Source organism: Ochlerotatus camptorhynchus, unplaced genomic scaffold, assembly GCF_037179485.1.
Source record: "Ochlerotatus camptorhynchus isolate MF236.1 unplaced genomic scaffold, CSIRO-AGI_Acam_v1.1 ptg000655l, whole genome shotgun sequence".
NCBI classification, from domain to species: Eukaryota; Metazoa; Arthropoda; class Insecta; order Diptera; family Culicidae; genus Ochlerotatus; species Ochlerotatus camptorhynchus.
In genome coordinates, this window is record NW_027041134.1 from 160001 (window position 1) to 280132 (window position 120132).

The 120132-nt window shown below is 37.0% G+C and overlaps 1 protein-coding gene across 3 annotated transcripts; it reads right to left on the minus strand.

Moving 5' to 3' along the window:
* Window positions 1–28408: 28408 nt before the first annotated feature.
* On the minus strand, window positions 28409–117843 carry pico. Of its 3 annotated transcripts, none has more exons than XM_065237871.1 (4): window positions 117764–117843; window positions 32567–33414; window positions 32083–32458; window positions 28409–32007 (listed from the first exon to the last, which is right to left on the minus strand). In XM_065237871.1, the coding sequence occupies exons 1-4, from the start codon at window positions 117836–117838 to the stop codon at window positions 30217–30219; spliced, it is 3090 nt and encodes a 1029-aa protein (XP_065093943.1). In that variant the 5' UTR covers window positions 117839–117843; the 3' UTR covers window positions 28409–30216. The 3 variants fall into 3 exon arrangements, with proteins under 3 accessions (XP_065093943.1, XP_065093944.1, XP_065093945.1); XM_065237872.1 differs by lacking the exon at window positions 117764–117843 and adding an exon at window positions 80843–81285; XM_065237873.1 differs by lacking the exon at window positions 117764–117843 and adding an exon at window positions 40493–40623.
* Window positions 117844–120132: the final 2289 nt, after the last annotated feature.

Consider the following 120132-nt stretch of genomic DNA (forward strand, 5'->3'; position numbering starts at 1 on the left):
AAGTTTTATTGCATGTAACTTCTACATAAGCAACAAAATATCCAATGGCCATCAACTGCGCTATTTACATACGTGCAGTGGAGGGTCCTTACACTTCTAAGGTGTACGCGTAATCGGATAATAATAATTAAAAGTGCAAGCATCTCAAACTGACCAGTACGAAGCGAGAAAACAACGGTAAGAAATATGAATTAAAATGAGACTACCCTTCCAGCGAGCGCACGAATCAAATGCTACCCTTGGGAAGTGGAAGATATAAAAAGGTCAATGGGATGTTCCTTCTGGCTGACCTTTTAAATTTAGACCTCAGGCATGTGCGAACTGACCAGTGGCCGTTTGTGCCTACATGCGTTCTTGACCCCTTTAAAACGGCACGCTGTAAGTACATCATAATAAAAATAAATCGAAAGAACCCTTTTCACAGAGGGAAAAAAATGTGCCAGAATTATCTGCTATATTTTTTAAAGATATGCGCAATGCCTGATTTTTATTACATGAATACTATGCAATCGATGAAAACCGATTTCATATATTCGATTAATCCCCCGAGTTTGTTCCATCAAATGTCAATGAGGATAGATTTAGTCCTTATTGTAAAACTTGTTCACAAGCGGACTCTTTGTATTTATCTTGGGGTCAATAAATATAACCCAGACAATTTTCGTAATCTTAATTATTCTTCAAAACTATTTGTTTCTATTATATTATTGCATGCCTAAGTTTTTTTAGTGTGCCTGGCTCTAATTTGCGACATATTTTGATTTTTATTACGTTTTCCCAATTAACTTAGCTTTATCTTTGAATCTATTCAGTAAAAATGCTTCACATTAAAAATCTATATTATTACTAGTAAAATATTACACAACATCCAATCCCAAGCAGCACACATCCATCAAAATAAGTTGCTGCAACTTGATTGATACTGAAATAAGTAACATACAAGTAACCACAATTTTTCAGTGACAAGTGTGCTGCTAAGGATACCTCCTTCCAATTGAATTAATACTCAATCGATTTATGTTATGAAGATAGGAACCAAAAACTGCACAAGAAATTAATCGAGAGATTTCTAAGCTAACTAGCAAATTGAAGTGAAAATAAATCGCAATTCAAGTTGAAATAAACTTTGTTTTGATTTTCGAGTCTGCCGAAATGTTGACCTACTTTTATACCTACTTTTCTGTTATGAACGGATTTGTAAAATAAAAATATTGTTTAGGCTAAAGATGACTTCAAATTAATGTGCCTTTCCATGTGCACTGTTTTATTTCATAAAAGAGCTACAAATTGTTCGCATCTTTTTAGGTACATCACTACTCCTAAACTCCCTCCATCACAACTCTAAAAAAAAAGAAAGAGTGTGCAAACCACAAGAGCGACATAAACAGACGAATATAACAGCAATGTCGACCGACTAAAATTAAAAAAAAAAACAGCTCTCTTTTATCCTTCGGTTCATTACAAACACCGCTTCACATTAGAAAAAATGCAAAGATTCTGGATTTCCACCGACGACCCTCAGCATTTCCCGTGCTGGAGATATTCCACATCATCACCACTGAGAAAACGGTAATCAGACGAAGCGATTATGACAGTCTTAATACGACTAACGTGGAATACACATATATACACACATATACATAGCACAACCATGAAAATATCGACCCATTAACATACAATAGACAATTCGATTAGACCCAAAAAATTGCAACCATTTAACTTTTTATAGACTAGACTAGATAAATAAAACTGACGGTTGATAACAAAAAGTGACCAGCACAATAGCAGTGGTATCTTTCATTTTCGAATTTCCTATTAAATAATAATTTTGGCTCAGTAGTCTATTATGACCTTCACAAATAATTAATGAAAAATTTATACATAAACTGATGGTAAACTAAAATTACGTGACGATAGACACTGTTAATCACAGACCACCAGTCAAAAACCACATTGTCTGTAAGAAACCAAAACAAAAATTTGTGTAACTGTTATAAACTAATAACAACTCTTTGTAGAACCCTTGAAAAAGGTGCGATATGACATTGAAACGTTGGGAGTAGATATGATAATTCGTTTTACTCGGCATTGCAGAGAAATTTCCCCTTCGGAATTTTCGGAGAATTTGTAGTTGGAGAAATTTTGGAGATCTCAGACATGGACTTACTTTCGAGATTATATATTACATACTCGTCAGATTGCGTGCCCCTTCATTAGCTAACGTGACCAAATCCGCTTCGTGTTACAGATTCATTCGGTGCACCATATTATTCCAGACAAAGGTGTAATGAGCTATTTTCACCCACCAGTCATCAGTGAAAAGCAATGCTACTTTGAGTTGTTAATCTGATTGCCGCTCTTCCTGACTGTGTTGTGCTGTGCAGCGGATTTTATCCATTAAAACCTCCTTTTAATTTTTTTTTATTAATTAGTCTGTGAATGACACATAAAAACTACGTTTGAATGAAATTTTGAGAAAAGTGCAAGAAAAATTATGCAGTGCATATTTTTCTATTAAAAGGGCAAACAAATCGTAGAACAAATATTGTTAACAAATTTGTTTTTTGGGGCATCTCTAACTCTAAGCATGAAAGTAAGTCAAAATGTAATAAAATCATTATAAATCGACACATTCTTTTTATAGAGTTGGTATGCTAGTTGTTACAGCAGTTTTCGATGTACAAATATTCAAGTCGTATAAATTTATGTTACAATGATGCACATAAATGGAGCATCAAATATCATACAAGTTAACATGTTAGATCGTGTAAAGTTATGAGACAAGAATCTATTGAAAAAGTGTTAAATGTCAAGCATTCTCCAAAAGTGTTGAAATAACTATCAAATGCACCAATTACGTACACGCAAATACTGCTGCCCCAACACAGTCACCAGAAAACCATTTCTAGACGAAACATGTCGATGTAGTATTGCTGCTTCCCCAACACTGTCATCAGAGAGTCGTTAGTAGACGAAACAAGTCGAAGTGGGATTCGCCTCCGACGTTCGGGCACACGCCCCCAACGACCACACAAAATGCTCTCTAGAGTTGTAATCTTGTAACCAAACATGAAAGCAGTGATTTTGATCGATTCTCTTCATCGACTTTCTGTTTCGTTAATAACTCGACGGAAAACACATTCATTAATACGTTTGTTGTTCTGGATGATAGAAGAGCATAGCAGAAATAGTGCGAAATAGGTTAGTGAAGCCATGGTCATCAAAAGAGGAAATCGATGAAGAGTATTGACTTTCACCCCTCTGCTTCTAATCCCCTTAATTCAGTCGTCGTCATAGCAATGAAAACAACTAGCATTGCACCGCTTGGGGTTCTTGGGTTACACTTGCTGGTTGCAATTCTGAAGTTCGACATTTTCGAAGGACCACCAAAAAACATGAAGTTACACTATTTTCTAGGAATTAATAAAAGTCCAATTATTCGATTAACGATTAATCATAAAGATTTTTCTAGCTATTCGATTAAATATTTATAGAATTTTCAATCATTCGAGCGCGTAACCGACATTCCTTCTTATTTCTACTCGTTTGATTTAGTGCAGTAAAGAAAATAAATAAAAGTACTAATTTATCTGAACAGGCCTTCTCTATGCCTGACGTGAAACAGGATCATAAATTCGCCGAAAAAAGTGTTAATCGTCTTTCTGCCAAAGGCTAAAATTTACCAACTTGTTGATAGAAGGAGTTTTATGAGAAAAACTAAAAAGGGGAGGATCTTTAGGATCTGGGTGGACACTGATATCCATCCTTCCAACCTGTCGCAGACACCAGTTCAACCCCTGTCCTGCAGCAGACTCTTGCGAGTGCCCAATCATTGAACCGAAGAATATGGGATTGTCCGGTCCGATTTGCTGATCCAGCTGCCTACACATCATCATCATCTTCCAAAGGCTTTAAGCCTTACACCAAAACATAATTTTAATATCACACCAAAGTGGATGCACTTCAATCCTGTCGGAAATATGGTGTAATATTACTTGGAAAAAAAGGACAAAATTATCATTAATTCAGTTCATGAACTGACATAACGCTGCTTTACTGCATTTGTTTATTTTGACCATAAAAATTACATGAGATTGTCGACATGATTGAAGTGCATCCTTTTGGATGTTATATTAAAATTATTTTTCAGGGCCAACAAGATTTTCCAAAAGAGTTAAATTTCTGAACATGTCCCAACTAAAATTCATATCAAAAGGTTCTTTTCAATCAAAGTCATACTAAAAAGTATAAACAGAGAGAATCCCGCTCAAATTCCTATTTATACACAAAACAAAAGCTCCTGCTGCAGTTAACAAATAACATTTATGATATAAGACCACGTAGTCCTAAGTCAAAATTGCGTACAACCCCATAGGGCCGTCCCTTGTATTTTTTTAATTGAACGTGTCTAGTGCACGTGATTTAAAAAAAAAACTAGTTCCGGATCATGAAAAAAAATCAGAGAGAATGAAATATTTTCTCATATCAAGATATTAAAAAAATATTATGCATTCATTAATGGCATGTATAACATATGTACATAAATTTTTAATATAACTATTTAGAAGTCAAGTTCGAATGTAAATTTATATGAGGCTATCAAAATATGTGTAGTGCATTGCTGATTTGTGGAGTAGTGTTAAGCTAAAATAAGGCTTGTTCAATCTTCAAAGAGTGCAGTTTCGAACGCCTTTGAAAACGGTTGTGTTTTAAGTTTGTTCTCTGTTTTGTGCGTGCGTTCGCGTTCATAGTTTTCGGCTGCATTTGCCGGATTAGCGCTGGCACTCTGCCTCCCGGACGTTTATACGTGTGTGATTGGTAGTTTTCTCGCTTTCCGGGAAGTTTTAGAATAGAGAAAGAAAACGTGATTCAATATGTTTGCAAGCATCAAAAGAGATGTCGCAATCTGCTGTTTGATTTTCTCCCGGACCAGAAATTAGTGGTATCGCGAGTGTTTATTTACGCGATGCAAGCTGAAAGACCTCGGCAAATCGGTGTTGATGTTGGCTCGCTTGCAACTTTTTTTTTGTGTTTTCGAAAGAAATTGATCGAAAGTGTACCAAAAGTGCTTCTGAACGTGTTTCGCAGTTGGGTGTGGTGAAATTCGTGAATTCGCGGTTTATGTTCATTGAAAATTCCGTATCACAAAATTGCTCACCTAGTTCCCTTTTTTTTGCCGTTCGATGACGACGGCTTTGCGAGATGTATTGATTTGATGAGTACGTTCCAGTTGAAGATCGTTCTTATACATATCTCGATTGCATTTTCGAGAGGACGTCCGGAGAGCTTTGAGATTTAGGCGTTGTTGCTTTTGCGGGCAGACGCGTTTGTCACCGGTAAGGGCCAGTAAGTGCTTCCAACAGATGAATCAAGAGGTATTCGAAACAAAATTATAAGAAATGTTCATTCAAATCGATTAAATACAGTTGAACAAATTTCAAAACTATATACGTGCCAGATTTGGAAATAATATTTTTTGAATCTGGAAGTGTGTTTATGATACCATTATCCAATTGATAAAGGTAGAGTGAACATGCGGGGCTTATTGTAAGTAAAAGTGACCTCGGAGTGGTCGTGAATTACCAGGCATTCTGAAATGGGTCACTGGAGCTGCAATAGAGCTAACACCTTCTAACTCCCGAACTAAACCTGCTTTAATTTAAGGGTAATAAAAAGCAGTTTTCTTCCATAATAACACGGCCGGACAGTGGGGGTTAGATTGTACACACACACACACACACAAGTTCGAATGTAAATTTATATGTTCGAGATCCTGACACTATTCTTAATCTCGTGACAAGCAAATATCAATGTGTTGATAACATGACTTAGGTCATTGGAGAAAGTACTGCAAAATCTCAACCAAACCCAGCGCTAATGACACAACTGCTTTCGTCAGAGTTCATCAAGCGCAGATTTTGTTATTTGCTAAATTTGTAACGAAATTAAATAAATTCATTCAAATATTTTGTTATGCTTTATTATTCATCTCATAGCCAAATAAATCCATGAAACCGATAATGTGAATAAATACAAAGAAAATTAAGAAAAAAAATCTTTCAAATTTGGTACAGATGTTGAAGAATAAGGGGTTGTTGTTGTTGTTGGACTTGAAGAATAAAAACAATTCCATTTTCATGATTTGTCCGCGGTGCACCAGGTACGTACGTACACCTACAGGCGTACATGATATCAGCAATCTTGCAATTCATAGGTGACTGACGGTCTGAAAACTTCTGCCATACTAAAAATATCACCGATTTGAGCAGTTTGTCTGCAATATAGCGTTTTGAAATGAAAATAAACATTTTTTTTTATTTGAGCAAAAGAGAAATTAAACAAAAAATCTTAATATAGGACTTTCGGTCATTTTTAATCTCATGAATCGTTGAAAATGCCATTACTCGGAAATTTCAGACTACCATCACATACTATGGTTTTTTTTTTACTGTGGTTTTCTTCAGACTTTTCGGGGTACCCAAAGGAAAAATTATGAAACATCATGATAGCGTTTTGGAATATTAAAGAAAGGATTCTTCAGTCATTTAGTAAAAAAACCCTCGACAAGCAATGCAACTTGTTTCGGTTTGGCAGTATAGGACCAATATCGTGCAAACATACCAAAAATCATGAAGAGGATGGTACCTAAAAAACGTGTTGCGTTATGGTATAAGTAGAGTATTCGAGGTAAGACGGGCACCTGATTGTGTTTTGGCTTAACTATCGGGTTTTGGTCACACTCACTCCTAATTAACGATACTTAATGGATTCCAAAATATTCTACTTGCCACCGGAGCTGTCAAATGTAAAAATATAAACACACATAAAAAGTTATTCCTCTAACAGTGATGTGATGTAAATTTCGGTGTACATTTCCTAACGTAAAGCACCTAAACAGTAAAATGCTTACAACATTGTCTACTGTCCTGTTCCTAAACTTTTTCTTCGTGGCTTGTTAAATATAGTAGCTAGATTTTGTAATTACGTTTGAAAGTAGAGGCATATTCGTAAATAGTTTACCATCGGGACAATACGGACACTGTCAATAATTCAAAAGTAATGCATTCTAGTGTCCATATTTACATGCTCTCAGAGATCCCTATGTCATAGATATGTCCATAATATATCCACCGGTAAGCTAATGATTTTGTTCTTGAATGCTGATGTGATTTGATTTGTCCCATTATGAATTCCAGCACAAACTAGTTGTTACGCACTTCCCCAGGGTACCAAGACCATCCAAAAGATATCCAGACGTGGCCAATGCCGTTCTGAGTTCTCATAATGACCTACCATAATCGATCAATTACATATTTGAATTTCTTTTATAATGTAGAAGCATAAAATTTACAAGAATGTTCGCCTTACCTCTAACACCTGTCCATTTTTCCCGCACCTAAAAATTATGTGAATTTTTGGACTATTTTCAATGTTTAAACAAAATAGTTAAGTTTTAACAACATCAAATGGTGAATAATGTTTCCTTTAGTATGAGTTTAACTCACAGGAGAAGAGATGTCGTTATCTGCGTTGTTTTTTTTATATTCTACGCTTGTGCTCCCGGACCAGAAATTTGTGGCATCGCGAGTGAAATCTGTGTGGTGGAAATGATGACCATTTTGCTTTGGTTCCCATAAACTCACGCAAACATATACCTAAATGCAGGCTTCAGGGTTGCTTCCACTCACTTGCTGTAAAAATATATTTTTCGGAATTATGAAATCATGACATAGTATAATGCTAATTAGTACTTGTAAGTTAAGCAAGTGGAAGCAAGCCAATGCAAAATGTTTTTTGGAATTATGAAATCATGAGATGGTATAGTCACAGACAACGTCATTTCAAATATATGGACCGTACATAAATAATGATACAATTTGAAAGGGACCGGGGCTCATCACAAATTACGTCCACACGGTAACTGAAATAAACACGAGTGTTCACCGGTTGATAATAGTGCACATAAATCACTTTTCTCAACTAGTTAGTTCAGGTTTGTAAAGGAGCAGAGTAAAAGCTGTAAAACTGCACAGGTCTAAAAATAAACCTAGGTGCCTTTAAAAATGCTTCCAAGGTAGCGCTAACACAGTTGATTAGCTGAGTATAGGTTGTGTAGTTGTTGAAAAAGCACTTTTGATGTTTATGTCATTCAGCAAGGGTGGTTGGTTGTGTAGAAGCCATCTATGAGTAATATATTCTCATTATTAGCTTTGTTTTGCAGCTACAAGTTGAAAGTTGATTAATATTTGCATAGAAGTGATATTAGCGTTTATTAGCTAATGTTATTCAGTACGACTGACAAATTGAATAATGGTTGTGAAAAAGTTAAGTAAACGCTCTCCAAAACTTATTTGCTAGCCTCTGCTTGTAGCTGTCTCTGCAGTTTTTTTTCAGCTACTCTACTGCACAATGCTGGAAAAGGTGACTTATAAAGCTGAACATTCACAATTTAAACGCTTTACTCATTCCATTTATACAGCCTCAAGCTGTATGTAAACGTTATACGATATGAGGCAACCTTTACTCAACCTCTATAAAAGCAAATCTGGCGAACTTAGTCAGCTACTTATGGCTGTTGGGACGGTTGGATCATGTTCTTATTGCATTTCCTTTTACGCTTCTATACAGCTGTTATCCTGCTGTTTAGTTGTGTGCGAACTTGAAAGGCGCTTATTTAACCTTTTTCGGTTATCCACTCATCACTACACAGCTTTCTCTTGAAGCCGGGTTAAATATTATTTACCCTTTTTTTGTTGGAGGAATTGATTGAGTTTATTTTGCTGTGAGAAACAAACAAATTAATCGAAATTAGTTATAAGCTCACCACCAAATTATTTACCCTGAACCGGAACCTGGAATCGAACTCGAGACGACCGTATTGGCAAACCTTGACACTACCAACTTTGCTACGCCAACACTTTGAACTGACATAAACAAATATACATGACTTTCTACAATAATGCCGTTGAGTAGAGGCTCTATAATAGTGCACATGAATCACTTTTCTCGACTAGTTACTTCAACTTTGTAAAGAAGCATAGTAAAAGCTGTAAAACTGCACACGTCTAAAAATAAACCTAGTTTCTGTAACAATGCTTCCAAAGTAGCACTAAAACAGTTTATTAGCTGAGTACAGGTTGTTCCCAAGTAACCACGATGCTCGCTAATAGCACGCTAATCGCCCTTTTTGCAATATAAGATTAATATAGGGCTTCCAAACTTTATATCAGTCGTATATCAGTTTTATATCGCAAAAAGGGCGATTAGCGGGCTTGCTGGTTACTTGGGTTTAGTTGTTGAAAAAGTACTTTTGATGTTTATGTTATTCAGCAAGAGTGGTTGGTTGTATAAAAACCATCAAAGAGTAATATATTCACTTTATTAGCTTTGTTTTGCAGCTACAAGTTGAAAGTTGATTAATATTTGCATAGAAGTGGTATTACCGTTTATGGGATGCTGTTTTTCAGTGCGACAGACAAATTGAATAATGGTTATGGAAAAAGTTGAGTAAACGCTCTCCAAAACTATTTTGCTAGCTTTTGCTTGTAGCTGTATCAGCAGCTTTTTTTCAGCTACTTTACAGCACAATGCTGGAAAAGTTGGATTATAAAGCTGAAATTGTTAGTTGGGTGGTGCGGCTATGAATAGCTCTGAAAGGGGTTTCCCCGGTTAGAAAGGCTGAGAGTTCCAGAAGGGAACTCCCCAAAATACAGAGTTTGGTATAGGAGACCCCGGAAGGAGGTCTCCTGAAAAAGTTAGTCCCCTTAATGGAGAATGCTTAATGCTTGGAAATTATTTAATATTTTTGAATCATTTTTGGCAAGTTGCATCTTTGGACAATGGTTGAAAAGTACGTGTATGCAGTTTACAAAAACATTAGATTTTGTATGTACCTAGCACCCTTCAAGCTAAACTTGCCCGGATGGCGATCTTGCCCGTCTACCCCTATGTACTGCTTTTTAAGTCGATATCAAGGCTTTTTCCATGTAGCACACTCAAAACATTTATATTATTCTTTTGTGTATTGTTTTTAATATTACAAGCATTAAATTATTTACATGTAAAAAACAATGAAAAATGCTCTCCACCAACAAAAATACCGAAAATACTGGTTTTTTATCGTTCAAAAACCGGTATTTCGGTTTTGTAAAATAGCACGGTAAGACCGATAAAACCGGTTAATCAACCCTAGTTCTATACAGTACGCAATGAAAAATCCATTGAGCGTCGGCGCCGACAACAACTCAAAGATAGCGAAAATTTAAAATGATCGAACTCCCCTATCGACTGAAGACAGTTTTCAACAGGAAGTAAGCTCCGCATTTGACAATTTTTTTTTAACAGATACAACAACGTAGAGATGCAATCGTATCGTCGATAAAGCTTCTGATTTTTATTGTTTGATAGGAAACAGAATGATATCTTTGACCATGCATCAATTGAAGATGGTAGTGATAGATTTCGGGCTTAAGTATTTTTTCTGATATTGATATAGTGGAGCTTGTATCAGAGGTGGAAGTATTTCAAACCCAGATTAAAGAGCTATTACCTGGCCTAAGCTCTTCAACTCCTTTAGACATTTTGAAATGTGTCTTTGAAAATAGACTTGAACATATTTATCCTAGCATCGAAAGGCCTCTACACACCAAAAAAATGTGAATTTTACTGGCGATGTAAACATCCATGCATGCCAACATTCATGCCTGTAAACTTCCTTTTCACGTAAACTAGAAGCTTGCAAGAAATGTTGCAAACAAAGGTGGACAGTTGCATACAATATATGGCATATTGCATGACATGTCTCATAAATTTATACGATCTGTAATGTAAACTTGCATGATATATGACGCTCCATTTATGTGCATCATAGTAACGGAAATTTACACTACTTTTTTTAGCAGTGTACAATATTTTTGCCGGTTCCGGAATCGTTTGCACACAGCTTCAGCTAGTTCCAAATTATAAAAAGTTATCTACGTTCCCAAATGAGCCAAGACAGAACTCTACGCCTTGGTTATTCTTGCAACAGCAGAGGAATCGCTTCCCGAATGATATTTTGGATCAGTTGTCTGCAGCTCACGTAAGGATAGATTTTAAATTGATTTTAAGTGATGTTACACACTTAGAAATGATTACCGACTTCGGTAATTTTTACCGAACTTTCAACAGCTGAACTGTTCGGTAAAAATCAGGCATTTTAATACATTAGCTATAAAGCTTCTAAACAAGAAAAATTTCACCACAATCACAACAATCGATTATTCAAACAAGGCTGACAGTGTTAAAATTTAGTCAAAATTTCTAAGTGTGTAGACATTACTCCATGGATAATTTTGATTCGACTTTTCAGTCTTCAAGAAAAAGCGCTGATTACAGTTTATGCCAACGTTTCGATCCAGGGGTTGGGATCATCATTAGTGCTCGATATTAATCAACTTGTGTGGTTTGTGTGATTGTCCTACATATGGATGCCAGTTTCGTGCTGGTGATGATAAAACTGTAATCAGCGCTTTTTCTTGAAGACTGGACAGCCGAAACAAATTATCCATTTTAAGTGATGATTATGATGGTCTTACTAAGTACCCCAACTAACATAAATAAGCGTTACTTCACTGATAAAAAGGAATTGTATTGCTGTATGTATTTATTTGACGCAACAACATGTATTTATTTGACGCCAAAAAAATCGTTTTCATGGTTTGCCAGGGGTCATCCTTAACTACGTCTCTGATTCAAGATATTTGCAACAACAAACATTTTTCATTTTAGGTCCAATGTCACCCCCAGGCCTAATGCCACCCGACTGGCGGTACCAAAATTTCACAAGGATGAGTTTTGATACAAAGTTAACTCGCCAAACTGCTCCTGTATTTCCATGAATCGTTTCGATAGCACAATATTTCAGGCTAATTGAAAATTGAGATTGAAAACACTCACAGGAACGATCAAAAACATACACTGGCAGAACTAATTAGATTTTTTTTTCAACTCTTTCTATTCTTTTTCTTATATATGTTTCAATCCAAGCGATTAAAATCGCTCGCGCAATGTTCTTTCGCTGTCTGCAATGTATTTAACGATTTTTTTTTCGTATTTTTTTAACCTCAAGCAAAAGAAGTTTGCCTACATCTAGAGCGAAAGGCTCTCTCCCCCTTTACACCGTTTGAATTCAGCGGACTTTCCAAGTACATAAAACACAGGCAGGACATTGCTGGAGTAAGAAGTGAAAAAAAACAGCACAGAATAGGAAGATGAGTCTCTACCGATACCCGCCGTTGGCTCGAAAGATATGATTTACCAACTAAATCTAATAAATAAGTACTCATCACCCTTTCTTCGGCGAAGCTCAAGCTGCAGGAGCGAAGCATTGTGAGCGAAAAAAAGTTTGTAACATAATGAGCATTAAAAGTTTTTTTTTTTTTCTTATTCTTTTCTTTGGCGTATGTTAGGCGGTGTACATCGTCTTGTATTTTTTATGCTTAATTTATATTATATATTTCCCCCTTTCGAGTTAACATATTTCTGTCCCGTACTCGCGTGTAACTGAACATTGCTGAGATAAAGGTTTGTAGTAATTGAAACAATAGAGTAAACGTTTAATTCATTGATGTTAAATAACTATTTGGATTGATTACTTCGAAAAATATACACATTTGACAGTTGTGTTTAATCTGAACAATGCTATTTGACATGCAGCTAACTCTCGATATTTCTATAACTCTATGGATTGAGTGGTCCCTTAATTTTCCCATGTATCGCAATCTCTATAAGTCGATATTCCCACAAACCGATGCCTCCTTTGGTCGATATTCTAAGAAATATTATTTTCATTTCATAATAATTTAAATATCTTAAAGGCAGAACTTTCACATTCTGTGGTTCTGAAAACTCAGAACAATTATCTATATCCGAACATGTCACGAACAACAGCGCAAGAAAATTACAATTTCAACCAATGTACACTGTGACAGTGTACTACGTTAAACATAATTTGAGCAATTATTAAATATTGAAGGAAACATCGAGTTATAGAATTGTCGACTTTTAGAATCAATATTTTTTTTATCACCCTTAATTTCAAGAAACGTATAGGAATTTGAAAAATGCTTCAAGAACTTATAAAGTAAAATTTTTGTAGAGTAATTGCCCAAATTATGTTTAACGCAGGTTTTAGCGCACTCTCATAGTGCACAGTGGTTGAAATTGTAATTTTCGTGCGCTTAATTGATAATAAGGTCATTTAAATGGTATGATGTCTTCTGAGAAGTTTATGGATATGCTAATGCGCTTTATTAAAACAAATTATTTTATATGGATTGATTAGCACTTCAGTTCATCTTTCAAATACAGCTAGTTTGATTTGCCCAATTTTGCCCGACTTTGAGTAGTTCGTCTTAAAAAAGTGCTATTTTCGGGTCAAATCGATGAATATCATATGAAATATAACTCCGTTAGCTTTACGGAGCGGATAATTCATTGTACATTGGTTGTAACAAAATTAACTTATGTCTATGTCTATGGCTTACCCGAGGTTAGAGGCGTACATTGTCGAAGGATAGGATCAGGGGAGAAGCTTGGTGGTGGGGTTTTGTTGTCTCTTCAGAGCGTTGTCGACCGACTGAGTTCGACCGACTATGGTGATCAGTAGGCGACGATGAGACTCATCGATACGTGGGGACAAGACAAATAAAAACATATAAAGAGAAACAAAAGACAAAGGAGTTAAATTCTTATACACTCAGGTCTTTTTTTACACGGGGGATACGTACCGTGTAAAAAAAACCGTGTAAAAAAAAACCTACGAGATTTTGATTTTTCGCATGCTTAAATGTTTTTAAAAAATCGGATTTTGATGCCATTTGTATTGCCAATGATATGGTCCATATAGACATATTTTAAAAATTTCTGTATTTACACCAAAAATTGTGATATTTTTTTTAAGTATGCCATTCGATTACAAATAGCATGAAACGGATAATGTGATTGTAATCAAGTAGATAGGTTGTATCGTTGCCGAGAAATCGTTAAAAACGTACCGTGTAAATCGTGGAAAACCGTGTAAAAAAAACCGTGTAAAAAAAAACCGCGTAAAAAAAACCGTGTGCAAAAAGACTTCAGTGTACTAGACGTTTGCAGAAACACATAAATCGACTGCATATATCAGAGATATATAGGGTTGTCTTCCTTGGGCCTCGAGGGTATTCGAAAGTCACTCTCTGGTGGCGTCATTATCCGTACATTGCCAGACTGCGTGATCGATGTCATCGTAACCGATTCTAAACCGACATATGTTGCTGTCCTCGAGATTTATTCTATGAAGATGCGCTTCTAGCGAGTAGTGGTTGGATATAAGCCTACTCATCACGCGAATAAAGTCACGACTTAAGCCCTTGCCTTTAAACCACGCTCTCGAATAAACATTAGGAATAATTGAAACCGGACGTAACGTTAACTGTCCAAAAGGTTTTGACAGAATCGCTAATATTGTAATATTTTTTTTTCAACGCTTTGGTCTAGACATTTGCAAGGTGACCACTCAACCGGCAAAACCGGGAGGAGTAGGAATTCAAAGTCTCAAAATTATAAATGCTATTTACCCAATCCTGAATTTTGAATTTCTATTTCTGGAGCATGATCAAATTTTCAGTGGCTGAATTATCTATGAAGATAATTTCTCCATTTCTAGAAGATAAATACACTCAGGTCTTTTTTTACACGGGGGATACGGTCCGTGTAAAAAAAACCGTGTAAAAAAAACCTACGAGATTTTGATTTTTCGCATGCTTAAATGTTTTTAAAAAATCGGATTTTGATGCCATTTGTAATTAAAGCATGATATGGTCCATATAGACATATTTAAAAAAAATCTGTATTTACACCAAAAATTGTGATTTTTTTTTTAAGTATGCCATTTGATTACAAATAGCTTGAAACGGATAATGTGATTGGAATCAAGTCGATAGGTTGTATAGTTGTCGAGAAATCGTTAAAAACGTACCGTGTAAATCGTGGAAAACCGTGTAAAAAAAACCGTGTAAAAAAAACCGCGTAAAAAAAACCGTGTAAAAAAAGACTTCAGTGTAACTCTTCATTGGATATCTTTGAGAATTTGTTAGAATAAGCTCAAGAATTCTTCAGATTTGCTTTCCCTAGATTCTCCTGAATAAGGTTATTCTTCTCCCTGGTATTTCATAAGAGCCTTCAATATTATCTGTATACCACTTTTGGGATCCCCTCTAGGAAATTCTTAGAATTCAGTTTACAATTATCTTAGTATTCTTAATAATTCTCGCGAGGTTTCCGTTAAATTCATTTAAATCATTCTCTTTAAACGTTACCGTTTGGGAATTTATCCTTCGAATATTTCTAATAATTTCCTTGAAGTCCATCTTAGCAAACTTCAACTATTGTCTTGAAAATCTAAACAGAAATATCTATCTCTCCAAAAAAATACGCACGTCCAATCTACGTGAAAACATAAGTAGCTATCGTCCATACTACTTTGCACGTAGCACTTACGTTAATGTCATGTAACCAACAAATATAACCATTTAGTGGTCAACGTGAACAGTAAGGTAAATATAACGTGAGGTAGAAACCGTTTAATTGAACCGTTTTCACATAAGACTGTACGCAGTTTTGAAAAATCATTTTTCGAGATAAACGCGTTTAAAGCCCAGAGCGTTCCATGGCGGCCGGGACGCCGCTTCGAACAATGGCCTGTAGAAACTTTTCTTGTGTGCGGATCGCAAAACCCTTTCAACACAATATAGTAGAAACTTATAGCTTTCAAAAAATGCAATAACAAAAATATTGATTTTTTGAAAATTTTGAATGAGAATCTCCCATAAAGTATGAATGGATTTTCACGAAATGGTTATGTGATTTTGAAATGATATTTACTAAAAAATTACCTTTACCTTTCTTTTGCGTTCCATGATTTCTAATAATATTGGAATGAATTTTTACTTAATGTTTCCCTGATATTGAGGTGATGTTTACGGGATCAAAAAAATTCTAAATGTTTTCCATTTTGGCCAGAAAAGGAATAATTAAAAAAAAGTAGGGTAGAGCGCTACTTCGTCGTAATCGCCCATTTCCGTTCTATCGATCAGAAAAGATCAATAATATCAAGAATTTCACCGTGCATAAATCAATTATAGGTTTGTTCCTATGCGTAGTTCATTAGCTACAACATAAATCCTATTAGAGCGCATTGTATGAATATTTACGCTCATTGTTCTCAAAACAAAAGAAGCGCTCCTAGCGTATCCCCTTTTTCCACGTTTATCCGTAGGGCGAAGAAAATCTAATGGCGTTTCAATGCGTTAGGACGGAATTGAAACTCGTAGAACGAATTTAGAATCAAGAAGCAGTATTAGATTTTAAACAATATCTCAACAATTTGAAACTCTTTATCAAATCCAACGGTACGTATGGAAAGGTGAATAAATTTATAAGTCATCTTTGACAGAAATATTCCATTTTTTGTTTAAACCCGTTCAGAAAAGAGAGGTAAAGCGCGGCTTGTGCTTAGTAGGACGGAAATTAGATCAAAAACCCTAATGGTTTTATCATCCGATAAAACTTGTGACGTTCCAATTTTCATTTGCTTTTCCTATTGCCTATGGCCTCGAGATATAGCAAGTTTTCTGAGGTTTCGAATAAAAAAATCTCGGGGTCCAATTTCTTGGCTTTTTTACTTCGTCATCGTGAAAGTTTCCCAGATGATGTAAAATGATTTAGATTTTTTTAAGCTCTAGAGACTTTGTCAAAGCCCTAAATTTTGGTGGGGGGGAGGGGGGAGGGGTGGTTGGTCATGAAATAGATGTGAATTTGGAAATGTCTGTAAAAGTCATGTTCGAGTAAAAGACCTGCTTTTTGGCAAAAATTGAATAAATTTGGGACTTTCGTCCCCCCTCATTCACTTTTTCAGTGACAGTGAATAAAGACAGTCAAGTTATAGATCGGCCAACGTGAGTTGACGTATCCAAACAAACCGTCAAACCGTATGGTAAATGTTCGTTGTGGATACAACATGGCTGCACATGGACAGGTCTATAACTATGACCGTCTATAACAGTGACGTTCATGTGGTGGATTTTAAAACGCGCGAAAAAAAATGCGTGGTGCAAAATGCATCGTACGTGTAATATGATTAAAGATGTAAAACAGTGTAACCCAATAAATTTCAAATTTTTCCCTTGATTACAAAAGTCTGTAAATATCAGTGAAAAAAACTAAAAAGTCTGTAAATGTCTGCAACGAAAAAAATGTTTGTGAAAAAAATAAAAGTCTGTAAATTCACAGGCATGTCTGTAAATCTAGCATCTCTGGTGGCAAATACCGCGTCTTCGTTACCTGTATAGTACGGTCACGTACGGTGCTGCTAATCGTGCAGCGGCGATAAATATTTTACACAAACCATATCAACTAGATAATACACTATTTGAAACAACGTAATTTTTTAAGACTTCAAGAGGCGGGCGCATCGTTATTTTTGGGAAATTTATATTTAAGGGTGCAGGTCAATATTAGGTGCGACTACTTAGCTCAAATTTTAGAAACACAGCACTGGACCCAGATTGGGGACACGTACCATAATTTTCCTCACTGTTTTATTACATTATCATACGTTACATTATGTTACATTATCAGACGAATGTTTAACAAGTTGACTCTAGAATTAGCAACTTCTGTTGATTTTCTGATTATTCTCTGTTTGATTTGTCAAAACATGATCGTTCAAAGGACCATATTTTCATTTTGGTTGTTGATAATCAAATTTTATAAAAAAAAAATAACAAATCCCGCTTCGTGCTTACATTCTCAAATCAAGGTTCCTTCCAGATGGCCTCGTTGATGTTCTCGTCATCAAGTTGCAGCGAATTGCAAAACAGAACATAAGCGATGCCACACAAACATAATATAGGCGAATTCTAATGAATCACGATATGAGGTAATCCCCACCACAAAGCCACGTCCGCAACACGAAATATCGCGTGAAAGCATAATGACGATGCATTTGTTGCCGGAAATGAAGTTTAAATCACACGATTTATCATCCAATCGTGAGAAGGATATGAAAAGGAATCTCCTGAGAAAGAAAAATAAAAACGAGAGCCAAGCATCAGTTCGTGTTTGTGTCCTTGAAGATATTATTCCCTCGCAACGTGTTCACTGTTCAGCCTATGTTTATGCTCGTGCAATGATGCGATTCGGGAGGATTTTTGCCTGCATAGAGATGATTTATCGGCATTGATGAGCATTCTTTATGTTTCGTTCAACCAAAATAGAAATTATTTTATTGAGAATAAAGAGCGCATCTTTACTAATTAATTACTATTTTTATCTTAACCGTGCAAAACAAGCATCTGCGAAACATTTCAAAAATAATCTGTTCAAATTTAAATATGATAAATCTGCATTGGAGCATCCTTCTTCTCCAAGGACATAGTTCTTAATGAGTTCACTTGTGCAAAGAAAGTGCAACACCATCCGTTTTAGATGACCGAATCTCGACTCAGTATGTCCGCTCTAAGCTGATGCCTATTGTGTTTGCTGCTGCAATATTCTCCTCGTCTGCTTCCCATCGTTGCCTACCACATAGTCCTTGCAGACCATGATGGCAATCTGCTGAAATCCTTCCAAGCGTGTCGTGCGATGATGAGGCACAGTTTTCGGCTTATAACTACCTATAGACGGACTGATTTCTTTTTTGGACTCGAATCAGTCGGTCCCTTCTTTTTGCTATGTAGGGCATCCAAAGAGTTTTTTTGTTTTCATGTTTCTTCTCTTTGCTCTACAGTTTCGTTCAATGCATCGACTAATGAATGCATGCATACCAGCAGTGTGTTGGGATGATCCTACATGCAACAGTGACTACCAAAATCGAATGATATGTTTGTTTAATTAGCTTTCCCTAAGACGCACACCATGTACATTGAAGTATGAGTGATTCTTGATTAGACATAAATATTGTTTTCTGGGGTATATATGCAGCAACCCCTGCTGCCATGGGATGGCAAAGTGGCGAAAATCAATAAATAGAATTCAATTAAACTTGCAATGTTAATCAAGGATTGCCTACACATTATTTGATCTGTTATGTTAAATATGATCGAAACATAGTAAAAAGATAAATATTTCGATGAGTTTTCAGCATTTGTTTATGGTAGGCACCACGATTACATAGAAATAATGAAAAAAGAAACAATTCTATATCGCCAAAAAATGGCTTTTTTAGTATGTTTGGGTGTACACATTCAATATAAAATGTAGAATAATAATAAAGCGGAAATTTTTTACTGGATGTGCTGACAAAGATTTCAAATAAAGTTTAGGAGAAGAATTTAGATTCTAAACAATTTGTATTTAATATAATTTAATACCCAACTTTCCCGCTTTTGGATTTGTGATTTTTATTTTCTCAGCTTTCAGTAAAGTCCATCGAACGTGATCGACTCATGTTTTAGATGGAGTCATGTTACCAAAAATAGGAACTCGCCGTATTGAACTGGATTTGCTAATAAAAACCGTACTGGTAGCTTCTACAGGAATACATCATTTTAAAGTAAAACATTTGTTTCTATAAGGAAACATGTGATTTGGCCCGTTTTGCGATACCTTTACTCGTTCTCGAGATATATGAGATAATGATGAACACGTACATGGACTTATGCTTGCGAATATATCAAGGATGAATTAAAAAAAACCCTTTGATGCATCCAATGTATTTAGAGAATGTAAGATTTCGTTGAGGGTAACATTATTAACTATAATATCTCTCATTGGCTCAGGAAGGTATGAGAAATACTGGTAATCCCGGTCTTGGTCATCATATATGTAAAAATCCTGAAAAAAAACTCATCAAATAAGTTACTGATCTCGCTAGTCGTTTTCCTGTTTTGTTGTCTAGGTAAAATTTTGAAGGATAATTATTTGACTTCTGCTCGCTCTAACAAAGCTTAAAAACGATTTCGGGTCTGATTTAATGTTGTCTTCAACCTGACTGTTATACCGTTCGAATGCGTTTTTTACTTCACAGTTTCCAGTCCGCATCGTGCTCTCTTGCCGTGCGGATCTATTTGCTTTTTGCTGAAGGAAGTGTTACTACTACCTAAAGCTACAACAAATTTGCACTTTTCAGTGCTCAACCTGTAAAATTTATACCTTGTTCAACTCTTATTCCTCTTCGATCCATGTTTGGACCCTACCCGTGGTAATCCTTCTTGGATATCGATTTGGAAAATTCCTTTTCAATCCTTCAGATTCTTATAGTAATCTGCTTGGAAGTCGATTAGGATAGAAATTTACTGCCGCCATGGATCTAAGCGCAAAAGAAAGGGGCAAACTCTTGATCCCCCTTCTGATGAAATTAATTTGAGTAATCAATTTGATTTGCTCACGGATGATGAGAATGATCCATCATCCAAGAAAAATTCTAGTAAACTTTCCCGGCTTAATGCCAAGAAGGAAAAGATTCCCCGTATTGTGATAACCACTTCCGATTTCCGTGCTCTTCGCATGGAACTTTTGAACTTCGTGAAAGTTAAGTTTTCACTACAAATTGAACGTCGGGGTGACTGCCGTGTATTGGCTGAAACCTTGGATGGATTTAAATGTCTTCTCAAGTATCTTACTGAGAAGCAGCACAAATTTTTTACTTACGACACCAAAACTGAACGTGTGTTCAAGGTTGTCATGAAAGGACTGCCCAGTGGTGAATCCCTGGATCAGATCAAAAATGAACTGGCAAAATTACTTGGAGTTGTGTCACTCCAAGTAATCAAAATGAAAATGAAATCCCGTCCTGGCGATTCGCGCAACGGGATTTCTAAAGATTTTTATTTAGTTCACTTCAAGTCTAGTGAACTAAACAACCTTAAGGCCTTAGAAAAAGCTAGCTATGCTCCATGTCCGAGTGAAGTGGGAACACTTCAGGAAGACTGGAGGAAATTTCCAAAACCTCACCCAGTGCCGTAAGTGCCAGGGATGGGGTCACGGACCTAAAAATTGCTACATGCCAGCTAAATGCATGAATTGTGGTGATTCCTCTCACGCAAAGGACGACTGTGCTGTGAAGGAAGATCCTAAGAAATTTAAATGTTCAAATTGTGGTGAAAACCACAAATCCAATTTTTGGGAATGTAAGACTCGCAAAGCGATCCTACAATCTCGTTCTAACCGACAGGTAGGAAACGCTTCACGCTCGCTGCTAACAATGTTCAGCGTGTTAATGGAGCTACCTATGCTGCTATTGCAGCGGGTAGAAATCAAAATACTAACCAAAGTAATTCTAACGGAAATTTTGACAATTTTGACTCAGAAATATTATCTTCAGAAATCATTAATTGACATGATTTCTGATATGTTTAAATCTAACTCCATGTTTGATGCTATTCAAACTGGAGTCAAATTTGCAAACAATATTGTCATGACTTTAAAATTCAGTAATGGATTTTTTTTTCTTTGATTTGTTTTCCGTCGATCTTGTTTTCCGTGCTGAGCACCAATGCTACCGACGCCAGGAAGGCAACTCCCACACCTGGACCCTACCTATCGACCCATCAACTCATGAACCGGGGACCAACGGCTTTACTTCCCTTCCGAAGGAAGGCGTGATCAGGGATGTTATGCCTCATCAGAACATCCCGGCGGCGCCGACTGGGATTGAACCCAGGCCTGCTGGGGTGAGAGGCAATCACGCTTACAACTACACCACCGGCGCCGCTTAATGGATTTTAAAGCATTAAATATTTTAAATTGGAATGCTCGATCTCTTAAAGATAATGAAGACGAGCTATTTAACTTTTTAAGAGTTCCTAACGTGCATATTGCCGTTATAACTGAAACGTTCCTTAAACCTGACCATAAGGTTAAGAAGGACACAAATTATTTCATTTATAGAAATGATCGTCTTGATGGACCCTGTGGTGGCGTTGCCATCATTGTTGATAGACGAATCAAACATAAAATTCTTTCTTCATTTGAAACCATAGTTTTCGAAACTTTGGGAGTTTCTGTTGAAACAAAATTTGGACAACTTACGTTTATAGCTGCCTATTTGCTATTCCAATGCGTAGGTCAGCAAAAGAATTTTTTCAAGGGTAACCTTCAGAAACTTACCCGTCATAGGTCTAAATTCTTCATTATTGGTGATTTTAATGCAAAACACCGCTCATGGAATAATGTTCAAAGCAATTCCATTGGTAATATTCTGTTTGATGATTGTTCTGCAGGTTATTACACTATTTAATATCCAAACAGCCCAACATGCTTTTCTTCATGTCAACTTTGTAGCCAATTGGTTACCCGTGCTGACTTCGGTTCTGATAACCTTCCAGTAACTTTTGAAATATCCCAAGAAATAATTTCTAATCCCAACAGCTCTACTTTCAATTACCATAGAGCTGATTGGGAATAATATCGAACATTTATGGAATATAACTTCGATCCAAACATTCCTTTGCAAACCAAAGATGAAATTAATTATGCTCTTGAATCTCTGACTACTTCTATAGTTGAAGCAAGAGCTGCCTCAGTAACAAAATGCGAGGTTAAATTTGATTCAATTATAATAGACGACGATCTTCAGCTCTTGATCCGTCTTAAAAATGTCCGTAGGAGACAATATCAAAGAACACGCGATCCTGCAATGAAAGTTATCTGGCGGGATTTGCAAAAATAAATTAAAAAACGATTCTCTGCCCTGAGGAACAAACCTTTTGAAAATAATGTTTCTATATTAGACCCGAGTTCTAAACCCTTTTGGAAACTTACAAAAATTTTGAAAAAAACCTCAAAATCTTATTCCAGCGCTTAAAGAAGGTGGTAACATTTTGATCACAAATTTGGAAAAAGCTCGGAAACTTACTAAGCAATTCGAGAGTTCCCATAATTAGGGGCTGTTCATAAACTACGTAGACAGTTTAGGGGGGGGGGGGGTTGAGAATTATCCACGGCCCATACAAATTTTAAAAATTTTGTATGGACAATTGTCTACGCAGGGGGAGGGGGGGGGGGTCAAAAATCCCAAAAAACTGTCTACGTAGTTTATGAACAGACCCTTACAGTTTGGGTCTTACTAGTCCTATTGCGAATCAGGTTGCTCGGGATGATCTGAATATTTTCTATTTTTTGATGATTCCTTGGACACTGATTTGGACGAAGTAAGGTCCTTAACTAAAAAGTTTCATAATATGAAAACTCCAGGTGATGATGGAATTTTCTATATCCTCATCAAAAAACTCCCAGAGAGTACCTCGTCTTTCTTGGTAAAATTATATAACAGATGTTTCCATTTGGCATACTTTCCTGATAAATGGAAAAATGCAAAAGTTGTTCCAATTTTGAAGCCGGGAAAAATCCAGCTGAAGCTTCTAGCTACCGTCCAATAAGTTTGCTTTCTTCAATAAGTAAACTTTTTGAAAAGATAATTTTGAATAGAATGATGCTTCACATCAATACGAACTCAATTTTTGCAGATGAGCAGTTTGGATTTCGCCATGGTCGCCAACTCTTAAGAGTTACCAATTTAATTCGTTCAAACAAATCTGAAGGCCACTCAACTGGAGTTGCTCTTCTAGACATAAAAAAAGCAATCGACAGTGTTTGGCATGAAGGTTTGATTGCTAAATTGAAAAAGTTTAATTTTCCACTTTATATTATGAAATTAGGTCCAAATTATTTAACTGACAGAACTCTGCAGGTAAATTACCGAAATTCCAAATCTGAACGACTACCTGTTAGGGCAAGAGTTCCTCAGGGTAGCATTCTTGGGCCTATATTGTATAACATTTTCACTTCGGACCTCCCTTATTTGCCTCAAAGTTGCCACAAATCTTTGTTCGCTGATGACACAGGCATTTCCGTTAAAGGAAGAAGTCTTCGTGTTATTTGCAGCAGACTGCAGAAAAGTTTAGATATTTTCTCTTCTTATTTACAAAAATGGAAGATTTCTCCCAACGCTTCCAAAACTCAACTTATAATATTTCCACATAAGCCTGGAGCTTGGTTTTTGAAACCTAGTAGTAGTCACATAGTTACTATGAGTGGAGTTCCAATTTCCTTGTCAAACCAAGTGAAATATCTTGGATTAATACTTGACCAAAAATTAACTTTTAAAGATCACATTGAGGGCATTCAAGCCAAATGTAATAAATATATAAAATGTTTGTATCCTCTAATAAACTGGAAATCCAAACTTTGCCTGACGAATAAACTTCTAATATTTAAACAAGTTTTTAGACCGTGCCAAAGCACTTCAAAGGATTCAGAACAAAGTTCTGAAGATGATTTTGAAGTTGCCTCCCTGGTACAGTTCTACCGAAGTACATAGGATTTAGAATGTTGAGACTTTAGAACAAATGTCCAACAAAATAATTAATAATTTCAGGCAAAAATCGTTGCAATCCTCAATTGCAACGATTCATTCCCTTAATACTTAGATAAGATTTAGTTTTAGTTTTTAGTTTTAAGATGACAATTGCTATACTGACATGCAGATTTAAAAAAAAACCTGTTTAAAATACTGAATTGTCAAGGCAGGAACAATGTAAAAACACTTAGATAAATATCATAACAATTAAGGCTGATAAGTTACTGTAGTAACTAGAGCACCTAGGTTAAAATAAAATGTAATTTATTTTGAATTTGGAACAAATAAAGAGTTAAAAAAAAAAAAAACTTCACAGTTTTGATGATGATGATGATGAGACCCCGTCGGAATTCAACTGTGGTTGGACGAGCTACGATCACCACAGTGGCCGATCAACCATCAACGAAGAGGGAAAGATAGATAGAAAACGTCATTGGAGATCAGAACATTGATCAATTATAAACAATGATACGTGAATTAGCTCTACTGGTGAAATATATACAAGTAGGCTTAAAAGTAGGTTACATAAATAATACTTACGCCAGCTATCAGTATGTTAAGTGATTATCCTGGTGATTTGTAATCTATTCGTGCAAGTTCGTGCTATCTGTTCGCACACAAAGGTAACGCATGCATTACGTAAAACGATGAGGATGAATTCATAATCTAATACTAACTATTTCTAACGATAGGATAAAATCAACATAGCTTAAACTTAATTGGCGACATTAGATGTTGCTTAAACATATTAGTAAACGGTAAATTAAAGCTTAAGTACATTGAAATTATTGAATTGGACGCCTAGCCCATAGGACCAATATTTGCTATAGTGCCCAATGATTCGTGATAGGATCTTAATGTTCAGAGATTCACCAGAAATTATAAGTTTAATGTGAGAAAGTAACTCAGAGATATGCTAATTAAAGTTTGTTTACACAGCAAAAAATAAATTTTAATCTTACATCCAAGAGGATGCACTTCAATCATGTCGAAAATCTCATGTAATTTGTTTGGCCACACAAATAAACAAACGCAGTAAAAGCAACCTAATGTCAGTTCATGCACTGTATTAATGATAATTTTGCCATTTTTCGCAGGTAATATTACACCATATTTTCGACACGATTGAAGTGCATCCACTTTGATGTGATATTAAAATTATTTTTTTGCTTGAGCTTAAAGCTTACCACCACGAAAGCCTGGTTTGTTATTAAAGATTTTGGAAAATCTGTCCTCAAAACATTATTTGATAGGCTCGGAGAAACATTGGTGACTTTCTACTGAGACTGGCAAAAGAAATGGACGCCCGGTTTTCTCATATACCGCCAATATGCAGAAACAGTTCGAAAAAGTAGTGAAAATTTCTGTTCAGTATGATGCACATGAATAGAGCGTCCATATCATATAAGTTTACATTATATATCATGTAAAGTTCTGAGACATTTCATGCAATGTAGCAAATATTGTATACAGAAGCTCATATTTGTAAACAACATTGTTTACAAGTTGCTCGGTTGCGTGAAATTAAATACAAGTTTACGTGAATGAATGTTTACATCACTATAAAAAAATTAGAATTTTTATCTGTGTACTGCAAAGCAAAACACACATGATCGGAAAAACACGTGTGTATCAGAAAATTTGTGAAAAAAAAACCTACGTCAACCGGTGGGACTTGAACCCACAAATCCCATTCAATACACGGGGGTGATACTTCTACTTAAAACTCATTTCCTGATTTTTCATACTTCCAATCAGTGTTCGGGAAATCATTCCAAAATATCTTTCATTGAGCTCTCCTGAGAGAATATACTAACGTGTAAATATGCAAAACATATCTTTTCAGTATCGTATATTCTATCGTGTATCGAGTATCGTGTATTCTAATGCAAACATTCATTTCAGCAAAAAAAAACTTATAAAAACCTAGTTGGAAATGCTTAATGTCAAATATCAGACTTAAAGTGGTCATTTTATACGATAGATGAGGATATGAAAGTATCGAGTTAATAGTTCCATTACAGTAAGGAGGTGTGAAAATTGTATGTAGAGAGTAGAAAGCGAGCAAAGGTAAATTTTGAGGAAGGCACGAATCGGGTTGACCATCTCCTTTATCAAACTCTCCTGTTGGGGATGCATGGAGAGGGGTATCTCCGCCGCCACCACTGGTAAAAGAGATGATCGCCGATTTGCTCACGTACCTTCGATGTGCGAAAACAGTTCTATCGATTGTTTCACACTCAAGTCGCCATCTGCCGTAAGCATCTACTCGATAGGTTTGGAAATTGCAGCAATTATTGCCTCTCCCGTGTATATGTGAAAACTGCTCAAATGTCAATTGACAGCAATACTTATAACCGAGTTCCTTCCATTCATTTTGGCTAAAAAATGTTCTATTAAAGAAGTACTTAGTTCAGCAAGCCGTACATAACGACCGGCACCATCAACGGCCAAATATATAAAGAAGAATGCCTCCAGAAGCGCCTGCTGTCCTTCCTCCGGTCCCACGAAGGTGACACTCTGTTTTGGCCGGATCTGGCATCGTGCCATTATGTGAAACCGGTGAGGAGAGGAGGTTTAATAAACTAACTTTGCAAAAAAATAGCTATTATGTGTTTATTTATTCCCTGAGAGTTTCAAAAATATCCGACATAAAATGAATTTTTGGTGATCATTTTTGTGTGTTGCATTTTTTTCGAGTACAGTCTTTATTCCAATTCCTCATTCTTGAGAAGTTCGGTTAGAAATCCAAAATATATTGCTGAATCCCCCTGCCCCTTAGAGCATGACGTATTTAATGGATCACCTCTAAACGAATCCAAATTTGAGCGAGATTGAACGGAAGGAATCCCCCGAAGAGAGTAGTGGGTGGTGCCGTTCACGTACCGATTCTCTCAGCTATACTTGAACCAGTTGAGCTGATTTTCTGATCACCGATTGACACTAAACACAATCAAATAATTAGTCAACAGGGTTTTGAAAACACCCGAGAAATAGCGGTGTGCTAGCGGAACCACCCACCGCACTCCTCGGCCGATTTGTGTATGTGGAAACTTTTACCGCATTTATTTTGGGTAGTTTCTTTTATGTAAGCATAACGCTATCTCAGAAAAATTGAGGAAAAGTTTTCGTTCGGATAAAGTTGTTAGAAACATAAAAGCTCAATGTTTAGCTTGGACTTTTTAATACATCTTGTGTACAATATTTCATGCAATAAATCAGATATTCACTTAAAAATTGGCTTCGAAATTAAACTCTGAATTATTTAAAGCGTTTCAAAGTAGGGGATATTAATGTTGTATGCAATAAAATTTTAAAGCCTACTCGCATACAAGAAGAGCTTGAATGTTCGATTAAACATGCCATAGACCTGTACAAGGATGAACGAAATTCACTACCCGAATAAAAAATTAAAAGATGATGGCACCACCACGTTTAATAACAAAACCTGTAGATCTAAATTTACATAGAACGAAAATTACTTTCACAATCTTTTCTTGTTGCTTTCACAAACAAAATATCATCATAATATCTTATTATTCCATAGCTTCATAAAACATTTTTTTACCTAAATGAATGGAAGGCACGCTGGAAGTGATTGCCGTGTAAATCAAATAGGAATCACTTCACCGTTTTTGAAGCTTTCACTTCTCCGTGCAGTGACATCAGTAATAAGGGCCAATTTAAATCATGGACGGCATGGAATGATTGTTTGGGATGTACTTTATTTTCCCATAACAATAATACACAATGGAACCAAATCAATTTTTGGTTGTTAACGGATAAATATACAACAGTGTCTGAATTTGTTGACAAAAAGTGATCGCAAATTTAGTTTTCGTTATGTTATCCTAGATTTATGAAATCAATGATAACAAAGTCACAAAATCGAACCACTAAGTAATAAAAAAAAAACAAGTAAATTCAAAATATTTTAAATTTATTCTCAAGCTCGAACATCACCAGGAGTACATGTGACCGACTCAGCTTAAATCAAATTTCAGTTTCTCAATAAATAACCAACCACGATTTTATTACCTTTTTAATATTTATTTCACGTAATTTGAATCGTTTCGCAATCATTACAATAAAGATAGGATTGCGCAATAGTTTTACGAATATAGATAGTATCAATGACAAATTCATAAAAATTGAATTTTCATCCTCTCTCGCTCTCTAGCTCTCTTCTTTCCATCTACCATCAGTTAGATTCCATTATCCTTTCTTCTTCTATAGTTCACTCCATGAGTATGCGCTGCTATACCCTTTTCCACTGATATTCAGCTTCATTTGATAGTGATTGAACTTAAAATAGTCGAGACGGCTTTCATTTTAATTTTTTTGTTGTGATCCACATGCATAATTTGCTTTCAGTATTCCTACTGGCTGCATGCCTTCTTCTTCTGCGTGAATATTCTATGGTATTAGTTTATGTATTCTGTTTTAGCGTAAAGAATTAAAAGAACACTTTAACTCGCTTTTCTCTAGAATAATCCGATTAAAAGTTTACGAAGGAAGTTCCTTTTACATATTGGCATTTGTTTCCTTTTACGTTCAGAGTATCCGATGCTTATCAAATATGTAATCTTGTCCTAACTTTGCGCTATAAGCAACATTCAGCGGTTGGCTCATTTCTCTGATGTTTGTTTGCTATTGTTTATGTTTTATTTTATTGTTAATTTTTATTTTATTTTTTATGAAAGCACCAATTTTTATTAATATTTCCTTTCTGTATATTTTAAAGTCCAATACGTGGACAGTACAAAACCGTTTATTCCAAAATTGCATGTGTATATTTTGTTGTAAAAACTTCATCGCGTATAGTTATTGTTTCCCGGATAAATTCTACTTCATATAAACTACCGTTGCCAGTGCAAATATCTTGTTCCGTGGTAGCGTTCACGAGAAAGTTACAAAGTGATGTGATTTCGTACCATCCTTCAACTAAAAACACATAACAAATGAGCCAAAGTAGTAGAGTTTCATTCGAAGATAGGTGTGAACTAACTGATCAATTAGGAATCGAATTAAACTTTGAGTACAATTTACCTCGAATAGTACAAATCTTTTACAACAATAAATATTTGAATATTACTTTTTTGTTCACAAGGTCAGCCTATGGCACAATAACTTTAATAAAATAGTGTTTCCATCAAATTAATAATAAATTTTACATACATGTCATGAAAACTTTGAACAAAAAAAAAACATATGATGTACACATGTAGCCAAAATTTATTTCATCTTCATATTGTTCGTGTTGATTCAAGATAGTTATTTGATTCAAAAGTGATTGAGATGTCTTAGCATTATCTAGACCGAAACGTGTCAATCAAACAGAGAAAACTGCACTAAATCATTCACCTAATCGGCTCAGATAAGCAGAAGTATAATAGTGTACAAGTGTAATTTGTGTGAGTGGTTGTGTAAAATATATTGAATCTAAAGTACTTTAGTCTAATATTTGCATTACTTACAATAATAAATTACGTCACGTCCCATTAAACTCATCACAATTACAACTCTTTTCTAATCGAGTTTCGGCAATATCTTGCCCGACACATGTCGGCGTGTATGGCGATCTATACGTAACAATGCTACATTCGGTTTTGACTATCTCTCAAGTCATATTGTGACTAATCCCAGTCTATTTCTTCTCTGTTAAGCCAAATCGTATTTAGATTGGGTTTTTCGCGTTTGAACCCAATCCACATCAACTACTATGTCACTATTTACACTTCACTAACATTGCATGAAGACCCATTGGTAATTCGTTCACATCGGACGGTTCTCTTCACCGTCAACAAACAGTCGGAGAATCCGAGAAAGGCCCAATCTTATAACCTTTGGTGAGGCGTCGCAGTTGTTGTGAGCTGTGTCTTTTCGCTACGCTTTGGGGGTGGTGGAGGTGGTCTTTTCTTGATTGGTCCACCACCGACTACCGGTGGTTGCGAAATTGGATAAGCCGGCTCGACGCCCATGTTACTGCCAAGGTTTTCATACATACTATCAGAACCGTAATGTTCTTGAACCCAATGGCTTACGTTAGCCGATTCCCTGTAGTAATGAGATGAATAGTTTTCAGCCGGCAGATCCCGGAAACCGAGTACCTCGTGCGGAGTAGTTGCCGGTTCGAGTTTACATTTTTGAGCAATCTGCCATTTCTTATTCATAACTCTTTGTAAGTCTTTGAGGAAATCTCTCGGAGGATTCGATGCCGAATCACTCAAACGCTTTGGGGAAGTATAGGAAGTCGATAGACGTGTCGCTTCGGCCCTTGGAGGTGGAAGCGGTGGTGCAGAGTAAACATCGCGAGATGTTCTACGAGGTGAGATTGGCATCTCCTGCACTTCGTCCTCAAAGCACACTTTGCGCCTCAGCAGTACTGGAGATTCGGCAAACGACACGCTTTTAGCCGGCGGTGGCGGAGGAGTTTGAGGCGTCGAAGCATCTCCATTGTATGGCGGTGGAGCTTTATATGGAGGAGCCTTCAGGGCGGATGGCTTCAAAGTCTTTGAGTATATTGGCTCGAGTTTGATATTGTTATTGGTTACCGGAGATGGCAGCGTTTGACTATTGAACATCAAAATTGATTGCTTAATGCTATTAGTAACTTCGAGATTCTCGTTTGTTGGAGTTATGCTCTGAGGTGTAGAGGCCGTGGAAGCCATTGCAACCGTGGCAGAGACTATTGGTTGATAAATCATGTTAATGTCCTCCATCATTGGTTGAGATTGCACAGACACTAGGTTTGGTGGCGGAGGTGGAGGCATTTGGACACTTACTAACGACAACTGAGATCCACTAAAACTATTATCCAACTCGTTTGGAGGAGGTGGTGGGGGTAGCGAATCTAGTGATAATGTAGAACCTGAGAAATTTGTACCAAGATCATCCGGCGGTGGAGGCAGCGAGAATGTGGAATCTGTCATGCAAGAAGGCATCGCTTCCAGCAGAGTGATCGGTTTCGTTGAAGGAGTTACATTATCCTGCTGAGTAATATTTAAACTATTTTTCACTAAATTGCTATTAATAACTAGTGTTGGCATCTGCTGATGAATTACCGGAGTTCCCGGTACACTGTTGGTCGGAGTTGGCGTTGGAGTCGAAGCTGAAGAGCTCATGCTTTCTACTGATCCTCGGTTATTTACAGGCCTTCGCTTCAATGTTCCACTATTGTTGCTCTCTTCGCTTCTCCTTCGACTATGACGCCGAGTTAAGGTGCCACCTCGTTCTGGTGACGTGGGCGAGGAATCATTCAATCGAGTAGTTTCTCCCACTTCCTTCAACTGCCGTGTCATTGATGTCAAAGGTAGATTTGGTTTCATCGAGGGCTTCCGCTTTATCGTACCGGTAGGAAACTCCGAATCGAATCCATTATTCTCATCGGACAGGCAACCACTTGAACTAGAACTTGATGCGCGAGACAGTCGTCCATTATTGTGGACAGGAACTAAATGATTTGTACCACTACCACTGCTGTTACTGCTACTGCCACTGCACTGCGACGGAACGGATGATACAATACTACCCATGGAACCACTTCGTGCTGACGACAGCTTGTCCAGTTCCTCTCGAGCGAGATCATCCGTAAGAGATCGATGGTTATCCAGCAATTTCTTGCCATACTGGAAGTACAAAACAGCGATTATTCAAACTATTTCTCATTTACAACAATATTTCTCATTTGCAACAATATTTACCTTTGTGACTCTTAGTGCCATTACCCAGTTTTCCAGCGTCGCAGCATCCTCAGCGCAAAGCATCTTCACGGATCGTATTCCTTTGGCACCCGGTGGCACCTTGGGACATCGCAGTCCGAATGTGAAATCCGTCGGTGCTTTATGCTTCTTTTTCCAACCCACTCCTCGGTACACCTCATGGCCGGCGAACAGAGCCAAACAAAGAAGATCCTTCACTGAACGCATTTTCTGCTCCTTTGGGTAGTAGTGCAGACCCGATGCCCTTAGTACAAAGTGATATTTTTTCCAGCCCTTCTTGGAATCACTCTTCAGATATAACGGCCCCTCCAGGGGAATCTGATTGTTACCGGAGAAGAACTCATCCAGAAGCATAACCCTGCAAATAATAATACGAGACCATTATAATGATTCAGTAGTTACACTCAAATATATTATTTTGAAGTAATGAGGCAAACAATATGCTTAAAAAAATGGTTAAACTTACCTAGTGTGCTCATCATGGTCACTGCCAGGAGCCATCTGTGTCCCCGGTAGGAACAATTCCGGTGTCTTGAATAGAGAAGTCTTGTCTGGCCGTTTAAGGAACATAACTCGATTCTTAGAATCTCTACTCCACAGCATCAAATTATCAACCAACAGTTCGTGATCCTCGAACAAGCGCTCCATTTGGTGTTCGGGCAAATGTTCGATGATCGCCCAGTTCGGTTCCATTTGAACATGATTCTTGTCGGCCAGTAGTCTAGTAACATGCCCACACGTCATTGTCTCATCCACCAGTAGCGACTTGGAAGCACCATCTGCTGAAAAAGCTTTCACAAACAGCCGTCTCACTGTTGCCTGCTCGAGTTTTTGCAGTGCCAGATGAATCTTTGCTTGTTTGCCAGATTCGACTGCATTGGCAACATTTTGCTGGAGGTTTTTCAAATGTGTACTAACGCTACTGGAAGCAGACGATTCACTCGACATGAGCGAAACGGTATCACTGAATGCTGAATCATTGTCAGGACTGTCGGTTCGTGGTTCACGCAAGGAGCTTATACTGGCTGAACTACTATCCGGAACACTACTGCAACCACTTTCCGATGAAATAGTAGCATTCGTGGCTGCTGAAATGGTCGAATTGGTTCGGCTGTGACTTCTACATTGACGCAGTTCTCCACGCTGCTCCAGAATACTTAGCTCTCCCAAAATTGCGTCAAGCTCGGCTTCGTGTGTTTCCTCTAAATTTGCCATCGAAAAGCGATACGAGTCAGTTCGTTCGGTTGTCAAATTACTTTTTGGGCGCAGCTTAGCGACCGTAGGTGTACCAACAGGATTGGGGATCTCTAGACCCTGAAAAAGCAAAGAGATGAAACAGTACATTAATGACGAGCGATTGTTAATCAATGAGTTTCGAAATTGAATCATTTGAACGAGCGCATAGACGAGCTTATCAAAGTAAAGGGAGAATGATTCAACAAAGTCATAATTTACTCAAGCGAGCACACCATGTTGTTAACTTCAGGACCAACCCCCGCAGTGTAATCCGTGTTTTCTCATTCTACCCAATTTCTATCTAAATCCGTATACGAGAGTGCGAAGTTTGCATCCCTGAAATAATATATGACCACACACGTGCGTCCGTTACAGGTAGGCCTGATTTTAAACAACACCTACCAAGATTGTGTAGCGTACAGTCAACGGAATAAATTAAGAAAACTGTGAAAGCCGCTATTGTGAACAACTAAATCCAATAAAACTGGTGGGCGCTGAAATAGGTAGGTGTATTCCTATTTCATGCCACTAATCATTTATCGCCGACTATCAAGCTAAAATGAAGAAATATATACTTTATTTCCTTGATCCCTTTGCACCCGAACACCGGGGCGGTTCGTTTAGAAGAGTATGTCGACTGAAGTTCACTCGGAGGGATTCCAAGAATCTTAACAAAAAAGAAAATTTTATTATACAATTTCGGTCAATGCTGTCTCGTTCAGTTTAAAATGGCTAGGTACCGCTCTGTTTGATTTTCGACCGATCTGAATCAGCAACGCACGTTTTAAACGGTTCCGGGTTTCACGGAAGAATGCCGTTTGACAGAATGCCGATTGGCCGAATGCCATTTGACCGAATCCCATTTGGTCAAATGCCATTTGACCGAATCACATTTGGCCGAACGCCAATTGGCTGGATGGGTTATTTGACCGAATGCCGATTGGCGGAATGGGTCATTTGGCCGAATACTAATTAATTTCGAAAACATTTCTCATGAGTTCAGAATGAAAAATGTACAATTAGATGAGATTAAAAGCTAGAGCCTAAGAATTCTGATTCCTCGATTAATTCTTAAACTCTATGCTTCATGTTTGGCGGCGTCACCTGTCAATCTGACAATTTAAGAGGGTTCAAAAATGTTCATAAATTGGCATCCCAATTTCAGATAATAAAATGATGCGAAACTATTTTCGACTGACGAGGTTCTGAGTTTACATAGTATCTATAAAAACATTAAAAATAAGGCTACAGACAAAAAATGTAAAAATATATGCACTATATTATACCTAGACAAAAATAATATTGTAACTAGACAAAAATACCAATAAATGATGAATTTAAAAAAAAGTTAGTATGTGGTAGTTTAGTGCAGGCGTTGAATTTTCAAAATAACTCATGCAGCTACTTTTCATGGTTAGTGTTTTCCATTGTAAAAATTGATATGGGCCTGTCTATAAACAATATAGACAGATTTTGTGAGAATTTAGACCTTTGCCCTTCCGTTTTTTTTTATTTATTTGAACCAAAGACAATTGCCTATCCCCTCCCCTTTAACTAACCAAAAGCAACGAAAATAACGAAATTAAAAGCTGGTACCGATTTTGGTAATACACATTTCTGGACATTTTAGCTATTCACAAATTCTAGAACAGTCAATTTTTCCTTAGAGAACATGCCTAATTGTCGTAACATTTTAGGGGGGAGGGAGGTTCAGAAGTTGTGACGGAAAACAAATCAAGGCAAAAAAAAGTTATATGATCTAATGTTAGACTGTAATACTTACTATTGAGAAATGACGATTTATTCGGTTATGTTACAGTTGTAATTCTTGCCTTCATCGCAAGGAATCGATTCTAATTGAGATGCCCCGTTATTTATACACTTCGATAGCATCATTCAAAGGCGCGCCATTTTGTCTGTCAAAATTAGATTCCTTAGCGAAAAAATTAAACAATGGCACCGATGACCATGCATCAGAACCCTAGTCATAATCCCTTCAAACTAGGGAACAACGAATAGAAGATTAAGAGTCACATAGATGAATACTTACTAACTCATGTTTTCCTTGTTTCAAGATCATCCTCGGTCCAGCCAACCGGAGGACTTATCACTATTAACAAGGCATACAAAATAACAAGGAATAAGTTGTTTCTTTGATTACTGAAAAATCCTGTTCCTCTAGCTTAAAGTACTCAGGACTAGGAATCGGTGGAAGATCTTACATCCCGTAACGTACCCCGAAGAGGTGATCTACCCACGTTACGGGGTCTCGATAATCTGACGCGCTTTAATCCTGCATCTTTTTTAATGCGACTCTTAGTTATCTGAGATTATAGAATTATAAAGTACTCAAACGTCCTTTAGCAGCCGGTATGAAAACTGATACAATAGGTCAGTGTCTATCAGAATGCGGAGCACCACTGAATTACAAGCTAACTGTTCTCATATAAGCCTGTAGCTACATCTACACGGAGCACTATCTGAAAAAAGAGGCAATAGGTCATACAGTGCTTTCTCGATTTTGTCAGGTCCATTCTCAAAAATCTGTTAAACTCTTCCTCGAAACCCATTCACTTTTCCAACGATTATAATTAGTGCATTACCAGTATACCATAAAGATCCATCTTTTTATTGAATTTGAAAGATTTGAACTCAAAGTTACGTAACAAATGCAGAAGGAAAAAGTTTTATGCTGTCAAACGAAATCAATTTATTAAAACGATTCGAACATTAACTTGCTCACCCTGTACACTTTTTTCAACCAGAGAATAGTTTACGAGAATTCTTTCCTAGAAAAAATCAAAAGATCTAAGATTTAAACTTACATATACAAATGTCATAATCTTCGAATCATTTTAATAATTATTTGAAGTCTCACACAAAGAAACTTTTACAACTTCTTGTCAAACTTAAAATCCGGACAGATTTTTAAGATCTCTAGCTTAGGATTTCTGGGAAAAGCTGGAGCGTGGAAAAAATCGAGATTACGGAGTGGAATAACTCATCATTTTGATACTTCATAATTCGAAAATATAAGGTAAGGTTAGAAATTTAAAAGAGCATGGAAGAGCCTTTTTGGTGTGAAAACAACGAATTATGTTTTCTTTAGAAAAGATAATTGCGGTATTGAAATTTCATATTCATTAATAGTTTTGAGTTACCTAATTACGAGAAGTGTGAACAGTGTTATCCATAAGAGATAATTTGACCTAATCATTTTTTTTTTTAATTTTTAACAGTAACTTGAAATTGCACCGACTATATTCAAGGAATCATATATTTTCTCAAACACTGAATTTATGGAATATGCCTTAAGCCCATATCGGTATACCGGTATATTCATATTCAATATACAGTGGTATAATACTCAAATATCAATAAAAATAAAAAGCTCATTTTATAATCTTTTCGATTTCTAGATAGAGCTGGAATTAATGCGTAACAGCTTTTGTAAACAATGGCTTCTCTCGATGATTTCTCGAAAGGCTTGACTCTCGCTGTCAAATCAACATTACCATCAAATAGGGGAAGACTTCCCCTACCCGATGATGGATATGTTGGTTTGTGAGTGTATTCGTTCATCCATTTCCATGTTCTTCATTCTTCGAGCCCACAATAAAAATTAACTTGTCACTTTTGTCAAAATGATGTATCTTGGATTCTATTTATCCGTTTTCTAATGTTTTTACATCGTAAAAACCGTATTTTTTATCAAAATTTACTATCTTTTTCAGTAGTACAATTGAAAATTAGAATATGTAGCATTATATTAGATATGTTTATAAGGTGTTGGGGTTAAAGCCGACTAACCTCTAACACAGTGGGGAATCAGGGAAAATATGTAAGGAAAAATCAATCAGTTTTAACAGCTTGTCTACCGACTCGACAATAATCCATAAATTGATCTAACAATCAAACTAACCATGTGGTACGACCAATTGACAGACCAATTGGCAGACTGAAAGCCATAACCTCCAACATAATACGATAGCTAAGTATTAGGTATAGGTAAAACGTTACAAAGGTGGGGAATTTTTTCCTTGATTTCACGTGACATAATTAATGCATGGCCCCTTTTTTACCGTCAGGTGAAATTCTACGAAGCTAATCCAACTTAGAACTGCATTTATGGCCACCATTAGCTTGCTGCGAAACGCCTTTTTTCGATACCGATTGCTACCAGAACGATGTCGTCGGGTTACATATTGATGAAAATATCTTTGGGAAGATTGCGGTACACACCGAAGTGACAACAATACAAAGTGACACTATTCATTGCGGAGTACCAGTCTCTTCGGGGAATCCCATTGAATCTCGTCTTGGAAATATCTAGAGTGGTATGCTCCACTTGGTGGACAGCGTCCCTTGTATCCCGGAGAAGCTGGTTCAGAGTAGGTGCCAGTGAGGACGGAAGGCGTGCTGTCAGGGATTAAGGTATCGGTTATCATCCAAGTAGAACACGAGTCTACGGTTGACTCTCCAACACCTTGCTGAATTAGCAGTTTGGGGAGATCAAACGAAAGTCCCAAGGTTCCCTGCTTCGGCATCAGGACGACCATAATGTGTTTCTAATCTCCTCTAGGATGGAATTACCCAGCCATTCCTTATTGAGATGGCCAAGGAGTGTGGACCTGCTTTCCGACGGTAGTTTCTTAAGGCAGCTATAAAAACGCAATATTTGTGAAAAATGCTCATTTATTGCGTAACGGCGCCGGTGGTGTAGTGGTAAGCGTGATTACCTCTCACCCCAGCAGGCCTGGGTTCAATCCCAGTCGGCGCCGCCGGGATGTTCTGAGGCATAACATCTCTGATCACGCCTTCCTTCGGATGGGAAGTAAAGCCGTTGGTCCCCGGTTCATGAGTTGATGGGTCGATAGGTAGGGTCCAGGTGTGGGAGCTGCCTTCCTGGCACGTCGGTAGCATTGGTGCTCAGCACGGAAAACAAGATCGACGGAAAAAACAAAAAAAAAAATTTATTGCGTACACAGAGAAAAAAATACTCTAAATTTAAGTTCTTTTTACTTAATTTTAGGTAATTTTGAGTTTTGCATCCCACTCTCACTTTTTGTTGTTGTCAAAAACGGAACGAGAGATTCGACTTTCTCATGACTATCGTTCAATAAGCTACTAGTGAGTATATGAGATATTCTCAAATATGAGTCAATTGAACTTAATTTTGGGTAGAAAATACTCACGAGTAATTAACCATTTTTGCCGTAGTCAAATGTAAACTACTATAAGCGGTTTACTGAAAATTAGCTTATTGAACGGAACATGGGAGATGAGTGAAAAGAACTTAATTTTGGGTAATTTTTCGGTTCCGTGTAGCTACTGTTGATTGACTGTCGTGTCCGTGTGGAGCGACGAGCAACCGTATACCATGAGTTTCCAAAATAAGAATTTTCTTAAGAAGCTTAAGCTTAAGCAAATTAAAGTTTCCCAACAAAAAAAAGGTATGGTAACATCATCATCCCCAATTATATAGAGTTATGAACATACGCCACAGTTCATAAGCAACGTTAATTGTCTTTAACTTTGGTTGAAGATCGTGTGAGTTGTCTTCCTACATACATATGTTCTGTTCATCTACGCTTTTTTCCATAGTTTTAGTAAGCAACAGCAGACAAGTTTGAATGAACTATGAACAAATTGAAAACATTCATCAGATTAGCCCAAGTGCCCCAGAAAGGTAAGGACCATAACAGTTTAAAGATGCTTCTTACAACATGTCAGAATGCTATTCCATTTATCCGTGTTTTCTATCGCAATATACTATAGTGTGTCACCACAGAAAAATGTTGGTATTTAAATTAATTGGGCTTATCCGCTGTTAGTTGGCATGCCTTTCCGTATACACAGATGTAATTTTCATTCCACTGTAACTGCGTGCGATTATTACCGCACAGATCGACGATGATTTGCATGCCAAAGCTAATCAACCTTCACTGGCGGCGTCGAGAGCAGAACAGTTGTTCTATACTGATTGACGACCCGACCCGACGTCGTCGTCGTCACTTTTACTGGGGCACGTTAACTAACCGACTCACAGTCAGTGGTAGACAGCATTTACGGTTGCTAAAAGCTTTTAACGTTGTTATGTTTCTACTGGTAATAATGGCTTGAGTCGAGTGAATTGAAGGATCTACGTATATTACCCTTGCCTTTGGACAGGGACTTTCATTCCAGTAGTTTCATTGTTATTGTGCCTTCTCATCATCGACATCGGGTGAAGCAACTTGTCACGTATCAATCATTTCACTTTCCTTCAGACCAGCAATACCAAAGCAAATTAAATCTCAAAGTCACGTCAGTAACTGGGGCTATGGAGCGAGTTTAATCAGCGGCTATTCGGTTTACACTCTGCTCTGAAGAATTATTCCGCGCGTAAACAATTTACCGACACCATCATACAATATACGATGCCTCAAGAGAACGGAGATAGATAGGTACGTGCTCATGTGAGGCATGCGTGAACGCAGATTGCATGCATCAACGCTGCCGCCGCTCGCCGGGGCTTTTTGCAGGCCAACCAGTTTTGCAGCCACTAAGCTGTGTCCAGTTTACACTGTAATTGAAACCACACATTTGCTTTATTTCCAACTGTTAGATTTTATATCAAATTTTGAATAATAAATTAACTATAGCTCTCGATTAACGAAGACAAAACTTTTGTTTGGATAAAACGCTCAGCTCAAAAAATACCTCTATTTAATACACCTGTGCATTTTTTTCCAGCCAAATTTATGACTCAGTGTAGCTCCGGAAAGATGCAATGTGAAACGATCGACAGCAGTAAAGAGTAGAATCCGACTTGGATTATATAATTACCGGTGTAAAAACATCCACCGGGTTTCGTCTTGGAAAAATATTTCCGTTTTTGTCAATGCTGTTCTTCTTTCGTCGAGTGTTCCCCTTTCATCCCGAGATGCAAGGATACTTTCCCCCATTCTTCGTTTAAAATCGAAATCGATAGTGGGACATCCGGCTGACTTGCACCGATTGGATTGAATTAATCTTGACAGCCCTTGTTTCAGATTTCAAATAATAATTCATATGACCATAACATTTCAATCTCATTTTTTCTTATGTTATTGCTCTTCATTAAAAAAAATAGTTTGCATTCGCACTTTCCAAGTTGTCTTATACAGTCACTTACGGTTTAAACTGCAATCTTCATCACATTAATATAATACTGAACTAAAAATTTGCTAGTCACTAGAATCTGCGAAAATTTCCCGAGCAAAATACCGTGTCTGTGCTTCCCTCCTGCAGATAAACTCTACTAGAAGAGAAAATGTTCTTTTTCGCCGTCTACTGCCCTGCTGCACCGAACCAGCACTATACTTTCAATGAAACACAGTTGCATACAACCAAACCAGACACAGTCTACCACTACTGCCAAAGGTGCTGCCGCACACATTTCACATCGGGAAACTGCAGTACAAAAGCGATCAAATGTATTGCGTCGCACGACTACCAGCTGATACATTTTGACCACTATGACACCAATCGTTGCTCACTGTGTTACATAGTAGGCTACTTTTAGTAGTAACCACGGTCTCATAACACATGCACACGCCGGAACGTGTAGACGGTCGCTTCACGTGTGCACCAACACGTTGGTACCTAGCTCAGAGAGAGATTTTCCCAATCACACATCTGGCTTTCCACCCATCCCTACTACTGCATCGCCTGCCATCGTTGTCGTTTCTGGTCTCCTCGAGGAAAGCTGTGCCGACTCATACAAATTTCAGCGTAAGCGGAATAAAATAAACATAAAATCGCCTTAGACCCAGCAGGCTATTTTCCCTCCACCCACACACTCGTTTGGTCGCACTGCAAAGGGGGTATATCTTTGATATGGACATGAATGGAACCGGGTCATGGAAAAAAGGCTAACTATCCGTGTGTGTGACGTCGTCGGTCGGTTGTTGGGGCAAAGCGACAGTGGACAAGCATGACAGTGGGACAAGCAAGACAATTTTTCTATTCGTTCGCATTGTCGATAGGTAGGTACCGTAAAACGGGATGGAGTTGATCAGTGGAGTGTACTGGATCACAAATATTTCACATCATGTTCCTCCAAGACCAATAATTTTATTGTTGTTGTGTTTTATTGTAGAGCTTAAGGATGCGTCCTATTTCCAATGCATCATTACAAATAAAAAAAAATCTATAGAAAAATAATAAGAAAGTGTAATCAACTCAACCCCGTTTTACGGTACCTACCACACTCATCGCACTAGCACGGAAAGAAACAATCCTAGTATGCTGAAGTGGCCGGAATGGAAGCATCGTGACTCGAATCGCAGTATGTATCTAGCTCCCGGAACCGATACGTGATGCGGAAGGGAAGAAGAAGGCAAAATAGTTTGCTCTGAAGACTGTCTCCGACTGCATTCACGTACCATTCACAAAACTCGACGTTCTGCTGCTCGTCTGCTAATATACAGCTGATGCAGTACGCATAGAGAAAACCACATGGGAGCATGTATTAAATACGTTACGTGAAATTTAGGGTAAACCAACCCCCCCCCCCTTTCATCGCGTTTTTCCTATACCTAATGCATTGCTAGTCACAGATCTGTGAACTCCCTCCTCCATAAAGCGTGACGTACTTATTCGATGCTCCCTATGTAGGTGCACATGTTACGTAGGAGCACAGAACGACGAAAGAAAAGTACATTACTGCATATTCTCAACGATAGTACGTAATGGAATTGCTGTTACTGACGATGTAATATTATGGTTGGTTGTCTTTATTGAGGAGATTTTCAGCCAGACGCTGGTTCATCGCCGGCCGATGTAATATTATGAATCTTAACTATATTCAATGAAGGAAAACAAAAACATGCAATACTTGGACTATAATGCTGCACATTTATATTGGTTCAAAGATTTGAGGTAAGCAATTTAACATTTATTCCAATGAATTACATTCAATACTGACTTGTGCTATTGTGCTATTATCAAACTCATAACGAATTTTCAAGTAAATTCTTCTCCGATATTATCGACTTTCGCACCTTTCGCGAAGCTATGGAAGAACTGTACCGCGCCACCGACACACAGAATTTCTACGAGAATTTAACGCGCAAAGGCTACGTGTCGTAGGTTGATATGTGCAGAGAAAATCTTCTCACGAATGAGTGTGAGGTTATCGAGAAGTGGAAGCAGTACTATGACGAGTGCCTTAACGGCGATACTGCAGAAAACAAAAGACGGCCCAGACCTCCAGGAAGTCTAGGAGCAGATCAGTCGGTTAAAAAACAATAAAACCGCTAGTGTTGACCAACTACGAGTTATTAAAAGACAGTGGTGAAGCACTCGCTAGCGTTCTACACAGGGTAATTTCCAATATATGAAAGAAGGAGCTATTGCCGAAGCAGTGGATGAAAGGTATCATGTGATCAAAATACAATAAGAGTTGACAAATTACATGAGTGGAAGAGCTTCAAGAGAAGATAATGCTAGTCTACCACCACGAGATCGAAATGGCGGTGATGAAATCGAGATGGTAGACTAGTTCGTGTATCTGGGCTCACTGGTGACGGCCGATAATGGCACCACCAGAGATATAAAAAACGCATTATGTCGGAGAATAGTGCTTACTTTGTACACCGCAAACTGCGCAGTTTGCGAAACTGTTGACAGTTAAAACTGAGCAGCATTTTAATTCTATTCACAATTTTATCATGTGAAAATAGTACATCATCCATGTTATTAATAATTTACACACATTGCGACAAATTGTAACAAAACGGTCCATATCTTGCTGACGGCAATAAATAAATAAATGAATAAATAAAAACACTGAATAGACCGATAATCAAGACATGGACTATGCTCGTGGAGAACCAACATGCCTTTGATGTTTTTAAACATCAGGATTTTTCAGTAATCAAAGCTACACATTTTAGTCCTTGTTACTTTTTATGCCTTGTTGATAGTGACAAGACTCGGCTTTGTCCACCGAGGATGATCTTGAAACAAAGAAAAAAAAGGGGTTAGTTAGTCTTCATCTATGTGATTCCTAATCTTCTATTAGTTGTTCCCTAGTTTGAATTGGGTATGACTAGGGTTCTGATGCATGGTTATTATCGGTGTCATTCCCTAATTCTGTTGCTAAGGAATCCAATTTTGACTGACAAAGTGGCGCGCCTTTGGAGATGTGTTACACTCCGAAGGGAATAAAGAGTGGGACCTTTCAATTAAAGTGGGATCCTTGCGATAAATGCAAGAATATCAACTGTAAAAAAAAATCGTATACTTCATCATTTCTCAATAGTGATAAAGTAATACGACATGCACTAAACTAAGGACACGGCATATACCAAAATACATAAAATTACTGGTCGCAATGGTATCAGGTACCGAACAGAGGAAAAAATCGTAAATTGCAACAGCTGCTGGGAGAAGCATCCACAGTGCTGTAAATTCTCAAAATCAATTTTTTTTTTTTTTTTTAAATTCTTTATTTAAGAGATTTTTAGCCTTAGGCTAGTTCATCTCTAGCTCGAAATCAATTGAACATTTGATGAAAATGAGAAAAACAGCATCCTTCGAATGGGAGATGTCAGTTTTTTTAGTCATTTGACGAAGGCATGGGTCATTCTCATTTGAGGAACGCTTGATATCATTCAATTGAGTCTAACCTACACACACACATGGAACATAAAATTTACATGACATTAACCCGAGATTGGGTCTACATCACTCTTAAATTGATGCGACAACAGATCGACATGTCTGTTCGAGACCATTTTTAGAGTTTATCCGCATATCAATTGATAGTGAGCGTGACTCAATTGACATGAGGTTCGTTTGAAAAAGTGGCTCTTCAATGGATTAAAAGCATGGCCGATTTTTACAACAGATGTCGATAGTAAAAGTAGTAAATAAAAAGTTACGGCAATTAATTTTGTATGCAGAACTGGAAATTGTTGATTACTGTGAACATTTGTATGCACACACCCTAACAAATGCTTTTTTCAGTTTTCGCTTCCAAAATCAATCCCGACCAACCATTTCGTTAAATTTCTTTAATTTTCGAAACATCGATCTTCAAAGGCATTCATATGAAAAATCCATAGCGATCGTCACCAATGTATAAATGTAAAGATACTAAAAGCCTGATCGTGAATCATTTATAAACATCTTTATCAAAATGTTGCTACTAATCGTTACCTATGTAAAAATATCGGTTCGTGTTGTCAGATCAAAATAACAATACACGATACTGATATTTTTGGGATTTATTTTTATCTGCATAATTGCTAGGTTTCGATCCCGTGCCATCTAGGGTGTACTGATTTCTTTGTTGGTAGCTAATCCTCGGGTCTACAGTTGCTGTTGATGAGCTTCTTAACGACTGGCAATCACACTCCAGTATATGGTGTTTTGAAATTTATGTACATCTTTTCAAAAATGAACTCAAAATTTATTTGTCATATCCATAACCAAAGTATAAAGTTCCCTCATTCGATTCAAAATGCCGAGAAATCTACCACGCTTGCTATCGCGGATTCTTAAGAAATGGCCGAGAGCGTATCGACGTAAACCTAAAGAACTATAATGGCAAACATGGCCATCGATCAGTCTTCCCATTAATTTTCCGGCAGATCATGCTTCTCTCGATGAAGAACCAAATGTGTCGATAACTAATATAAACATTGCCATCTGTCATCTAGTGTGTATCAAATTCTCTTTACCCAGCGATGCAAATCGATAACAAGGAGATTATAAATGCGCATCGATGGCAATCTATATTGTTCTTTGCCAAAGTTCAACGTTACGATGGTATCAGTATTTCAAATATTTTTAGATGAATATTTATAAAGAAAACTATAGTCCTTGTGCCACATCGAAATTAGAAGAAATTTAGTATGGCATCTTTATAGATTACTATCATGCGAACGATAAAGAAATTATCTTAAATGTAAGTATCGATCAATAAAGGTTTTTAAATATATTCATCGAAATCAATGAAACTTGAAAGTAAAAAATTACCGACATTAATCTTTATTTTTATATGAAGAACTTTGAAGAAGTTTCACGAATGGTTGGTCGGGATATTTAAAAAAAATGTTAAAATCTCCATACATTATTTTTCCGGTCAACTTTTTGCCCATAGGTGGAGCTATACTGTCAGAAGTGGTGAGATCAAAACTGACAGCCTACAGTGATCTATTGAAATAGAGTAGAGAACTACTTCGGCCTAAGCGCCCATTTTGGGCCTATCAAGCAAAAAACATCAAATAAAGCCATGATTTTGACTTTAACAGGTAAATTATGCGTTTGGTACGATACTTTAGTTCAAATACTACCGAACGAAGTCAATAATAACACGTGATATGTTTGTTTGCACCCAATATTCTCAAAAACAAATGAAGCGTTCCGACCGAATCAATCTTTATCTTCATCCGATAGGCTGAAGTGAATTCATCGGCGTTTCAATGCGCTAGGCTGAGTTTAGAATCCGTAGGCCGTGTTTGGCGTCAAGAAGCAGTGTTAGACTTTTAACAATATCTAAACAATTTGTTTCTCTTTATCAAATCTTACGGTACGTATGGAAAGGTAAATAAGTTTGAAAGCCATCAGTAATAAAAAACATTCCGTTTGGTGCTAAACTACGCTATATTAAGAAAGACTAAAGGCCCAAACGCAATGACAGTGGAAGCGGAACGGAAGCGGCAGCGGAAAAGCCCGATCTGAGTAAGCCTACGTGTCGGATTGAAAACTAGTTAGAATGAAATCGACTTCGGTTGGGCATCTGGAAGTCATTTGTGACAACTGTCAAACTTTCCGGTTCCGTTCCGCTTCCGTCCACATTGCGTTTGGGCCTTAAGTGCGGGTTGTGCTTAATAGGCCGGAAATGGGGTAGTTAACTGTACGAGAAACGTTGCTTAGAAGTGATTGAATCGTTGTATTGGATCGTCTTCAATTGAATGATACGAAAATTAACAGCAAATTAACGTCCATTCGTGGGCTGTGCAAGTTGGAAGAATGTCAGACGACAGTGACAACGAGAGACGAAGATTGCGCAGCGGGCAAGGTGCATCGATCAGGTGGAAGGCGACCACAGACTACTAGCCGTCTGGCGACGTGCAGCCATAGATTGAGTGGGATGGAGACGACTGCTGTGTACAGTAAAGACACCCAGGCGTTAACCTTACCAGTACCGTTAAATTTTTCATTCTTTACAACCCTTGTTTAGTGTTGTCAGATTTTTTTTTCAGTAATTCATTAGGAAGTTTTAAATCCAATGTTTTTCTTTACAAATGATGCATTCTATCGCTTTAAAACTAAAATTTTGCGTAGCATTTATTTTGGTGCTGCGATCGTTGAAAACCTACTTATTTTACTTAATTTAAGGTAGCTGAATGCGAAAATGATCGAATTCGTATCGTTAAACGTTTTATGTGAAAAGCATTTATTTAATTGCCGTACATTAGCCGGGTTTAAACAAATTTTGCATCAACATTCACAGTTTTTTGAAAATTATAACTTCTGCAGTAATTTCAACACTAGATTCATAATTTGATTTGTTTGACAGAACTGACTGTGTTTATCGATTTTTTATCTTGAATATCCTTAGTGTGCTCTAGGAAAGCGCCTCTTTAAATCATTATGTATATAAATGACAAGCGTCGAATTTTCAGGTTATGATAACAATCTTTCTGCCGATGATACTATTCACAGCAGCTTGAGATTGTTTGCCTTGCTGATAAATGGGCGCTTCCGGGCAACTTTACTATTCAACCAGCCGCTGCCTTGCTGACACTGTTCTTCCTAGCAACATTCACCCTATTCACCGTTTTGCACATCACAAACCACCAATTTTCGGATACACAAGGGAATTGGTTTCGAAATCACTGCGTTCCCCATTTTGTTTCAAAACATGTCAAAATATCAAAACATAAACAATCAAGGGGTATACCGATAGAAACTTATTGAAGTGGGTACTTTTTTGTCATTGTTTTTTTTTCAATACAATTTTTTCTTTAAGTTAAGCTCCTTTTTCAGTATTCCATAAGTGAAACTTTAAAATAATATAAAAAATAAGAATTCAAAAACACTACAGTGTGTTTACTTTAATTCAAACCAAATAAATGAAAAAAAATTAAAAAAATGATGAGGTGGGCTCTTTATTTTGCCATCAGTGCGTGTACCGTAGCACACTTAAATGAATGCTTGCGTTTTTTTTTTTGAGAAGATGGTTTCAAAATTAGTAAAAGTCATCATACTGAGGTAGGACCGAGTAGAAATTTGATGGTGAGACAATTACGGAAAATCAAATATCTTAGAGTGATTATTCATGATAAACTCAAGTTCAATTCTCATATTCACATTGACAACTTGCCAAAAAAATATGATATTCTTTATTGATTGACAAATGTATAGCAGAATACAAATCAATAATTTGTACATTTAGGCGTTTCCCGCCCATCATAGTTTTAGCCAATGAAACACAAATACCGAAATTACAGCATTTGCAGCTTAAAATAATACGTTTGATATTTAGATGGCATAGACTAATACCCCGTTCACATTACAGCGTATATCACGTGATTTACACTCATACATCTAGTTTTCACTGGAAATCCTATGTATGAGTGCTCATTGCAAGACAGCCTATATTACGTGATATAGGCTGTAATGTGAACGGGGTATAACTTCCTCATTGCTACTCATTATCATCATCATTTCTTTTACAATTACCCTCGTTGCATCCACGATGAAAATGTGTACGTATGCCAAATATTCATTGGAGTTTTTCTCAAGAAAATTATTCGAGAATTCAACCCATTCAAAAGATACTATAATACCCCGGACAGACTATGGCTTATATCATGTAATATAGGCTGTCTTGCAATGAGCACTCATACATCTAGTTTTCACTGGAAATCCTATGTATGAGTGCTCATTGCAAGACAGCCTATATTACGTGATATAAGCCATAGTCTGTCCAGGGTATAAGACGTGCTGTATCATGCTGCAGAAAAAGAGCATTGGAAATCATTTCTTACCCCCCTGATTGAAATAGAGTGTCTTCCCTGCTTAAGCCGTTCGACACCCTAGCTCACCTTTATTTCCAGCACCGAATGCTAATATTGTAATATTGTCAATCCCACTAGCGAAAACCGATTTTAAGCTCTTTCTATACTTTAGTAGTGCGCATTACAGCGCATGATTGTTCAATTACGCACTACTCTAGAAAGGGCTCAGTATAAGAGAGGAGCGGACTGGCTGGTTTTGAGTCAAAGGAACTGTCAATGCCAGAGCCAATCGACCAGCACCTATCTTGATTGGATTGGCAGTGTTGCTAGAAATCTAGAAGGCATAGGTTACCAAGGTACTTTGTTTTGAATCCGCTCTCTTATACTAGCCGTATCTACTTCCGACACTATATATTTATAACTTATAGAACGAGCGTAAAACCGATTTTCGCTAGTGGGTTATTCCAGTTTTCAACTGTAACGACAATATGTAGTTGATAGAGGATCGCACCATAACGTACATATAGATTTCATTGGACACATAAGGTTCATGTGATTTAGTGGTGCGATTTCCAATTATGGGATCACATGAAAGTTATGTGAAATTCAGATGGATATTTTCCACTGGTTATTTGATTTATTTTATGAGTGTACCATGGGAAAATACATAAATAGTTAGCGAGTTGTGTTGTTTGTATTACCGAACATATTAATTCTACTAACAATTACTGACACATACTAGGAATAGAAAATTAAATTAAAAAAGAAGAATTCAATTGAAAAACGAACATAAACATATTTTACAACATTATTCGTCGTGCAACTAAGCTCACATCCCATTTATCTGAGCTCAACCAACGAATTGAATGCAACTATTGACTGTTTTCCAATTGAATTTTGTTTTGTTCCACCGTACGCCCGCATTTCTTCCGGAAATGTTACCGAACTGGAAAACTCGGACGTCTAAAGTAACTGTGCAACTAGGGCAACAATTTTCACTCAAAACTATCACCCTGATACGTACGTGACACAACACCCGGATACATAAATGGACAGGATACCAGGCAGCAACAGTAGATCCAAAAGTAAAATCATAGATACAGTTTAGTCATGTCTTACCGGCAAGGATATCTCCCGAAAGAATTATACGGGTTCGAAAATTTGATACGTTGATGTAGCGAAGCAGCACTTTTCGCTGGCATCGTTTCTCAAATGTGTCATTTGAGCCTTTTACCTTGCTGTTTAATTTTCGTAACATTTTTTACGAGTTAAACGCAAAAGCGCATGCGTTCACTTTGAAATCGATACACTCCGGTGTGTGATGGGATCTGCTCTCAGGTTTAATAGACATTCGTTCGGTTGGAATGTGCGCTAGCACCAACTACTTGTCCATTCGCTGGCAACGATTTGCAACAAATTCAATCATTTAGCAATTTTTCCTCATTTAGAGATAGACGGGTGTACCAGACAATTCCCATTTGGGAACGGAAACCAAAAGCTACCAACCGTTGCAATCGAAAGCGAGGGTTGAATTACACCCTTCGGAGAGCAATAAATTTCGATTACGTGTATTCAGTTCAATTGTGTTTCAATCCAGAACAAGTGGCTCATCTTATAATGTGTGGGAAAGGATTTAAACTGCTACATCGTTCATCCACTCTGTGAAATACACTTGCGAATCTGCCAATATCGATAAAGACACATTCGCAGCATCTCTCCCAGTAGATTACGTATATGCCGCTTTCTTGGAAATACCGTCCAAAAGGTAGCGTGTTTCGGATGAATCACCTCCCGAGAAGTTGACGCTGATTCAAGATTTCATCTCACCCGCACGTTTGGCGGATTGTTTTTTTTTTTTTTTGTCTCTTTTCTTTCTCCACTTGAATGTTTACTCTCGTTCAGTTTCATTCATATTTCGAAACATTAGCGTGAAAATCGTACGCACGGGATACAACCGTGCGTATAGCCCCAGACAACCATCACCGTCGTTGGCCGTGGAGGAAGAGCGAGAGTCGTAAAAAGTGCGTGATACCCGTGCTGGGATTTCCTCTGCCTCGTCCCTTTCTCTTCATGGCTTCTGGTAGGATCTCGACACACAGATGTGTGTGATGATTCATTCTTATAGCCCCCAGCATCAGACGGATTTTGTACACACCCACAAAGCGGTTGTCGATCCGTCTAAATCAATTTAGGTTTGACGGAACAGTCACCATCATGATGTTGGGGGCTGGGCTCGATGGATATTAATTTGATATGATATATTAATATGGGTCGTTCTAAGCGGTGCATTCTTAATGACTTGTTTTATTTAAAAGATCGAAATCAAATGATCGAAAATTGTGCTCCATAGAAGGACTAGGGCTCTGTCTAGCATCCATAACGCGTCATAGAAAAGTGATATTTGTAAAATTGGAACAAAGATTGCAACCACAATGACTTGATAAGATAAAATATTTAGATTCCTATCGGAATACGCACATAACTTAAAGTCAATCTTAAAGTCAAATAGAAACAACTTTGCAAACATTTTTAATCCATTATTGTGAAATTTTTTAACCGGCAATTTTTAAAAGTTGAACAATAATCTTCCCATGTACGAAATATAAAAATTAACCAAGTTTGGGTTCATGGTTTTTTTCAAGTGCGAGAAAAGTTTACAAAGCTTGCGAAAGATGAAAAATTTCTAAGACCAACTTCTTCGAAAAAAATATAATTAAGATCAGCTACTTGAAAGTTTGCTTATGTTTGAAGCCAAAAAAAGAGTCAAATTTCTCTAAATCCTATTGACATGGTACCTATTTTGGTTTGGTTGTAAAAATCAAATTATTATCAGATTTTGATGAAACTGTTTGCCAATTAAAGCTATATTTATCTACTTTGATTTGCGTTTTAGTAGTAATAACAACCTCTCAATTGCCAAGGCATAAATGTAAATGAGTTTACGCCAGGGTGTTTAAATGAGTGATCTCAATTTTTCTCCTAATCTCAGACTTTTATTTTAGCTCCAGGATCATTTTTTTAAATTGTCTCTAATGTGTGCAACGAACGTGTGGAACGAAACTCTTCGGCTTTAATCGTTCCAGCAACTTTTTGAATAAGAACCCCTAAGGATTCCTTCCAAATGTGTGGCACATGTCCAGTCTGCAATGATTCATTAATATGGTCCAGCAAGATGTGGCTAATTACCCGAAAGCAACCTTTAATAACTCTAGCATTAACATATTCTACTCCAGTGATTTTGATATTTTTTCATATATGTTGAATCTTTAAAAAAAATCAAGATTATGTATCGAATTCAATCTTCTTTCTCAAAAAAAGAGTGTTGAAAATTGTTCCAAAGAATACTTTAAGCACCGGAGATGAACCAACTTGCGGCTGAAAATCTCCTAAATAAAGAAAAAAAAACAAAAAGAAAACTCTAAGCACAATCTCTCATTTTTCAAAATTCTGCCCAATGACCCATCAATGTCTGTACAAAGTACATATAGCATACAATATTCTAAATCAGTTTTCAACCACCAAATGAGTTTACATTTTAGGAGCCAAATCTGGACACGAAATGGAACCATTTAAACACTCGAAAGCGAAAATTTAAAATTTTGCATTACTCTACTATACATACATACGGAAGCAAGACACCTACACATAGGGGCGATTCAAATATGACATTCATAAGTTCTAGTGGTCAAAGTATGGGTTTAATAAACCCAAGGTTCTTGGTTTGGGCTTAAAGCTTTATTATATTTTCTTATTACATATTTTGGTTTAAAAGTTAAAAGCTACATTCATTAATTTAGTAAAAGATTTCAACTCGAATAATTCATAAATTTGGGAATCTTGGTTGCGTTACATCAAAATACCTCATGATATCATGAATATTATTCATTTGTAATTTCATAAGATTAAAACAGGCTATGTTCATGAAATCATGAACCATTTATTGCATTTCAGAAATTTTATTTGATCCCATAACATTGAACAATTTAGAAAAACTTAATTAGAACATGATTTAGGCCGTATAGCCAATTAGGAAAGCACTAGTGCCATAACTGGCTGGCACACTTCACCTATTTATGTTTCTGGCATGCAGTACTATCAGGAGTCCTATGGGGAAAATTTAGCTATAACCGATTATTAAATCATCACACTGCAAACCCCAATTATTAACTTCATCAGCCACTCGCTGCCGGTCTCGGTAAATTGAATTCTAAATGATCGGAACTCTTCAAAAGTGACCATAAATCCTAGAATGTGACGACCCCACTCCTGGGTGGAGAAGAGCAATTATCATTTTATAATACGAAAGGGTTTCATCTCAATTCAACCCACGTTCCATTCACGCCATAGAACGACACTGTCCTGCTGTATTCTTGGCTATCGATACTCATACCACCAGTTTAAACCCTCCTGCTAGATGTACCCGTGTGAGAAAAAGATCACACACGATTTATTTTGATTGCTTTCATAAATTTTATTATATAACTTTCACAAAACTGAAAGCCTCACGGCGTGTGCATGTATGTATGTATGAGTATTTCTGGCAAACACTTAGATGCTTGAGATGCAAGCAGCAAACCGGGATTAGCGCTTTTCATCGAGTTGCGATGCATTGAAAGAGGTGAACGATCGAGCGCATATTTCACGTCGGCTGTTAAAATAAATATTATCGAGCAGCGACCATGTAGCGAGTTCAGTATATGGATGCATAGAATACAAAACATGTTGATTCTACTCATACTCATCCCCGAGAGGGCGGCCTGTTAGAGAGCTGCATAGCAATAGCCATGTTTTATTTCTCGTGCATCAGCAGGTTGAAGTGGCACTGTTGTTTGATTTTCTCAAAATAGTAAAACTAGAATAAACATCCAAAAATCAAACATTCCGTCTTGACATCATTATAAACGTGTTAGGTATTCATCGGACGAAACGCTTCAGTTCTCATGGTTTTAGTTTCAATAGAGATATATGTCTGAAACTTCCAATGGTATCATACCTCGCTCAAACGCCTTATCAGCTGAAAATTAATTACGAGCCGTTTAATTATTCATGCATTAATAGTTCTGTTCAGTTCACAAAATTGTTTACGCAAAATCGGACATCAGAGAGATGCCGTATAAACAAAATACCCGAGCAATAGCAAAGCCGCTCTGGAAGTTGCTAACAAGATGTTTGTTATTGAAATTGATTCACATAGCAGATAAACCAAACAAAAAGTATAGTTTTCAAAGTGGGTGTTCGCCGCATGACAGCCGGCTGGATGCGATAGCATTTCATCCTGATTGCTCTGACGTGACATGACACGTGATTTATGTTCCTGCAACTTGCAACTAAATCATGCAAATTTATAAAAAAAAAAAAGAATTTTTAGACATATATACTACATTTTGTTTAATTAAAAACGATCACATGAAATTTCAATTAATGTTTCATCAAGCATGACATATAAAGAAAGAGAGCATTTTTATAGTAACCAAAGGTTAAAAAATTTAAAAATATCATAAACTTGCATTAAGATCTCCAATAATAGACAATACCTTTTTGATGAAAACCTCCTAAAATAAATCCCAATTTACAAACAATCCTTTTTCGATTGATATGCCTTTCTATCAGATTTTAAAGTTTTTTCCTAAAGCTACTCAGGTTTCTGTCGATGAAAAAAATACAGCACAACTTCAAATATAAATTAAACAAATTTCGAAGTGCATTTTTTTTCTTTATTAAAGAGATTTTTAGCCATAGGCTAGTTCATCTCTTATTTCGAAGTGCATGTTCCTAAAAAAAAATGTCAACAACCTTGGATGAACTATAGTCAACCTTTTTGGAAACCATTCATGATTGATACAAAATGCGCAGCTGAGCAAATGAAGCGATTCCTCCAACAACGTCTGGGCAGATTGCCATACATATTCTTCTTCTCGGCTTTTTACGCTTCTGTACCGAGCATTTTGTTGGCTCTAAACTTTTTGTTCTAGATGCATTTCCACAGTTATTAATTGAGAGCTTCACATCTCTACTACTTAATAATGATACTCTATGCCACGGGAAGTTGAGAAAGTGGTCAAACCGGAAAAAAAATCCTCGACTGGTCAGGAGTCGAACCCGCCGCCTCCGGTTTGGTAATACCGTGCTTTTACTAACTAAGCTATCTGAGGTCCTATAGATCGCCATACACCAGTTTGTTATTTATTGTAACATAGTTACATCCTCTTGAGCGTCACTCGTCGCTCTCTAAACAAACAACCATCATCCGTTAATTGCTGTTGAAAGCATTTCCAAGTAGGTACATATAATAGGTTCTGGAAAACAAATCCACTCGACTCTCCAACTATATACACAAACTCTCGAATGCACTTTCATGTTGCCTTGTACCTACTGAGCACGCATCAAAAAACCAAGCGATTCAATAACAATGCTAGCCATCGACTAGGCTGGTTTTCCACCATAACCAGTAAAGCTCCACCATCCGCGCCACCCAGTGTACCGCCCTTCCCTGCATCAGGTTCCATATGAACTTTGGGCCCCTGAGGTATTGGATTTACACCGCCGCCGTCGTCGCACAGTGTTTAGTTGCGCTCACGACCACGACACAACAAAGGTCAAAATACTTAACATGTTAAGAAGAAACTGCGCCACGAAAGAACCTCACCATAATTCAATCAGTTGCGGTGCATTCTGGGAGCCCTTGCTCCGTCATCAACTTATCGGTTCGTACCCTTTCACAATGACTCGCTCTACCAACCAACACTGATCGTAGTTTGAACTTTAGTACCAAACCATAAAACTGGAAATAGTTTTGCTCACAAATGAACTCACAGTCCTCTTTCGAAACCAGCGCTACTCGGAAAATACGTACGATTCATTGCTAACGAAGATTCCGCACCGTCAAATGTAACACATTTAGGGCACGGGGATGATAAAAGTAACGGAATCCAATCGTTCCAAACCACGCGCGTAAACCAAGATAGATCGGGAATGTTTGTCTCTGGTAGGAACCTACCAGCCTAACCTAAATGCATTCTCGATGAAGCGTAAGCGACATAAGCATCAGCGACGGAGGGGCCTATGTTCAACTTTTATTTTATTCTTCAAGCCCACGTGCGAGTAGGTGGATGACTGGCGCCGAACGGTTGCAGGCATCCGAGATGCAGACGGAGATTTAGCGGAACAAAGCGAATGGCAACAACAGATTTGTTTGATTCTGATCGCTATTACTTAGTCATACGAATTGTGCTATGGGACTTGCAGATACAAAGGATGGAATGTTCCATCGTAGGGCATACACTGGTACTGTGGGTAACACTCACGACACTTCCATTTAAATGATAGATTTTTGAGCTGTAATTACTATGTGTTTCTTTTCTGAAATCGTGTATCTGCGTTGATTGTAAAGTGAGGTACAGGTCCATTGAAATTTGTTTTTTATGTGACTTCTTTTCATGTAATGTTGCAAATTAGGATACATTCCGCATGGTATCCACAAATTTAATTAGTACATCCACCTGGAGAATGTAAGAATCTCTTACAGTTGTGTATGAAAAATGAACCGAGTTTGTAAGAAATTACTATATGAACAGATTCTGTAATGTGGCATTTCAAATAATGGTATAAAATTAATTTTAGCTAAGCTTGTAAAGCAAATATTCCCACCAAATCATACACATATAAAATTATCTTATGAAGATTTTGACTGATACTGATGACCCGGGAAAAAAATGTAAACAAATAAATCACTGAAAAAGATAGAAATTCTTCAATGACTAATGGTAATGTTTGTACAGGGATTTTGCGATTTAAGACTTTCAGTTAGATTGACAGATGGAAATGTGCAAGACAACTGCACCAATTTTATAACAACTAACACAAGCTTGTTAATCATTGTTATGCCAGCCACATAACAATTATTTTCAAATATTGGATAACTACAACCAAAGTTAGAGTAATGTTAGTGAAACTCAATAATTTCCTATAGTAATTCACTAAAATTTCCGTACAAACTTCAATCCATTGGCACGACCTCTAAAGCTTCATCGATCTTTACAATTTTTGCATAGACCAATATGAGCACCTATTAACAAAAGAGAATATCGATAAGTGCCATAATAATTTTGAACGGTAGAAATGGTATAATCTTCCAATTAACTCTCGAATCAATTTTATAATTATAATAAAAGCGCCTATGTGGCAAAAAAGTTTGGTGATGTACTTATTTCGCAAGTGATGAACCAAATGAAAATGTGTGTCATATTTTAAATGAACGTTATTCTAGATATTATGTTACTGAATGTCAATAGTTGTATGTTACACAACATTGAATAAAACAATAGCCAATTGAAAATTTATGCTTTTTCTGAAAATTATTCCTTAAAAAGTAATTAAAATAAATATTTAATTAAATATTAATTTATTTTAATTACTTCATTTAAGAGGAATTCAGCGGCCATTAAATTATATTAGTTTTCTTCATTTAAACAATGCAGCTTTTTGTAGTAAATTAAAATATGTTTACCTTTTTTGTTTTACGCTAGGTTGGGTGAGAAGCAATAATTTCCGGGTCTCCTTCGAGATGTATGGAAAAGGCAAAATAGTAAATCCATGCAAACTGACGAATCGATTTTAATTTACTCTAATTCCATAGTCTTTTCTTTTCTTCCGAAATCGAGGATAACAATAACAAGCAAACGTTTTGGCTGGAGCGCAAGTGAGTTGTTATCCTCAATTCGCAAAATGTGATTACGGAAGTGTGCGTGATATAAACATCACAAAAGATCAATGAAACTTCACATAATTGTTCACTAGCGGCAATGAACCAAGTTTGCGCTAGAATTCGGCCATTTTGACTCTCGCCTAAGTTTTCAAAATGGCGTATTCGATATTAATGAATTAATCATAGCATGAAAAGGCAAATCAAAATTATATCTGACACGAAAATCCCAAATTTTCAATATCAAATTTCAAAAAAAAACTGTTAAAAACTTCAAAAACATTAAATTGCATTTAAGATTTTTGAAATTATGTTTATTTAAAAACTCAGCGAAATATCTAACTTATCTGATATTGGAAACAATAAACACTTAAAAATTTACCAAAATCGAAGAACATCGACTTTTAGTAAAAAATATAAACCTATTTCCACTAATTATTATTATTGTTTGTTAGGCAGAAAACATTTGGTTGGTCCAGAAAATCATTTTTTTGTGCAAAAATTACAAAAATATTGCGTTCAAACATTTTACTAAAAGTTTAGGTTTAAAGATTTTTTGTCAATTTTAAAGTACTTTGACTATATGTTTAGTATTACTTCTGCGTGAAGTCAACGATTTACATAGTTGAAGATGCTATTTCGAATAACAGACTGAAGTGGTTTTTATACGATAAATAAGAAGATGAAAGTATAGAATTGATAGTTCCGTTTAGATTACGGCAGTTTGAAAATTGCATATAGAAAGTAGATAGCGAGCTAGGACAGTGTAAGAAAAGTTAGCATTTTTATTAAAAACATATAAAAACGCACATTATTTTATAAATAAATGGAGAGTCACTTTGCGTCCAATTTCGAATTCATATCATTTTTTGACGTAGGATTACGTCTTTCGGCAACATATTGCGGTGCAATTTCAAAAAACCAAATCGACCGCGTTACGAAAAGTGGTCAAGATTTGACCACTTATAACTCTTTCAATAGTGGATGGATATTAATGCTAAACAAGGCAATCGATTGGAATGTCATCTACGAAACAGCTAAAATGAACACTTTATCAATTTTCTAAAGGTCACCATTGAAAATTGCACGAATGTGCAACTGGTGCTATAATAATGAAAATTATCACCGATTAACTGCGAAAAGCGCTTTTCCTAACACAGATTTAAAACTCGAATTCACTTCGGTCTCACATAACGGTGTTTATTCAATCACCGGGTGTGGTGAGTTGTGGTGTCCAGTGGTCATCATCGTTGTATATTTTTCTCCAGTACACGACGAAAAGCTGCCCGCAAGCGCGAACTGCAACCCATGGAGCGGTCTATTCGCCGAAGAAGGAGGAAGAAGTTGCACCGCTTCTGATCGGATTTCAGTAGCTCGTCGTGAGCTGCTGTGGGCCATCTATGCCAAGCGCATTACCCTCGTTCCAAACAACATACAGCTCGTCAGCCTCATCCGTGTTGAACACCCTAATAGCTCAGCATTACTAAGCAATCACGGCAAAACCGTCCTCTTCAGGACCACCATTAATTATTTTTGATTTTTAGACAAAACTTCCATGCGTTTTGTGCACGAAAATGTGTAATTTTGTCATCAGAAAACGAGGTGTTTACGTGATGGGAAAAGTGGTTTCCCTAACACAGTTGCCAAATATTGATACCGAGCACTGAACATGCCAGACGGTACCTATCTTTATGCCTTTTGATGCAAATTTTAAGCCCCTCCTGTTAAGAGAATTATGCCCAAAAAAAATTTGCTGCTCTTAATAGAAGGGGCTTGAAACCTGCATCAGAAAGCATAAACGTAGCTACCGTCTGGTATGCTCAGTTTCTGTGATTATGGTTTCCCTGATACATATTTCATTTCCGCACCGCTATCATCTCCAAGAACATCGACGAAAAAAATTCCTAGCATTGTTCTAAATTGGTTTTCAAGCTTCCAACCCATCGGTCCTTTCAGGACCACAAATGTCTAATAAAAGAGTTAACTAAAGAGTTCAAGTAAGAGTTTGTATCCAAGACATTCGTGTAGGACACCGACAGAGCACCTCAAAAACGGAACTCTCAAATTGCTTCCGAATTTCAACCTATCAAATTTTTTCACTGGTACCGAGTTAAGGAATCAATTTAATATTTACTATACTTTTGCTGTGACATCAAAAGTACCTTTCGTAATCCTACGTCAAATCTACGATCGCGTCTAGGATACAACCTCTTACTTTTTTATTATTAAAGTCACTTTTACGCTTGGGTCATTCGTGACTTGTCCGGGGATGAGAATTGAACTCATGACTTTGGCGTGAGAGGTATGGATGCTAACCACTACGCTGGGGTCACCCCCAACATAACATGATCTGTCGAAATCAGTTGGTTGCATGCTTGCAGCACGTCTTCGAAACCTTGTTATTCTAGTTAAGCAAATATCGTGCATCAGCTTAGAAAATACATTTTTAGGATTCACCAAATTTGATACCCTGGCAAAAGTGGCGCAAAGCATCGCTATGATTTTTGAAAACTAGATAAAATTATACTAGTTTTTACTGATAAGTGGATGGTACTCTGAAAACTGATAGGACATGTGGAAACAATAAAAAACATATTATTTTGAGTGTAACTTTAAAAGAACTGGGTTTATATATAACCATAGCAGTCTAGTGAGTCCTGAGACAATATCCAGTTAAAAATATCCTTTTTCCTTAAAATTATTTGCAAATTGCAAAAGTCCTGAAACTTCATTTTTCATACGATTCAAAATTTGGCAAATGCATACCATGGCGTAATCTGACCGTTTTTAATCTGAACTAAAAATTGCTCAAACGTCTTTCAGAAACATTGCGAAACGGAACGCAGAATCAAATCAGCAAATAAGGCTGCCAGAAAAATGATTTTCTGATTGATTATAAATTAACCCTGATAATATGCATGAGGTTTCCGCGGGGTCCACGGTATTCAAATACAATCGAACATTGAAGTCGATTTCAGAGGTTTTGTCCGGCCCGGCCTACTGTGGATTGCGGATAAAAACAAGACAAATGTTTCCGATTAGACCTTTCAAGCAGTGACATTTCGCTGAATATCATTCAATTGAATGACATTCAATTAAATAGTTTTAAGTTTTTCTTAATTGAAGATGGTCCAGACTACCGTTAAATGACGAAACGAATCGAACAGATGTCCCTTTATCACTACATCGATGGTGTTCTCATGCTCGCCAAAAACTAAATTTGAAAATGAAGCGATGAAAGAAATTTCCTATCTGAAAGAAAAAAACAAACATCTTGTCGGTTAAAAAAGCGCTCACTGAAATCTTATAACCAAGTCAAAAAAAAAACAATTCCAACTTGCGATTGCAACTATTTATTAGTTTACTAAAACTGCCATAAAAACAGCGAGAATTGACTGTTATGATTTCCTGATGCCATTTTTCAGAACCTTCACAAAACCATGCAGCATTTTTTCATAGTTCATAATGATAAAATAAATGATTTAGATTAACTGCGACAGTGCGATTTTCAAGGACGAGTTCACACAACGCAGATAAAAACTGCATGACTGATGTATGAAAACCTATCATTGTTCTAAGATGTTTTAAGGTACACTGAAGTCTTTTTTTAAACGTTTTTTTTACGCGGTTTTTTTTACACGGGTTTTCGCGATTTACACAACTTTATGTTTTTTTTTTACGCGGTACATATCCCCCGTGTAAAAAACACCTGAGTGTATATGTGTATGTAAACGAACCCTTTCAAAGAACATAAGAAACCACTCATTTCTAGTCCATTTTTCCATGTTTTGGTGCTTACCTGTAAATAGAAAGAAAAAAAAAGGAATTAATTAATAACCAAACTTTGATACATTCGGTAAAAGTGGAAGTTCTTATTTTTGTCGAACCCCTACTAAATAGAAAACAAATGATTTCCTTTTCACTGGTTCGCATTATCGTTTCGCTATAGCACACATCTGTATGACAGGTTCACCACAGTCTCCTGCATTATTCCTATTCAAGATCTCTTGTGGCGCTTTATGCTGATTACGTACACTCTTCGTCACCCTTTTTCAAGCATTAATTGCCATGAGTGTGAATAGGTCATGAAAAGAACAATTGTGCCCACCTCGTTGAAAGTCAAAACACGTATGACATCACACGGCGACGACAGGAACACCGGAAAAATGTACAGATACACCGAATGAATGCTTAATCCCTTGCTTCTTCCGGCTGGTTCCTCGGGAATATTTATCTGTATTATTAAAGCCATTCAAAAACATTTCCATTCAACATATGGTGGTATGGTGGTACATGCATGCATTGAACAGAAGGAGACACTCAGTGAGGGGTCCATCGAAACAAATGAAACAAGATACGTTCGATCGCGTGTCGATGAATTGAAAAGCTATTCTGGGAGAGGATGTAACACTCTTTTTTTGGTAAGTTAATAAATTTCTAGAAAGAAGTGATACGCGCAATGTTCGGTCTGTCGGAAGCGAAGCGAGGAGACGCCAAACTTCATAAAACTGGAAGCTCGTCAGTCATCGCTGAGACGTACGACGATACCTTCCACCAACTGAGCGGAAGTAGTAATTTGAATACAAAAAAATATATATATCTTCATTCTCCAGTTAGAGAGGTTTGTACACACAAGTGCCAATAAGCATAACTCTAAATGGTGTGTGCCGTATAGCGATAAAGCAATGGTCGTAAAGCGATTTAGCTCACGTTCACTTGAATGTACACTCTGAAATACCTCCGGTCTGCTAGGGCCAGAGCAGCATTTCACTCTACTGACCATAAAATCGTCATACCATGAATAACGTCGACATCTTTTTGGTCACACGCCGAGACGAGAGGCAAGTCACTTTCAGCAAGCGATGGAGGCAGAATCAAGAATAATCGCACTCAGGCAATAAACATTATTGAAAATAATTGAAATGAGCCAGGAACAATTGGTCGTAGTTATACCACCAGCGATGTCAACAACGCAATGCTAAGCACACCGGGACATTTGAATTTTGCACCCAATAATTGGACTCTTGGTCCGTCATTGGTGTGAAATAATTGACAATGACGATGCGTCTCTACTACGCTCCATGATGAATAACCTCAGTCTTTGTAAAACAATAGTTCAATGGACACTTCTCCATAAGGATGTAATGGCAAGATGCTAGGTGCTTGGCTCAAAACGATTTGAATTGTTGTTGCGCCGATAGCAGCACTGCCCTTTCGGAGAGAAGCGAATGTGAAAGATCAACCAAGTTCAAACAGGAAGATGAAAACAGCGAAGAAAACGAAGCGCATTATGAAGGAACGATTGAACCTCCCATTTCCGCCCGGGGGTCTTCTCTTTTCTTTTCCGTTATGTCTGGTATGGTAAGGCATACCTACCTACTTCATGCGCATATGGTTATTGAATTAAGACTGCAGAAGAACGAAAACAATGATTGAAAACACATTTTGTATAGTGTCTAGCAGGAAGAATTATTGTTATACAAATTTCAAACGAGGATGCCAAATGTTGTATGCATCGGAAGTGTGCGCTGCCTTAATTCGATGGAACACATGAGGTCTGTCATAACATTATGAATTTTGACCAAAGAAATACGGAATAATGCACATCCGAGAATGCATAAACAATTGATTCATTAACTATTAATAATTAAATGTCTCAAGATACAGATAAAAGTATGAATGATTTTGTGGCGGTTTTGTCGTCTTCCTTTTTAATGATTGATAAAATTTGCATATTTATCGCAAGGTTCGTCAACATTTAGCAAATCTATAATATTAATTTTATTAAATGACTTCATTGTTATCCTTAAGATGAAATTATAAGGAGACTTATATGGTTACAAAAACTGCATACAAGGAATTTGTACCTATCATAAATCAACCCCCATTGTTGCATCGATATTAATTTCTACAGTACTACGAAAAAAAGTAAAACAAAAACAATCAAGCAAGATAAATATCGCAAAGTAGCTTGAATTTATTTTAACACATTTTTGAATCACTTTCACAACAAGATCAGAAAAAAATATGAAATTATTCCGTTAATTAAAGTCAAAACATAAAAAAAAAACTTAGTTGCTTTTCCTTGAGGGGGCGTTTTATACCTGTTTAGTAAACAGTGTTTACCCTATGATGAAATAATGCCACACCGTATCTTGAAAATTTATTAATACATTTTTTTAGGATCTCGATTTTATGTAAATACTATGTTTACAAATAGTTAAGAGTTCACTCTCTTAGGCTCTGCTCGAGAGTGGTTGATTTTCGATTTGGCTGTCACGTTTTTGCTTCGGTTAGAATTTTCCCTTAGGGCCGTTGAATTTAAGTAAAAAATTTAAATAATGTCGTGTGTTACCACCATATCCTGTGTTCGGTAGTTGGTAAAGTCATATACGCAAAAGTGTTTTTAAATAACCGGAAGAGGAAGATCCATTGTGTGCTAAGGAGGATGCGTATGAGCAAGTGCAATCGAAATCAAGCTTGGTACAGATCATTCCGGCGAATCATGAAATGAGATGCAAAACGTAGAGAAAAACAAAACAAAACAAAACAAACTAACATGGTGAGATCGGTCCAAATACTGATTACAATTTAAAAACAAAAATAAACTAAATACGTGCCAGGATTCAAAAGAACATTTTGAAACTGGAAGTGTGTGTGTGTAATACTAATATCCAATTGATAGAGGTAATACATACATGCGGGGCTTATTGTAGGTGACTATAATAAATTAATAAAATAGAATTAAAAAACTATATTTCTGCAGTTTTAGAATAAAGCGCACAGCGTTTGACGATTAAATAGGGCTTAGTTTTGTTACCCCTTCAATAGTTTGTAATTCTTGAAGGGGGGAGGGAGTGATATAAAATAAAAATAAAATGTGCATCAGCCTACTCGGAAACTGACGCTAAGTCACTTAAATGTTCAATTTTGGAGTTATTGATTTTGCCCCGCAGGATTAAATTCCTGACCCACTGTGCAGTGCAAGCTGAATTTCCAGAACCAAGTATAGTGGTTCAGAATGTATATTTTAAATACAAGAAAGTGTGCAAGAGCTTTACTGCCGCTATTCGCATGTCCGTCCCATAGCGAAAATCAACAAGCCGAGAAAATCGCGTTTTAAGTTTGATTCGTACCATTGCTTTATATGTGATGGGACAACCAATTTGACTGTCTTTCCAAACTTTTTCAGAACAAAGTTGTTGAGTTCATTCAGTTTTTTGAAAACATGGGATATTAGCTACCATTTGCATTGGAAAACTCAGTTTTGTCAAAAACGGCTATGGGACCGACATGCGAAGAGCGGCAGTTTAGGCATGGTCTAACGTATGTATGCCTAAAGTATTGGGCAAATAGGTACACCTGAGTAGAATAGAACCATGTACAAAAGAAACCATCTATAATCACTTGAAGCTGCATTCTCGCTGAGTTCCATTTCACTCAACAATATCAGCCTATGTATAGATAAAGGCACACAGATGAAAGCTTTGTCAGTCGAAGAAGAGTGTGCCATCGACAGCAGCAGTAGCAGCAAAGCAGATACTTCAATTAATGGAGAATGTCACGCCGTAATCGAATCATATTAAAGCATAATTAAATTGTTGACAGAATGGTGGTTGAAGTGGAAAACAAGACTTAAGTGCTAACGCAATTAAAGAAACTGAGATGGTTCTGTAAAACATTGTAAGGACAGTTTTGAATTTTTTTTTCAAAGTTTTAAAAATTTAGTCCTGTCGTTGAGATTCCATTAATACATTATACTTATTTATTTCGACTCAACTGATACGCATTGTGTGGTGTCGTAAAAACATATTTCTAATGCAGCTTTAAAGAGCCAAACTAGAAAATAGAAAATAAAGCAAGCTAAGATGGATTGATAGACGTAACTTAAATATGTCGATGTTTATGCTCGTTCGTGTCCGGACTGACATGAGCCAAGATTGGAATCGTCAATGAACGAGAAAATGGTGATAGCAACGAACGAGATGCACACAAGGCAGAGTCTTCTTCTTTTCTGGCTTCATCGGTACATCATGCTCGGCAGAGAGATGATACCCATCCAAGCAGCATCCAGATCGGTTTTGTTGGTTGTCGGAGAGCGTGAAACAGCATAGTAAATGATACGATCATTGAATCAATTACCGCTGTTTGTGAATATGTGCATGTTTATTGATGGAAGGGGCCCTTGCAAAGCCAAGACGTTCCTCTGCTATTTACCGCTTTTGTATGAAGAAGCAGCTTCGAACAAGCTTGCTTTATCGATAACCACCAGCCAGTCAGTCAGAAGCTTTTGTCAGAGCCAGTGGTGAAACGAACCGTCAATAAGATTGATTGCTGACCCTCATCGAAGAGAATTTGATCCAAATATTCTGGAGTTGCGATAGTATCTACAGAAGTAATAAATACCGATTCGAACCGATAGTGCACATTTGAATTCAATAGAATGGAAACAAAATATATTTTTATATGCAGCAACATCAATATACTTGCTTTAGATTAAGAAAAACAAAAACTGTGTAATCAGATCCTCACAAATACATTTATTTATTTATTTATTTATTTATTTATTTGTCATCAATCAGTGTAGACCGTTTTACAATTGTTGTCTTAAGTGCGTTTTTTTACAATTTTGTCTTTGTTTATATTTTTATAATATGTCTTGAGAACAAGTTAAAAAAATTAGTTCTAGCTGACGTTATGCGAGAAATTAAAATATTGCTTTAATTTGGTTTTTGTCATTGTAGAGTCAATGTGATCGCAGTGCTAATTGTATGTGTCCATCATTTGGTTCAATGGTCCAAAATTTGGCATAATTCGTAATTGTAGGTATCGTATTTAATTGGATAAAAATAAATCAAAAATAGACGGTAAAAGTAATGCTTTCATCTCTACCAATATTTGCACTGATTTGTTTAGAAAAATGATTTGCTAAACTAACATATCTATTCACCCCTACGACCAATTAGAACAGTATAAGTAAACATATTTACAGTGTCCTTAAAAATCAAATATACACTGACAACGACTGAATATTCTTTTTAAAAAATATTTCAAGTGTTGTTATCTTTTATATAAACTTGAGCAAACAGTCATAAAATGGCTGCAAATTTAATCGACGTTTATTTTATTTTTTTACACGTCAGTAAATAACATTAAAAGCTTCGTTTCAACCACTTCGAAACTGCAAAATGTCAACAGTGCGCAACAAGCCAAATTACAGAAATGTTTACGTTTGCTCTACAAACTCACGAGCAAACAAACCAAATATGCCTCGGGTACAGAGTATTGTTTTCGATGCCATTTAAACAAAAAGATGCTTGCACCCTCGGATTTTCCTATAGGTACCTACCTATACGTGCCACGAAACAGTGCACTCAAAGCTCAACGACGACGGACGTTACCATAAATATCGCACTTGAGCGCAATGCGGTTCGGTTCGGGCGTTCGCCGTGACAGCTTAATTGCTGATTTGAGCAACTTTCTCGGTCTACTACGATGAGAAACAAAAATATGCTCGGAAATAAATCACAGTATGCCGGGGGCTCATCGCCACCAAGAGACCCTGGAAATTGCATCAAATTCCGTAGGTGTAAGGTTTTTATTAGAGGTTTATTTTTGTGCTACCTACAAACTTACTCACATTTCGGTGCAACGATCGTGCTGGCGATCGTCGTCTCTACTTACGGGCTTCCCGCGAGAATATGCGATGAGTGCATTTTATTCTGTGAGGAAACATGCGTATGTACAAGCGTCGAAAACAACGATCAAAGCAGAATAGCGTCATATATGTTGTTGCATCGTTCCGCGTTGAAATACATGCGAATGATGCTGTGCTGGGTTGTTTCAAATCTAGCACCGAAAGTATTTATCTTGACGATTTTTTCTCCGGTTCCATGGTGAAGGAGAGCCTCAATCATTATATCATTCTGCTGGGAACTGGGGTCGCTGGTGAGCAGCAAAGTGGCAACATTAAGATTCCGAAAAATCCATGTAGGGTGGAAAATGCATTCCATTTACATGTGTGTGAGTTGCATTTTAAGAAACGCATAACGACTGTCGGCCTGGCCGGCCTACATAATACATGGGCTATCTCGATTAAAATACAAGTATTATTCACATTTCCAACTAACGCTTGCTTTGATCAGAAAATTACTTCGCTTCAAAAGCCTTGTCGTCATCGTCGTCGTCGTCCGTCGTCTTCGTGGCATATCAAGATCACATCGAGTGAAACCAATTTAAACGGCAGAGAATATGTTTAGAATTTTGGTCTGCATTTTTTTCCAACAAGTGGAACGATTCTTCGAAGTGTATGGGTAGTTGTGTAGGGTAAAACATTGCCGTACTTCAGTGATCCAGGCGGTGAATGCCTCTTTATGGAGATATTTTAAGCGTCCCCGGACGCATTGTCTGATGGAAGAAGCCCCACTGGACCTCATCAATCCTTTCCGTTCTTGTTCTATCTGAATGCTTCACAATGAATCCGCTTTTGATACCCACAGCGCTTCTGTTTTGTGTGCCCAACAAACGGAGCGCCAACCAGTCGGAAAAGAAATCCAAAAGACGATAAAGCAAACAAGAATAACTTGACAGTGACGGCCTGCGTTGGGTATTTATATCGATTTGAATTCAAAGATGGATGGGACGATTCTATTGACGACGACAAGAGATTATAGGTTTGTGCGTATATGTTCCACTTTCTGGCATCCCAGGACACATTCCACTGCGGCTATTATTGGCGCAATGCAATGGAACGAAGCAAGGGAATCGATCGACAGAAGTTGTGAATTCAGAACGCAGAAATCGAATTTGATTTTTTACCGTCATACAAAACGAAAATTTAACGAAATGCTATTCACGTTCTGTGGCCTGTGAGAGCATCGTTTTGTGTGCTTCTCCTGACATTTCCCAACTGTATATTTTGAAATTCTTATTTTCATTATTTAGGTTGAATGATCTATTAACAAATTGAAGAGAAGAATTAGAGAACATTAAAATATTAGGATGATTTTGTGTTAGCAACAAAATGGAAAAGACATTTACAAAATTCAAAGTGATTCCAAGAAACAATTTCGTCTTAGGTTTAAAACAAATGTTGAGCTACATAGGAATAATCCACCTTGCTATATGAGATTGTTAATGGTGTGCTACAGCATATGGGATTTCCATATATCATAATGCGAGACGTTAGGAATATATTCGATAGGCATATGGACGTTAGACATGCATGCGTTAGGCCTATTTAGCTATCTCGGTTGTCACTTCAATATCTTCTTCTTCTTCTTCGTATTTCAAGCTTATTGCATATCGCATATTAGCTTATTTCTCAACTTAGTGTTCTAGATGCACTTCCACAGTTATTAATGGAGATCTTTCAATGCCTGTACCATTTTTGCATTGGTATAATTGTGTGGCAAGTCCATACTTCTATGCCCAGGGAAGCCGAGAAATTTTCCAATCCGAAAAATTCCTAGACCGGACCGGAAATTGAACCCAGCCACCTCCAGCATGGTCTTGCTTTGTAGCTGCACCTTTACCGACTGAGAGAAGGGAGGCCCCACTTCAATATAAATAATATAATTCCCAACCGGAAAATAAAAGGTTTTATTAAAATGTGCAATGTTTCGCGACATTAACAAATTATGTTGTTTATAAGTTTGTAATTTTTTTGTTAGCTTATTTTAAAAACAAAGTTTTTTTTATCCTTGATTTGTTTTCCGTCGATCTTGTTTTCCGTGCTGAGCACCAATGCTACCGACGACGCCAGGGAGGCAGCTCCCACACCTGGACCCTACCTATCGACTGTTATGCCTCAGAACATCCCGGCGGCGCCGACTGGGATTGAACCCAGGCCTGCTGGAGTGAGAGATAATCACACTTACCACTACACCACCGGCGCCGCTGTACAAACAAAATTTGTTTTCTTAAAAAATTTGCTTTTAGAAAATCCCACAGCATGATTTTCTATATGTAAAATCTAGCATTTTCAAATTTTTATTAGTAGCAGAATTCTAAAAACTTTCAAAGTTGCTCCTGAAAAAGAAGAGAAATTTCCTATTTCTGAGATATATTATTTATGTAAAAAAATTTGGGATTTTAATTACATTCAAAATCACAAAATCATTTTTTTTTTCAATCTTGAGATTTATATTTTAATTTTCAACCTTCCAGAATCTTTAAATTACCAACTACTGGTTCATGATTTTTTTTCAGATTCTGGATGTTGAAAATGTATCTATGTATGAGATCTTGAAGATCCACCAATGTCGGATCCTGAAATTTTCGTTTTGCTTCCAGAGCCAACAAAATTTATTAAAGGTCAGAATCTTTAAATTTTAAACAACAATTTCAAACTACATTTTATTTAATAATATTTTGCATAGTGCCACGGTCTTGAAAGTTGGTCTAAGTATGAAATATGGTTTTTGAAGTTTAAGGTTCAGATGTTTTGCAAAGTCCTAGAATCTGAAAAAAAAAACTGCCTGTTACAAAATTCTTATACACATGAATTTTGTAACAGGCAGTTCTGAATTTCCAGATCCAAGAACGTATTTTTGAAAAACATACAAAAAGGATTTTCGACTTCGCGCGTAAGGTTTGTCCCGATTCGGTCCCGGTTCGATGCAACACTCGCGACCCGCCGCTGGAAAAGGATGACATGGACTCCCCGTTTTCGATGGTAGAATTCTCAATTGCTCTTCTTTCATGCAATAACTCGGCTCCGGGAATTGATCGAATCAAGTTCAACCTGCTCAAGAACCTCCCAGACGTCACAAAGAGGCGATTGTTGAACTTGTTCAATCGATTCCTTGAGCTCAACGTTGTTCCGGATGATTGGAGACAAGTGAGAGTTATCGCCATCCAGAAGCCTGGTAAACCGGTAAAAATGATTCTTCTTCGTCTGGACAAGTGGGTCGAGGCGAATGGCTTACTCTCAGATACGCAATTTGGATTTCGTAGGGGCAAAGGGACGAACGACTGCCTTGCGTTGCTTTCAACTGAAATCCAATTAGCCTATGCTGAAAAACAGCAGATGGGTTCAGTTTTCTTGGACATTAAAGGGGCGTTTGATTCTGTTTGCATCGACATCCTTTCGGACAAACTCCATGCGAGTGGGCTTTCTCCAATTATCAACAATTTCCTGTTTAATTTGTTGTCCGCGAAACGAATGAGCTTCTCTCATGGCAACTCGGAAATTGCACGAATCAGCTACATGGGTCTTCCACAAGGCTCATGTTTAAGTCCCCTCCTGTACAATTTCTATGTCAAAGACATTGATGATTGTCTGGCGAAAATTGCACGCTAAGGCAGCTTGCAGATGACGGCGTGGTTTCCGTGGTTGGACCAACAGCACCGGACCTGCAAGGACCATTGCAAGATACCTTGGATAATTTGTCTATTTGGGCAATGAATCTGGGTATCGAATTCTCTCCGGAGAAAACAGAGATGATTGTTTTTTCTAGGAAGCTTTATCCAGCACAGTTTCAGCTTCAACTTATGGGTAGAACAATCACTCACAGCATGTCGTTAAGTATTTAGGTGTCTGGTTCGATTCCAAGTGCACTTGGGGAAAACACATAGCGTATCTGAGGCAGAGATGCCAACAGCGAATCAATTTCCTTCGTTCCATTACCGGCACTTCATGGGGAGCCCATCCGGAAGATCTGATAAGACTCTACAAGACTACCATTCTGTCGATTTTGGAGTACGGTAGCTTTTGCTTTCAATCGGCGGCGGGGACGCACATATTGAAGCTCCAAAGGATTCAATATCGTTGCATTCGAATCGCGCTAGGTTGTATGCGTCCCATGAGTCTTGAAGTTCTTGCGGGCATCCTCCCCTTAATAAATCGTTTTGCGGATTTATCGTTTCGGTTCCTCATCCGCTGTGAAATGATCGAAAACTTTGAGAAGCTGCTAGAGCGGAATCCTCAAACACGATTCATGAGCTTGTACTACGAGTACATGACTCTGGACATCGGCCTCTCCTCGTTCAACCCCAATCGCGCTGTCTCCCATCATTTCAGTTGTTCTTCCGTGAGATTTGATCTCACAATGAGGCAGGAGATTCAAGGAATTCCAGAGCCTCACCGTTCCCTGATTGTCCCAACTATTTTTGCGAACAAATACCGCCACGTCCCCACCGAGAAGAGATTTTTCACAGATGGGTCGGTGATAAATGCGTCCACCGGTTTTGGAGTATTCCACGATCTTCATAGCGCCTCATACAAGCTTCAAAAGCCGTGTTCAGTATACGTTGCTGAACTAGCAGCTATATCGTACACGTTAGAGCGTATTGCATCACTTCCACCTGACCATTATTTCATTTTTACGGATAGCCTAAGCTCCCTGGAGGCTATGCGTTCAATGAGGCCGATGAAGCACTCGGCGTACTTCCTCCAGGAAATACGATCGTCATTGAGTGCTTTATCAAACAGCTCGCATACCATCACCTTGGTATGGGTCCCTTCTCATTGCTCTATACCGGGCAATGAGAAAGCGGACTCGCTGGCCAAGGTGGGCGCTATGGAAGGCGATATTTACGAGCGACAACTCGCCTACCACGAATTTTTCACGATTTCTCGTCAGCAAGCCCTCGCCAACTGGCAACAAAAGTGGAATGATGGTGATCTGGGAAGATGGCTAGCCAGACAACCAGAATGTACGTATATTTAAAGTTGTTTCTGGAATGTGAAAGTGGAAGCCATATACGTGCAAATTTTAATTTCTTTTTAAACGAGTTGATTTGACATTATATCCGATTCAATCTGAAATAACAAATTCAATTTGAAAAAGCTTACGATGTAATCCGATTTAATTTGTGATACAGTACGATGAAAAAAAGATTCGTCGTATATAAGTCGGAAATTTGCATTCTATACGATTTAACTTAAACATAATGCGATGTATGTCATACTTATATGCGATGTTGACTTAAACTGTAGTTATTTACAATACTTTCTGTACATTGTTATACGACTTCTGGTTGTCTGGGTACATTCTATTTCCCCACAGGTGTCGATCAAACCCTGGTTCAAAGGGTTGGATATGAGTCGTGATTTTATTCGTGTAATGTCCAGGCTCATGTCCAATCACTGTTCGTTAAACGCCCACCTCTTGCGTATTACGCTCGCCGACAGCAACTTATGTACCTGTGGAAACGGTTATCACGACATCGAGCATGTTGTTCGGTCCTGCTCCTTGCATCATTAGGCGAGATCCGTTCTGTGTGATTCCCTTAGGGTCCGAGGAAAACAACCCTTTAAGCCAATTAGAGACGTCTTGGCTTGCCGTGATATCGTCTTTATGAAGCTTATTTACGACTTTCTTAAAGCTGTTGATGTATGTGTTTAATGTTTTGTGTTTTAGTCATCCTTTACGTTTTTTTTTTTAATTAGTTCAAACTGCTTTCCCTTGTCCTCTCTCCAAATGATCAATAAATGTAATCCCTAATCTCGACTAAGCCGCGAGTAATCGGCAACCGTTCTGCTAACATTAGTTGTATTAAAATGATATTCACACACAATCATGTAAAAAATATTTGGCTCCGCAAAGCTAACGCATTTGAGCCTTGACAAATAAATGGATTATAAAAAAAATAAAACATACAAAATAGTATGAGCTGTTATGCCTAAAGTTATTATGCACTGCGTTCATTATGCCCAACGACCGTATCCCAAACGTTTTTATACTAAATAGGGCATACTCAATAGGAACTTATAGTCATGACCGGGACATTTACCATAATTTTTAAAATATAATTTTTTTTTTCACCTCGCTCTTCGCTTTTATAATGCCCATTTGAATGTACCACAAAAAACGGCAAGCGGCTTTAAATGCAGACCATTGGGATTATAAAATAAACCCAAATTAGAGATTCTTCTTCTTCTTATTCGCATTTCAAGCTTATTGCTTAGCGCATATTAGCTTATTGCGTGCTCTCAACTTAGTGTTCTAAATGCACTTCCACAGTTATTAATTGAGAGCTTTCGATGCCAATACCAATGCATGAATTTGTATATTGTGTGGCAAGCACAATGATACTCTATGCCCAGGGAAGTCGAGAAAATTTCCAACCCGAAAGATTCCCTCGACCGGACCGGAAATCGAACCCGCCGCCTCCGGCTTGGTAATACCGTGCCTTTACTGACTAGGCTAGGCAATGTAAATACGGACGTAATATTGCACTATGGGCCTGGAATGCAATCTAGCGAGACAAATTTGTCTTTATCATGGCGCCAAAATCAAACTTTTTATTGTAACATTCTAGAGACTTGACATCTCCGACAAAGTTGTTTATCTCATAAAAAACAACTCTTCTGAAGACGTAAAAATTCCACAGACCAGAGATTTTTTGAAAATCTAATGTATCCCAAGCCAGCACACTTTCGTGTGCTGCTAGTGAGATCAAATCCAAAAAATTCAAGTAATGTACACTAAACTATGACAAAAAAACAAAACATGGTAAGGACGAAATCAAGGTAAGTCACGATTGACCTAAAATGTGTTAAACTGACTATAATATATAAAAAAAATAGTGTAAGTGTGATGGTTGCTAGCCCTAACTTAAATTTTGAATTTGTTTAATCCTTTAATCCTCATTTTATTTCGATACAAGAATAGAGCATAGATTTTGCGATATATTTACGCAAACAAAACCATTACCAAGTCATTTGATAAAACATGAATTCACATTCAAAGAATTTGTTGTTTTTCGTGTTGAGGTATTATTACCACTTATTAATTTACTACCTGCTTGTGTAAAGCTGGTAGCATATATACGTAGGTAAATAAATATATTCCTTATACTTCCGAGGAGGTAGACTGTTACCTGCTTCGCGGGTGCCATGCGAAAGTAACCTAAAGAGAAGCTTATATTAAGAATAGTTTGAACAAAATTGTATACTACGGCATATATTAATAGTATCCATGAATAAAAAAATCAGTCTTGATCGAGTCTCAAAAGAACCGTATCCTTCAGAACGAAAGAACATTACTGGCCACTGTCTGATCCCCTTTTTCAATACCCTCCTCTGATCCTATCCTAAAATTTTTTAAATGTTGTTATGTAAGTGATCAATTTATTTGAGTATCGTTCAGAACGATCATACATACACAGCAAAAAAATAATTTTGATATCACGTCTAAGTGGATGCACTACAATCATGTCGAAAATATGGTGTAATATTACTTGCTAAAAAGGACAAAATTATCATTAATACAATGCATGAACTGACATTACGCTGCTTTTACTGCATTTGTTTATTTATGTGGTCATACATTACATGAAATTTTCGACATGATTGTAGTGCATCCACTTTGATGTGATATCAAAATTATTTTTTTGCTGTGTAGCTATTATGTAGCAAAGTAGAAATAAATAAAAATGCTGATAAACGAGTCGTCTGTTATTCGGGGCATTACGGAATCGATAAATAGTTTTTTTTTTATGTTATTAAAGGCTACTACTCCGAATTTATTACATCCCTTCAAGTTTTTTTTTTGTTTTGCTTTATTAGAGAGACTTTCAGCCTTGGGCGGGTTCGCCTCTTTCCATTCAGGTTCCTTTATTTCGCAATTTAAAAACGGAAATAATATTATCGAGATCTGGAAAAAATGCAATGAAACGGAAATTCAAAAGCACCACTTCAAGCAAAACAAATTTTTCCTCAGCACATGGTACCATCTTTCTGCCATCTCTCCAGCTTGTGCCCAACAAAATCTATAGGCGTGAAATAAATCATACATCACAGCCATCGTTGATACAATGGGCATCCAGCAGAGGCCGTCGTTCACCGCATTTACCGCTTACTGATAGCAGCTACACATACGAACCCGAACAAACGTAAACAACATCACTCTGTTTCCATGTCGCGCGCGGCTAGTAAGCTTGCAGTCTTATCAATATTTTGCTGTGTATTTTCTTCCTCTTTCAATGTTTGAGCAACTGGCTCATTGGAATAGAGGGCTTCGTTCTTTTGGTTCCAGAAAAGGCCATTTCTTCCGTATACCTACTCGAATGTTGTAATAAATTTGCATAGAACAGACACACACTGTTGCCTTCCTTCATAAATAATATGGAACGGTATGTATACAACATGCTATGCTACTATGAAGGTTATAGGGACTTGCTTCCGTTCGTACAAGCAAGCAAAACTTGACACTATTTGATTTATAGACAGTGTGATTTTTTGTCAGACAAAAATATAGCTATATGATCTACCTCTACCAAATGGACAAGTTCCACGCAAACGAAACGAAAATGTTCCATTCAAAATGTTAAGGTCAGCAGTCTGAGTTATCAGCAATGATTCACGTACATTAAAGGGTAAAAGATTTTTTTATATTTCGAACATCATGAACTGGCTATGCGGTTCTCTATACGAGCAGATTGTTTTCAACGCATGTGCGTATACATAATGTGTAATCGCAGATAAAGAAAGTAAACTGTATATATTTCATGTTGATTCCAAATTATACAATCTTCAACATTCAAGCTAATCAGTTCAGCAACAATGTCCTTGAAACTTGTGTAACTTTTGATGTGTAAAGTTATACCGACAAATAAAGCACGAAATAATATTTCAATGACAACAAGATTGCAGTGGACGTGGTGTTTATTTTAATTGTTATATAAGGAATCTGTCATATCGTAGGCGAGTTTGTCGAACTAAGTTAAGTGTAGCACTAGTGCACTAGTTGCTCTAACTTTGAAACCCATGTTCAAATATGTTTTAATCACATTATTTCCGTATATATGTATAGTAATAAATGTATCCTAACATCCTAATCTGAGTTCGTTAGGAGTAAAAAAATTTCAAAACTGAAGCAACAGTGCAAAAACGCAATCTATATTAAAATAACTGTCGATATATAATCATTTCGTGTTAACCACTTTGGATTAAACATATTCGTAGAACAAACATTTTTCAGCTCAAAAATCTTCAGCTGTCACTGCATATTCTAGATCTACTCAAAATTTTGAAAAAAAATCGTTATCGTAACTGAATTCGTTATCAGAAGGAGAAAAATCATTCCTTGGAAAAGTAGGACTTAAGACATGAACCCTTTTTTAAATTCTAACACGGGATGGGATCAAGAAAACGATTCGACTCGGCTAGGCGAGTGTTGAAGTAATTTTCAAATATTTAACTGTTTGCTCGAAAGTATACACAGCCTTTGCTACTGTTGTTTCAAACGCATAACTATCCCGTGTTAATAGGAAATGAAGCAAACATGCGACAGTTATTCGTTTTTGGGTCAGTTTGTTTGATTTATCTAGTTATGCACCGTTTTTCGCTATAGGTTTACTTTATTATCACCTCATGGAAAAATTAAAGGCCACGTTCATTAAGCGTGAGCAAAAATCACATATAATATCGGGCAAAGACACGTTTAAGGAAAATCGAACCGCACAGTAAAACATATTTGGCAAAGATACACTCAGCAAACTAGGCTAACGATTCATAAGATAGACTTGTGATTTTTAGCCACAAGAAATCGATATAAATTTCAATAATTGCCTTAGGAAACATAATTTTGTCCATAATTCGAAATACAATGAAAATTTTAAGTTAGTTGTATGAAAATTAAAAAAGTATTATGAAATCGAACCATGAGTTTATTGGGTTCGGTTTGGTGTCTTGTGGTCACGTCTATCAACGCTTAGGAAATCATATATGCTATAAGAGCCACAGTACCTCGCTATGCGATTATCATTGATTAGGCACCTTCTTACACCTTTAATGAAATCATAACTATGAATTCATAATAATTACATGATGTTGCTGATTTTAACGGCGCCGGTGGTGTAGTGGTAAGCGTGATTACCTCTCACCCCAGTAGGCCTGGGTTCAATCCCAGTCGGCGCCGCCGGGATGTTCTGAGGCATAACATCTCTGATCACGCCTTCCTTCGGATGGGAAGTAAAGCCGTTGGTCTCCGGTTCATGAGTTGATGGGTCGATAGGTAGGGTCCAGGTGTGGGAGCTGCCTTCCTGGCACGTCGGTAGCATTGGTGCTCAGCACGGAAAACAAGATCGACGGAAAAAACAAACCAAAAAAAAAATTTTGCTGATTTTGGAAAATATTAAGTTGAATTTCAGCAACAAAATTTAATTTGTTGTTGGGAAGTGTAGGCTTCATGTGGCACTGTAAGCATTGTCATAGTCATCAAAATTCTAAGGACCTTAGAAAACAGTAATTACTTCTTTCCAACCATTCCTCCTCTTACACAGATTTGAAGAGTATGTTTACATACTGGAATACACATCCCAAAACATGCAGTACTTTAATCAAACTTGAAAAAGCTCATCCGCAACACAACACAGAGATGTGGAAATATCAATTATAAATATCAAAAGGAAATCAAATTAAAAACATTTCCCAATCCTCAATTATTATCAGCCATCATGGGTTTTCCGCACATTTCCGACTGATTCTCCCGGTATGGCAGAGGGCAGGAGAATGAACTCAGCCAGCCCGAACCAAGCACACAGAAGGAACGGCATAGGCCGAATTCTCTTTTCCCGTTTCCATAAGAATGCCAGCAGCGCTGAACACATCGTCTATTTAATGAATCTGTGCAACATGCTCCCTTCTCCCACCGTTTACGTCCTTACACATCGTCATTCCCATCGCGTTTCGAAAAACATTAATTTCTATGTTTATGCGCGCACTGTGCATGCCACTGCCAGTTCCGCACAGCACACTGGATATGATGCCGGTTTCAGCTTATGCTCTTCGGCTTCGCGGTTCCAATTTGAAAGCCACTGGGGTAAACGCAGATTTCATTTTTGCTTCATTCTTATTGCTGACTGCAAGGGTTGCACTCAGGATGGAAATATAGAAAATGGTGTTTAAATCCCTTAGAAGTGAGCACAATTTCCAGAAAGTGGCGCTACTAGTAGTGGCGCTACTACTAATGGCGTTTCTTTGTGGTGTAATATGATGGGGGAGGGGGGGCAGGTATACCCCTCATTACATATGGCGATGTGTGAATATTAGGCCGGTTTAGATATTCCTCATTGCATTTAAAGACTCGTGCATACAGTGACGTAGTTAGGGGGTAGCGAAAACGGCTCCTACCAAGGACGGCATGTTAAAGGGTCGAATTTAACGAGTTTCTACTAAGCAACTTTTCTATTAGATGCATTCCAGAGGCAGAAGTGCATAGCGAACTACTAATAATATCATTATTCAGAATTTAAAAATAAATAAATGAAAGTTTAAGAATCTTGAAAACATATTTTTCTTCATAGGCAATTTTTAACGAGAAATATCCTTCCAAAATGTCTACTGAAAGTAATACCGAAATTGCGGAAAGAAATATAATTATATTAAGTTAAAACTTATAGAAATTACTGATATCATCGATCTTGTTTTCCGTACTGAGTACCCATGCTACCGACGCCAGGGAGGCAGCTCCCACACCTATCGACCCATCAACTCATGGACCGGGGACAAAGAGATTTATGCCTCGGAAAATCCCGACGACGCCGACTGGGATTGAACCCAGGCCCTTTGGGGTGAGAGGCAGTTACGCTTACCACTTAAGTAACCAACAAGACTGATAAATTGCCTTTTTGCAATATAAGGCTGATTCACGGCTAACATATGCCATGCTAAGCTTTATATTATACGCATATTAGCCTTATATTGCATAAAGGCGAATTAGCGGGCTTGTTGGTTACTTGGGCACTACACCACCGGTGCCACTAGAAATACTGAAATTGCCGATCATTGAAAAATGTCCACGATTCCATTACTGAAATCTTAACCGTGATTGGTCCCTGAAATTTAAAATTATGAGGAAAATTTCAGTTAATATTTTGAGACTTAGGAATAAATTAGAAAGAGCTGATATTTTTGTAGTTTGCAAGGGTGCAGCAAACTCTCACTGAAAAATACATTTAATTTTATACCACTGAAATTCGTAGAAACTAAAATATATTTCATATATTTTCTACAGGCGTTAACTTGCGGAATCGATTTGAAATAGTTTCATCCTGAGGAGAAAACAGGAAGTTTGAATATTTTGCTTTTTCTTTCTAATCATTTTTTTTCCTTGAGAATAAAAATGCAAAAAACTCTTACTTCCTATATTCTCCCCAGGATGAAACCATTTCCATTCGATTCTTAAAGTTATTTACCGACAGAAAAGATATGAACCATATTTGTGATTCAGCGAGTTTAGGATATGTTACAAATTAAAATGTATTTTTTCGTTATTTTTTCAATTCTGCGCTGCCTTCATTAGCAGGAACAAGTAATGGTATCTGTTTAAGTCTTGTAAAATTCATAAAGCTCTGACCGAAACATATTTGAAAAACCTATGCCAGTACTGCCCTTTATGATGTTCACTTTACTTCACATTTTATACGGTGACAAGTCAATTATACTTGACCCTCCCCAATTTCCAATACAATATCAATATAACAATATCCCAAACATTGATTGTAAAAATAGAAAAAAAGGAATGTTTGATATGTTTCTACTTAAGTTCGAAAAAAAAATACGAACTTTTCAAAACTTTCCGCTTCAAAATTGACATCACGTACAACATACGTACAACATCAAATCTTAGCAAAAAATCATATTTTTGAGCATTGTTAAAATCAGTAGTTGTACATAAACCATGATACAGTATGAACAAAGCAAGAAACCTCATACATTTTGTATGAAAGTTTTGGAATTTTTTGTGGAGCATACTATAATAAAATTTAACTCATAATTACTTATTTCGCAAAGAGGAAGAGGAATAAATTGTTTGGTCCTTAACCTTTCTTTTTAGGAAAACAGTGTCTTCAGTTATTGTTTGTTTCATTTGTTCAAGACAAGCTTTTGATGTGAAAAAAATTGTAGTTATTGAGTGAATATCATCTTTTTAATAAGTTTAAATAGTAAGGCACAATGTTCGACAAAGTTGAAGAACAATTTATTTTAAGCAACGTTGTTAAATAAATCAATTTTCTATCTCTAATGGTTCACGTAACATAGACTGACTTCTAAAACATATTTTTTTAAGGATAAGAGATTTCTAGCTCTTTGGCTGGTTCTTCTCGTACCTAAAAAAATTCTATACATTAAACATTATGTACATTCATTAGTATAATACTCGTAAATGATTTATTCTAGACAGTTTAAATATTTTTATTTGTTCTCATTTTTGCTGAACAATGTTGCTCTCTGTTTTTGTTGCAAAGTTCTAAACAATTTTCGTTAAAAACTACGTCCATTTCAAACAAAATATCAAAATACTGATCACAAATTTTTCAAACTGAAACCAGCTGTACTATGTGGAGCAGCATGGTAAATTCGGACCGGTCTAGTGGATATCCGTATGTACAAAGAGAGCATTTAAAATTAAAACGACCGAATCCGCCGACAACATGTAGACAAGTTCCATAGCCCTTTTTGTAGCTGTGCTCCCTTTTGCATTGAAACCACGGCCATTCGTTTGCGGAAGCTCATCGCACAGAAAGGCACAAGCCATATTGGAATGAAAGCGGGCATTCAAATGGAAAATTATCTTCCTTTTTTCTTCAATTTAATCTTTTCATCTTTCGCCACGATCAGCCATTATACTCCTTGACTTTAATGCTATTCAAGGGCTTCGGCAAGAGATTGTCTTTGCCACGATAATTGAGCCTGTCTTAATCGAAGCCACTCTTATTCGACAGTGCTTCCTAATGTATAAACGCTGTAGTTGAGAAGTCTCTCTGGAAACCTCGGTAGGCGAAGACAAAGAAAAGCTATTCAAGTGAGAGAGCAAATTCGAAATACACCCACTAGAAACCCTCAGCAACTTACAGATTCACAAGAGTATGTCGATGCTGAATCATAGTCCGACCAGCTGTAATCCATTCTCGAATCGCTGCCACCGGAAACGGATGTACGATCACCTATCCACTGTATTCCAATGATCAGTTGGTTATTCTTATCAACACCTCATTCAACATTATCACTTCATTTGCCAACATCAAACATTCTCATTTTGCACAATTCTTATCTCACACTATTGAATTTATGTTAATTGCTTTTTCGCCTGGTTATAGTTTTGAGTTGATCTCGTTTTTTCGCTAGTAAATTAGAATCCAATTCCACCAATAAGCACTATAATTTGTCCAATAAAAAAAACACACGCTTAGAGGGCAGCAATATACACCCTTCACGCAATTGCCAAGAAAACACATTCGAACCGAACTCCAACTCTCGCCGCTAACACTCTCGACACGCGATTCTTACACACCAACGTCGTACACTAGACTAACCGAATGGAAGAATTAACTTTTAAAAGAACATGAAATTTTATTCCAAATATGTATATATGAGAGAAGCACTGAAAGGTATGTTTATTATTCGTTCACAACTACCAACAACGCTCAATGCTGGCGACATACAATGAAAAACGTGAAGAATGGTACATGTTCCAATGTGTAAGTATGCACAAATACCATCCAGAGAGATCTGTTCTGCGGCTTGAGGCTTACGATCACTATTACTAAAATTTCCGATGCACTGGCTGCAACCCGCAATGCATTGATCTATATAAACATACATTCTTGCAACATATTTATAAGAACTTTTCTTGATGCATTCGACAAATTTCTACTGATTTTCCAACAAATCAACTCAACGAATGTCTTCAAAAAACCATCCTGCCAACCCCCAAAAACCTACCACCGATGAGTCATCGTTTCACTTGCTCCCACCCCACCCTTAATCAAAATGTGATCCCTTTTATTACTTCCGCACATCCGCACGTGAATCCAGAAACATTATCAAATAACCATTCATTATTGTCCTCATATAGAGCGCAAAAATTCATTCTCCACCACAACTCTATACGGCGGCGCAGTGTTGTTTACGGCTCTTCTAAACAGTGAGAGCAACATAAAACCACAGCATAAAGTAAATCTCCTGCCAGTTTCACAGATCGAGGGACAATGTGAATGTTCCTTCAAATAAAGCACGCAATATGTCAAATTCAATTCGACCATGGTTTTATAATCGTCCTATGGGTGGAGGTTGAATGAATTAACACTGCGAGAATTTATGGAAAGAATTTGAGTTTACTGCCTGTGTAAATGATTCCATGGTCACTTGAAGTAGCTGAATGCTTGAAGTAGCAAAATAAACTAAAGGCATCAATAACGCTAAACGTGCGCTAACTGAAAGGGACTGTTTTTAGTTTTTTTTTAATTGTCTCTTTCTTCAGCCCTTCTTTGAAAACTGTAAAAACAAAAGTTTCAACATTACATAGGTACGAAAAGCTGAAAAGAAAATATTCAAAAAGTCACTTTCAGTAAGGGAACGTTTAAAGTATTGAAAAGTTAAGTTGAACCAAAAAAAAGGACGATATAGGGGAAATGGATGTAATGTCGGCCTAAATGCCCCTAATTTGGGCCCATACATAAATTCAGCAATCGACTAAATTTTCAATAGGGACCAAAATATCCATTAGTACCGTCCCAATGACGCGTTCATCTAGATAAAATTGATAAATAGCAGATTTTTAGCCATGGGCAAAATCAGATCCATAGGGCAACATAAGAGCCATTTCCCATAATAAAAGATAAATGAACAATTTTGCATGGAGGAGCATAACAACAACGTTCAAAATATCAATTATTGCCATTTTTTTTATAGCATTTCTTGACTATAAGTAATTTATCAACAGTGAAATCAACAAAACATATTTTTTGTCGTTTTATCTCATCTTTATAACCACAAAAATGGTTGTAAGACGAAAGGTCGATGGATAAAAGATCGAAAGACAATAGTAAAAATGACAAAAAGTCGAATGGACAATAGGTCGAAGGAACAAAAGGTCGTTGGTGTATAAGGTCGAATATCCCGGTGGTACCCAATATTATTGTTATTGAACCTTCATGATGTATGCTACGTCACATGATATGTTTTGTTTGGATACTTTCTAAAGGGCCTCATAGCCTAGTCAGTAAAGGCACGGTATTACCAAGCCGGAGGCGGCGGGTTCGATTCCCCGGTCCGGTCGAGGGAATCTTTCGGGTTGGAAATTTTCTCGATTTCCCTGGGGATAGAGTATCATTGTGCTTTCCACACAATATACAAATTCATGCATTGGTAGTGGCATCGAAAGCTCTCAAAGTGTTTGAAAAAATCATCAGACAGAGTCCACAAATATAAAATGTCAATATCAGGTGGTGGTAGCTGCTGTGATTGCGGAGATCAGGAAGCATGGAAACGGGATCCGTCCTGTGAGGATCATAACCCGAGCAAAGTCGGATATCAAAATACTATCTAAATTATAATAAATTATGTGTTTGAAATCATGTTCATTGATATGCTATTTTTTTTTAAATTTCGGTTGAATTCCTATTTTGATATTTCTAAAAATATAATTAAAAACAAAATTTGATATTTTATAAAAATCACTGAACAATTTTTTTTTGTTTTCTTTCCAGACAATCATGATGCTTGTTGTTTTTTTTTATGAACATCACAAAGACAATTATGATTTTTACAGTTATATTTTGCAACATTATTGATATGCGAATTGAATCTACAATTTGATATAAAATTGATTTCGTCATGTTCGTCTTTAATGCTTATACTAATACATTGTCGAATATTCTTTCGTAGGCTTAGTCGATTTCTTAGCTCATATTTAAATATATGTTGTCATAAATCTAATTAACTATCAGTTCTCTCCCAACAAAATAAATTTCAATAATTCATGTCAGTGGAAATATGTTTGATGCGAAGAAATTGATCATTCATCATAATACAACAGTCATCGTAGCTTAATTTTTTACATGATTCGTGTGTCCTATATTGAATATAATTCCACTAGAATTTGCCATTAAAACAAAAACTCTAAATTTTAAATATTCACATCGTGTATTTCTATGCTATTGTCGTTCGTCATATTTTTACTGTTGGGTTTTCTTCGGGTACCAAATTCGCGAATGCCAGTTTTTGATTAGAGGTGAGCCTGTTATTTGTCTATAATGACAAAAGCGATTCATTATAAACTTGCTTGTAATTTATACCACTGGATGATTATTTCCGGTTCTGTTCTTTAATATGGCACCATTAGCACATTATTAATAACATTTTTTTTTTTGAATCTCGAGATCAACCAATAGATTTTAAAACATTCAGATTACTTAATTTGAAATCATGATAACGAAATAATAGCTAATTTAGATTTTTGTTTGTTTTCCTACCATAGTTATAATAACATATTGATTAGTTATTTTGTTTATTATTAACGAAATTACTAATATCAAAACGCATACATGGATTTGTTATCAAGAAATCAATATTTTTATATTTTTAATATCCTTCATATACCATTTAGATCTCATTTTTGTTATGGTTACCGGTAACTCGACCACATAGTAGGCAAAATATATTATCATGAACGCTTGTATCAAAATATCAAATTTAGTTTTCATTTTGTTTTCATTCTATGCTGATGATATGTGCAGAGCCACGAGGGCCAACGTCCCGTGAGAGGGTGGATAGACGCAGCAAATTTATGTCATCAAACAGAACACATTCGACTTTGGACTACAAACAGCTGAGTGGACATACGAGACGAATAATGCCCTGGATGCGAAGTGCAATTATCGGTAAAAACAACAAATTCATTTTTATGCAAGGTTGCACTTGGGATCTAGGTGGCGACGGTATGACGGGTTAGAGTCATGAGGTAGGGGAAAAGGCTCTAATGTTGGCCTATGGATCTAAGATTGGGCCCATCGCTAAAAATCTGCTATTTATCAATATTATTTAGATGAACGCGTCATTCGGACGGTACTAATGGATACTTTTGGTCGCTATTGAAAATTTAGTCAATTGCTGAATTTATGTATGGGCCCAAATTAGAGACATTTAGGTCGACATTACATCCAGTTCCCCTATATGAAATAAACGAAGACAAAAAAAAACGATCGGTGAACGACCGGTAATAATAACATTACGGAAAAAATATGCACGCGACGCGCGCAGCTAAGGAGCGACGAGAATGAGAGTAGAGAGGGTAAGAATGCCCAAAGAATTATGTACGTAGTAAATAGGTTTAGGATAGTATAAAAAAATTGATTAATTAATAAACGGAGAAGTATTCTCCAACTCGAAAAAGGATTCGGTAGTCGCGTAGGTTCGGACGTGAATTATTTCCGACTTCGAAACCCGTTTTTGTGGAAGGAGAGTCGACTTCAGTATTTGTTCCCGGGTAAGGGTAACACACATGTCAATGCAAGAAAGTTTGTTTTCGTTGAAGGAAGTATCACAACATAGGTAATTGCTATTAGCTATTTTTGCAGACAGTGACAGATGGTGGACATGAAGATCCAGTGGAGATACCGGGAAATTTTTTACATCCTAGACAAATGGTAAGATCCAAGCTGTTGTCGCCGTTGGCAGTACCATTTGTATATTTAAGGTGATTCGCTGTGAGATCCTGTGAGAAAGTAATGGATGTAATCTCGACCTAAATGCCCCTAATTTGGGCCCATACATAAATGCAGAAATCGCCATTTCCCCTATATCATAACAGACTCAAACAGACGTAATTTACATCGACTTGTAAGCTATATTCGATAAGCTCCATGCAATTGTGATTGCTAAATTAGTTACACGCAGAAAAATGGATTTTTGTTTCACACAGCAAAAAAATAATTTTGATATCACATCAAAGTGGATGCACTACAATCATGTCGAAAATTTCATGTAATTTTTATGACCACATAAATAAACAAATGCAGTAAAAGCAGCGTAATGTCAGTTCATGCATTGTATTAATGATAATTTTGTCCTTTTTAGCAAGTAATATTACACCATATTTTCGACATGATTGTAGTGCATCCACTTTGACGTGATATCAAAATTATTTTTTTGCTGTGCAGGGCCTAATGTATTTTGTTATTGATTCAAACATATTGTATCACTATTTCAACGAAACATATTTTTGAATCAACAAAATGGTTTTTGGAATCAACAAACAGATTATTGACTCTACAACCGGTTTGTTGATCTAAAAATATTACAGAATATAAACCGAATAATATATTTGAATCAATACCAAAAATATATTAGGCCCTGAGCCAAAAATATATCCATTTGAATATAAAAATCATTTCTCTGTGTGTAGACTAAAGGTAGTGTAAAATGGAGTAAGATTACTTTTTTGGGGTTTAAAATACCTTTCATTTTTGAAGGACATTGTTGGTACAATTTCGAACTAGCAATACTGAATGATAAATCCACGAAAATGTATTCAAATTTGCAAAAATAAATATTGCTACGGGGGTGCATCTTACCCCATCTTACCCTAAATGGTAACCTCCTTCGATGGTTTCGCTGTTATCTCAGTGATCGCCAGCTGATGGTAACCATTGGTGATAGGCAGTTTGATACTTCCCATCTATGTCAGGGATAGCTGAAGGAAGTCACCTACACAGCAAAAAAATAATTTTGATATCACGTCAAAGTGGATGCACTACAATCATGTCGAAAATATGGTGTAATATTACTTGCTAAAAAGGACAAAATTATCATTATTACAATGCATGAACTGACATTACGCTGCTTTTACTGCATTTGTTTATTTATGTGGTCATAAAAATTACATGAAATTTTCGACATGATTGTAGTGCATCCACTTTGATGTGATATCAAAATTAATTTTTTGCTGTGTACGTTGGAAATAAAATTTAGTTTATGCAACGAAATCGTTCGTTCGATCCACGAATCCATTCGTTGTTATCTGCAACGAAATAGTTTAGTACTTTTTATGTTGCTAGTTTCGTTATAAATGCCTCACTAGCTACTGATTTTGTGTCGATAGAAACAAGTACGAAAAACGTTATGGTTATCTTTGCATGTACGAATGCATTTCATACGATCGCACTTTTAAGTGCATCATAATGAACACTACTTTTCCGAACTAAAGTTTATATTTTGTTGTTTAATACTAGCTTAGTAAAAATTCTGGCGGCTATTTTAAAAGATGCGAAGTAACCTTTTAAGCTACTTTTAGAAAACACCAAGCCTCTAAAACGTGAAAAATGTAGTGAAAAAGGTTTTCACCACCCTTTTTAAGAACGGCACATTGTGCGGACATTTCAAATAATCATTTTATTGTTGTGTTATTTTACAAACTATAACGTGAACTTAATAGACCAAACTAAATTATCATGGTAAATTGATAAAAAGTAATGCATAAAGCCTGACTTTATTGATTCAAATAAACATTACATAGAATTGAGAGGAATCCTGCGCGTGACTATCCTATCAACTCGCTTGCACATTATATTCACGTTTAGGATTGAGCCATAAGCCTTAAACTTCTAAAATAATGTAGTCCGCACAGCTAAAAAAAAGTAGTGTAAATTTCCGCTACTATGATGCACATAAATGGAGCGTTATAAATCATACAAGTTTAGATTATAGATCGTGTAAATTTATAAGACATGTCATGCAATATCCCATATATTGTATGCAACTGTCCACTTTTGTTTGCAACATTTCTTGCAAGCTGCTAGTTTACGTAAAAAGAAAGTTTACATGTATGAATGTTTGCATGCATGGATGTTTAAATCGCCAGTAAAATTCAGAACTTTTTGGTGTGCGGTTATATTTTGCAATTCATTAGAGCTTCGTAGCTGCCTTACAAAAGCTTTGGATAATACTGACAAACGGTTCGTTATCAATTACAACACTGATTAAAGACTGGTAAGCACTAGCAACACTAACACTCTTGGCTCATTTGTGGCTTGTTCGTGGATGAGATTTGAACTCGTGACTTTGGCGTGAGAGCTATGGATGTTAACCGTCCCCGAGGCAGGACTTGATTCTGGTAATAACATTTAAACAAACATTTCCACAAAGCATGTGAGACAGAGGGTATACAATTAGTTACACCACCAAAAGCTATAATGTCCTCAATTTTCAGTCCACTTTTCAAATTAACGCTTGATATTGATTATGGACGACTCCTGGCTCCTAAGGACATCCATCATCAAATCTATATAACGTTCACAAATGTTTCTCTCCGTGCATTTTCGAACGCTGATGAATGTTCCCCCATAAACCAAAATGCAACAACATAAACCACCCTCTCATGTCTGTCACAGCCTGGCGTCAAATATGTTCCTTTTCTCTACGCTGCACATACAAATCATGCTGTTGTAGCTGAAGAACATCACCAACACAACTCAATGCATATATTTAGCTAGGTGGTACCTACACTCAATACTGTTTTTACGTGATTTTATTTTTTTGGATTTTGTCCTCATGCATGATGGGTACAACATTTTTAATATATAGATTTTTTGTAATTTTTTTAAATAAGTTGCCTTAAGTTTGGATGAAATTTTAAATCACATGATCAAAACTAGAGGCGAAAAAAAAATCGCGTAACAACAGAATTAGGTGTACTTCCATCCAGCTGCATTCACTACTAGTGAACGCACTCGCCCTGCTTCTCAAACAGGCTTCTGGACTTTGACACATGCTCTCTCGTGCATACAAAAGGTCAAAATGAAATAGATTCGACGCAACCTTCGCCACTCTCCGAGAGAAACGTGCAACTTCAGTGTAGAGGTGCAACAGCGAAGACTTCTGGGATTCAACCACATCTATGTTTTAAGGAAAGCTGCAAGAAGGTATTGGTTCCTCAGTCAAAGTTTGTGGTGGTAGGGGTTTTGATATTAAATTGAACAAATTTAAAACATCGAAATGATACAGAATCCGGAATCTGTGCATCCCAGCGTGAGTAGAGAGTTGCACACATGTATGTTTATATCAGAGGCACTTGCTTCGATGAAAACTTACACACTGATATATAGGACAAAATCTGTGATGCAAGCTGCAATTTCGTGCCAGATGTTTCGCGCCGCACTGCTTTTCTGGCCCTTGGATATATTTTTAGCTGCACCTGATTGCATTACGATGCATAATTTGAACCATTCTGCATCTGCCCAGAGGCTACTCAGGGATGCACAACCCGTTCAATATTTATTGCTATGTAGATGTTCCATTTGGCTACTTAACGTGGTGAGGCAGCAAATAATTGCAAATAAAAGTGAAAGTCCTCTAATACTTCATGCTCAGAAAACGCAAGGCAATAATGGGATGAGTGTAGATATAGAGTAAACGGGTCTAATACGCCCCCATAAGTAAAAGTGACTTTATTTTTAACGTGTTCTCTTTAATTAACGTAATCATGTATATCCGTTGCTTTGAGAGTTAGAAATAAATTGTAATAATGTTTCTCTTATATGACAGGTAAAATGACAATTTAGGAAACATTTTTCGAAAACGCCTAAAGCTGGGCTTAGACAAGGCAAGTCATTTAATCAACCAAACTCACTTGAATTGAAAAAAGTCGAACCAGGCTCAACTTTTCAAGCCAACTGAATTAAACTGAGTTGATCAATTAGCTTGCCTTGTCTAAACCCAACTTAAGTCCTAAGCTCTTCAAATTTGCGGGTCAAAATTCTTCATCTATCATATAATATGTCACCACAACAAAGAGAATGTATGCAGTGTGACATGCCCAGAGCGTCAATAAAATTAGATGTATCATACAGCACAAAGATGGAATTAATTACTTTATTATGTTTATCAAAATGACGTAAAAAATTGTATCGGAAAGATGGTTTTCATGATTTTGTTTTTATTATTGATTTGTGGCACTTGACAGCAGTCAAACATGCAAGTGGTACCATTAAAAACATAGATTCCCAATCAGTTTTGCATTTATATTAATCCTGGAATCGTAGAAATGCAAAGGTGTATTGTCCCGATGAGGCGTTTTATACACTACTACCCAACTAGGCAACAGGACAAAATGCGATTGGCTTTTTTAGACGTGGGCAGACAGGCAGACTAAACAGCACTTGTTGGAGAAACGCTCAACTCTTTCCATGGATGCGTCTGCATAGACCCCGGCACAGCTCGTCGCATGCATTGCAAACGAAAGCAAACAACGGTTCCGTGCGGTATTAAATTGACTCTATCGTGCAGCTTACTGAAAATTCTACGCAACGATGGAGTACCTATCTTGACTGTGCGTGGGCGCTTGAGAGATTCGCCCATTTGCGGAGTGTTTTATTTATTGCATTTTGAAGCAAGCTGGTTTAGGATTTACAATGCACTTAGACTTGGAGTGAGAAGTTTCAGCGATTTCGAGTTTGCTGAACGGCGTAGCCGAATTTATTTACTCAGTGAGAAGAAAAATATTCATCATACCTAGCTTCAAAATTTACTAACTTTGTATTACATGTAGGAAAATTCATTGGAAATCTTTCTTTCTTAAGAATTCCTGATACAACCTTAAACATCCAGAACAAACATGTATTCCAATGGTTCTGAACAGATAAATGATGACGTTTGATACCCCTTTTGCGGATAATGCAGATTTTAATGATTAAAATGTTAAAAGTATGTGGACAAAGTTTCATACCCATAGAAAATATTAATTTGCTTGACAAAAATTCATTCTATGCTCAATATTGCTCAAAAATCGAATCGATTTGCGATCTTCGACAAAATTATTTATTCATTTTGAGTACACTCGATTCTGTTTTTATCCTATTTTTGATTTGGTTGCAATTTGAGATCACACTATGAGACAAGGATGTATTCAGTAGCGCGGATCGTAATTGACGAGCTCATGGTAGATATACTTGAGCGTGTACTGGATACAAACTAAATTAAAGTTAATGTAACATATGACACTTTCTGTCTAACGCCATTAAAATCTTGCATTTTGGTTTTAAAAACTATTTTAACAGAAGAGTTTTTGTTGATTATTTAGTAAAATTTATCTTAAACGTTGTCAATAAGATCTTCACTTGCCCTTATTGAAGCCAAAAAAAAAGTACCTCTCCCAAGCATACTCGCAAGCTCACAGACACTTAATTGCCACGTAATGCTCACCCGAGGCTACATGAGGCCATTAGAAACACCTTGCTTATCCATGGTCAAGTGCGCATCGTCAAGGAGCAAAACACCAAATTATTTATTTCCTTCAAACTACACATGCAAAAGCTGTACAATGCTGCAAAATTTTACAACTCGAGAATGCATTCTGAATAGCTGATCAGTATCTGCAATATTGTTTCCTTCGTTTTTTTTTCAACGCATAAGGGTAAACTTCGCTAGCTCCAATGGTTTTAACAGACATCGCGTGTCAATTATCATTTCTTTCGCCTTGAATGTCTTTTTTCTGACATGGTTCATATTGAAACAAATGCGGGCTGACGGCTAAGCAATGAGAAACAATGAGAAGATTCCTCCACCAACGACAACATATGGTGTACAGATTATATGCTGCTCTGAAGCAAAACAAAAATCAGAAGCATACAACACTCGGAAAGCAAGAAAGATGCTCGCTGATAAATGTTTTTAGCATAAACATTGACAGACACTGTGTGGTAGACATTTTTCAAGTGAAATGATAAACTCACGGGCTTTGGTTCTGAATTTTTAATTATGTTTGTTTATACGCGCAGTTTTCGTTGCTTCCGTTGTTTATAGTGTTTCTGCTGATACACGCCAAAAACTTTGCGCAACCACATTTTGTGTCTCGGTTTACAATGCCCCCAAGGTGATATGTTCACACGAAAATGGACCCACCTGAAATTTCTATAGAGAATTTGGGACCGTTTCCTTTGTATGAGTAGAAAATTTGCTCAATGTTATACGACTAATTTTACTACCAAAGTCATCACCAAAATCTGAAATCATTGCTTTTGAGCAAATTTCTCTTCCATAACAATAATAACATGCGCCCAGCATGACTCATCGCATGCTCGACTTTTTCTACAACTGCGGGAAACAATTGCGTGAATTAGAAAACGGAGGGAGAACTTTTGCCACTCTCAGTTTCAAGACGGTTTATTTTACTCTGTGCGAAGTGAAGGCCGAAACTGTTGCCACCCAACTTCACCCTCATCGATCAACCAAACTTCACAACGCCCTACTGTACCTAATGTTTTACTGCCAGCTTATAACAGTGCTACTGACTGACAATAAAGCGACCGCATAGAAACGTTCGCCGTACGCAGTAATTCTCAATACTCAAAGTATCCTCCGAACGTTCCCCGTCTGTGATATAGGCATACACATTTAACTTTTGTTCATCATCATACTGAACGCTTTGTTTACAGAGCAAATTGTTATACCAAACTGCAATGGAGCCATTCAACCACTGACGAATTGAAATGGATCGATCAATTATGCTGTTCTGTAAATGGTATACCAAATGCAGATGCAGACATTTCTTGAGAATGGGTAACTGTAGTTCTATTTTTCCTTGATTTGTATTCCGTCGATCTTGATTTCCGTACTGAGTATCAATGCTACCGACGCCAGGAAGGTAGCTCCCACACCTGGACCCTACCTATCGACCCATCAACTCATGAACCGGGGACCAACGGCTTTACTTCCCTTCCGAAGGAAGGCGTGATCAGAGATGTTATGCCTCAGAACATCCCGGCGGCGCCGACTAGAATTGAACTCAGGCCTTTTGGGATGAGAGTCAATCACGCCTTAGTCGAACAGTTGTTAGTTGAACATATAAATGCCATGTCAAAAAAAGAGTTTTAACATATGATCAAAAGTTTTTGTTCTTGAATTTTTGTCAATTTCAAAGTGTCCATCCTGAAAAATTCACAAATTTTAGCATTGTTCAAAAGTTTTTTAATGAAAAATATTCACAAAATATTGAAAAGGGAGATTTTTGTTATATAAGTTATATATCATTTTTTGACCGTGTATATTTTACCTAAAAGACTTTTTTTCCCTACAACTCCTTCACTTCTCCAGTAGCCAAATGAGAATTCCAAATTAAGCTCAATGCTATAGTCATTTCGAGTGCCCAATATCACAATATCACACACCCGGACATATCCCGGGTACACCTGGTAGGGTTACCATTTGAAAAAATCAAAAAGAATGACATTTTATTTGGATTCTTGAGAATGTCACAATGTCCATAATTTTTATCACCACAGTAGAAACATTCCTTTCTTTTATGATTAGAAAATATGTGCGTTAACACAAAATTTATGATTTTCAGTCGATAATCAATCATTGATAGAAGGTATTTATTAAGTTTTTAAATTGTTTTGATTCGATGAACAAATATTTGAAATCGATTTATATGTGAGGCGCTTTAGACAAAGCAACCTTAATCACTCAAAGCTTGTATGATATATATGTAAATGTATATAAAATGTATGAAAAAGATAATTAAGAACAACTGGGGACATTACATATTACAAATTTGACTGATTTTAAAATAAAATATTCTAAAAGGGTTAAAGCATAATGTAAAATTACTGCAGTGAATATTGTATTACTAGTTGATAATTCGTTGCCGATAGTTGCAAATGATCTAGTTAGCTAATTTGCTTTAAAAACTACAGTTTGACAGAACATTCGGTTGATGGGATAAGGTTGCGTCACAACCATCGAATGATGAGGGTATAGAGCATGTTTCTAATATATGTTTGTTTCCAGCAACAAAATTATAATGCTCCATAACAGTAGTGCAAAAATACAGAGAATTTGCATTTACTTTTGAACAAATAGTCAAATGGATTACTTAAATAAGTCTCAATGGTTCACTTTAACATGCTCTGCGAACAATGCTCTTAGAAAACGATTTTCATGATAATTTTACAAAAAAAACATGAAAGAATTAAAATGGTGTACATTTTGCGGGAAAAGGAGGACGCACAAAAATTATTGCAGAAAAGGAAGACATGTCATCCCATATGGTAACCCAAACCCTTGGGGAAGTAGCGAGTGTCTGAATTGAGCCAAAACCCATCATGTGACACCTCGCCCGAAAAAAAAAAGAAACTATAATGGTAGCCATATCGAGTGCCAAGACATCATTGGTCACCCCCGGATATGTTCCGGGTGGCCCCAGGAAAATTGCCAGTTTTTGACATGGGCTGAAGTCATCATGCAAACCTCAAATCACATATTGAATCAAATACAAGTTCATGGCCATATCGAGTGCTCAAGACCACATTTACCACATCCGGAGCTGGTGCGAATGCCCCGAGGAAGTGCCCAAAATTTGAATTAGGTCGAAACCCATAATTCCCCGGGATAGCTCAAATCACACACAAAAAGTTCAATAGTAGTCAGTTCATGTGCTCAAACCAGTTGAAAAAACGTATACATTTCTGCTGCGTGTGGTGCTTAAAAGTTTTTAAAAATTTTGGTGTAAATTTGTGCGATATTTCAAGTGAATTTAAAGAACAAGGTTGTGACCATGCTTGCAAGCAATTTCTTTAATTATGTCAACTATAGCTCAAAACTAATTCAGAATTTTTTGTGCACTCGGATATGTTCCAAGTGTCCCGGGGAAGTGCCATCATGCCACGAATCAAATAATTTAATAATTAGAAAACAAGTTAAGTGAAGACTCGGGCAAAGGTAGCTCCATTGATACGGGAATCACTTCTCCGTCTTAAGCTGATGCTTCAAGAGACCATACATAAATGCTGTTATATAGGGTAACTGATGATGGTTGGACCTATTTAGGCCGGTTTCACACGACGTCAACATTCATGTCGTATTTTTTTTTATGAATTCAACATATAATTATAAAAAATGCACGATTAGGGGAAAGATCTACCTTTCTTGTTTCTAATAATAACATAAAAAGTTAAATATTATGAACAAATGATTTTATAAAACGTTTTTATTCAGCAAAGAATTATGATGTTGGTTGGACCTATACTGATCTTGGTTGGACCTAAAAAATGATGATGGTTGGACCTATTTTTGCAAATGCTAGTTTAGCCCATATTTGTTCAAAAACATTGTTTAGAGCTTATTGGTATCATGAAAAAACCCTTTTTATACAGTTTTTATGTATTTACTATTTAAAAAAAATCAAGAAATTTGAGTTTAACTTCGTTTTTAAAAAAGTTCACTATCCATGCATTAGCTATTCATCATGGCTCATTTTCTCGGAAATCATTGACCCGATTTGGAATTTTTTTTAACGTCAAACTATAGGTATTGTGGTCCTATTGAAAGCTATCGAATATTTTTGGAATCGGTTAACTGGTTCTGGAAATATGGCCGGAACAAGTTCCAGGGTATATAGAACATGGACCTAATTTTGACATGGCAGGAATAAAACCTATCATGCGACACTTCACATTACTTCCAAATTCGATAACAATTGGCCACTTCCGGGCATGTTCTGGGTGCCCCCGGGGATTTTTGGGGCTTAAAATGACCGAATATCAGAATTCAATTCCGGTTTTATAGTTCTTTTTCTCCTAGGAGTTTTTTTTTCGGAAATAAGTTTCAGTTAACAATTTTTAGTTTGTTAACATTTTATTTCAAGTTAATTCACACACAGAAGGTGTATGAGAAGTGCTTAATGTATATTCATGTTAACAGATTCTTTCGGCGCTTTCGTGGTAGTTCGGAAATCGGTGGTTACCCTTTCAGCCAACCTGACGATGGAATTCCTCCTTTAAATTTACGCCCAACTAGTGACGCAGCTTCCAAGATTTTTTTGGTCGTTTTGGGACTGCCAGAAGCAGCGCACATACAAACCCAATCCCCAAACTGGTTCTCCAAACAACACTCAACACTATTTCCCTTCCATATTTCTTGCCATGGCTTCCCTTAATTTTTGCGTGAAGTGTCGTTTTCGGAATATTGTACCTTTTCTGTGCCTGGTACGCGGTAAGTGATTTATTTTTTACTAAAAGAACAGCCTCTTGAAGATTTTCGACCGTATAACTTTTTTCTTCAGCCATTTTTTCAATCGAAGAAACTGATCACTCGGCCAAAACGAAATCGAATTTCAAATCAGCTGCGCATGAAGGATGTAGACAAACCGAAGCGCACCTAGCGGCCGTCTTAGGAAACACATAGGTCCAACCATCATCATGCGTCGGTCCAACCATGATCATATTTATCTATTCGAATTTCGTCAATTATTCAAACATTTTAGTGAAACCAATGGATAAATGGCGTACTAACGTGTTGTTTACACCTTGAAGCAGTATTTTACTGCATGAAAATAAAAATAAATGTAAAAAATATTCCTTTTTTGTATGTTTGAAAGTAAGGCATAATGCGTGGAAACTGAACTGTTTTGAAAACACATTGAAACTCAATTGTTTTGAAGTTTTTTCAATAATACACCCATGCAAATTGAAGAAAATGAGTTTTTTATGATAGTAAAGTGATCTTTGAAAAAAAAAAATTAGCGAAGATTGACTAAAGTAGCGATTGAAAAAATAGGTCCAACCATCATCAGTTTTTGGATAGGTCCAACCAGAATCAATTACCCTATTTATGAGCAGTCTTGCACCACCCTTCCTCCCTTGTAGCGTATTTTGCTATACCTATTACAGCATGATACAATAGCTGACAAGGTTCCAACATAGCTGAAGTCTCTATGATTGTGTCCAATGGGCCAAAACTTCTCCAGTAGCATAATGAATGTTTGCCTACAGAGGCGTTACCAGACGCTAACATCGCCAAAGAAATGGAACCACTTGTGATGTTCCACGATGTATCCTTTTTAAAGCCGCTAATAAGGATTGAATCAAATTTTGGGTAGACTTTTACGCATTACTGGTCTTTAAACGTTCACTATTGCAAGAAGAATTGTAGTAAGCTAAACTCATGCTATGGAAGCGCAGGCGCAACACGAAGCCTACATTAACGAAATAAAGTCACTGCAGTAAAATCAGGACCGAGGAGCGGGTCAACCAAATGAACGGCTGCAACGATGTAGTACATTGTTCAATCTTAAACGTTTTCTGGGTCAAAATGATGTGATGCGTATGAAGGATACATAATTCTCCAGTAACCACGTTCGACGCGAAACTCCCGATCACTCTGTCAAAGGAGATAGGTGATTAAAGCATAGAGGTAGCTCTAAGACCAGAAGGTTCTGAAGAAACGTGCTCAACTTTTTGGCTCAGCTCTGGTACTATATACGGTCCCAAGCTAATCGATGCACCCCTAGAAACATAGGAAAATCCACGAACCCCTCATTTTATTTGGCAAACTTGCATAGCGAATCAAAACAAACATAGTGTAGTACTAGAATTTCAACTAGAATGGGGTGCGTTAATCGATTTGCTTGGGCTAGTCAAGTAGTGAATCAATTTAAAATCGTTAGTTTCCACCGATTGATTAACGACTGTGTTGGGTACAAAGATCATCGGAGTGATCCTATCGTTCCACTTAAGGCACCTCCTTACTCTCAAACGATTATACCGGGTTTGCGAACATTAAATGCAGTTGCACTGAATGATACAGGCCCAATAGAGGTAAAAGTTAACATACGAAAAGAGAAGCGGTGAATTAGTTTACCTGCTTAGCAGTGAAGAGAAGTGATTCACAGACTCACGTCACAATAATGTATCATGGCAATTCAGTCTATGAGTATACTAGGACTGAGTGAAACCTCAATCAATTTTCCTCATATTCGAGAAGTTTGTCCTCGAAAAGCACGGAAAATTCAACTCACTTTTGAGTAAATCCACTTTTGTCGAGATTGAGTAGACTCGAATCAATTTCGAGTCAGTCTGATCTTCACGTGAAGCTCCTCTTAGAAACTTTATTCTGTAAGAATCTAGATTCCTTAAAAAAAAAATTAAAAAAAAAATCTAGAAGTTTTAAGCGATACTGAAGATGTGCTTGGAAGTAGAAGTTTGGAGAAAAATGCGAAAATGGTGAAAAATTCACGGCTTCACGGCTAGAAGTTTTTTTTTCTGGAAGCTTCTCCTAGAATTTCAATCCCAGTTGGCGCCGCCGGGATGTTCTGAGGCATAGTAAAGCCGTTGGTCCCCGGAAGTAAAGCCGTTGGTCCCCGGTTGATGGATCGATAGGTGTGGGAGCTGCCTTCCTGGCGTCGGTAGCATTGGTGCTTTTTTTTTCCTTTGGTTTGTTTTTTCCGTCGATCTTGTTTTCCGTCCTGAGCACCAATGCTACCGACGTGCCAGGAAGGCAGCTCCCACACCTGGACCCTACCTATCGACCCATCAACTCATGAACCGGGGACCAACGGTTTTACTTCCCATCCGAAGGAAGGCGTGATCAGAGATGTTATGCCTCAGAACATCCCGGCGGCGCCGACTGGGATTCAACTCAGGCCTGCTGGGGTGAGAGGTAATCACGCTTCCACTACACCACCGGCGCCGTTGTATCATTGGTGCTCAGCATGGAAAACAAAATCGACGGAAAACAAATCAAGGAAAAAACGGATTTGGATATCCCAAAACACTGTGCGGATTATTCACAATATCAGCTTCTAAATAGAGTGCTTATTTCTTAAATTGGTGAGAGGCAACTTTGTGAAAAACTCAGCTGTTTTGGTATACATAAAATACAATATATTGGACAAACTCAAGATGGTCACCAATAATTGAATCATTTGTTTGAGAAACACAAAGTCACATTTTTATCGCAAAAGAATTTCGATATTCCCCGATATATAAAAAAAAATTTACGAGAGAAACCGCTGTAAATCAGGGCCAAAAATATTAATTTGTTGAGAAACCACATAAGACCTCGTTAAGGTTTTTTGTTGTTTTCTAGCATTTGAATCGTATGGATTTATGCGGTTTCGTAAACAAATTATTCAAATAGAAACATGCTAAGGGAAAACCCCAACATTATCGTTCCAAATGGAATGCAAGTAATAGGGTTTTCATGAAAATTTCTAGAAAAATCTATACATGTATTTAAATTATCCAAGAATTATCGAATTTTTATAGGGTTTTCATGAAAATTTCTAGAAAAATCTATACATGTATTTAAATTATCCAAGAATTATCGAATTATTATATTTTCTAATACTTCTAGAGCACCTAGTAACCAAGGTACATCGATTCCACGATGTGAAGCATTTTTCTAGTTTAATTACGGTTAGCAACTTGTAGTCAATTTTAATTGTTTATAAGAAAGATAGAGGATACTGAGAGGTGAACACATATCATCGGTAAAAGACGTGTGTACATGCTTGGCATACACAGTTTTTCTCCCGAACTGCTCATTTGTTAATAACTTTTCACAGAGTTGACGAAACATAGTTCTGTTTGAAGCAGTCGATAGAATAGAGTTTAAGCTTTGTATAGATACGTTGAGAAAAGGAGATTTTAACTCTAGTACTAAACTGTATTTGAATTGCGTTGCAAAAATGAAGTAAGAAATGCTCGCTGCACATCTCGGATTCTAAGAGTAAAAATTCATTAGCGTTGATTCAAATGATTAGATTTACCTACTCTACAGTAAACTATGATCCTAATCTATCAATTACTTTAAAGATAACTAAATTTCAACAACTGAGTGAAAAGTTATTGACAAATGAGCAGTTGGTGTGTACAACTGTGCATGCCAAGCATGCGTGTGTGTGAGAAAATTTGCGAAAAAAAAACTAAGGGCACCGGTTTCTAGTTCCACACCTAGTTTTAGCTAGTAACGGCCTCATTCAAACTTAAATAGTTTGGCAAGGCTCCGAAATGTTGTGTTCCATGTTCAGCAGAGTCATTTCTGAACTCTTAATCAAACAACTGGCAACAGATATGATTGAAACCAAATTTCTCAAAATTAAGCATCGTAAATATTTAGGCATATACGGACTGATTTTAGATTATGGCGCATTTTTTATGTTAACAATTACTTAAATCCCCGATTTCTCGCGAATAAAAGCTCACTTTCACAAATTAACTATACCAACTGGTAGAGGAATCATTCTCCTACCTGTTTGTGTTGTTAGTTCGCGAGGCCGAAATTCAGATTCCAAGACGAAATGATTATAATTCTCTGAAATTATTTGAGCTCTAAATGCCTGAAATATGTTTGTTTAAATCAGTGTTTTGAGAATATATTAAATCATATCAAGAAACATTAAAAAATCATAGGAATTCATCAAGAAAATATTGAATAACAAAACAACAAATAGCAATAAGAACATAGTTTCTTCAACAAAATTGTTTGACATTTATTACGATTTTTTCATACCCTCAAGGCTCAATCGCGTCAGCATTACGGAGACAATAATTCAATGTTACGTAACCAAATTTGCTTCATTCTTGGTCTAGTAGGAGTTAGGCCGAATACTCGAAGTTAGAGGGGTACATTTTCGAAGAATAAGATCAGTAGAGGAGCATGCAATATTTCATAACATGTCTCACCAATTTACACGATCGACAATTAAACTTGTATGATATATTACGCTCCATTTATGTGCATCATAAATAGTAACAGAAATGTACACTACTTTTCGAACTGTGTGGAAGGGGGGTTTAGTTGTCTCATCAAAACATTGTCGCCAGTATATGAATTCATATTCCTACGCAGCTAAAATAAGATGTAACATCGATCAACGTAATTCAAACTGATGTATGAAATATTTGCAAAAAATCATGTAGGGGAAATTGATGTAATGTCGGCCTAAATGTACCTAATTTGGGCCCATACATAAATTCAGCGCGTTCATCTACATGAATACATACGCTCGACTTTGATCTGTTCGTCTTTCATGAAGCACATCAAACGATAATTCATGACGTATGTGATATATATGTGATATATTTGAAGCATTTCTTACATGAAAACGCTTGAAGAATACAAGTTATATGTTTAATTTATCTTCCATCCGCATATTTATCGAAAATAAAATAACGAAAACGGGACAAGCACGAGAAAATCTAAGCGTGATTATTTTTAATTTTCGTTTCGGCAAGTTTTATAGAAATGATACGTTAACCACGTTACATGAAAGAAAGCAAAACTCGAATTCATTTTAGAGCTTCGAAAACGTAGAACCCTGGTTCAGGGTTCTAACTCCATTGTTAACTGAATTAATTATTTTGTGACGTAAGCAGACCTTCTATCATCAAACTTATTAATACGCGTTGTAAGCTTGACATTAAACAGCTGACTTGAACTGTGGCGAAAAAACAACGATTATCATTGCTCTATCACGTCTTTTTTCTTTTCAATACGAAAAATCTGAAATAAATGCAGGACAAAGAAATTGAATAAAATGCCCATTCCACTCATCGCGCGTTCTGGATCGCGTCGCTGATGAAGTAGGTGTGATTAATGACTCATTTGTAAGGTTCCGGTGTTAATTACCTTTTACGGTACAGCTAAATTGAGCACCAACGAGCAACCAATGGGTACCGGTTATATGAGCCACGGATAGATTATAGGTATATATAGAAAGAATGGCAGCTGGTCTGCATTGCGTGTTGATAACTTCATTCGATGGATTAAATTTCCATTGAGGTCACTATTATTTTTGCTCAAGGAGGAAGTTTGCTTTGGAATATTGGTATTTACTTTGCTTTTTTGTATCTGATGTGAGCCTGTATGAATATGGTAATTCATTTATGAGAACTCAACTGATAAATAATTAATGAAGTTACTAAAAATTCTTAAAACAAACACATGTGAATATACTATTGTTTAGTAATAAAGGTACATATTTGATAATCAACTAAATCAATCAAAATAATTGTGTGAATCCTATTTTTTTCCTTGATATGTTTTCCCTCGATCCTGTTTTCCGTGCTGAGCACTAATGCTACCGACACCAGGAAGGCAGCTCCCACACCTACATATCGACTCATCAACTCATGAACCCTGGGACCAACGGCATTACTTTCCTTCCGAAGGAAGGCGTGATCAGAGATGTTATGCCTCAAAACATTCCGGCTGCGCCGACTGGGATTGAACCCACGCCTGCTGGGGTGAGAGGTAATCACGCTTACCACTACACCACTGATGAATCATATTTCTCCATAAACCGAAGATAACAGAGTTCGTTTTTCTGGGGTTAGACATATATCACTCACATAAAACAACACATGTGACTTACCTTAACCAACGAAAAATTAACATTTCAGTTGCTTATATGATGTTATTCTATTAGGTCTAACACTGTTATTCCCACTATGCATAGTCCATAACTATGTAATTCACGCATACACCGTAGTGCTTAAAGAACAACCGTGTATTTTGCAAAACTCAATAAACACACACTCTATCTAGATCCCCTACAAACTTCTCTCCCAAAGTGGGTCATAATATCTAAGCACCAGAATAATTCGCAGCTGGTGGCTATGATGAGCATAGTATAATGTATTACGGTACTTAATTGACTTCCTTCCTATTACTGCTTTTGATCGGTGAAACAAACAAACGAGGTAGCATAATTTTGGAGAGTGCAACAGAACGTGAGTATCCTGATAGAATATGTCCGTAACTGCACAAATATTCACGTAGATTTTCTATATTGATTCCTGAACGAAAGTCAGTTAATGGCACAAAATTTCACTTTCAACGTCGACGGAGGTATCGATAATGAAAGGTCCATCTTTAGCGAGAGCAAATGTGTTGCCTCTGCGCCAGACTTTTCATCTTTCTTTCATACGTGCATACAAATGAAGAGTATTGTGACCTATACCACAACTTCTGAACACTTTGAACAAACTTAAATGACGTAGCATGGGCTTAGCTCAGTATCTAAAGGCGTAACTTTAACGCTAAACCATGCTGGAGGTGGCGGGTTCAGCCCAGTGATGAAACTTTTCAGTTTATAAAATGATTTGATGATTTTAAGGACCGTTTTTATTTTTTATTGATCATAGTTTCTATATGCAAAAGTATGTTTGCCGCTTCTATCTATTCGAGCAGTAAAGCTAAGCAAGAAACTAGAAATTAAATGACCTTCATTATTTCATACAATTTTTGTTAATAACCATTCACTTAATGAAACTTGGTTTTACTTTAAGCAATTAGGATCACAGTTCACTGTAGACATGCACAGAATATTTTAAATTCACACCAATGAGCCTATTGCCTACCTGGAAATCCCCTGTGTTTTACGTATTTTTGTGAGCCTCAAACTCTTTTTTATCGATTGCGTTAATAAAAACCATATTTCAGCAAAGGAGTGCAAAGTTATCAACAAATGAGCAATATGTGTGAAAAGTTGGGCATGCCAGCGCTGCCTACAAAAGCATTTTTATGTGTGATACTTGTAAGAATAATTGCTCACAAGTTAAAAATAAAATTCATTAATGAACTTTGATCCCAAAGTATAACATTTCGACAAATTTTGTTTATCGCGTATTGTTTTGATAGATAGATGAAAATCTGTTTGTGAACAGTGAGTTACTTTCGATTGGTATTGTTTTTTAAATAGTTTATAAATATTTTAGCCGATTGGCAGTGTCTCAAGTTTCAATCACTTTATTTATTAAGGCTCAAATATCTCGAAGACTATGGACTAGTAGACCGACGTCTACTGACGAGCTGTGCTGAAAACAGTTCGCGAGAATGCAATAAATTCGTAAAAACAAAACATTTCAAAAAAATATTCATCACTGCAAAATTTCATAAAATTGAATAAATATTTACATTGATAAAATCTCCGAAATCATTTGGCAAGGGATCAGCATGAGCTTTAAAGTCTCTGACTAGGCTATTTTAACAAAGAAGTTGCTTGGGTCAAACACCTAACGAAGCTTCTACCAAAACCTGCAATGGGCATGAAAAGTAATGCGCACAACAATATGTGGATTCATGATTTATGTTTTTGCTCCTTACATTCATTCATTCGGCACCCGACAAAGACAATTCTCCGTGCCGAAGGGATTTGCAATCTCGTGATGATCTCGATGTGGTTTGTATTGTGAGCGCGAGCATAGTACCAAAACGAGTCGAGTCGAAACGGCGAGACCATGTGCTCGTGTTATTGGCACATGGCCCGAATGGATCGAGATGCGTTAACGTTCAGCTCAGCGCATCTCATCGCATCGCATGGCATCCATATGTACCCACATACGAAGTCCGCTGCTGGTTAAAAATGGAGCACATTTAGTGAAAGGGAAATTCTAAATTTGAACCATGGTGGATCGTTTTTTTTCGTGTTTTGCAAGCGCGCATCCACAAAACTGCTGGTCCAACATCCCGTAAGGTTCCAACCGGTTACGTGTGGAGGAGCTATCCAGCGACAGCTCTGCACTCAAACCGTGTTACCCAATAATCGTTTCAATCGTGTCAAATAACCGGCTGCTTAAACACTGATTTTGTTGTAATCTTTTTCAGAAAATTAGTTAATGTGAAAAAATATGGATAATAGAACTTTAAAAATGAGCCTTCAAATAAACACATTTGCCCACAAAAACTAGCTCTCAAAAGTATAATGAGTATGATTAACCGTAAAGCTGCTTCTGTTCAACTCAAGATGCAGACCGATAATGATTAGTTATCTTCAATATACGTTGTGGATATCGAATTTCTCACTTTCCGTACCATTCGCTCCTATTCAATAGCTTCTTTTATTTCCTAACCTCCTGTCAATGAGCGTCTGCAGGAAAACATCCGATGCACATTGAAATTTGTAAGGGCTCAGTTGAGATGTTTCCTCCACCAGCGACAACAAAGAGGCCGGATGGTTCTGATGCATTCTGCTATACCTACAAGGGATCGAAACAGAAACAGATGGTCTGCAACGCAAACACAAATAATAGGAAATAAACTGGAAACCTAAGAGGAATGAGAATCACTGATGATGACCACAACTGGTAACAAGCCAACCTTTTTGCTCCTGGATAATGAAAGACGAATTCATCACCATCGGACCGAACCATAGAAGCAGTGAAGAATATCTAATTATATTTACTCGGTTGCACCTGCACGTTCGATCGGTTTTTTATAACTATTAAAAAGTACTCAGTAACATGTTTGATCAAATTCGCCGTGTTATGGCTATCAATTAATAAAACAAGCCCATCAAACCGTTTTTCCTTTCAATTGGTCAAGATTGCTCACCTGCCATCTGCAAAAATTGTCGTGGAGCTCATGCAGGCAGAACACACTGAATTAAGAGAAAAAAGAATGCGAGAACCAATCCATACTTTTTAATAAAGGTGAATTAAAAAATTTGGTTAGCTCTGCTCGATCACAAGACCAATAAAGTTTTATTTTACTTCGAAAAACTTTTAAAAACCTTGATTGATTGCAGTAATGAATTGAATAAATCTGTAGCATATCATAATATGTAATAAAGTGGTAGTAAGACTTTTCAAATAAAGTGATGATAATAATATAAGCTAAATTGATGATTTTCATATAGACAATTGACACCATCTTTAACCAGAGGATGCAAAGACTGAAAACTTAATAGAGTTAACTACTCCATTTCCGACCTATCAAGCACAACCCGCACTTAGTATTTCTTAATCTATCGTAGCTTAGCACCAAACGGAATGTTATTATTACTGACGGCTTCCAAATGTATTTACCTTTCCTTATGTACCGTAAGATTTGATAAAGAGAAACCAATCGTTGAAATATTGTCAAACGTCTAACACTACTTCTTGACGTCAAACTCGACCTACGGATTCTAAACTCGGCCTAGCGCATTGAAACGCCAATGAATTCACTTCGGCCTATCGGGCGAAGATAAAAATTGATTCGGTCGAAGCACTTCTTTTGTTTTTGGGTATAATGGGTGCAAACCTTTATATCACGCGTTCTCATTGACTTTGTTCCGTAGCTTATTAACTAAAGTATCGTACCAAACGCATAATTGACTTGTTAACTCTGAAATCAAGGATTTATTTGAAGTTTTCTGCTCGATAGGCCCAAAATGGGCGATTAGGCCGAAGTAGTTCTCTACCCTATTAAACAACGAACAACACACAACGCCTAGTAAATCAGTAGAGAAATTTCCTTTTTACGAAAAGTTCGGCTGGTTGAAATAGGAATCGAACCCTGCCTCAGTGGCACGCCAATACGCTTGAACGACGGATGACCATAGTGAACACCAGTCAATTAAGCCCAGCTGCAGCTGGTTTTGAACGAAAAAAAATATTTTATTTGATTAGAAATTCATTTCTTCATTAGATGTTAATGCCGTTTGTTTGGTTTATTTTGCGGTCAGCGATTCAAAAAGAGAATAAAAATACATTTCCACAACAAAAACTCCAGTCAAAACGGAATTTAGATTTAGATATTTAGATTTCTAGATGCTTTGACTATATGTTTTAGAATTACTGTCAATGGTCGAAAAGTACAGTAGCAGCACCTACCCCACCCGTGTCCCCTCGAGATCGTCAAGTCGACGATGACAGGAGCACATATCGTGGTAGGCGTAAAACAATAGTTGCAATTTCCAAACCTACGACTGGATGCCTTCCTTCAAATAACAACTGAAGTGCGGTAAAAAAAATCGGTAGAACTGTTTCAAACACATCGTTGGTACTTGAGCGGTCGGTTTTCATCTCTTTTTGCCAGTGGTGACGGGGGGGACACCCCTCACCATCCCTCTCCAAAGGGGGAGTTTGGTAAAGAGAGATGAAAAAACCGATTTGTACCTTCCTTAAAAGTTGTCCTAGCTCGCTATTCTACTATCTATATGCAATTTTCACACTGCCGTACTCTAACGGAACTATCAACTCTATGCTTTCATCTACTCCATCTATCGTATAAAAGTTACCACTACAGTCTGTTATTTTAAATTAGCATCTTCAACTATGAAAAGGGTATTTTACATGAACAGCCATACAAAAAAAATCCATTAGATCCCGTTGAGAAATTTTTACAATAGTATCTTTTTAAGACTATCATTTCATTCTGCACAAACTTGCGTTCTTAAGAGATTTTTAAATTTTAAATCTTATTTTTTTACCTTTTATTGCCAGTAATCTAGAAACAAGAGGCTAAACATGTTAACAATAATCTTTTAAATATTGAGTTAAGATTAGATGTGTTAAGAAAAAAATATATTAAAATTAAGCTGCGCAGGAAAACAAAAGTGAAACTCAACTAAAACAAACAAATAGCTTAAATGGTTTCGACGTCTTGTATAACGTTATTCAACGAAATATCAAGGCTAACTTTGTGCAAGAAACCAAGTATCTAAAATTTTTCGTACAAAAGATACAAAACAGAACTGCTTAAACGTGAATTTACTGAACATACATTTTAAATTCACAAAGTAGACCTATGATAGTTGAGTAACTTGCCGAAGACACCAAATTGCTACGACGCCACCCCGAGGTGCTATTAATTTTGTCCAGCAAGATTACATATCTGGCCCACTGTGCATTGATTGTTAGGTCGAATGGCTTAATTAAATTAGGTCGAAAGCCATTAGGCCGAATGAGTCACTAGGCAGAATGGGTCATTAGGCTGAAATTCTAATAGTTTTTAATTTTTTTTTACATGGCATCTGTATTGTTCCAAATTAAGAAAGTAATCAGCAGTTAATGAAGTAGGCAGAATTATAACGTTACATATCATTCAGAATCCCTTGCAATATACCCTGCAAGAACCGCCCAGTTTTCAAGTAAGGAAAATCTGCTTTGAAACATATTGAAGTAGACGTCAACAAATATAAAATCTTGAAACTCGAAAGAACTGCTCATTCAAAGAAGGAAAAATCTGCTATGAAAAACCACTCACTGAAAATTTCTGATTTCTATATGGGAGATCTCGAAAATATTTCCAAGCCTCAGATCTTAAAATATTGTCTACGTACATGATTTTAAAATTTATCTGAGTACTCAAGTATAGAAAACTATCCGAGCTTTCAGATTTTAAAGTTCTCAAGTCCCAAACTTTTCATTTTACTAAGAATATTACAATTTTGATACTTTTGAAAAACAGCAAAGCTTCACAAAATTAAAATTTAAGTTTATGTTATGTTTTTAATATCCTTCTCAGAGAGAGTTCTTGAAACATTCTCAAATTTGCATCTTCCATGAAATACTAAGTTCAATCTTTCAATGTTGTCTTCTGAGCATTTGATGGAGCATATCAGAAGAATATGATCTTCCTAATCAATTAATAACTAATTATCCTTACGTTTGATTGTAAAGTGGTCTTGAGCATTTCTTTTAAATATGCTGAAAGGTTAGGGTGACGTGAACAAAAAGTTTACTTGACCCATACAAACTTCAAAGGGCCAGTGCAGTACAAGTTCGCCTCGAAATGAGCTCAAAATATGGGAAAATGGTTAGGACCTGATTTAAAATCGAAGCAGCTTGATAGAGCAAAACCGATATTATAATACAAATAATAGTTTTTCAATAGCCAAACGTTTCGGCCGTTAAAAAGTCCTCATGTTTTTCAAAGAAACAATGTAAACAGAATATAAAACAATGGAAAACAAAAGAAACAAATATAACCACACGTTTAAAGGGAAGTGGAGGTTCAGAAATCTGTGACAAGCAATGTATGCATTGGAAAAAAACTTGATGAAAGAGGGAAGGCGGGTTCAGAATTTCGCGTGACGTACTAATTGAATGCTCTCAACGGTCACTCTAATACTCCTTTTCCACTCCCATCTGCTTGAAAGAAAGTGGCCGGCGCCGTTGTTGATCTTTAATTTATAGAGTCACTGAAACTTGTAGAGTGATAATGGACGGTTTACATACTGCCCTAGTAATTCGATTCATTGTGCAATTTCTCTGATTCTGTTCAATCACGGAGTATTAACCATTGTTATGTGCAGTTAGTCTAAGCTAAGAGCTAAGCTGACTTGTGAATTACATTGATTTTTATATTAATCAGATTATGTTTCATTATTCAACACAATCACACCTGAAATTCATACCGATTTAATAAATATGTCGTCAAATATGTATAGAAAACAATAAGCTTTGGTAAAAAAAAATATTTATTAAGGGAAGGTTCAACCCCCCCCCCCCCCCTCCCCCCTTTGTCACATTTTTTGTATGGACCTTAATTTTTTTGTGTGGCTCGTCACAGTTTCCAAAACCCCCTCTTCCCCTAAAAGTGTGACATAATTAATGGACGATCCCTAAGTATTATGTTTGTTTCACTTTCATTCTGACTCTCAGTTCAGTGATTTTAATCACAAATGCAAAGTTTCAAAATGATCCGACGAAAAATTAATTATGTGCATAACGTTGACGATGAAAATTTGTTGAAATTTTGTTTTAACTAGTTCGTTTATTCGGAAGGCTCAATCGCGTTAGCTTTACGGAGCCAATAATTCATTGTCAATTGTTGGTAACAAAATTAACTTATATCTATGACTATTAGGAGTTGGGCCGAATACTCGGGGCTTACCCGAGATTAGAGGGGTACATTTTCGAAGGATAGGATCAATGGAGGAGCTTTGGGGTGGGGTTTCGTTGTCCATCAGAGCGTTGTCGCCATATGAACGGTATTGCGGTTCTTGATTTGTCTGGAGCTCGACCGACTATGGTGACTAGTGGACGACGATGAGACTGGTGGGGTACAACACAAACAAAAACTAATAAAGAGAAACAAAAGTCATTTGCAGAAACACATAAATCGACTGCATATAGCAGAGATCGCGGGCTCCCAACACGTCTTTGATAGTGATATAGGGTTGTCTTCTTTGGGCCTCGAGGGTATTCGCTCTCTGGCAGCTTCATTATCCGTACATCTAGCGAGTAGTGGTTGGACTTAAGTCTACTCATCATGCCAATGAAGTCACGACTTAAGTCCAAGCCTTTGAACCACGCTCTCAAAGAAACATTGTTGAATAATGGTCTAAGCCCATGAAATTAAATCTTGGGACCCAAAGCTAAATCATATTTTTCACTATTTCTTAAATATCTCTGATAGTTTTAATCTTGTTGGAAATGGTGTTAGTTATCATTTCATATGGTTTAACTGGTTGTCACATCGTGACATGACCAATAGTTAATTAAGTTTTTATATTTTGTCAAATCGGTAGACAAGCCAATTTAGTATGCTAGAACTATTTTTTTTCTCCTACCGTATTTTCCTTGAAAGATTATGAAAATATTTAAGAGAATACACCATGGTCAAATTTTTAGTTACATCAGTGACAGGGTACAGGTCTTCAGAAGATTTTGTTTTAAAATGGTTAAAGAAATTATGGTGCTACAACAAAACCATGATAGAACATGTATTGTATGAAGAAAATGTAAAATAAATAAATACCTTGAATCCCAAATACATTATTTTGAAAAAAAAAATTGTCGGCTTCATTTTCAATTTGGAACCAGAATAGTTTATTTTTATATTAAACAGTATAATTATTTGAATTTCATTATTCACATATAACGGCATCACTCGAAACAAAAAGTAAACATCATTATGCCATCTCAAACTTATGACGAAAATTAAAATGCTAAGCTGATGATGGGTATCAAATAACCTCAAATGATGTCTTGAGGGATATAGAGTTAACTATGATCGATTCGGACGCCACATTGTGTAAAATAACTGCCCATACAGACCGTTTCGTTTGTTTCCTCTATCAAACACACCTTGAGCTGGACGTCAGATAACAGATTGCTCAAGAGAGCGTCTACTATCTGGGCGAAGGTGTGTACACATCCAAGACCGAAAACGACAGATTCTGGGCCAACCAGCCAGCATGTGTACAAAAGAAGTAAAATGAGATCTTTTTGTTGTAAGGGCGTAGGAACCATCAGGCTGAAATAAACTGTGTAGGTATAAGACGAACAACGGAGGCTCGAAAACATCTGCTCCGTTGGAAAAAGGACTATCAAAACTGTGTTCAAGAGCTTTGAATGATGTGGTTCGAGTGAGAGGGAAAGAAGAAGCGTGAATAATAAAAAAATAAAATATTTTCGAACAAAAAAGGATCAAACAAGAAGATAAGCGACCATCTGAAAATTGAGAAACGGATAAGTATTTAGAATGGAATCGCATTCGTCGAGCACGTGTTCACTTTATATATGTACATATATAGCTGATGGATTAGAAAGGGCGCGCACCACCTGCCCGTATAGATCGCAAAGATCATGCCGTGCTGCGTTGCAGTCAGTCGCTTTGACTTGTTTCCTTTTTTTCTTTCTTGCACGGAGTTTCGTCGTGCAGCCAAGGGCGGTGGTAATTTTTGGACACCTCTTTTTGAGCGGACCAGTTTCCATGAAACCACGCGCCCGTCGCGAATCAAACTCGAACCTCTACAGTGTATTTTGCTTTCATAAACAAAGTCGCATGTTTACGGTACGATGCGGGCCCAACAAAACGCACCTGTTTCGCGATGGATGAATAATTGATGACGCCACTGAAATCTGGTCACATTGGAAAGATTTTTTTTATAACGATGAAGGAAAGGCGCTCGAAAATTATCGGAGTTTTATTCTGATGAATGTTTTCTACGTTTGTTATTTTCATTAGGTTTCTAGTATACTTCCGAAGAATACTAAGTGAGTTCTCTCATTGCCAGTTTAATTCGGAGCCCAAAAATATGCGCATAATTTAAAAATTGAGATGTTTTAGGGGGCGCGCACAAATTGTAAATTTGAATGGAGAGTTTTGGCTCTAATTTTCGCACATATGTCTAACTAGACGCAATATTAAACACAACATATCGCACGTGACACAACTTAAGTGTTTAGAAAACCTTGGGTTATCAGACAAGCTACACAGCTCGAAAAAGTAGTGTAAATTTCTGTTCAATATGATGCACATAAATGGAGCATCACATATCATATACGTTTACATTATATATCATGTAAAGTTCTGACACATTTCGTACAATGTAGCAAATATTGTATACAAAAGCCCATATTTGTAAGCAACATTGTTTGCAAGTTGCTCGGTTGTGTGAAATGAAATACAAGTCTACGTAATTGAATGTTTACATCACAATTAAAATTCCGAATTTTTATCTGTGTATGACACCGATAATGACCATGCATCAGAACCCTAGTTTTAACCACTTCAAACTAGGGAACAACGAATAGAAGATTAGGAATCACATAGGTGAAGACTAACTAACTCATTTTTTCCTTGTTTCAAGATCATCCTCGGTCCAGGCCACCCGAGGACTTATCACTATCAACAAGGCATAACAAATAACAAGGACTAAGATGTTTTCCTTTGATTACTGAAAAATCCTGTTCCCCTAGTTTGAAGTAGTCAAGCCTAGGAATCGGTAGTAGATCTTACATCCCGTAACGTACCACGAAAAGGTGATCTATCCACGTTACGGGGCTATTACAATGTTTACTTACTTACTATACATTATTTATATTCTGTTTCAGCTGTTTTTTGTAGGTATACATGTTCGCATATCGTCTCGGGAAGGAGCCGGGAATTAAGCCCGTGATCTTCGGCTCAGAACCTTCACCACTAGGCCACTTAACCCCCTAAATACAGCCGTATTTCCAATAGAGTTGTTATTATCATAGCTCAATCTCTGCGAAGGTTTTAACGACGGGACTTCTTCATGGTATTGGTAAACTATAGATTTTTATGCACACTAGATTACATCATAGTATAAACATTGAAATTTCAAGGCTGTTAGATGTAATTTTCATAACGACAACTGCTTTTTATACTCCCCGTTCTCTAACTGAACCATGTTCACGGCATTGGCTAACTTAACTGGATTTCAAAGTAGTTACGAATTTCATATAAAATGCATCAAAGTTCATCCCCGTGATCACCTGGTTCGTCATGATATTTTAAAAATGACACATTGTACCGGGATGTATCCACGTTTGTGCCTATTTTTTCCTGTTTTTGTGTTGTAACTGAAATTTATTAAAGTAACCCTGAAATATTATTACAATTTTGAAAAGTGCAATCAATTTTCCAAATCATCCTAAATGATCAAAAGTTTAAAATTTGAGTAGCTTAAAATTAATTGGCGAGCGACTATGTCGCGTGACGTTATAACGTTTGGCATTTGTACTAACTACTCAAACAACTATTCACGAAAAGATTTTGTGCTACTAAAATCAGACATTCTTTTTTTTAAGTAGGGTGAATGATGGCTTCGGCAGTCATCGACTATTTTCGGCAAGTACAATTTAAACGTTAATTTCACTGTATTTTCTCACTAAAACACTTTGCTAAATGTATTTAAACGATTCCTCAGTCTTTCAGGTTCAATCATAATACATTTTTACGACTGATTAAATCTGTTATGTCAGGTGTTTCTTCAAATGAAACATACGCACATGAAAATACGACTGATTTCGAGTTGCCGATAATAGAACAACTGGTTGACACACAGTTTAAACGGAAAGGTTGCCGAAGTAAAAGAGGCTGCCGACAATAGTCACACTCACCTGAGAAGTTTGGAGCGCCTTAAAAACGTTTTCAAACCGTTTTGGACAGTTCTGTCGATTGGAATGGATACAGTAGCTAGCAGCAGATAAATGTAAACAAACAGACACGTCATATGTGTGCGTGACACTGAGGAAATGCTAATAGAAGTGCGGACTCTGCTTAGACTGCCGAGAATACGTAAATTCCCCTATGTAGGAAATGTCGTTTATGTACAAAATAAAAAGAAGTGGACCTAAATGAGAACCCTAGAGGTGACTGAAATTGGTTCTGAAAGTTTATTTTGAAAGCGGACTATTTGTTTACGATGTGTTAGGTATGATTGAAGCAAATTCAAAAGTCCAGGCTCTATTCCTATTTTCTGCAATTTGAGGATTAATAATAGTATGTCGGTTTTCCGGGAAACAGCTATTTTTTAAGCTAGGCATGAAGAATGTTCATTTGCATTAACATCAGACTACATAAGAGGCAGGCGAAGCAATTTCGGGGAAATTTAATTTATGTTTTCCGGGGAGAATCGAAAAAAAAAACATCCCAGAAAAAGACGGAGGTTGGAGTTTCGCAAAACAACATGAACATCAAATGTAAGTTAATGTAATGTAAGAAAGGCCTAGAAGAGCATAGAAGTATCTCTCAAGAGAGGTTTAAAAAAGAACTTATTGGAAAGTTGGAAGATACTACCAAGGGAAGTCAGGATACCGTCAAAATAAATCTCACAAAAAGGATCTTTCGAAAGCAGTTAGTAGAAAGCTCCAGTAGAAGTTGGAAGCAATTTCCGTGACAAAATGGACGAATAGGCGAAGCTATATGAACTTTTAGAAGGGATTGGAAAAACATTTCGGAAGTCAAATCAAATCTAGGAAGCAAAAAATACAAAAATCTCAAAACCTAAGCAAATTGTTAATAATGTTGCACTCACTTGCCAATATATGATTTTTATTGAAGCAACCGATCACAAAGAATTCGAGGTTCATAAAGGTAGGGGAAACGCTCCTATAGTTGCGGTACGTTAGAAGCGTTAGGTTCCTATACTATAGGAACCTAACGCACCGCAACTATAGGAGCATTTACCCTACGTAAAACACAGTAGATTTGTATTCAAGCGAAAAGTTGTTCTAATTTTCGCGTCATAAAAACAAAAAGAGAAACAATCGCTGCTGTCTTCGGACTTTCAATGGATTGGTGTGAATTCAAATATTGAAATTTAACTGCATGTCTACAGTGAACTTTCGCGCACGAGAAAAGGGCCTATCATTGTTGATCGATTCTCTTCATCGATGTTCTCTTTCACGAATAAACCGACTACAAATGAATTCGACAGTGAGCATGCATAAGGGCCTATACGCGATGATCGATTCTCTTCGTCGATTTTCTCTTTTGTTAATAACTCGCTAGATTTAACGTTTCTCGTTGCGTTTTCTGTTGCTTTTGATAGCCAATACAACCTGTTACTACTCTGCATTGAACAAATTCTAGAAAATTGTTTCGCCTAGCTGTAGCAATGCAAAGAGAAAATCGATGAAGAGAATCGATCATCGCGTATTCGCCCTTATCAATGCTCACTGTCGAATTTTCCATGCAGTGTGTTGTTTCAGGCGCAAGCTAACATCGTCTTCTGTCGGACTGTGTTGCGAGCTTAGCGAGAAATTTGTTTGTGTTGCCGTGGTAAACCAAAGAGAAAGTCGATGAAGAGAATCGATCAACGAGGATAGGCCCTTTTCAAATGTTACGCGAGAACTCTGATCCTACTCTATCATTTGCTTAAAGTATATCCAAGTTTCATTAATTGAGTGAAAAGCTATAAACAGAAGACTGATTTGTGTGAAAAATGAACACGACAACCCTGAACCTAAGGAACAAGATGGAAGGAATTTCCGGGGAAATACGGAAGAAACTTCCTAAGAATTCACAATAAAACTTTCAGAAGAAGTCTCAAGACATTTCCGAAAACCAGAAGAATTTTCTGGTGGGGAGGTTTTTAAAATTAATCTATTAAAACAAACATTCTAACTCACTATAATTCCCGGGAATTCTCACGATGAGCCTGTTTCATAACTCCCAGGTACCCAAAAATCGACAGGAAATGAAAACAGTGACAATGTGATCATATTTTTGGATTTTATCCGTAGTTGTACTGATTTTTAAATTTACTACGGATCCTACCCTTATTTCTAGGAATTTTTTTTTTAATTTCAGAAGAAACTCTACGGAATTCGAAACGTTTAACTCATTTAAGCTTTTTGCATTACAATCGACCAATGAGGGACAAAAGGTCGGCTGGTGAACAATAATAAGGCGGAAATAAGGTAAAATGGGCAAAAGGTTTAAAAGTCCAAAGATCAACCAAAGATCGAATGGTCCGTGGAGAGACAAATTGTCAAATAGACAGATTAGCAAATGGCTTAAAAAAAACGATAAAACAATTGAATACTCAATAATAAGGCCAGCTAAATAAAAGAATGCTGCCGAATTTTCAGAAAACTAGATAAAACATCAAGACAAAATCCTGGCCAAAATTGTTAATTGTAGAATAGCATACCTACACATTTAAAAAACATTAAATAATTGTTTTGATTAGATATTTTTCCAGGAAATTTTCTATTCAGGTTTGGTGTACCTATATTTTGCATATTTTTTTCGTACAGTCTTTTCTTGAAGTAAAACATATTTCTTCTTCTTTAGCCTCTCACCCCAAGTTCAGATTGACGGTGATGAAATCGAGGTGGTTGAGGGATTCAAAGACGCATTATGGCAGGGAATCGTGCCTACTTTGGACTCCTGAGGACGCTTCGGTCGAATAAAATTCGCCGCCGCACGAAGTTGACTATCTACAAGACGCTGATTAGACCGGTGGTCCTCTACGGCCACGAGACCTGAACTATACTTGGTGTTTTCGAACGGAACGGCGTACCATCTACGGTGGAGTGCAGATGGATGACGGAACGTGGAGGAGGCGAATAAACTACGAATTGCACCAGCTGCTGGGAGACTACGATGGGCTGGGCATGTCGTAAGAATGCCGCATGATGAACCGGTGAAAATGCTTCTCGAAAGCGACCCAACAGGAACAAGAAGAAGAGGCGCGCAGCGGGCAAGGTGGATTGACCAAGTGGAAAGCGACCTACGGACCCTTCGCAGACTACGAGGCTGGCGAAGTGTGGTCATGGATCGAGTAGAGTGGAGACGACTTCTTCAGACAGCAGAGCACAACAAGGCCTTAGTCTGATTGATAAGATAAGACAAACATAAACAGTTCTTTCGAATAATAACACTTGCATGGTTCATGACATTTTGATTGAAGAATTCGTTATCATTATTTTGTCTTCTTTTCAGTATTCAGTATTGGAACAGTTTTCGAACTGATGGATCAGTTTATAAGATGATGTTCACCCTTATTCTCTGGTAAACGTGACTGCTTACTCACCCCAGTGTATCTGGGTTCAATTTCAGCCGAAGACATTGTAATTTTTTCGAAGCGAGAAAAATCTCTGGTCACTTTGGAAGGGAAATAAAGCCATTGGTTCCGGCCCACGTAATTATGGGTTCGATAGGTTCCAGGTGTGGAAGTAGCATCCCTGGCACTTGATTGTCATCAGTGCTTAATCACCAATTGGAAATTGGCACTTGATTGCGGAACAGAGACCGACTTTAAATAATATAACAAATCAAAGTTCCTCTTCTCCATATAGACGACTATAGATTAGACATATAATCCCTTCTAATGAACCTTTTCCAGCTGATCTGCATGACATCAAAAACCAGTTACTGCGATGCAACATCAAAGCAGATATTAAAAGTTTCAATATGTGAACCATGCGCTCTTGAAATAAATATTCAACGATGATGCTGCACTATGTTACATAACATCATGCTCTTAATCAACCAGAAGCTCTCTTCTCTACCCTATCACTAGTGGTGATGGAAAAGTGCTGTCTAGCACAAGCCGGACGATGAGGTTGAGTGAAATAAACACATCAATGGTCGCGTGCTGCGGTGTTTTCCATTCTGTATACACACGGCCAATAAGAGTAACTCAGTAACTAATTCGAATTCGACTCAAAAGTGCAAAAAGTGGGGTTACTCAGTGAGTGCGTGAAATTTTCCTCGATGGACACACGATGGAAAAACTTCTTGAATATGAGGAAAATGAAAAGTAGGCACTCACTCAATCTATTAGTATACTCCTAGACTAAGTAAAATTTTAGTCGATTTTCCCCACATTTAAGCAGTTTATTGTATAAAAGCAAGGGAAATTTTAGTCACTCACTGAGTAACTCCACTTTTTGCACTTTTGAGTCGAATTCGATTCAATTACTGAGTTACTCTCTTTGGCCGTGTAGCATGTGTAATGTGTAGTACACATCACGCGCCTGTTAAACGGCATACCTACGTACGTGGTAAATTTCTTGCATTCCTATTATAGGTTTAGAGAGCACTATTAATGAGTTTTTAGGCATCGCCGACAGAAATGATATTATTAAGTGACGATTCATCATTCCCGGTGGAGCTATTAAATTCCTAAATGGAATCATTTTAAACACCCGTCAATCAGCAAGAGTTTGACTTAATTTAAGATTAATGAAGGCAGTACAGAAGATGCTGCAAACATGTAGTTATTTCATTCAAACTTGAACTTACCCCGATCAGATTTTCCAACTCTCCCAGCCATTCGTTAAGCAGTTTATCCGGATCCTCGGTGAGACACAATGACATCGTAGTTGCAGTCTAAAATGGAGAAAAAAAATAATTTGTTCAATATCAGACACGTGCAAACATCAGTGCATTTGAGGAGAAGCAGAAAAACAGAAAACTTGCCCGTTTCGTATAACGCCTGGTGGATATGCCACCAGCGGAGCTTGAACTTGTTTGCTATGTTCAGCACTATGGGCCGAGATATTTATTTAAATACTTTATTATGGTGATGTTTAGCCACTTCAGGGCTTGTTCATCACCAATGATCCAAGACAGGTTTTAACGTTGGGTTGATGAACAATGTTGTACAATAAATGTACCTATTGAAAAATAATACCGAAAATCCAAATAAATCACTTGATAGAAAAACTTGCTGTTTTCTGTGTCCAGTTTAAAAAATATTCTACTCGCCAATTTTGTTGAGAATCTTACAATGAACGTGATTTACTCAGATTTTTAAATCATTTTCCAATAGTAACACTAGGTATCAAAAATTACTTTCTTTCTAGTTTTAGTTTCAGTTTTACCCTATTTAACATTATTTGACGGTGTTACTGTTGACCCTTCATTTAGGTAATTTTCCCTCCTAAGGTATGTTGAGATTTCCATGTGAATTTTAACAACTCATAAGATTGAAAACACTCTAAATCTGATATGCTAATTCTTAGTTGTAAACTTAAGTTTTAAAACAAATCAAGTTTTTCATTATTGTTACAATAACAAGACTTTCTAGGACAGAAAAATATGACCTTACATCTATTTGACTTTTTTTAGGTCTCCTGAGCTTAACTTTAGAGGATACTTTTGCCCTAAATAGCATGTCTGGTTCTTTCGGTACAGCCATTTTTATAAATGGAGACATTTATCACTATTTCGTTCTTGCTGTCAAATCCAAGCCTCTGGCATGATTATTGTAGAGGAACTAGGTATTTGAAGAAAACGATTCAATAGTAGGTTTTTTTTTTTTTTTGAAAACGCTGTAGCGATGTTTTACCCCTTATATCGGTGATTTTTCTCATGAGGCAGTGTCTTTGGAACCGCCGAAAAGCTCCGAGATGCAAGCTCGTTGATCTCATGTATGTAGTGTAGTCTTGGGCACTCGTTATGACTGCCATTGAAATTGTCTTCGAATTCTCATGTAATTTGAAAGGAATTAAGGGTTTTGGCCCAATTCAGAAGGCCACTGCTCTGTCCTTTGATTCAATTAAGGTTTTGGCGCGTTCTGTCAATTTGTTCCATGTATTATAAGTTTTAATCCTATCAAGTTCTCAGAACAAGCGGCGCCGGTGATGTAGTGGTAAGCGTGATTGCCTCTCACCCCAACAGGCCTAGGTACAATCCCAGTCGGCGCCGCCGAGATGTTCTAAGGCATAACATCTCTGATCACGCCTTCCTTCGGAAGGAAAGTAAAGCCGTTGGCCCCGGTTCATGAGTTGATGGGTCGATAGATAGGGTCCAGGTGTGGAAGCTGCTTCCCTGGCGTCGGTAGCATTGGTGCTCAGCACGGAAGACAAGATCGACGGAAAACAAGCCAAGGAAAAAAAAAGTTCTCAGAACATCTTTGAACTTCCCCGAACTTCTGGGAAGACTCTGAATCTTTTCTATGTATATTTCGAAACTCCTGGGCAGCTCCTTGAAATTAAACAAATTTCATAAAACTACCAGGAAGTTCATTGATGCTGTTGTTGTTTATATTTACTAAACCTTAAACCTATAAAGAGACTTTCAGCCGTGGGTGGAAGTTTATTTAAAAAAAATCTCTTAACTTCTGAAGTTCCCCAAACTTCTACTTTTTCTGCACTTCTAAAAAGCAAGGTTGCAAATGCTCATTTTGTATAAAAACGTGATTTACTTGTAGGTTACAAGAAGAAGTTGCAAAGTATGTGTTCACACATACAAAATTTTATGATAAAACCTGTCGATTTCGCTTTAAAGCCTCACAATCAGCGATTTTATGATCGCTTAGTGAGCGAGTGAATGATAATAGATAAAAATCACTGATTACGACTCTCAGAAAACTAAATTGACAGGTAGTGTGTGTGTGTCAAATACATACTTTGCTATCTCTGTTTGTATCTTTCAAATAAAAAGTAGATCTAATGATTTCAAAATTACAATAAACATTTTTTAATCAAAAATTACTATTTTTAATCTCGCTTCCTTAGCGGCGCCGGTGGTGTAGTGGTAAACGTTATTACCTCTCACCCCAGCAGGCCTAGGTTCAATCCCAGCCGGCGCCGCCGAGATGTTCTGAGGCATAACATCTCTGATCACGCCTTCCTTCGGAAGGTAACTAAAGCCGTTGGTCCCCGGTC

Bases quoted from the DNA above. Each gene is read 5' to 3' on its own strand.
- pico (XM_065237871.1), bottom strand. From the start codon at position 117,838: ATGTCATTGTGTCTCACCGAGGATCCGGATAAACTGCTTAACGAATGG. The intron at 33,415-117,763 runs GTAAGTTCAAGT...TTGCTTTTTCAG, and splicing joins AGTTGGAAAATCTGATCGGG to GGTCTAGAGATCCCCAATCC. The intron at 32,008-32,082 runs GTAAATATTGTT...TTGTACTTCCAG, and splicing joins TGGCACTAAGAGTCACAAAG to TATGGCAAGAAATTGCTGGA.